The sequence below is a fragment of the Balaenoptera ricei genome, chromosome 19, assembly GCF_028023285.1.
Source record: "Balaenoptera ricei isolate mBalRic1 chromosome 19, mBalRic1.hap2, whole genome shotgun sequence".
NCBI classification, from domain to species: Eukaryota; Metazoa; Chordata; class Mammalia; order Artiodactyla; family Balaenopteridae; genus Balaenoptera; species Balaenoptera ricei.
This window is the reverse complement of record NC_082657.1, coordinates 6,306,870-6,426,715: the sequence shown is the minus strand read 5'-3', so window position 1 is coordinate 6,426,715 and position 119,846 is coordinate 6,306,870. Positions and strand designations below refer to the sequence as shown.

Here is a 119,846-nt window from a genome sequence, read left to right as displayed (position 1 = left end):
GCGGCAGCGACCGAGAGCAGCCGAGAGCGGCAGAGACGCGAGCGGAATACTGATGATGGAGGGGGAGCGGGAGGGAGGGGAGGGAGGGCGCCGGGAGGGGGGAGGCTTTCCGGGAAGGAACGGAGGGGGGAGAGGAGAGAAGGAGAGGAAGAAGGGGGGGAAGAAGGGGAGGGAGGAAAAGGGAGACGATGGGGAAGGGAGGGAAAGGGGGAGGGACGAGAGGGGGAGGGTGGGGGAGGGGTGAAGCGGTGGGAGAAAGAAGGGGAAGAAAGTGAGAGAAAGAGAAAAGAGGGAAGGAAAGAGGGGGAGGGAGGGCCGAGCGACAAGCAGGAGAGGGAGGGACCGAGGGAAGAGCAGGGAAAGATGGAGAGAAGGGGAGAGGGAGGCGAGCTTGTCCCGGACAGGATGGGAGGCCAGGGGGGGGAGAAACTCCTAGTACACCTTTGGTAAATATGTGCGGGGTGAATGCGGAGGGAAGGGGAAGGCAGGGCCAAAGCGAATGGATGGAGGGGAAGCCGAGCTGGGGAGCAGGAGGGAGTAGGCAGAGGACAGGAAAAAGAGGGTCTGAAAGGAGAGAGATGGTTAGGGGGCTGGAGGAGGCCCAGGAGCGGGGAAGTGGGGGAAGGGAGGAGGGAGGGGAGAGGTAGGAGAGGGCGGGAGGAAAGGCGGGGAAGCTTTGGGGGGATGTGGGGAGAGGGAGGGAGCAGGGCGGAGGCGCTGGCCTGATGGGGAGAAACAAAGCTGGACACAGATGAGAGGACTGAAGGGGGGGGAGACCAAGAGAGGGATGGGGGGAGAGGGGAGATCCAGGGCAGGGGAGAAAGGAGCCTGGGAGCTAGAGCTGTGGAGGTACAGGTGGGGTGCAGGAGCCTGAGGGAGAGCACGCAGGGAATGCCTTGAACCCTCACTGTGTGCCCACCTCGTCACCACCCCCCGCCCCCGTTTCAGCAGCCAGACAGAAAGATCCTCTCACCCATTTCCCAGATAAGGACACTGAGTTCTCAGGGGAACGAGGGCAGAATCCAAATGCAGAGTCCAGGCTCTGGACGGGGTATCTTGAAGGAGCTAGAGAAGAGGCTGGGCCCTGGCGAGGAGCCCCTGGCCCAGCCCTGTCAGGTGGAGACGCGTGGGAGAGGGCAGAGAATGGGGCCCACAGCCTCCCCCCACGGAGTTCTCTCACCTCCTCCAGGTGTTGGCAGCAGGTGCTGGGGATACATTTAGAGCTGTGAAGCCCGCATTGCACCTTGGGTGCAGGGAGGCACGGAGAGGATGAAGGGGCCTCGGAGAGGTCACCTTGCCCTCCCTCTGCCCCATCAACTCCCCTGTCTGCTACCCCTAAAGGCTCAGCCACCAAGGATGGGGGGCATGGGGAATTAGGGGGCAAAGAAACTCAGAAGGGGGCTGAAAAGAGGCAGCCCATTTCCAGTGCGCTGAATTTCCTCCCAGGCAGGAATCTCACCTCTTCTTTGTCCCCCCAAAAAGTCCAGCTACTAACTTTGGATATGGAGGAGAGAGAAAAGATAAAGTGCCAATCTGCCCTTCTTCCGAGAGCCCTGGGAGGGGCACGTGTGTCCCCTTCATCCCCACGGGCAGAAATGGGGCGAAGTGGAAGCCAGTCTGGGGAAAGAGGGGGCTGGGAGGCGGGGAGGGAAAGTGGGTCACATTTGGGTGCATGAGAAGCAGCTATGGGTGGGGGCCGGTTAATGCGGAGACGGGAGAACTACAGAGAGGGGAAACTGAGGAAGGAGAGAGCGACCAGGGCCTGGGAGCAACAGGTGGGTTGTGGAGCGCTGGGTCCCCACCTTGGCGCTACAGAAATCTGGTTTAGGAGGTTGGAGGTGTGAATGCGTGCACCCCAGAGCACAGCATAGCGCAGGCCCAAGGTCAGTGGCAATGCTGGTAAAACAATAATAGTAATAACGGCCAGCATGTCATACGTGCTTGCTTCGATCAGACTCAGATGCCATGCCAAGCGCTTCATGAACATCTAGCTGATTCCTTACAACCAGCCTCAACTGGACTTTTAGGGATGTGAGCACGGGTGGGCACAGGCAGAGCAGGCTCTTGGAGGCCCCTGCTGTGCCCAGCATTAACCCCTTAGTTTCTAGACGCTTGCTGGGGAGAGGCCAGAGCAGGGAAGTAGAGAAGAATTTCCACATCTTACCAAGTCCTGAGGCTTCCTGGTCTGGTCTGAACCTATTTCAGAGAAACAAAAGAGCGCTAGGAAGACAGGGGCGGGCAGGGCGGCAGGCTGGAGGTGATGGGGTGGGGGGCCTCACAGAGGAAGTGGCTTTGGAGCAGAGATCTAAATGACAATAAGGAGGCAGGAGATCTAAATGAGAGAAGGAGGCAGCTGCCAGCTTGTGCAGGGAAGAGCCCCCAGGCAGAAGAGGTGTGGACAGCAGAGGCCCGGGGAAGGCCACAGGCTTGGCCTGTTTGAGAGAGGAAATAAGACAGGTGTGGCAGAAGCAGGGCGAGACACAGGGAGAGTAAAAAGGGGGAGGAAGAGCCCCGGATTAGCGCAAACACAAAACCAAGCCCCACGTGACCATCTGTCCCCTAAACTTTGCCCTAAAGCTTAATTAACTCAAGCAGCAGTCCTGAGTATCCTAAGCACTGATCCCCATTTTTCATTCACATTTCCAACACTGATTGGGGCCTATGATGGCCTAGGATGGGCCAGAATCCCTATTACCTAAGAAGGGATGGCAGTGACCTGGGGACCCCACCCCCCCATAGTAATGGAGACTCAAAAGGTACGTTTACTATTTCAAACAACCAAATGTAAAGTATACATTTCCTTTGGGATGGCATTTCAGAGGTTAACCCAAAATCAAATCTCTCTGCTTCAGGCTGTAAAAAAAAAAATTTTTTTTCTTTTAATCCACTCAGTGTGTTAAATACTCATCTCACCCTTATCAGAAGTTCTGATGGACAGTTAGGTTTACCTTTGATAAAGAAAATATGGGCCAAGGAAGGAAATTTTCACTTAAAGTAGTTTGGTTTGCTCAGAAAACTCTCTCAAAGTGGGATCCATGGGGGACAATGGCTAGAGGTATCACCGCCCCCCCCCACCCGTGTTCAGGTATTTTGTTCAATACACTCCCACTGAGCAGCTACCTACCGTGGGTACATAAACAAGAAATAAACAAGATCCTCACTGACTCAGAGTTCTAGGAGGTGGGTGAACATCACAGCAGGTGCTCAGCTAAGCCCTAGACCTAACCCCCAATTCTGACTTTCACTGTGCCTCCAACCTAATCCCTAACTCTTAGGAGAGATGGCAACTGCTGACCAAGGAACACAGAGTTGGATGCAGAGTAACACCCCTGTGTCCTGCTTGTCCAATTTCCAGAACATCTGTGTTTGTCCTGTGTCAGCGTGGCTGGCCATATTTCCCAAAGGTGGCTGCAACACTCGCCCCCATCCCACACGCTCTGGCACTCCTCCACGTGCACGTCCCTCAAAACTGGGAGGGCTTTTGTGACCTTTTCAACCAAAGGAGTGTGGCAGAAGTGATGCCATGTGACTTCCAAGGCTAGGTCATAAAAGAGATGCAGCTTCTGCTTTACTTGCTGGAAATTGGCTCTTGTGCCTTTGGTGGCTTAATAAGCTCACTGACGGCCCTGAGGCCACCATGCTGGGAGGAAGCTCAAGCTATCCCACAGGGAGAGGCCACACAGAGAAGCCCTGACGCTACCTGAAGAGGGAGGAATTCCTGGCCAGCACACGGCTGCGTTAGCTCCCCTTCTCTTGCAGCTCTAGCCACAGTCTCACTGTATCCACTTTAGAGCCAGAACCGCCAGCTGACTCTTCCCCAAATTCTTGACTCACAGAGACCTGAAGAGATAATATAATGATTTTGCTGCTTTAAGTCACTAAGTATTGGGTGTGACTTACTGTACAGCAACAGATAACTGCAACAGTCAGTGACACAGAGCATGACACTCTAGTCCTTTACTAGACAGGACAATCTCAAACCATCTATATCCATCAGTGGTGGAAAGTTTGGCTGAAATAAACCATGTACCATCCTGGTCTTGGTTTCTAGATATCGTTCCCCCTAAGACGAACCAGACTTCTTGGAAAAGTGGCTGCTTCCAGGTTTGGGGGCAGGGCAATTACAAAGTAAGCATGGGACATCTTTCATGCCAAAAAGGCAAGAAAGTATTCACAATACTAATGGGGTCAGGTCAAAAGGACACAGTAGCCAGCTTGAAGGGGCTCCCATTGGCAGCAGTTGGGACAACTGGAGCACCAAAAAGAATGACTGTGATGCTGGTAATGTGTGAGTGTGTGTGAGTGTGTGTGACGTAGTTCACAGTTTCGACATTAGATTTGTGCTACGTTTTTTGAGATGACTTATCTCTGTGAAGCTGGGTTTTTGGCAGTTCTATGATTAAAAGCCAGCACTGCCCTGGAAATCTTTGTGGAATTGGAAATGAGGGTGGTGGTGTCTAATCCGATTCTGAAGTTTGAGAGGTTGTGCAGTGCCCAGCAGGTGCACACATCCCATTAGTGAGCAATTAGAATGAAATAAAATATTTTTCTTTCAATTTATGTGCATTACTTTTTCAGCTGGTGCTAACTCATTAGGACATGAATACTTCTTAAGTTGCATGGACCTAACTACTTAATAAATGGAACAGTTAGGTATTCCTTTGGGGCCTTCGGAACACCATGAAAAAATTATTGAGGCACTGAAGGTACTGTGAAGTGAGAATATTTGGGAACCTCTGCTCCAGACTTGATTTCCATCTTACAGAAAATAGGATGGAGGAACAAGTCACCATGAAGAAACAATCAGACAAATCCAGAATGTGGAGCATTAGACAAAGTTATTGGCCTGGTCTCTTTAAAAAGTCAATATCACGAGGGAGGAAAAAAAGGGTAGAGTAGTTGCTCTAGATTAAAAGAGATTAAAGAGATACAACAACCAAATGCAATTGCATAGACCTTGCAATGGATCCTGGTTTGAAAGACAGTCTATGGGCAACTGGGAAAATGTGAATTTGGATTTGATCTTGAAAACCTCAGGGAATTAATGTTAATTTTCTCTGGTATGATAAAAGATATGATATTGTGGTTATGTAGGAGAATGTTCGTATTCTTAGGAGATTCAGCCTGAAGTATTTACACCTGCAACTTACTTTCAAATAGTTCAGCATTTGAAATGTTAACAATTATGGAATCTAAATGGTGGGTATATGAAGGCTAATTCAAATTTGTTGTTCAATTTTTCTGTATATTTGACATTTCTTTTTCATTAAAAAATTGGGAGAGGGGCATTCCGCTGACAGAAGTAACAATAGGGAAAGTTGTCACTGGCAATGAACCCCTTCCCCTTCCTGCATAAATAATGTCTGCCTCTCTACATCAGCCTTTAAGATTGCCCTAAAAAAAAAAAAAAAAAAGGATTTTCCTGCAGGTCCAGTGGTTAGGACTCCTGCAGGGGGTGTGGGTTTGATCCCTGGTCACCGCAAGCCCGGAGGTGCGGCCAGAAGTTAAAAAAAAAAAAAAAAAAAGATTGCCCTAGTAACTCTCATCTTAAAAATAGTCACCCCAAAGTTCCCTCCTTTGAGAACACATCTCCTTGCACCTCATTGTTTGTTCTTTTCAGCAAAACTTCTGAGACAGCTGGAAAGACTCACTATCTCCACTTCTTCCTGTTCTATTCTCTCTTCCAACACGGCTGGGCTTCTGCCCCCCACTACACTAAGCCGCCCTTGTCAAGGTCACCCACGACCTCCATGTTGCAAATCCAGGGGCTACTTCTTGACCCACATCCTACTCATTCACTGAGCGGCACTTGACACAGTACCTCCTTGAAACCGCTTCTTCTCTTGGCTTTAGTGACTCCAAACCCTCCATTTCCTCCTCCCCCACCAGACTCCTCTGTTGGTCTCTGGATGTGGGAGGAGAGCCCGGAGGCCAGGCCCTCTTCGTGGTCTTGGCTCTCTCTCTTGAGTGATCTCACCCAGTTCATGGCTTTAAACTCACAGTCAGCTGACGACTCCCCGGTGTGGGGTGCGCACAAAGGACCGCTGACATCTCCATTTCTCAAATGCAGCAGGTCCAAAACGGGGCTCTCCACTCCCGCCCCACGCCCACACACCTGTTTTGCTTCCGGCTCCGTTATCTCAGCAAACTGTACCACCTTCCACTGAGTCGTCCTGCGGTTCTACCTCTAAAGAGACTGCACGCAGATAGTCCCTTCTTTCCATCTCTTCTGCCACCACGGCAGCAAAAGCCACCATCCTCACTACCGTCCATTCTCCATACAGTGGCCGGAGTGATCTTGTTAACATGTAACTGAGATCATATTATCCCCCAGTTTGATACTCTGAAGACTTTCCACCCTGCTTTGAGTTAAATCTGTACTCCTTACTGAGGCCTCTATAGCCCTGTGTGGTCCGGGCCCCTGTGCCTCCTCGACATCTCCTGCCGCGGTCTCCTTCACTCACTGCACTCCAACTTCTTCCTCTGCAGTGGGCACCTTCCCACCTCAGGGCCTTCGTACCGGCTGCTCTGCCTGGGAAACTCTTCTCCCCTCCCGGACAGTCACAGGGTTGGCTCCCTCCATATCATCTCCCCAAAGAGGTCTTCCTTGTCCAACTTATTTAAAGGCACCCTCCTACCCCTTCCTGGTTACTCTCTATAACACACCCCCTGTCTCTTTTCTTCATAGCATTTATTGATAACTGAACTTTTCTTATTTTTTTACCTACTACTCTCACTCACTGTCTTCCCTCCCTAGAAGGCAGACCCCATGAGGAGAGAGACCCAGTCTATTCTCAGTGACTATTATATCCCCAGTGTCTAGAACGTGTCAGGAAAAGTGTCCATTTTCATTAAATTTATTGAATATCATACATAATTCATCCAGTCTTCTGGGTACTTCAAATGCCCTTCTTGAAACAAAATCATCCTTCAACATAACAAAACATGAACTGTTTTTGTTGAGTCTACTATGCATTAGGCAGGCACTCAAGTTATCCCTTCCAAAATCCTTCCCAAAATCCCCCAAGGAAGATGCTATTATCCCCTCCCCATTTTACAGAGGAGAGTCAAGTTCAAAGAGGTGTTATTGATACAAGACCACACAGTAAAGAAGTGTTAGATTTGGATTCCAAACTTGCTCTGTTTGACTCCAAAGCACACATTCTTCCTGCTCTGCCATATTGTCTGGGACTTAACTGAATCACAATTTCTTTTCATTATAAATGTAATACGTTGGGAACTCCTGCCTATGGCCATGATGGGGTAACTAGTACCAGAACTGCCCTCCCGTGATAAACCACTAGAAAGCTGGACAAGATATACGAGGCCACTATTTTCAGGCATTAAACAGATAGGAAGAGAACTATGGTCCTATAACCTCTGCTATTACACAGTAATTTCACTCTCAGGTATTTACCGCAAAGAAATGAAACCATGGATGCATACGGTCCACACAAAGGCTTAGGTCAGACTGTTCGGGGCATCTTTGTTAATAATAACATAAAACTGGAAATAAGGGCTTCCCTGGTGGCGCAGTGGTTGAGAATCCGCCTGCCAATGCAGGGCACACGGGTTCGAGCCCTGGTCTGGGGAGATCCCACATGCCGCGGAGCAACTGGGCCCGTGAGCCACAACTACTGAGCCTGCGCGTCTGGAGCCTGTGCTCCGCAACGGGAGAGGCCGCGACAGTGAGAGGCCCGCGCACCGCGATGAAGAGTGGGCCCCGCTTGTCGCAACTGGAGAAAGCCCTCGCACAGAAACGAAGACCCAACACAGCCAAAAATAAATAAATAAATAATAAATAAATTTAAAAAATGTGAAATTCTTAAAAAAAAAAAATTAAAAACAACAACAACAACAAAAAAAACAAAAAAAAAAAACCAAAAAAAACTGGAAATAAGCCCAACTTTTATCACCAATGGAACAGATAAACCAATTGTAGTGTATTCATAAAATAGAATACTCTTTAGGAATAAAGGAAATAAACTATTGATAGATTCAACAACATGAATGAATCTCATAGATGTTAGGTGGAGCGAGAAAAAGAGACACAAAAGAGTACATAGTGTATGATTCTACTCATATAAAGTTCAAGAAAAGGCAAAATTAATCTTTACTAATAGAAATCAAAATAGTAGTTGCCTATGGGGTTAGGGATTAGTTGGAAGGGGGAACGAGGGAACTTTCTGGATTGATGGAAATGTTCTGTTGCCTTGAATGAGGTGTTGGTTACACGTGTATAGATTTGTCAAAACTCACTGAATTGTAACCTTAATATCTGGGCCTTTCACTGTATGTAAATTGTTCCTCAAAATAATTCATTGGTATAAAATAGATAACCAACAAGGACCTACTGTATAGCACAGGGAACTATACTCAATATTTTGTAATGACCTATAAGGGAAAAGAATCTGAAAAAGAATATAGATAGATAGATAGATATAACTGAATCACTGTGCTGTACACCTGAAACTAATACAGCATTGTACATCAACTATACTTCAATTAGAAAAAAATATATAAATAATTATATATATATAAATATTAAAAATATATATATAATAAAAATATATAAATAATTATATATATAAAATATATAATATATATAAATATAATAAATAAATAAATATATAATAAATAATGTAAATAATTGGCCTCAACCTCCTATAATTTACAAAAATAAATTCTACATGGGTTACATATCTAAACCTAAGAGGTAAAACAATACAGCTTTTAAAAGAAAGCATAGGGGAGAACTTCCATTCATCAAAAGACACCATTAAGAAGATGAGAAGGCAAGCCACAGACGGGGATAGATTCTTATGCAGAATATGCAAAAAAAAAAAATTTCCTTCTAATCAATAAGAAAAAGTCAGAGAAACCAACAGAAAAACCGGCAAACTCTTTCACACCGTTGGAGGGAGCACAGATCGGTGTAACCACTCTGGAAAACAGGTTGGCAGAATCCTCCAGAGCTGAACATCTGCACACCCTCTGCCTCCTAGGTCTGTATCCACCAGAAACGCATGCATGTGTTCACCCAAAGACACGGATAAGGGCTTTCACAGAGACACTGCTTACACCAGCCAAAACCTGAAAGCAACCCAGATGCACATTGACGATAGAATGGCTGTGTAAACGGTGGTCCATGCACAGAAGGGCATCCCACACAGCGAGGAGAATAAATGACCCACAACCACATGCAACAGCATGCGTGGGTCTCACAAACATTACACCGAACGAAAAAAGAAGCCAACCACCAAGGAGGCAAAAATAATCTACGGGGTTTGAGGTTAGGCTAGCGAGCGCCATTTGAGGGAGGGTGGTGCCTGGATGGGCTCATGAGAGGACTCTTGGGGGCCTGGGATGTGCTCTTTCTTGATCTGGCTGCTGGGTACACAGACGAGTGCACCTTACAGAAACTTACTGAGCTGGACACGTATGATTTGAGTGTTCTTCTCTGTGTATATTACACATATTTTAAAAGATTTACTTTTTAAAGTAAAGTAATTCATGATTGTATTAGTTTTCCATTGCTGCTCTAACTACCACAAACTTAGTGGCTTAAAAGATACAGATTTATTCTTACAGTTCTGGAGACCAGAAGTTCCAAATCAGTGTCACTGGGCTGGAGGCAAGGTGTGCCCCTTCTGGAGGCTCCAGGGGAGATTCTGTTCCATAGCCCTTTCCAGGTTCTAGAGGCGCCTGCATTCCTTGGCTTGTGGCCTCGCCTCGCCCCAAGCTCTGCTTCTGTTGTCACCTTGCCTTCTCTGATTCTGATCGTCCTGTTCCCTCTTATGAGGACCCTTGTGATCACATTGGGCCCCACTGATAATCCAGGATAGCCTCTCCTTTTCAAGATCCTTATTAACTTCATCGTATCTGCAAAGTCCATTCTGCCACGTGAATCCAGGGATTAGGACGTGGGCATCTTTATTCTGTCTGCCACAGCGAGCATCAGAACACAGGTGGAACACAGAGAGAAGTAGGAAAAAATGTCCATACTCTCACCTTCTAAACCCAGTCACTCCTTAACAGTTCGGTGCATTTCCACTTAGTCTTTAAAAGCATCGTTATAGCCATACTTCATATAAAATGCGAGCATTCTGCTTTTGTTCACTGAACATTACCTCGCCAACATTTCCATGCTAATATGTATTCTTCAAAATGTCCTTTTAAACGGCTGTGTAATATTCTATCGAGTGGATGTAGTAGGGTTAACTTAACCGTTCTCGTCTAGTTTGGGTACCCCGGTAATTTCATTAAAAAAAAAAAACCATTATAAATAACATCATGATGAACCTCTTTGTAGATGAGTCTCTGTTTGACTTGCAGGTGGATTCCCAGGCTGTAAAAGCTGAACATTTTTTCCTGCACTGACATCTACTGCCAAATTGCTTTCCAAAAGGGTGGTGGCAATTTACATTCTGACGCCGTGTATGGGCATGAATGTCTGTTTCGCTGTACTCTCACCAGCATTCAGCAGAACCTTAAAACATTTGTTGCTCATCTGAAGGCCAAAAAAGAATCACTACCTTGTTTTAATGCTATGCCCTTGGGTTTTATCAAAAGGAACGAAACAAAACAGTTAATATGAAAAATCACTTTGGCTTTTGCTGCAAAGTTTTGTTAATCACCTAGTAATTCAACTCCTAGGGACGTATATATTAAAGAAATAATCAGAGACGTAGACAAAAACATTCACGCAAAGATGTGTATCATTGCATCCTTTGTAAAAGCCAAATTCAAAAACGTAAATGTTAAAAATTAATAGAGGATATGTGATCCTGGGGATGTCGCTGTACCTGTATCCTGTTGTTTTCGTTTTGAATCACTCTTGCCCTATTTATTTATTAATCATTCATTCATTCATCTCTTATACGGACTAAGCTCTCTGCTGCCAGCTGGGAATATAGTGATGAATGAAACAGTGGGGAACTAAAAAACTGCCTTCGTGAAGCTTACATTGTTGTCTAGTAGATGGACCTACTTCACTGAAGGATCCCTTCACCTCAGTTTTCCTGTCTTTCTTTCTTTCTTTCTTTTATTGGCCGCACCATGAGGCTTGTGGGATCTTAGTTCCCCAACCAGGGATTGAACCTGTGCCCTTAGCAGTGAGAGCATGGAGTCCTAACCACTGGGCCGCCAGGGAAGTCCTGTATCTTTCAAATAGAGGAGTCGGAATAGATACCATCTGTGCTCTTACAAATCCAACTTCCAAGTCTCTAGTTAATCTACTTGTTTATTATTCCCCTGGCTAGACTGCAATCTCCTTGAGGGAGTGTCGTGGGTCTCTGCTGTCTTATCAGCATGGCAGGTAGTTCCTCCTCTTTCCGGTAATAGCACCATAATTTCCACTGGGAACTCTCCCTGTCCTACGTTCATTCTATGGGATTTCAGTGGCGCTAACCCACCCTAGTTATTAGGAGAAGGTACACGACCTAGGCCTGGTGTCTCCCAACCTCAGGACCTTTTCTGGGGTTAGCTGCCTTGATCCTGGGCTTGCTTAGCTGTAGAAATGAAACCTGGAACTGCCAGTGACCATCCTGCTACCCTCAGGGCCACTGCACACGCTCCGGCAATCTGTGCTCTGCACACATTCAGCCTGTGCTCCTCTTGCCAAACTTATGTCCTGGATGCAGGACTGTGCCAGCGGATGGAAGGGATGACTTTTTTGAAATGCATCTACCCAGAGTTGGTGGCTTTTTGTCATTTGTCCATCCCAGGGGCCTCTTTTTGTTGTTGTTGCTTTGTAATTTTTCCATACGACACCTGGTGACCCTGCCCTAGTGGAAAAGAAGCTGCGTGACCATGAAGGCAACACAGAGGAAAGCAGATGGGAGAGATGGGGAGACATGCTCCTGGCAGTGATGTCTGAGTGCCTGATCCAGCCATTCCTGATGCTGGCCCTAGCCCTGAACTTTTTAGTTACATGAACTAAGAAGTATGCACGCTCTCCCCGCCGGCCCCAGGTTTTTGTTTTTTTTTGTTTTTTTTTTGTTTTTTGCTTAAACTGGTTTTCACTGGGGTTCTGTTACTTGCAAGTGTGACAGAACTGACCGATATTGGGAGGGACTGCCTGCTATCTCTTCTCATACAGCTCAGCACACTCTCATGTCCCCTCTATGGGTTGTCAGTTTATCTAACTCTAAAATGAAAGGGTTGGGACTTCCCTGGCCATCCAGTGCTTAAGACTCCGCGCTTCCACTGCAGGGGGCACGGGTTTGATCCCTGGTGGGGTAACTAGGATTCCTGCATGCCGCATGACGCGGCCAAAAAATACATAAATAAAATGAAAGAGTTGAATCAGCGGCCCTTCATATTTCGATGCCGATTGTATATATTTGATTTTAGAGGAATCTTGTTACAGGAAGTAGAGAAGGCAGAGTTTATCGACCCCATTCTACAGTTGAGCTAATGGCAGCTGGGGGCGATTAAGTGATTTGTTCAAAGTCACATAAAACAAGCACACAGAGCTACTGGGATTCAGACCTTGGGCTATATGGCTCCAAGTCCTGTGTTCCATTGACAGGTGGGGAAGCTGAGATCTGTACAAAGGAAGCAACTTTAAAATCACAGGGAATGACAAGAGGGCTAATTCGTGGCAGGCTCTTCTAACTTCCACCTGGTGCTCTTTCCTCTGCATTGTGCTGCCTCTTGGCTGGTAGTAGCCATAAAGCCATTTTGGGGAAAAAAAAAAAAAATCAACATACATTTCTCCCACAGGACTGGCAAAAACTAAGTTGACTGGTGTATAAGTGTTGATGAGGATGTGGGAAAGCCCTCTGTCCCATGGCTTGCAGAAGTGAAAACTGGTGTGCCCACACTACTGCCACACCCTTGCCGTGGCCTCACCCTTGCCCTTTAAGGCTGTGTGTGGTCACGTGATTGCTTTGGCCAATGGCATGTGGGTGGAAACAGTGGTGTGTCAGTTCTGAGTCTAGGACTTAACTGGCCTAGCGTGTTGCCGTTTAGTCCTCTGTGTCTCTGCTCTGGCCACGAGACACTTGCTGTCGTAGCTGACCCTCCTTTGCCTGGACCCCAGAATGAGACACCCAGAGCAGACCTGAGCCTGCTGGACCCTCAATCCACTGCAGAGCAGCCCTAGATAAGCCAGGCTAGATCGTCCGACATAGGATTACTGTTATTTTTTTTTTTAATATTTATTTATTTATTTTGGCTCTGCCGGGTCTTAGTTGTGGGATCTTTTAGTTGAGGCATGTGGGCTTCTAAGTTGCGGCATGCACGTGGGATCTAGTTCCCTGACCAGGGATCAAACCCGGGCCCCTTGCATTGGGAGCATGGAGACTTACCCACTGGACCACCAGGGAAGTCCCCCAGCACAGGATTATTATTTGGAGTTGCTGAGTTTTGGTACTCATTATATAGCAATAGTTGAAAGTTACAGGAAGTGTTGATTAAAATGAAAATGAATATACCCATGTGACCTGATGATTCTGCCTCTTCGTACTGACCCTAAGGCAACATACATGTACCTGAGGAAACCTATATAAAGATGTTCACAGCAACATTGTAAGATCAAAGAAACCAAAAATAACCCAAATGTCCAGCAACAGGAGAACGGATAAAGAAACACGAGTTTTTTTGGAACACCACTGCAGCTCTTAAAAGAAATGGTACAGAGCTATTTAAATAAATCTGGATAGATTTCCAAGACATATTGTTGCATTAAAAAAGCAAGTTGCAGAACAATATGTACAGCATGATCCCATTTATGTTAAAATACACTCACATGCTTGCTAAAAACAATACTACTCATTTACTATACAATACTATGCATACACTATATTACTAGATATATGCACCCACGTATAGACAAAGATCTAGAAGGACCCACTATAAACGGATAACAAGGATTACTTCCAGGAAAGAAACCGAGATTGCAGAGAGGCGATCAAAGGAGACTTTAGCTTGATCTGTTATACTGTTTTTAAAAAGCAAGGACACCCTATCCATACATTACTCGTACATTTGAAAAATAATTTTCTAAAAGGGAAGAAATATATATGAACATATATACATGCACACTATGAATACAAACCTAAGGTTCTATTTTAAATGTCTTTTAGAGGCAGACAGGCCTGACTTCTAATCCCACTTCTGCCACCAGCAGCTAACTGTGTGACACAAGTCACCCAATCACTCTGAACTTCTGTTTTCTCATTTGTAAAATGAGGATATTCGTTTCTTAATAGGGTTAAGAACTTAATAGGGTTGTCATAAGAAGTAAATAATAATGTATATAAAGTTCCAAGAAGAGCATCTGACAGGTAGTGTGTGTTCAGTTAAATGTTAACTCCCTTTCCTTCCATTTCCCAGCCCCTCCTTACCCTAACCTTGCTTCTAACCCAGCAGTCAGACAGTAGTGACTGCTTTGTGGTCCCTCCTCAGCATTTATCCCTCCTGCAGTAGGTAGAATGATGGCTCCCCAAAGATGCCCTAATCCCCAGAAACTGTCAGTACGTCAGGTTAGATGGTAAAGGGGGATGAAGGCAGCTGAAGGAATTAAGTTTGCTAATCTGCTGACTTTAAGATAGGGAGAGTAGCCGGGATTATCCAGGTGGTCTAATATAATCACAAGGTCATTTCCATGAGGAAGGGAGAGCCCGTGTGAAGATGAAGCCAATCAGAGGAAATCAGGGCTTATCAGAGGCATCCAGATGACATCATGCGAGTGTCTGGATCTGTGCTTGAAGTTTTGGGGTTGCCACGACTTTTCATTTATATGCGGCAATAACAATTCCTCTTCCTTTTTTTTTTTTTCAGCCAGTCTGAATTGGAGTTTTGTTCTTTGCAAGCGAAATAGTCTTTTGAGAATCTGATGAGCTAAAAACACTTTGCCTGGAGACAAACACTCGCAGACAAACCTTCATATACAATTTCAGGGAAACTTGTGACCCCCTGAAGTCTGGCCCCAGGTTATGAAGTCCTGCTCAGTTCCAAACAGATCATCAGGGAGGCACCAAAGGGAAGGAGAGAAGAGAGAATGTCTTCAGGGGGTCTTGGATCCCTCCCTCCATTCCTGTAGAGGAGCTTTGGGTCACAGACAAATGACTGGTTCAAGGAATTAAAGGTGGGAGCTCTCTGTAGAAGGTACAAAAAGCTCTTTGGGATAACTTCACTCTTCTTTGAAGGAAATCTCTCAGCCCCTCTTTTGAGATCCACCAGAGGGAGGGTGGGAGAAAATGCAACGTCTCTTGAATCTCCTTCCTGGATTATTTCTCTCTTTCTTCTCTCTTCCCACTCTTGGGACAACTAAAGAATCAGAGAGGTACAGTGAATTGCCCAAGATACACAACAAATGTATATAGAAGGTTTTGAATTCTGGCCTAGTCAGCTCATGGCTTTCCTTTCCTCTTAGAATAAAAAGGAAACATCTCACTATGGCCACCAGGCCCTATATGATTTGGCCCCTGCCTCTCTGCCTCTATTTTGAGCCCCCCTCCCTCTCATTCACTATGCTCCCTCTGGCTATTCTGACTTTCTTTCTGTCCCTCAAACATGTCAAACATGCTCCTTTTCCCAGCTCTCCCTTCTGCCTGGAACCAATACTGGATAACTCAAGAGGCAGACCAAGTCCATGTTCAAGGGCCAGCAAAGTATGGGCTCTCCAAAATTATTTTGGCAAATATTTAATGCTGCAAAGGAGCCATTATGGGAAAATCCAGAACATGGATTCCCATACATTCATTCTATTATTTAGCATTTTAAAACTGAATATTGGCCTATAATTTTCTTTTCTCATACTCTCCCTGTTAGGTTTTGGTATCAAAGTTAGGCTTGCCTCATAAGATGATCTGGAGAACGATTACTCTCCTAGTCTCTGGAAGAGTTTGCATGATACTGGGATCATTTCTTCCTTAAATGTTGAGCAGAACTTGCCAGTGACAATGTCTGGACTCAGAATTTTCTTTGTGGTTTATCTTTTTAAAATTACTGTTTTGATTTGCTTAAATGGTATTAAGATTAATCAAATTCTATATTTCTTCTCATGTCACTTTTGGCAGGTTATAGTTTTCTAGGGATGTGTCCATTTCATCTATATTTTCAAATGTATTAGTATAAAGTTGTTTTAATATACGATTTTTTTTTTTTTGGCCTAGCGGCCCACCTTACAGGATCTTAGTTCCCTGACCAGGGATTGAACCTGGGCCCCCTGCAGGAGAAGCGTGGAGTCCTAACCACTGGACCACCAGGGAATTCCCTGATCTCATTCTTGAGATTTATTTTTCACTGGGTATAAAATTGGCGGTTATTTTCTACCAGCACATTGATCTTATTCTGGCTTCCATTGTTATTGTTATGAAGTCAGTTGTTATCTAACTATTGATCTTTTGAAGGACGTCTGTTTTCTCTAGCTGCTACTGAGATCTCTTTGCCTTTTGGTATTCTTCAAATATACAATAATGTTTCTAGGTGTGGATTTCTTTATTTTTATTTTGCTTGTGATTTATTGGGCTTCTTGAATCTTTGGGTTACAGTTTCTCATTTTTAATTTTGGAAAACTTGAAAAATCCACCATTATTTCCCTAAATATTCCTTTTGCCACATTCTCATTCTCCTCTCTTTTGGGGACTCAGAATAAATATAGATAAGACCCTCTCACTCTATTCCCCATGTCTCTTGACTTCTTTTGTATGTTTTCTACCCTGTCTCTTCAAGGTTCATTGTGAATGATTTCTTTGACCTATGTTCCAATTCACTATTTCTCTATTCAACTGTTGATTTTAATTTAAAATCTATTCCCTTAGTTTGAAGTTTCTACTAGTTTTGTTATTTTTAAAACATCTAGATAAAGTTTCTGGTTTCTTGGTTTATGAAAAAAATGGCAATCTTTTATTTTATCTAAACAAAGCATATTGTTTTTATGTTTGTCTGATAATTCCAATAACACAAGTATTTTGATGGGTTTATTTCTAGTGTCTCTTATTTCTGCTGGTTCTTTCTCCTGGCACTTTGTCCACCTGGTTATATCTGACTGTGTGCTACTCCCTTTCCTTGAAAATATGTTTACAGGAATGATTTGGGCCTTTAATGAAGGTTCTTTTCACCGGAGAAAACTTTTTGTGTGTGCTATTGTCAAGAGCCTAGAAACACTCCCAGTCTGAAACCAAACTAAATTCACAGCCTGAGATCTTTTGAACCATCCAGGTAATGGACTGCAAATTCACAACTGAGGGTCCATGTACTTCCCGCTTCCTTTACCCTGAAGGTGTAGCCATTGCTTTCCCAGTTTAATGTGGATTCCTACCTTGGGTGGGACCTGAGCTGTTTTTATTCCCTTCATCTAAGTAAAAGTTCAAATTCCCTCAGGGCAGAAGTACTCTGATTATTTCTCTGGGTTCTTGATTTCTCTTCAGTTATGGCCTGATGAATCTTGTGAGACCTACAATGCTTTTAAGACTTAAAAAAATTTTTTTCCATCCAGCAATTTTAATGTTCCAGTGGGAGGATTGATCTGAATAACCTAGCCTGCTATTATTAACAACTTCAATTACGCTGTCCTCTTAGCTTTGCTTAATTTTTCTTCTTAGCACTTAACACTACTTGACGTTATGTATTTATTTGCCCACCGACTGCGTTGAAATCTCTATGGGTGCATGTACTTCGTTTTGTCCACTGCTGTTTCCTCAGCACCCAGAATAGTGTCTGGCACATAGTGAGTACTCAATATTTGTTGAATGAATGAATGAATGAAAAAAAGCGATTTTACAACCTCTTTTGTGCTGTGGCTAAAGTGGGCCAAAGCGAGATGACTGGGGGATTTAGAAACACGGACACAAATCTAGAATCTGTGTGGAGACCTTTCAAAACACAATCCCAAATCAAGGTCACAACTTACCAAAGTGGCATAAAGAAGAAAGCTTGAGCTTCCCTGGTTTGCAGGACTTCCCAGGATCAGGTATTAGCCTGGGTAGTGGGTCTCAGTTGGTATCCATGGGTGGGTCTGTCCCTTTTACTCTCTCGAGAACTTTGTTCACTTCCCCACCCATCTTTGTTTCATCTGTCGACCTTACATTTCACTGAGCCTCAGGTGACTCTGACCCTCTCATTTCTTTTCTTTGCTCATCTCGCTGTTCATCTCTATGACTTGGTCTCTGTCTTTGCGTCCCTATCTTTTTTTGTTGTGCCTTGGCCGTGTTCTCCTTCTGTCTCTATCCTCCTCTGTAAGATACAATTCCAACATTTCTGACTGCCCACAACCCTGCTCCCTGGCTTTATCTCCAGGACGTCTGCCAAGCCAACCTCTATGTTGGTCATCAATCCCTCTATCTCTGCCCCACTCCCCTTTCTGGTCTCTATGCCTGTTATGTTTCTGCAATCTGTCTTCATCATCTTCATCACTCCCTTCTGTCACCATCCTCTCTGTCTCGATTTCTTCACTTGTCACTGTGTCACTGAATGTGCTCTGTTACCCCACTCCGGTGCTGTCACCACTTTGCTCTCTACTCGGAGTCTGTGCATTCTGTTTCCGTTCGCTCTCAATCTGTCTGTGTCTGGGTCTCCACCCACTCTGAATCCTCCATCTCGGTCCCCCACTCTGCTTCTGTGTTCTCTGGTCCTCTATTTCTGTCATGGTCCCCTCTCTGCCTTTGACCCTCCTACAGCTCTGTCTCTGCACCCTCTACTTCTGTTCATCTCTCTCTCTGCCACTTTCCATTCTCTCTGACCCCTCTGTAGATTGGTCCACTCCTTATCTAATATATATTGTTTTCTCTAACATCGTTACCTTCCTTTATCTCCGCCGCCTCTGCCTGAAGTTGTTCTCTTTGCCGCTGTCCTTCTTGCCTTCAACTCTCACACCTTTCCCTCTATTTTTGTCACTTTCCCACACATTATTTCCATCTCTTATCTCTGTCTTCTCTTTCTCTGTCACTATCCTCTATATCTTGATCACCTCTGAGTCTGTCTTCTCTCTCTTTGTGATCATCACCTTCTCTATATCTGCCACTGTCCCTTTGGTCTTTGTCCCTTCTGTCACCGTCCTCTTCCTCCCCATGACACTGTTCTCTCTTTTTGTATTATGGTCCCCTTGGTCTCTCTCCCTTCTTTCTTAGACCCCTTGCTTTCTGTCCAGGACTCTTGGGGTCTTAGTGTCTCAGTCCCCTCAGTCTCTGTTGACCTCTTCTCCGTGTCCATCACTTCTGCAACTTCTACCTCACCCTGACTCACTCTCTTCTCTCTCTGCTACTCTTCCTTTGCCTCCGATGATCTTCTTCATCATGGCCGATCCCACTTCTCTCTCTCTCTGCCGCTGTCCTCACTCCTCTCGCCTCGGTCCCCCATGCCTTCAGGCCCTCTGTGACCATGGACTTACTTCTGTCCCCTCCATCTCTATAACAACCGCCCGTTATCGTTCCCAATCACCGTCACTCTCTCTCTCGCCTCTGGGCCCTTCCCCTGGTCGCGTCATTTATGTTCCTCTGTCGCTTCCCCGCTTCTCCATCACTGCGATTTTCTATCGTGTCTGAATCGTGTTCTGTTCCTGTAGGTGTGCATATGGGGGGAGGTCTCTGTCCCTTTGGAGTTCTTTCTTCTAATCAGTCTCTGGCATCTCTGGGGCTCTGTCCCTCAGAAAGATTTTATGGGGCCACACCGTCTCTCAGGCCTTTTCTGGGACCAAGGGGGGCCCCCCCTCGGTCCATCTGTCAGTCAATCAGCCTAGCCGTCCGCCTTGTGCCTCTCGCCTCACGCCTCGCCTCATGCCCTTTCCCGCCTTTTATTGCTTCCTTACGCTTAAAAAAAAAAAAAAAAAAGGAAAAAGGAAAAAGAAACACGAGCGCATGCGCACCAACCGCTGTACTGGAGAAAGTGTGCGCGACCCGCCAGCGGGCTCGCAGGAGCTCACACGAACTCGCCTTCGAGCTCACGCTCTCCAGGCACCGGCTCCGCAACTAGTGACGTCACGGAGGCTTTGCCCCGCCTTATTGGCTGCCTTCAACTAGCGGGCGCTTGCTGGAGTAAGTGGCCAAGAGTTGCCGAGCGCCAGATGGCGCTCAAACGTTTGAGCTTAGGGACTCTGCAAACTCTATAGAGACTCGTGTTGTCATGGCAACTCTCCTCTGTCTAAAGGGATACCTGCGCTATTTGGTTGGATCGCTAATCTGATTGGATGTCTGTTGAGTTAATTCCTGTATCTGATTGGATCCAGGGACTCTTGATCTTTCCTTCCTCTCAGCATTTCTCTCTCCTGGTAGGGTTTCTGGAGATGGAAAGTGACTTGAGTTGCCAGGGGGCGTGAGGGGTGTTGCACCGGGCGCTGGAACTCGGCCAAAGTCAGCTGACCAGATTGGTTCTCTCTCGGATACAGCCTCCCTTTTCCCCGCCAGAGGGCGCCACGGTGTGCTGAGCCCTTGGAGGCCTTGGTGACTGGTGACGTCACTGGCGAGCCACTCTTGATTGGCTACATCTTTTCTGCCCTAGCCGTCGTAAGAGAGGTCTAGAGGACGCAGGAAGAAAGAAACTGTGTGCCCAGGAATAAGGAATGACCTTGGTCTCAAATACTTCAATATGCAAAGGGCATTCGCCTTTATTATCCTTTCCAATCTCCATAATCATCCCCAGACGTGCATACTATCGTTAGAGTGGACACCTACTGCAACTATGGACCCATATAACGGACACCTGTGGTTTTTGCCTGATTGGCATCTGTTATCGTTTAAAAAGAAATTAATAGGCTTTTTTAAAAAGCAGTTTTAGGTTTACAGAAGAAAACTGAGCGAAAAGTACAGAAAGTTCCCGTATACCCTAAGGGGAACTCTGTACCCTAATTCTCTACACCCTGATATGCCCTCTCCTAATTCCCTTTATTATTAACATCCTGCATTAGTGTGGTACATTTGTTACAATTGTAGGAAAACACTGTATGATTCCACTTACGTGCGGTACCTAGCATGGCGGTTGCCAGGGGCTGAGGTGGGTGGGGGTTGAGGAGTTGTTTACTGAGTGATCAGTAAAAGTAAAACTTTTACTGAAAGTTTCCGTTTCTGCAAGATGAAAAGAGTTCTGGAGATTGGTTGCACAACAATGTGAATGTACTTAACACTACTGCACTGAACCTTCAAAAGGGTTAAGATAGTAAATTTTATGTTATGTGCATTATTTTTTATTTTTTATTTTTTTTGGCTGTGTTGGGTCTTCGTTGCTGCACACAGGCTTTCTCTAGTTCCTTCGAGCGGGAGCTGCCCTTTGCTCCGGGGTGTGGGCTTCTCACTGCGGTGGCTTCTCTTGTTGTGGAGCACGGGCTCTAGGCATGCAGGCTTCAGTAGTTGTGGCTCGGGGGCTCAGCAGTTGTGGCTCACGGGCTCTAGAGCGCAGGCTCAGTAGTTGTGGCGCACGGGCTTAGTTGCTCCGCGGCATGTGGGATCTTCCCGGACCAGGGCTCGAACCCGTGTCCCCTGCGTTGGCAGGCGGATTCTTAACCACTGTGCCACCAGGGAAGCCCCTGTTATGTGTATTTTGCCATAATTTAAAAGAATGCACCAATTTTAAGTGTACTCTTCTATGAGTTTTGACAAGTATATACAGTGTACGGCCACCTCCACAATCAAGATACAGAACGGTTCCATCATCCCAAAAGGTTCCTCCTTACCTGTGTATAATCAATCCCCCATCCCCACTCCTTGGCTCCAGGCAACCCTAATCTGACTTCTGTCCTTAGAGATTAGTCTTCCCTTCTTACAATTTCATAGAAATGGAATCATACAGTTTGTATTCTTTTCTGTCTGGCTTCTTTCACAAGACACACTGTTTCTGAGATTTATCTGTGATGTCACACATATCAGTCCGTAGTTCTTTTGATTGCTGAGTAGTAGTCCATCCTATGGACATACAATTTGTTTACCCATTCCTGTTGATGAACATTTCCATTGTTCTCAGTTTTCCAGATTGGGGTTATTGTGAATAAGGTTGCTGTGACTATTTGTGTGGACATATGCTTTTACTTCTCATGGGTAAACATTACTTCGGAGTGGGATTGCTGAGTCACATGGTAAGTTTATGTTTAACTTTATGAAAAACTGATAAACTGTTTTTCGAGCTGATTGCAAGAGGTTTAATGGTGACTCTCAAAAGATATGTCATTGTCGTAACTCCCCAGAACCTGCAAATGGGATCTTATTTGGAAAAGGGGTCTTTGCAGATGTAATTGAGTTAAGGATTTCCAGATGAGATCATCCTGGATTTAGAGCGGTCCCTAAATCCAATGACAGGTATCTTTATAAGAGAAAGGCAGAAAAACAACAACAACAAAAACCCCCCACAAACCCTATGTAGGGTTGATTGTAACCAACTTATGCCTATTCAAAGCAAATTAGTGATTTAAAAAATTGTCCTGCTTACATTTCCTTACCCTGAAACATCTTTCTCTCTTCTGGAACAGCTGATACTTATATTTTAGGTCAGTCAATATTAAAGTGATTATGAAGATTCCTAATGCATAAATGTATTCTAATAATATATAATAATTATTAGTATAGTCACCATTATTATCCATATTATTAGCTAACATTTGAGTCAGTTACTATATACGAAATACCACGCTAAGTGTCTCACGTGTATTATTTCATTTAATCTGCGTAACATTCTTGTGAAGTAGGCATTATCATTTCTCTACCCTACAGCTAAAGAAATTGAGGCATAGAGAGGTTATATACTTTGCCCAAAGTCACAGAGCTAATACATGGGGAGGAGAATTTGCGTCTAGGCTCAAATTCAAAGCTCACTTGTAGGGACTTCCCTGGCGGTCCAGTGGTTAGGACTCCGCGTTTCCACTGCAGGGGGCACAGGTTCGATCCCTGGTGGGAGAACTAAGATCTTGCAAGCCGCGTGGTGTGGCCAGAAAAAACAAAAAACAAAAACGACAACAAAAAACAAAGCTCACTTGTGTACCAGATAAACTTGCTGAACGTAGTGGCATCATCAAAGTTGGCAAAAAGAATAAACGAGCACCATGCCCAGTAGAGTATGACATTAATTTAAAGGATAAGTTTGGCATGATAGACTGTCTCCCTAAGGGTATTTTCAAGATATTTATTAGGTTAAAATCAACTTGCAATCCTTGTGGATGCTAATAGGCTGCCTTGTTTGCCTTTAAGCTGAACTTTACAAATAGTATTGTACCTTTCTAACCTTGACATTTATTAGAGTTTTGAAAAGTGCTCATTCCTCAAGAAAAGAGAGTACATGTACTCCTATTAGAGTGCAAAAAAAAAAAACCAAAAAACAAAAAAATCAGTGTTCTATGTGCTTTAAAATACAGGGAAAGGGAGAGGGAGATTTGAGATACAGAGACACAGGGGACAAGGCGATATGAAGACAGAAGCAGAGATTGGAGTGACGCATCTACCAGCCAAGGAACGCCAAGGATTTCAGGCAGCTACCAGGAGCTAGGTGAGAGGCATGGTACGAATTCTCTCCTAGAGCCTCAGCAGGAACCAACCCTGCTGACACCTTGACTTCAGACTTCTGGTCTCTAGAACTATTAGAAAATACATTTCTGTCGCTTTCAGCCAGCCACTTTGCGGTAATTTGTTATGGCAGCCCTAGCAAATGAATACAGTGGCTGTACTATTTTTTCATGGTAGAATTTTTTGAAATGGTGTGTATGGGCAACTGGGTGTGAATTAATGTCAACTAGTCATGTAGTGGACATTCACTACTTTGAAGGACGGTCCCCTGACTACTGCCATGTGATTCTTTTTTAAAAATTATTTATTTATTTGGCTGCGTTGGGTCTTAGTTGCGGCATGAGGGATCTTTCGCTGTGGTGCACAGGGTCTTCCTTGCGGCGCGCGGGCTTCTTTCTAGTTGTGGCGCGTGAGCTCCAGAGTGTGTGGGCTCAGTAGTTGCGGCACGTGCTGCCATGTGATTTTGTTGGGGCTGTCAATCAAGGGACCCCCCATGTTCTCTACTAACAAACCGTTATGACTTCAGGAGATGAATTCACAGCTAGGCAAGAAGGGATGAGTTCCTGAGGGGGTCTGAGCCAATCCAGGTGAGATGGGCAGCGGAGGAAGAATCAGCCATGGCAGGGGGAAGGCTCAAGAGCAAGCTTGCCAACTGGACACATGCTTAGCTTGAGGTGATGATCCAAGGCCAAGCAGGACCAATCAGAATCCTTTTCCTGAATGATATGGAAGCAGGGAGAGAGAAAGAGAGAAAGAGAGAGAGACTATCCTAATTTTGTTTCCAAGTTTTTTGCAACTGCAGCAGGTCCTGTTAATTTCCTACCCAACAATCATTCCCCTTTCTGGGCTTCCTTGCTGGCAAGGGCTACATCCCACGATATAGACTAGAAATGACAGATGCTCACTTTCCAGACTGCTTTGCAACCCAGGCTGGCCATAGAACCCACTCTGGCAAATGAGAAGGAGAACTCTTCTGGGGAGGAAAAAAAGCGAACACATAAGGGGAGGCCCCTGTCCACATTTTCTGCTTTAGATGTCACCGTCTGAGAACACAGCATGTGGTACCGTTGCAGACAGTTTGTACCCATGAGGGGAAAGCAAAACAATTCTCACAGACGCCAACGCATGCCTGACACTGAGCAGCTGAACTAACCCTGTGACTTTGTATCTTTAAAATGTTTGTTAGATGAGCAAAAGAAATCTCTACCATTTCAGCTCTTTCTGTTTTCTGCAGCTGAAGGCATGATGGCAGATGCAGCTTTATAAGCCTGCAGTTCCAAATGGCCATTTATTACCACCACAAAGACCTGCCTGAGAATGAAGTCAATAAAGGACAAAGCAGAATCACTCGAACACCTGGATCCAACCATGCCTGAAGTCCTTATGTATGCTCAGACTTGCCTGGATGTCTTTCCATTCTGCTTGTGGCTTACAGTAGTTTGGGTTGCCTTTTTAAATATTAATTAATTAATTAATTAATTTTTGGCTGCGTTGGGTCTTCGTTGCTGTGCGTGGGCTTTCTCTAGTTGCAGCAAGTGGGGGCTACTCTGTGTTGCGGTGCGCGGGCTTCTCATTGCAGTGGCTTCTCTTGTTGCAGAGTACAGGCTCTAGGCGCACGGGCTCAGTAGTTGTGGCGCACCGGCTTAGTTGCTCTGCAGCATGTGAGATCTTCCCGGATCAGGGCTCTAACCCGTGTCCCCTGCGTTGGCAGGCAGATTCTTAACCACTGCGCCACGAGGGAAGCCCCCGGGTTGCATTTTGTGTCCTATAATCACAGTGGTCCTGGCCAATGTGTAATTTAGAAAGGCTCAGATAAATCAATTAAGTTGCCAAAGGTCACCCAGGCAGTGAATGAAACATGTGTCTGAATGCAGAGCCAGGATGTTCCAACCCAGCTTCCCGGTCCCAGAAAGGACAGGAGCCCTAGATGCAGTGAGACCCACGGTATGTATTTATTCTGGCATTGATAGCAGCAGCAGTGGGGGGATTGGCCAGACGGGGGATGTGGTGAACAGATAGGGTAGACACAGGTGTGCGTGTGTCTAGGGGAACACGGAGGATTGGTCTGTTGACATTCACGGTGAGAACAAGGGTTAGGACACCAAGTCTTGTACAAACAGCAAAGAGACACACAGACTGACAGAGGTTTGGGGAGGGGTCGGGGTCCCCCAGACATGCACGGCCCCTCGCCTGGATGGGGAGCCCCGGGGAAGGGAGGACAGACACAGTGGAGACTGAATGCCCCCCACCCTGAAACAGGGAGCTGGGCCCGCCTGCCTTCCATCCCCACACCTCCAGGGGTAGAAGGATGGGCAGGCCCAGGGCTGCCCCGCACCACGTGGCTCGGACGTTATGGCTTCGAGGAGATGAATTCACAGTCCGGGCAGGAAGGGATGGGGTCCTGAGGGGGCCTGGTCCGATCCTGAGCTTAGGCCAGACCTGCAGGACCGGGCAGGGAGGAAACATCAGTGATGGCAGAGAGCTGGCCCATGACCTGCTGTAGTTCCATCACCACCCCAGGGACCCAGGAATCCCAGTCCCACATCTCTCCATCCTCAGACCCAGGAGTCCAGCCCCTCCCACCCCCGGTCTGGTTTCCTTACCCCTCACTCTGAGTTCTCTTTCTCTGACAATCCTTTGCTGCCTTTTGTGAAGCTGGTCAAAGTCTTTTCCTGAAAGGGGAAATCCAGAAGGCTCAGGAGTGGGGGACAGAGACAAAACAGTTGCTAATAATCAATCTAATAAGACATCAAACCTGTTTTCATCTTTTTTTTTTGGTTGCGATGCGCAGCTTGTGGGATCTTACTTCCCCAACCATGGCTTGAACCCTCGCCCTCGGTAGTGAAAGCGCAAGTCCTAACCACTGGGCTGCCAGGGAATTCCCTGTTTTCATCACTTACAGTTCTCTTTTTTGCCTGGCTCTGAAGTGATGGGACAAGCGGTACAACAGTCCCATTCTACAGATGCAGAAACTGAGACACAAGGAAGCAGTCAGGGGAAATGTGAGGAGAGATGAGGATACTGGGGTGATGGGGAAGACCCTGCAGGGCCTCGGAGGAGCTGAGACCTAGTCCTGGGGTTGCCGTGGAGCTATGGGAGGGCTGAGCAGAGAAGGGGCAGGGTCAGCTCTGGGAGTAGAAAGATGCTGTGGGGCCACATAACACTACTGGCTGAAAGTCAAGGTCACGGCCAGACTCTGCCGGGGTTCAGCTCCTCTCTGCTGAGGAGCACGAGCAGGGCACACAGGAGCTTCCAGAGAAGTTTGTGAATAAATGAGTGAGTGAATTAGAAGAGTGGGTGACGGAAGGACGGAGAAGCTGCCATCTGTTTATCCAAGTAGAATCACAGTCTTTTCAAAACTCACATCTGAGTTCTGTGCTCAGCCCTTTAAATCCCCCCGCCCCCTCAACCCAGGAAAAAAGTCCAAAGCAGGGCCAGACTAGTCAATTCCAAGTGAGGAACTGACTCCTAGTGTAAAATTTAAGGTGCATCCAAACTCAGCAATCAAGATAAATGCTATTGTAATGCAATTTAAAAAAAAATCAAAATTAATGCAAAAAAAATCCATGATGAGCAAAATATAAATTTTAAATAAAAGCCAGTCCTGTGCCATTTAAAATAAATTTTAAATGAAACTTGTTTTATTTAAAATTTATTTTATTTATTTAAAATTAAAATTTATTTAAATTGTAAATAAGGGTCAGTTCCTGGGCTCAAGAACTGGAGACGAAAGGAGAAATATGCACCTGATTTTTCTGTATTTAAAAATTTTTTTTCCTGGCATATTAAAATAATTGAGAAAATGTTGAAAAAAAAAGAAGAGTAAGTGTATTGAAATTCACATTGTCTTAAGTTTAAATGTTTAATTTATACCCTACAAAGAATTTAGTATAATTTTACTTTCTTGGCTTTAGTGACAGCAAATTCATCAATAGTTTCAAAATCTACTTCTTTGCTTTTCTTGGTTTCAAATGAGAGAACCACGTTTGAAAATTTCTCTTGACCAAGTAATGATCTTAAGTGATCTTAAATTTTTAATTTAAAAATTGTCAGGCTGGTTCTTGCATGACCCACAAGGCCTCTTGGGATCTGCTCGCACCCCTTCTTCGTCTGCTCCAGGCTCACCGCTGACACCAGCCTCCTCGATGATTCCGAAGAACGGGCAGCCTTGCCCTCTCCCTACAATCTTCTTCACCTGAGCCCATTCCTTTTCAACCTCCAGGCCTCTGCTCAAATGTCACCTCCTCCAAGAAGCCCTCCATGACCCCCTAATCTAAAGGGCATCCTCCATCCCCCATCCAGATTCCCTCTACCTCCCAGATTCCAAAACGTTTGGAATCTGACAGAGAGAAAAATAAATTAATACTATTATCCTTGGTTTGCTGCCCTGTGAAAATGTCTGTTCTGTTCTATTTCAACTTCATTTTCTTATTCATTTCAAAAGAAAAATTGTTGATCCCTACCCAGTAAACCACAATCCACCAATTTTCACAGCCTGCTTTAAATAACAAATAAAGAAAACCCCCGCTCTATTTTATCACCTAGTGTTTTCCTTTCGTTTGGGACTTAGCACCATGGGTAATAATTATAACAGTAGCTATTTACTGAGCCCTTACTAAGAGGCAGACACTTAGTCCTGCATTAACTCACTGAATCTTCGCATCTGTCCTAACAATAGGTGCTATTAATGGTCCCATTTCCCAACAGAGGAAATTGAGGCACAGAGAGTTCAAGTAACTTGCTCTAAATCACACAGCTGGAGATGGTAGAGCGGGGATTGGAACCTAGGCTGACTCCGCAGCCCACAGAGGCGTGACGCGCTGCGTGAGTGAGGGGGCGACCGGCGGGGGGAGGGGCCTCGGGTGGCGCCCACGCACCTCCACCAGCTGGTGCCAGCGCTCCACGGGCTTGCGCGGGTTGGCCAGCATCTCGGCCCAGTGCTCGCGGCCATGGGGGTCGGCGGCGTCGGGACCCACGCGGCACACGCCGATCACCTCGTTGTGTCCGATGCTGGGGGTCAGGGGTGGGGGGTCGGTGAGCACCTGAGAGGGAGGGAGGCGGGCCCGGCCCCGCCCCCTGCTCTCGCCCCGCCCCTCACCCCCCCCCCCAGCCCTCACCAATCATAATCCACCACCGCGATGCTGAGCCCCACGTTCTCCACGCTCTCGGGGGCCACGTCGAACACCAGCGCCTCGTTGTACGTGGGGTTCAGCGTGTTCTTCTTGATCGAGGTTTTCCGCTTCTTCAGACGCCGCCCCTCGCTGATCAGAGAGGCCTTCACGTAGGGGTCTGGGGGCGGTTGTGGAGAGCACTGAACCTCGACTTCCTCAGACCCGACTGCGGACCCCAGACCCCTCTTCTCCCAGACCCAAGGGTCTGGATCTGCAGCCTTTTTCCCCCCAGCCCCTCCTCCCTCAGACCCAGGGGTCCAGGCCCCCGGCCCCTCCTCCCTCAGACCCAGGAGTCCAGGCCCCCGGCCCCTCCCCTCTCAGACCCAGGGGTCCAGGCCCCCAACCCCTCCTCCCTCAGACTCAGGGGTCCAGGCCCCCAACCCCTCCTCCCTCAGACCCAGGAGTTCCCGCCCCCAACCCCTCCTCCCTCAGACCCAGGATCCAGACCCCCGGCCCCTCCTCCCTCAGACCCAGGATCCAGACCCCCAGCCCCTCCCCCCTCAGACCCAGGATCCAGACCCCCGGCCCCTCCTCCCTCAGACTCAGGATCCAGGCCCCCAGCCCCCTCCTCCCTCAGACCCAGGAGTCCCAGCCCCCCCCCCCTTCAGATGCCAGCGCCTTCCCGGAACCCACCTGAGAAGCCGGTGAGGTCCATTGCTTTGAGGTTAGAGGCTTTGATGATGGTCACGGTGAGGCGCCCGGCCGTGGGGAGGTAGCACAGTGAGAAGTTGAGCTCCCCAAGATCCGCCTTTTCCTGCAGTTGGGGAAAGAGGGTCAGCGATGCCCTGCCTCAGCCTCCCACTGTCTCTCCCTGACTTTCTCTCCCATCCCCAGACTCCAGCTCTCCTCCCACATCTCCAGGGCTCAGGTTTCCGATCTACTTAACAATCTGACTTCGGGCCAAACCTGGTAACTCCTCGGCCACAGCTGCCTGCCACCGTCAAATCCTATTTGTTCTGCAGGGAAGATTGGAAGAGGCATGGGTTGGGGGAGAGAGCAGGAGAGGGACAGAAAGAGGGAGAGAGAGAGAGAAGAACACGGTGAGAAATAGACTGAGACAGAGATGCAAACTCTGAGAGATATAGTCAGAAAGACAGACCCACAGAGTTCTAAAGTCAGAAAGACCCAGAGGAGAGAGGGGTGGTAGAGCCCCAGAGAGGGGAGCACAGAGGGGGTGGGTAGGAGGAAGAGGGGCATAGACTCAGAGGGAGCACCGAGGCCTGGGAGGGGACAGAGTCCCCAAGGGGCAGGACTAGAGATCCAGAGAGGGGGACAGAGACTTGGGGGGGGGGTATGGAGACCCAGAGAGAGTGACAGAGACCCAGAATGAGAGGGGAGGGGAAAAGACCCAGAGAGAGAGAGAAACAGAGGCAGAGACCTACATCGAGAAAGGGACAGAGATCCAGAGAGAGTGGGGCAGAGAAAAGACACAGAGAGGTCAGTCTTAAGGCAGGAGACAGCTAAGAACCAGACAGAGGTTACAAGGAAGGCAGACCCTCCGCTGTGACACACACAGATGGACCTGGAACAGTGGCCAGAGCTAGGGGACCTATGACCCGCCTGCCCCATCCTTCAGCCTCATCTCGGCCCCTCGCCTCCCACCCACACTGATAGGAGCCCAGGTCCCTAGACTCCCCACTCAGTCCCCTGAGGCTTTGCCCAGGCTGTTCCCTTGGCTTAAAATACCCTTCCTCCCCATCTCCTCTCAGCCAACAAGCCTCAGCTTAGCTGTCACCTCTTCCCACAAGCTCCCAGTTTCCCTGCAGCCCTGAGCAGATTCTCCCCCTGTGTGTCCCCATAGTGCTGACCCCTGACAGCAAACTGTGTGACAACCTAGACCCACAGTTCCCGAGGACTGTCTGGGGTCCCCGGGTCTTGATCCTGAAAAAAAACAGTTGTTGAAGGAATGCATGAATAAATGAAAGAATGAGCGATACCTGGAGCGATCAGGAGGGGGAGAGAAAACGAGAGGTGACCAAAGGAGACAAAGATGGATGCAGGAGGGTGCCTTCGGGTGGGGCTGCCTCGGAGAATGACAGGGAGCGGGGGTTGGTGGGACAGACGTGGGTCCTGGGGATCAGGACCCTACAACTAGGCACGTGGTTCTCAGAGGCTGGGCTTGAGGGACTGAGCAAGCAGGCTCTGGAGAGTCCAGTGAAGGGTACTTTAGGAAGAGCCATGGGCACCTGGTTCAACCGTGTCATTGTACATATGGGGAAACTGAGGCTCGGAGAAGGGAAGGACCTTGAGTAGGGCCATCAGGTGGGCAAAACCAGCCCTCTCGTGATATGAAGACAGGGCTCACCCACCCCTGACACACACAGCTACCCCAGATTGGCAGAGAGCTGGAATGTTGGGAAACCCACAGATTGGAACTGAGAGGGCTGAGGAGTTGGGAGGGTGTGAAGTTTGGGGCGTGGAAGGGGTCAGGACACCCAACGAAGACCTAGGAGCTGGGTTTGGGGAAGGATTGGATGTACAGGAGAATGAGGTTGTAAGAAATGAGGAAGGGGCCCATGGCGGGTGTTGGGGGAATTGGGGAGATGTCAGGATATTGGGGATCCCAGTATGTCCGAGGCTTAGGGCATCAGGCTATCAGGATTCTAGTGGAGACCATGAAGAGACAGAGGATTAGATTATATTAGAGAATCTGAAAGTCAGGGGTTTGAAACAAAATGTCCAGAGATCAGAGGGGTTGGGGGAGTTCAGGAAGTCTGGGAATTGGAAAATTGGGAGGTTGTGAGGGGAAGGAAGTTGGGAAAACAAAAGCCAAGAACTTTGGGCTTGGGAAGTTGTAGGGTCAGGAATCTAAGGCCAGAGGGCAGACGTCATGGGGTCATGGCATGGAAGTTTGATAAAGCTGGCCGGTGGGTACATGGGCGTCTATTATAATTTTCTCAATGGTCACCATCAGATGTCAACGGGGTTGGGGGGGTGAGGTGGTGGTGTCAGAAGTTGGGAAATCTGGGGCCCAGTTATGATATTAATATTTGACAGAGTGCGGATGGGGAATTGGGGTCCATTATATCAGTCTCTATTCTTGCTTGTACGTTTGCAATATTTTACAACAAAATAAAGCTAAAAAGAAAACTCCAGGATCAAGGAGTTACGAGGTTATGAAGTGGAGGGCAAGGAGATGGCAAACTGAGGGGTCCCAGGTCCCCCGGGGTGGGGGATGCAGGAGCCACTGACCGAGCCACCCTCCACGATGTCCCTCCAGAGCGGGCGGTCGGGGGGCTGCTCAGCCAGCTCCAGGAGGTTGTCCAGAACCACCTGGCCGATGAGGTCGTGCCGGGAGAAGCGGTCAAAGTCATAGACGCTGAAGTGCAGTTTGCGCTGGGCCAGCTCAGCCAGGGGCACGGAGAACTGAAATGTCTCGTTGAACACGGGGTTCAGGGTCTTCCTGTGTACCTAGAGGGGGTGGGCGAGGAAGGGAGACAGACACCATGCCCACCAGCCCCTCCTGCCCGGGACCCAGAAGTCCGGACCCCTGCCCTCTCCTTCCTCAGACCCAGGAATCTGGACCACCAGCCCCTCCTCCCTCAGAATCAGGAGTCCCGGCCCCAACCCCTCCTCCCTCAGACCCAGGAGTCCCCGCCCCCAACCCCTCCCCCCTCAGACCCAGGAGTCCCCGCCCCCAACCCCTCCCCCCTCAGACCCAGGATCCAGGCCCCCCAACCCCTCCCCCCTCAGACCCAGGATCCAGGCCCCCCGGCCCCTCCCCCCTCAGACCCAGGAGTCCAGGTCCCCGGCCCCTCCTCCCTCAGACCTAGGAGTCCCCGCCCCCAACCCCTCCTCCCTCAGACCCAGGAGTCCCCGCCCCCGGCCCCTCCTCCCTCAGACCCAGGAGTCCCGGCCCCCAGCCCCTCCTCCCTCAGACCCAGGAGTCCCCGCCCCCAACCCCTCCTCCCTCAGACCCAGGAGTCCCCGCCCCCAACCCCTCCTCCCTCAGACCCAGGAGTCCAGGCCCTCAGCTCCTCCTCCCTCAGACCCAGGAGTCCCCGCCCCCAACCCCTCCTCCCTCAGACCCAGGAGTCCAGGCCCCCAGCCCCTCCTCCCTCAGACCCAGGAGTCCCTGCCCCCAACCCCTCCTCCCTCCTCAGACCCAGGAGTCCCCGCCCCCAACCCCTCCTCCCTCAGACCCAGGAGTCCCCGCCCCCAGCCCCTCCTCCCTCAGACCCAGGAGTCCCCGCCCCCAGCCCCTCCTCCCTCAGACCCAGGAGTCCCGGCCCCCAGCCCCTCCTCCCTGGGACCCGGATGTCCAGCCCACCGCTCCGGACCTTGGTCTGAAACTTTTTCTTGCGGTCAGGCAGCAGGTAGATCTTGACGTAGGGGTCTGAGAAGCCATTGGAGTCCTTGGCCGGGAGGTCCAAGGCCTGCAGGATCCGCACCACCAGCTGGTCGGAGCCGTAGAGGTACCTCAGGGCGAAGCTGATGCGGCCGCAGGGCGCCCCCGCGCCGGCCTCTCCGGAACCTGGGGCCCCGCCGCCCCGCCGGCCACCGGGTCCAGTCCCCTGGTACAACTCCGGCTTGATCTGTCCGATGAGCTTGGCTTTTTCCTCACCGCCTGGTAAGGGTAAGGGTAGGGCGGGCGGCCGCTCCTCACTGCCCGGATCAGGCTGGGGGCTCAGGGTCTGCTGGGTGAGGGGCCGGGGCAGGGCCGGGTACCTGCGGGGGTGGGGAAGACAAGGTGCAGTCAGTGGCTCCGATCTTTGCTGCATCTGAAGACCTGGGAGGCTGCTCCCTGCCTCCTCCCCAAACCCCATAGCCAGGTGTCCACAGATCCCCACCTGTGCCCACTGTGACCTTGAGCAAGGCACTTGAATTCTCTGAGCCGCAGTTTCCCCATCTGTGTGAGGAGGGTGACCTATCCCCTTTTCTAAGCTAGCTGCACCCCAGACCTGGGCTTGCACCAGCCTCTAGAAGCCTCCTTCTGACCTCAAGGGGTGACCCAGAATAACTTCTCTATGGACCCCTGGGGCCTCACACAGCCCAGACCCCCTGGTCCTGCACCTGCCCTTCTCCAAATCTCCCTAACCCGTCCTAGTCCCAGCCTCATCCTCTCCCACCTGACCATCGCTCCCCCTGGGCTGTTCTTTCTCTCTCAACTTCTTTTTCTGGCTGTCTGTGTTGGTAGAACACTCTGGAAGCCCAAAGCTCCATCCTTAACTGTCTTTGCCATCTTCTCCCCTTCTCACTCACACGCTTTCCCTGGACAAACTCAGCTGTGCCCCAGGTTTCCTCGACCATCAGCAACCTGATGTCTGCTAAATCTGTCTTCTGAGCTCCAGCCTGGTTCAGCCCCCAGCCTCAGCTGCCCATCAAACACCACATACCCCTCGTGTTCCCTGCTGGGCTCAGTGCCTCCTCCCAAGCCCACTTCCTCTCCCAGTTCCCCAGAATCCACCTACATTTGCAGGTCAGACACCTGGGGCCATCCTCATCTCCTCTCTCCCCTCCAATCCCTTCCCTGCCATCTCCTGAATTTCCCCATCCCTGTGGTCCCTGCTCATCCATCCTCTCCTGCATGGACCATCACACCCGGGCCCCTAGTGATGGGCAGTCATGACTGGACATGGCAGCCCCAGATGCGCTGAGAGGCAGGCATGAGGCTGGGGGAAGTGGGAGGGTACCAAGCCATGGAAAGGGATGCCGGGTGAGATGCCTTCAGCTACTGATCAGTGGGCCATTCCCTGCTCCCAGAGTGACTTTGAGGAGGTCATTAACACCCTCTGGGCCTCACTTTCTTCATCTGTATAATGGAGGAAGGAGGAACTCAGACTGGCGTATCCATCAACCTCTGGAAGGCATCCCCAGAGACCTCAAACTATATTTTCCATGAGCCCTTGGCCAGCCCCCTGGACAAGAATCACCTATGAACCTCTGGGGCCCAAGACAATCCTTCCGGGAGGCAGTTTTCCCTGGACGCTCCCCCAGGCCCCTCCCATTCAACAAGACCCAGATAAGCTCAGGGTCTCCCTCAAACCCACTGCTCTTCCTAGATCCTCTGATGGCCCCACCATTCACCCAATCCATCACCAGGCCAGACCCCTGGGTGCTGTCCTTACCTCCTCCCACCCCCTTCTACCCACAGCTGTCAGCCCCCAGTTCCATCCCTGACTCTCGGCCCCCTGACTCTCTCTACCTCATCTCCTCCTCCACCATCCCCAGTTCAGCCTTGTTCTCTCCTGCCTGAACTCTTGGTATCCAATCTGTCTCTCCAGTCTGTCCCCTGTGTGGCCCCAGAGAGGTCTTTCTACACCCAGAGCTGACCTCTTCTGCTCACAGCCCTCTGTGGCTCCCCAGTGCCCTAGGACAAAGTGCCAAGCCCTCAGTCCAGCATTCAAGACCCTGTGTGATCTGGTCCTGCCCACGTCCCCTAGGCTGCTTTACTGCAGCCCTGGCCTGGCTGGATAGGGACAGCTGATTTGGGGACCCACTTCCCCTGGATTGCGAGTGACATGAGGGCAGGGTCTGTCTGCCATGCTCACCTCTATTCTTTTCCAACACCCAGCTCAGCTCTAGCTCATATTAGGTGCTCAGTATACATGTACAGAATGATGAATAATGGATGGATGAACTGCAGGTCCCACCACCAATCCAGGCTTAGGGAGAAAGAGATGAATTGCTTTGTGCCTCAGGGACTCAGGGGTCTGATCTCCATTCTCTTCCACCTTCCTGCTCCCAGAGTCCTGTCCTTGGCCTCCTCCTTCCTCTGGATCCAAGAACCTAGACCTCTAGCCCCCTCCTCCCTCCAACTCAGGAGTCTGGAGCCCTAGCCCCCTCTTTCCCCAGGATTCAGGAATCCACACCCCAAGCTCCCTCCTTCCCCAGGACTCGTGAGAGCCATAGATGGGAAAGAGACACATAAGAAGACCAGAAGTTCAGAGTGGACCCCCAGCCCAGTAGCCTGTCTCACCTGGTTGTGGGTGCCAGGCTTGTGACCTGCTGATGCGACTGGGCACTGGGCAAGCCCCCACCACTGGGGGGAAGCAGGAGCAGCCCAGAGCCTGCGCCGCCCTCAGAGGGTAGCTCAGGAGATGTCTGGCTCGGTTTGACCCCAGTGGCTACTACGGCAGCTGCGGCCTCTGGATACGAGTCCATGTCCAAGTAGGAGGGCTCTGGGGGGTCCGACCCCCCTAGGCTGCCCGGCTCCAGCAGCTCAGCGAAGGGCGGATGGTGGGCAGTGTGGGCGTGGTGGTGTGGGCCCCCCAGCAGGGGATGGCCACCCAGGCCAGCCCCTAGGTGGTGCCCACCGCCGCCTACCAGGCCTGCCAGCCCGACCCCAGGGCCTAGGTCTTTGCGCAGGGGGCCACCGCCCACCGCTGAGCCTCCCTTGTCCCTCCAGGGCACCCAGCACAGCTTCCAGGACACGAAGAGGGAGACACCCAGAAGGACAATGCCACAGAACGTCACGATGACCGACAGCAGGCTCACGGAGATGTCTGGAGAGAGTGAGGACAAAGGTCAGGGGTCAGGGCGGGGTCAGAGTTTATCCTCCCATTGCTGTCCCCAAGAGCTAACCTTTAGTATTTGCCACTCACCGTCCTAAGCACTCTACCTGTAACACTTAGTATAAACTCCACGACTACTCAAGGTCGGTGTTTCTATCTAACCATTTTAAAGATGAGGAACCTGCGAGGTTGAGTGACCTGTGTAAGGCTGCACACGTGGTCAGTGACAGATCTGGGATTTGAACCGGCAGTCTGTCTTCGGATTTTAATCTTTTTATTCTCTTGATTGCTAGCCCACAGTGACTCTCTGTAAGGCAATACACGATCCGAGGTAGGACCAAGGTTCCCTAAAATGCTAAGAGTTGATCAAGGAGAAAGGAGACTGTATGGCACAGTTAGGCAGGTCAGGGTTCAAATCCCAGCTTGCTGTGTGGCTTTGGGAACATATCTTAACCTCTCTGAGCCTGACAGTCCCCATTTGACAAATGGGAAAAATCAGTTCTGCCTCTCATGGTGCTTTTAAGGAATGTGGGGAGTAAATGGTGTGCAGAGCAAGCTGGGGAAGATAATAGCGAACATTTCTTGAGAGGTTACTATGTTCTGGACACCTAAGTGCTTTATAGGCATTAGCTTTCTTATGCCTGACAGGCACGCTAGGAGGCTGGCAACATTATTACGCCCATTGTTATTTTCCACAAAAGGAAACTGAGGCCAAGAGACACGAAGTTACCAAAGACACAGAGCCCTAGAGCTGGAACAGAGGAGTCAGCCTTCGAGTCTAGGTGCCTGGCTTTACCGTCTTCACCATTATGCTACCACACCTCAGTATTTCCCTATAAATGGTAGTTCAAACATGAATTTTTGTTAGAATAGTAAATCTTATTGCTGCTGCCACGTGTATCCAACACCACCGCCACCGCAGCTAACACATTCTGAATGCCTACTATGTGCTAATATGCCTTTCAGAGAAACCCAAGGACAGCCCAGATCTTGAACTGCAGGTTTCTGGTTCATTCAGTAATTGGTACCAGGAGTGGGGTTTTTCAAGGAAATGTGGATTTATTTGGGGTTGACTTCTGGGTGTCAGCGAGGTGGGACATGGGGGAAATTCCTGCTCTGTGCAGACCATGGATTATGGGGGGCAGGGGGGAGGAACAGGTGACTAAACCATTGGCAGCGAGCTCAGCTGGGTGGAAGGGCTGTGTCACCTCAGGGAGCTCTTGGTGGCAAGGGGATGCCCTCTAGTCCTGAGTTGCCCAGTGAATCTAAGTCAGTGGCCCATAGCGTTAATCCTCAGGATCCTATGTAACCTAAGGATGATGGATCCTATTTTATGAATAAGGAAACTGAGTCTCTGAGAGAGAGGACGTGACCCTGCAGGCCCACATGGCGGGCAGTGGCAGAACTCTGAGTTTCCCACCCCACCTCCAACCCCTTAGGGTGTTCCTTTCGAAGTGACCGACATCTACTTAGAGTTCTGGGGGCCTGTTAGAAACCGGAGCAAGGACTTTCTGGCCTCCTGAACATGGAAAGAATTGAGAAAAGGGGGCCTTCTCTTTTGGAAGAGAAGTGGGGAGAAGAATTGAAGAGATGCTTTCCCCCACTGTCAGCCTGACCCGGACCCTCTCCAGGTCAAAGCATCAATCCTCCAAACTCTGGCAGATTTCTCATTCCTGTCTGCCTGGACTGGGGAGCCATTTGGGTTGGGCAAGGCAGTGTAGTTGTGCAGTAAAATATTAACCTTGCCCAAAGAAACATTTGGCCCTTGATCAGCTCCTGGGGGTGAACCTCTAAGCCCTTGGAAGGTCCTGCCTGAGCGTTTTTATTTACCCGAGAAACTTGGGCCACATCAGATAGTCTGTGTAACAATGTGATGGATGGTGGGGTCTTTGGGCCACGTGTTATCAGCTTGACCTTCGGAGGGGCTAAGACTAAGTTCAGCCACATGGACAGTCAGCCCTGTCTGCATGACAGAGGCCCAGTAAAAACCCTGGACACCGAGGCTCTGGTGAGCTCCCCTAGTGGGCCCTACTCTGTGCATGTTGTCACACATTGTTGCTGGGAGAGTTAAGCGCTGTCTGCGTGACTCCATCAGGACAGGACAACTGGAGGCTCATACCTGGTCTCTCCTGCACCTTACCTTGTGCCTCTTTTCCCTTTGCTGATTTTAATCTCCATCCTTTTGCTGTCATGAAACGTAGCCATGAGGATAACAGCTTTTCTGAGTTTTGTGAGTCCTAGAAATCATTGAACCTGAGGGTGGTCTTGGGATTCCCCGCCCCCCATAATTGCAGTAGTGTACTAGACTTCCTGGGGTCAAAATCTGGCTCTCCTGCATATGGGCTATGAGATTCTGAGCGAGCTGCTTCAGCTCTCTGGGCCTCATTCCTCATCACTGTTCTGTGGACATCCTGCACTCAAGATGCTGAGCCCCGCCCTGGCACTCAGCATGTGTGACTGTCATTGTAACCTCCCAGCTCATGCTTCCTGAAGGTTCTTCATCTGGACGAGGGCACTCATGATATTCCCTAGCTCTCAGAGCCCTGCTGATTCCCAGCTGGGTTACCTGGAGCCAATCACTCACCTTCTGAGCCTCAGTTTCCCCCACTGAAAATAAGGATTATAACTATTTAGTATTTTGTAATAACCTATAATGGGAAAGAATCTGAAAAAGAATATATATGGATCACTTTGCTGAATCACTGTAAACCAACTATACTTCAATTAAAAAATAAAATTAAAAAAAAAAGAGAAAATAGGGATTATATGTACCACAAAGGGTAGTGGATCTTGTATACTGTCTGGTACACAGCTGGTGCTCAGTAAGTATATTCCAACATATACTGAATGACCACTGTGCGCCCAGCTTGTTCTTAGCACTTCACATGTGTTATATCATTTGAGTCTCTCAGATGCCCCATGAAGTCGTCACTTTTATGATCCCCATTTTCCAGATGAGGAAATCGAGGCACAGAAGAAGCCATTCATTTCGTAAGTGGAGGAGGTGGGATTTGAACCCAGACAAGTCAGACAGACTGACTGAAGAGCCTGAGCTTCTAAGCACTATGTGAAATGCACAAAGATACCTGAAGGGGATGTATGGCAGCAGTGGGGTGGTGGCGAGGGAGGGCGGACAGCAGGCCCACAGGTCAGATGGACCACAGAGCTCCTTCTTCTTAGATCAGAGGTTTGGGGGACCAGCAACAGGCAGGATGGAGGCAAGACTGTAAGAGGGTCTGGCCCCATAAGGAACAGAAAGCTGAGCAGGGCTGTTGTGAATCTCTAAAACTCCTGGCTATAGTGGAAGCAGGGGGCTGGCCAAGACGGCTGGGGATGCTGACCTGCGTCGGGGCCCCGGGGATAGCCTCTGATTCGCAGGTCGTTGAACTCTTGGCACCTGTCACTGGTGTCGGCATCTCGGACCCGCGCACAGAGGTCCGAGACCAGGATGAGTGCCCGACGGCAGAGGTCATCCTCGTAGTCTCCTGACATGGTGGCCAGCGGGTCCTGTTCTTGGGAGGGGCCGGGCAAGGGTGCAGATGGGGAATGGGATGGGGGAGGGGGGTGGATAAAGGGCGGAAAGAGACAGAAAAAGGATAGGCAAGGGGACAGCGATTGGGGGTGGATGGACAAGGGGATGGAGATTAGGGGAGGATTGGACAAGGAAAAAGAAATTAGGGGCAAATGGACAAGGGGGAAGAGACTGGGAAGGCCAGTCAAGGGGCAGAGATTAAGGATGCATAAATAAAGGGGTGGACAGACAAGGAGACAAAGATTAGGGTTGCACAGATGCAGGGACGGAATTTCGGGAGGGAGAGACAACGGAACAGCCATTTCTCATTCGTGCATTCAACAAATATTCACTGAGCACCAACTACATGAGAGGCACTGTGCCAGCTGCTGCAGATCCAGCAAGGAACAAACCCCACGCGGTCTCCAGCTTCCTGGTGTCACAAGGCAATGAGAGGAGACAAGGAGTAAACAAATCAACAAACACACATAAACAAACAGGCACACATAAACACATAGCCCTCAGACTGTGAGAAGTGCTCTAAAAGAAATAGTTGGAGGATGTGTCACAAGGGCACCTGGAGGTGGGCAGTTGGGGGAGCTCTCTGAAATCTGAAGGATGAGATGGAGCCAGCCATGGGCAGGGGGCAGTGGGGCTGGAGTGAGGAAAAGCATTCAAAGCAGCAGGAAGAGCGTGAGCCATGGCCCAGGGTGGGAAAGGGCTTGGTAGGTCCTGGGAACAGGAAGATGTAGACAGGGAGAGAGGCGGGGTGAGAGAGAGATGGATAGAGGTAGAAAGATAAGAGATGGTTATGTGTGGTGCTGGCTGGGGAGGGATGGAGATGAAAGATGCAGAGATAAGGACCAAGTTGAGAGAGGGAGAGATAAGGGGAGGGGAGACAGAGATAATGGGAAGGGCAGACTGGGGCCCAGAAGAGAGGGACGGATGAACAGACAGAGGGAAAGTTAAGGATTGAGACGTGGGATGGACAAACCATAAAGAATAAGCTGGTGTGTAATTCATGGGAGTGTGAGAGATGGGTGGACAGAGGGGCAGTGATAAGTGCCAGGAAAGAGCATGGACAGAAATATCTTTGAGAGACAAGCAGCGGACAAGAGGATGGATGGGGTGCAGAAATAAAGGACAGAAAAATCATGGCCAGAGATCACAGATGGACAAAAGGATACAGAGAAGGACCGGGCAGACAGACATGGGTGCAGAAGGAAGGTTGGATTGGTAGGGGGGAGCATAAAAGAGAGGGGACCAGGAGAAATAGGTGGCTGTGGGGAGAAGGGGAATTAGCGACACATGGTTTGGAACTAGACATCAGAGATGGGCTGGAAGGAGGGCGCTGGGGAAATTAAGGACAGACAGATAGGGCTCACAGAGGGATAGGTGTCCTGGGGTGCTGCAGAAGGCCAGGACTCCGAGACAGGCATATCAGACTCACCTGCACTTATCCCTGCTGTGTCCTGGATGGCAGCCGAGGCGGCGGCTGGCGGTAGCCCATGGGGGTTGTAGGGTGGACACGGGGCTGCGGGCCTGTCCCTACGAGCCAGGTGGTGGGAGGGGGTGCTGGATCTGGGGGTCGTGGTCGTGAGAAAAAGCTCAGTCCGAGACTCACATCTTGTCCTACTCGGGCCAGACGCTCGACCCCAGGCGACCCCCGAGAAGTCCAGCCACCCCTTCCCACCTCCGGGTCCCCAGCTCCGGGGAGGGGGGCCTTAAAGACTACAATTCCCTGCAGGCCTTGCGCTCGCGTTGCTGCGGCTTCATAGACCAGGCTCTGCAGGGACTGATGGGAATTGAAGTCCTTAGTACCTCTCCCGGCTGCAGAGAAGATGGGAATTTTTTTGGAGGTGGGGGGGGGGGTTATGAGATGCCGGGGTCCCAAGGCGCTGCAGGGGAGAGGAATAATGTCTGGGACCTCGAGAAGCCGCGGAGTCCTAAGTCCTTAGGGGCCATGGAGTGGGTAAACCATCCCCACGCTCGGGGGATCGGTGGGCGAGGTTGGGGTACACCCAGGTGTTTCGGGACCCCCCCTTCCAGGGCCACGTGCCCCTCCCCCGGGGCGACCAGCAAACGCTGCAGCACTCCCACTCCCGGGCGGGAGATCCGCGCACCTCTGCACCGACCCCCGCCCCCACGCGCCGTGACCGCCCCCCGGGATGGGGCTGGGGCGGGGGCTGTGGCAGGGGGAGGGGGAGGAGCAGACTCACCCGGAGCTGCCGCCGCCGCCGCCGCCGCCGCCGCCGCCGCCGCAGCCCCGCGCGCCGGCCGAGGTGCCAGCTCGGCTCCTCCCCCCGCCCCTGTCGCAGGTCCGCGGCTCCTCCCCCTGCACCCCCTCCTTCTTCCCCTCTGAACCTGAGGCTTCAAAGCCCAAATAGCGCGGCCGCAGCGAGGAAGAAGGGAGATTTCCCGAGACCGAGGCGTCTGAGACGCAGCGCTCTTCCACAGACGAGGATGCAGAGATCTGAGATCATGACCCTCTGCTCCCCCAGGATGCAAGGGTCCTGGACCTCAGCCCCTCCTCTCTCAGAGAAGTCCGGGACCCCAGTCATCTCTTCCCCCAGGACCCAGGGTACTGAGCTGCCAACTCCCTCCATTCTCAGATCCAGGAATCCACCCCTCCTGCTCCCTCCTCCCTTGGGGACCCAGGAGTCCCGACTCTCCAGCCCCCTTCTCCGCAGGACCCAGGACTTCCAGTCCTCCCAGCCGAGGAACTCTGAGGGATGGTGGTGGGGGGGTGGAGGCAGAGCCTCAGAATCAGCGGTCCTGAGTCTCAGCCCGATGTGGAGGTAGAAACAAGGACCTGGATTTCAGTCCTTCCTGGGCCGGCTCCTGAGTAGATTCTCAGATACTTGCTGAGCATCTACTGAGCGCCAGCCACTGCCTCTGTGACCTTGCACTCTTTGCTATGAGTTCGTTTCCTCATCAACAAAATATAGACAATAAACCTGTTTCCTAAGGGACCCAGAGATTTGAAAAACCAGTCAATATAGAGGGAGAGCATTGACACCAAGTAGGTGCTTAATGAGTATTTTTTAAAAGCAGCAAATATACCTTTACCGGTATAGTAATAGCAGTGAATGACAATTGCCACTGTGATCTGGGCACTGCGCTAAGTGCTTTGAAAGCATTCTCTGAGTTAATCTTCACTCTGGCCCTCTGAGATGGGGGCAGTTATGTTATTCCCATTTCACAGAAGAGACAACTGAGGCCCACAGAGGTTAAATCCCTTGAAGAAGATCCAGAGCTACCTGGTCTCAGTGGCAGCCCGTAGAGGTGACTTGGAGCCCCCTCACCACCCCCAGTCTTCCTCAGTGCTGCCCCCTGCCTCTCAGTGACACCCATATAAATATAATCTCCAAGTAAAAAATTGCTGCTTCTTCTGCAAATACTTTAAGACGAGTCCCCTAGGCCCTCCCTTTAATTAGATAATCCGCCCAACGCATGCCTATGTATACATGTTGCAGTCACCATCATATTTTTGAATGCCCCAGAAATGCCTTCCGGGTTCACTCCGAATCCTATCCTCAGTGCTTCTTGTATTCTCCCGGATGGACCTACATTTGCACCCAGGGAAGCTTGCATGGGGGGGTGGTGCATCCACAGATATGTGCACACAAGTGCAGGCACCCCAAATACCACTCTCACAGCCAGACCTCCGCCCAGGGTCCACAGGCAGCTGTGTTCCACAGGGAGAGACACACAGAAGGAGTATGCAGCAATGCACACTTTCAGAGATGTGCACACAGGGCTTGTCAGACTCCCATGACATGTTCCCAAAGAGGCACTTGGGTATCAAGGAATAGCTGTAGTGCATTGGTTGTGTGTGTGACTTTGGAAGTGGGGTACCTGAGTTCAAATCCCAGTTCTTTCATCATTTGTGGCCTTGGGTGAAACATTCTTGGTGCCTCAGTTTCCCCATCTGTAAAAGAGGGTAATCTTTTTTTTTCTAATTTTTTTTTATTGGGAGAGTAATCTTTTTTAAAACCCACCTCATTAAGTTATTTCGAGGATTGAATTAAATTCACCAGAGATGCTTAGAGAAAATGGTTAATGTTTACTGTTGTCATAATTAGTAATTACATGCATTTGCTCATGGACTCCTTCACTGCATTTTACAAGTGAGGAAATTGAGGCTCAGAGAGGGGAAGTGCCCTGCCCAAGGTCACACAGCTGGGAGGTGTCAGAGTTGAGATTCAAAGCCATGTGGTCCGACTCTAGACGTCTTGCATTCAGCCACTACATTGTTTGCATATAGGAAGTTTAAGGACCTTGCCTGTCATCACCACCAGGGGTGTAGAAGAGCGCAGAGCACTCGACAGGGAACCAGGAGACAGAGACATTCGTTCAATTCAATCCATGCACCCAATTTGATAGATACTTACTGAGCATCTACTGACTGCCAGGCACTGTTCTAGGCACCAAGGATTTGGCTGGGAACAAAGCAGACAAAAATCCCAGCCTTGGGAGGGCTCACGGTCTAGTGGTGGAGACAGGTGGTCATTAAATAACTCCATATGGGTATCAGTGTTAGGAAGGAAAGTCCAGGGTGCTGTGTGCCTGAGAAGGAGGTCAATGGAAGGCTTCTCTGAGCAAGTGACATTTGAGTTGGCATAAGCCAGGTGAAGATGGGGGAAGGGAGAGGACTGCTCCAGGGAGAGGGGACAGTCCATGCAAAGCCTGGGGTAGGAGCGAGTTTGGCACATGGAGGAGGACTGATGAGCACGTAAGCTCCATGCGGGTAGCACTTTTGTTTACTGCTGTGTCCCCGCTGCCTGACGTGGTGCCTGGCACACAGTAGGCACTCAATAAATATTGGTTGGTTGAATGAATGAACAAGTGGATGGATAACTAGAGAAGTGTATGTATGTATGTATGTATGAGTTGGATGGGTGGATGGATGGATAGCTGAATGAGGGGATGAGTGGATCGTTGGATGGATGCATCCATGCAGGAGTGAACGGATGAGTTTGCAAAGTACCTACAGATTCACACACAAATGTGCCTGCAAACAAACGCAGACACACACCCAGAGACATGCACGTTGTGTGTAAACACAGATTCACCTCTTCTCCTGGTGCTCCCCTGGGAGAACAAACACCAAGAACAGAGGTAGACCAAGCTGGCCATGGCCTGTGTGGTTGAGGATGAAGGAAGGCAAACCCTCTAACCAGAGCTACAGCCAGCCCCCCCCCCCCGCCCCCAACTGCGGCGCTGACATAATTTCTGGAATAGAAGGAAAATGCTGATTCAGGGATTTGTGTCCCGGGCTGCCTGCCAGGCCAGGGAGTGGGACAGGGATGGCCCAAGAGAGTTGGGGTGAGTGGCAGAGGGAGGCAGGTGGGGCTAAGGCAGAAAGACCGGGAAGGAGGTAGAGAGAGAAACAGAGAGATGGCAAAATAAAGTGATGGACACAGAGAGAGACACACACACACACAGACAGATAGAGACATGCAGAAAGGTATAGAGACACAGAGAATGAGAGACAAAGAAAGTCAGAGGCACGTGATGTAGAAATTCAAATTCAGACACACAGAGAGATGAGGAAGGGTTCCAGAGACAAGTAGAGAGAGGAAGAAAAATAATGGAGACACAGAGAGATGGGAACTTAAAGGACCAAGACACCAGAGGGAAAAAGAGAGAGAGACAGAGCCAGACGCACACACACACATACACACACACACACACAGATGCAGAGAGAGAGAGAAAGACAAAGACACCCAAAGAAGGAAGAAGAGAGAGGTCCAGAAGAGGCAGCTAAAGCTGGTCACAGAGATAAAGAACTCTGGAAAGGGAGCAACCTTCAACTGAGTGCCTCCTGTGTGCCTGGCTCATATGAGGGGGCTTGCTGTATCGTGCTTTATTTAAGCACCATTAGCCCTTCAAGGCAGCATTATTGGTAAGAGATGAGGAAACCAAGGCTCAGAGAGGGAAAGACATTTGCCCAAGTTTGCACAGACTGGGCATGGCGTTTGATGCTAGCCTGTTTGACTACAGAGTCCATATTCTCTTCTTCATCCTATGTTACCTCATGTAGACCAAGAGACACAGGGCAGTGGGCTTAGGGGGTACTGAGTGTGAGTCACAGCGATAGAGGGAAATCGTCACTTGTTTATTCATTCAACATACATGTTCTGCACTTCCCTGATGCTGGAGAGCCAGAGATGAGTCAGGGGCCCTTGGTCTGGAGGGGGAGGCAGACACAGGCCCAAATTCCTGAGCAAGACAGGCAGAGTGCACAGTGTTCAGAGGTCTGAAAAAAAAAAAAAAAAAGGAGCAGATAAAGAACGTGCAGAGGACGGAGACAGGAAACACAACTGGTAGGAGGAGGAGTCAGAGAAGGCTTCCTGGAGGAGGGGGCACTTGAGCTTCTTATGAAAGGATGAGGGCGTTTGGGCACCAGGAAAAGGGCAGAAGGCAGCATGTGGAGAGTGGAGACAGGAGTGAGGGGTGGGAGGGATTAATTAAATCTGAAGAATGTTTGAAGGTATGAGGTGAGAGAGGAAGCTGGGACCAGATCATGCAGCTCGGAGCCATGGGAGGGCTGAGGGCAGGGGAGGGGCAGGGTCATCTCCAAGTGCAGAAAGACCCCTCTGAAACCTTGTGGGAGGGGAATGAGTGGGGAGAGACTGGAGGATGTGAGGGCAAGAAGGAGGCTGGGGCGAGGGCCCAGGAAGGAGAAGACCTTGAAACCTGAGTGGGTGTTGTGCTGTGTGAATGAAGAGAAGAAATAGCAGAGTCAGGAGGCAGAAGGGATAGAGTTTGGAGACTGATGGGCTGTGGGGGCTAGGTGTGCCTGTGGTCATGAGAATGAAAGATGTCTCCTGTCCTATGGGGATGGACTTGGCAACTGGAAGTGAAGGACAGCCTGTTAGGAGAGAAAAAGACATAAGGATGCCAACAGGGAGTCAGGGCCACAGAGGAACTGGGTCTGGAAATTAGTCCATTTAAGTCTGGACTGTTGTAATTGCCGATGACAGAAACGCAAATAACCTGAGCATAAGAGGGAATTAATTGGGTGGATGAGGGCTTGAGGGACAGCTGGATCTAGGTGTCCTCAATCATCCTCAGGAATCTGTCTGCATCTCTGGTTTCTGCTTTCCTCGTGTTGTCTTTGCTTTCAGGCAGGCTCTCTCCCCATATGGCGATGTGATGGTCCCCAGCAGCTCCAACCTAGGCTCCGACCAGCCTGGCAACCTCACTGGAAAAAGAAAGATCCTCTTTTGTAACAGGTCCGGCAAAAGTCCAAGGGTTAAATCTGTATCCTACGTTGATTTTTTTTTTTTTTTTTTTTTAAACTATTACTCTTTTTTTTTTTTTTTATAGCTACTTTATTTATTTATTTATTTATTTTTCGCTGTGTTGGGTCTTCGGTTCGTGCGAGGGCTTTCTCTAGTTACGGCAAGTGGGGGCCACTCTTCATCGCGGTGCGGGGACCGCTCCTCATCGCGGTGCGCGGGCCTTTCACTATCGTGGCCCCTCCCGTTGGGGGGCACAGGCTCCAGACGCGCAGGCTCAGTAGTTGTGGCTCACGGGCCCAGCTGCTCCGTGGCATGTGGGATCTTCCCAGACCAGGGCTCGAACCCGTGTCCCCTGCATTAGCAGGCAGATTCTCAACCACTGCGCCACCAGGGAAGCCCCCTACGTTGATTTTTAAGCTCATCCCTGGACAAATGACTCAGAAAATCAAGGTGCTACTGCCTAACAAGCAGAGAATCAATGTTTATCAAGCAGGAATAACTGACAGTTAAGGCAGAGACCAGATGAATTCGAGAGAAGACTAGAGATACAGGTAACAGAGACAGACTGGGGAGATAGACAAAATAACTGAAAAAGTCTGCGCTCCTCTCCCATGGTTCCTGCTGAGAGCTCTGCAGACACAAAGAAGGGATGCCCAGTGGGCACCTCTGTGGCTAAACTCCTTCACTCCTGCCCTTGGGGTCAGGAGCCCCCAGCCCCTCCCCCATCCACTGGTACCATGGCAACCAGGCCCCCTGCTCACCTTTCCCTCCTCCATATAGAACCCAGTTTCTGTTTGAATCTCACCTGTACCTAACCAGTTCCTGTGTGAAACAGGGATGAGTGGAAGGCAAGTGGGAACAGAAAAGGGATGACAGAGGGAAGGAAGGCAAGGAGCCCAGCAGAGGCAGCCATGGGAGAAGAGAGATGGGGAGAGAGGGCAAAAGGAGAATGGGAGAGATGGGGAGAGAGGTAGGGAGGCAGAGAGGGGGTGATAGGGTTAGAGAGAGGCAGAAAACTATGAAGAGAGAGAGGGACGGGGTGGGGGGCTGGGGAGATGTTGGGGAAACTGATGGAGGAGACTGGGGAGATGGAACAAGGGAAGGGGAGAGATGTGGGGAGAAAGAGGGCAGAGAAATCAAGGGAAAGAGTGGAGGAGAGATGGGGAGAGATGAGGAGAAATCAGGATAAAGAGATGGGGAGAGAGGGAGGGAGGGAGTGGGGCAGAGAGATGGGGAGTGGATGAGGAAGAGAGTGCGAGAGAGAGGGGTGGGGGAAGAAACTCGAGGAGACTGGGAGACATTGAGGAGGAGGCAGGAAAGTGGGAAAGAAATAATTGGGGCACACAGGGAGTCCCAGAAGTTAAGGGAACCTGGATTTCCATGTGGTCTCAGCCTTCCATATTTTTTTCCCGGGGAGAAGGAGCTGGGGTGGGTGGCCCAGGCAGAGCTCCTCTCCCCATCCTCCTGAGACAACCCCTACCCACTTTCTCAGGATGCAACACGAGGTGGAACCCCTCTGCTCCTCCACCGTGGGCAACCCCAGCATGCACAGGGAGGCAGGTACTGAGCTGTGTCTGTTTGTTTGTTTGTATCCAAGTGTGGGGTTGGGCGGGCGGGGTCCTTCATCTGAGCATTGTGTCACAGCCCTGGCTTTCAGTGTGACCTTAAGTGAGTCACTGGTCTTCCAAAGAAAGAGCTACCCCAAATTCTTATGTCTACCAGATTCCTGAGCAGTACCCTTTAGACCTCAAACTACATTTCCCATGAGGCTTTTCAGTTCCCTGACCAATGTTCTGGACCCAGAACTACATTTCCCATGAATCTCTGGGGCCGTAACAACTCTTCTGAGGCCATTATCCCCCATAGACTCCCTGCCCTGGTCCCTCACACTCTCCTTGTCTCCCGCACTGACCTCAGCATCTTCTCCCAAAGCTACTCCTCCTCCCTGCTTCCCATGTTTGAATGGTGCTAAGACCCCAGTCTAGACCCAGTCTAGACCCCAGGCATTGTTCCCCCACTCCCATTACCTCCACAGCCATCAGTCCCAGCCCCATCTTCCTGCTTACTCTCTCTGCCCTGTCCCTACTTCTCTTTCCCCACAGCCCCAGCTCAGGTCTTGTCCTCTTCCACTGGAACCTTTCTCCACCTAACTCCCTGGTCTCCAGTTTCTCCCCTCCAGCCCATCCCCCACATGGCTCCAGAGGAGCCTTTCTGACACCCAGCACTAACCCTGTCTCTCCCTTGCTCACAGCTCTCCCATGTTGCCCATCACTCCCAGGATAGAGTCTTAGCCCCTCAAGCTGGTGTTTGAGGCCCTGTGTGGCCTGACGCTAGCTGACAGGCTCATATTCCAGGGTTCCCTACTTCTACTCTACTTTAGCACAGCTCATTCATTCATTCACTCATTCAACATTTCTCAAGTAATATCTTGGTGAGGATTCATTTGGCTAGCAGGTAATAGAAAATTGGACTTAATGCAGTATAAAAATAGGAAAGTCATTTGTCTCACTCAAAAAGAAGCCCAGAGGTGGATCAGGGTTTGTGTTTGGTTGGGTCAGCAGCTCAGTGAATGTCACTGAGAAGCCAGTTTCTATGTCCCTGCCTTTTGGTCTGGGATATATCCCCTTTGCGCACCAGCTTGCATACCTCATGGTTACAAAATGGCTGCCACAGTTTCAGGCATCACTTCCAGAGGTCTTCACTTTAAGGACCCCCAATAATCTCTCCTCACATCTCATTGGCCAGCACTAAGTCATCCACTCACTCTTGTCTCAATCCCTGGCAAAAGGAACGAGATTATCATGATTATTTTAGTCAGTGGGGCTACGCATCAGGTGGGAGAAACTTTTTAAAAAAACCTATACCTAATCCTACTTCAGGTCCCAATTAACCAGAATCTCTAGCGCTGGGGGGCCTAGCAACTATAGTTTTTGAATGCTTGCCAGGTAATTATGATGAACAGTAAGGGTCAGAAGGCATTGGTTTACACTGGATGGGATATCCCTGAGGATACTGGGGCTTGGTCAGCCTCACCGGGTTGCATGGGTGGGGAATGGACACTCCTCAAATGGAGGAAGAAGGATGGGAATGGCTGACGGGGTCTCCTTTCTAGGTGTCGGCTATAAGCACCTCTTCTGTGCCAGGTGCTAGGCTAGGCATAGCAAATGCTCTAGTGGCAAAACAGACAGTTTCTCTGTCCTCAGGTCTCTTTTAGTGTCTTTGAAGACCTCTTTCATTTGGAGACGCCCCACCCCACATCATCTCTAACCTAGACTGAGGCACCCATCTGATAAGTATACTTTATGTGTAGCTCCAGAAAAGATGAGTGAAATTGAGTTGACCAGTTGGCTCGTTTTGCAGATCAATATTTGTTCATTTCAGTTTTGCTGTTTTCTTTGTGGTGTTTTGGAACCAATAACATTTTTAGCTTGTCAGGTTGCAAACTTTGGCTTAGGCCATTAGAAAGCCTATGGGTCCCAAGTGTTTTGCCTATAGTAATGAATGAAATGACCCAGCTGGTTCTCATGCAAGGAGGACAGACATGAAACACACCATCTCACAGATAATTAATAACCTACAATTGCAATAAGCACTCCTTAGCCTTGGACCTGAAGAGAATTCTGGGAATATTCTCTTTCGCTTAAAGACCTTAGCACCCACCCCCCGCCCCCACCCCGTGGTCCCTCTGCATAAAACATCCCTTTCTCTGCCATTTCTTTATTTGGCAAACTCCTCCTTTATCCCTTAAGTCTTTTTTTTTCCCACTATTTTTAAAATAGATCTTTATTGGAGTATAATTGCTTCACAATACTGTGTTAGTTTCTGTTGTACATCAAAGTGAATCAGCCATATGCATACATATGTCCCCATATCCCCTCCCTCTTGAGCCTCCCTCCCATCCTCCCTATCCCACTCCTATCCCTTAAGTCTTGCTGTAGACATCACCTCCTCTAAGGAGCCTTCCCTGATTGCCCCCAGACTGGGCTTCCTCTCCACCTCGTGACACGTCCACTGTAGCAAGTATTGACCTTTATAGTGAACACTTTCCCCACCAGACTGGAAGCTCTTGGAGGGCAGGCTGGGGTCTCATTAATCTCTTGGTCTGCAGCAGTCTCCAAGGTACACAGGAGGCCTTGGAGATGCCTGTTGAAGTTTGAAAGTGTCGTGTTTCCTCAATTATTCAATAAGTATTTATTTTTAAATTTATACCTTTACTAAGTTACACATATACATTGAAACAAATATATTAAAATCACGGTTGTAATTTAGAAATCTTTATTTCTAATGCCACATTTCATGAGAAACAGTTTTATTCACATTTTAAACATACACCTTTGATGCTGCTAGAGTCAGTTTTTTAGCCATTTCACACACATTTCCAGGGCATATAATTTTATTTCTAAGTTACTTGTGATAGACATTTAAAAGATTTTTTTCTATTATGGAAAATTTCAAACATACACAAAAATAGAGACAATGTACATTTTGCTAATCTTGTTTCATCTAAGCAACCCCCCCCACACACACTTTCTAGGGGGACATTCTATAGGACAAATTTGTTTTAAAGAAAATCCCAGACATAATTCCTTTTCACCCATAAATACTTAAGCATGTGTTTCTAACTGCTAAGGATTTTTAGAAAACAGACCTACCATGCCATTAATTCCACCTAACAAATTCACAATTTTTCTTGAATATCATCTCATACCTAGTACATATTTAAAATTTCCCTAATTATTTAAAAATTTTATTTTCCACAGTTGGTTTGTTTTAATTAAGACCCAAAGTTGACATATTGCATTTGATGGTTATATTCCTTCAGTCTTTATTCAAGAAATACTTACAACTAGGTGCCTGGCGCTTTGCTAGATGCGAAAAGCGAAAGACAAGTCCCTGACCTCATGTTGCTCACATTATAATTAGAGACTCATAGAAGTAAATGTAAAATTGCAACTGTGATGAGAGCAAATACATGGTGTCATGAGTTCGTGACAGGAACTGTTCACACACTTAGGGAGACTTGATGAGCTAAGTGAGGGGGAAGAGAGTTCCACGTGGAGTCAGGGCATGTGCCAAGGTCCTGTGGCAGGAGGGAGCATGGAGAGTTCAAGTCACAGAAGGGCAATGTTTCTGGAATGCAGCAAGTGAGGAGGACGATAGTGTCTGATCAGGCTTAAGACATCAGCAGGGTCTGGTCATGTGTGATCTTGGTCTTAATTTATCCCAATGACAATGAGAAGTCCTGGGAGGGTTTTGAGGAAATGGAGACGGCTATGTGGTCAGATCTACATTTCAAAATGCTTCTGATGGGGTGAATGAAGAGGGAGAGAGAAATATATATTGAGAAGTTAGGAAGCTGTTGTCTAGACAATAGTGGGGTGAGAAGCAGCAGACTGGGGGATTGAGAACACAGATTCTGGATCCAGTGCCTAGATTTTTATCCTGATTCTATCACTTGGCCTGTGTGACCTTGGGCAAGTCACTTAAGTTCTCTGTGCCTCCGTTTCATCATTTGTTAAACTACACTATCTCAGAAGGCTGTTTTGAAGATTCAGTGGAAAAAACTTTCAAAGGTGCTTGGCTTTTTAAAGGGGGCTGTAGACACGTAGTTATTATTATTGTTAAGTGGACAGATTTGAGAAGGAGATTACTATGTTGGAGGGATGGAAGGGAGGCCAGTATGGCTGGAGAAAAATGATCAGAGAGGTCATCAGAGTGACCACATGCAGGGCAGGTGCTTCTCAAAGGGGATCTTGCTAAAATGCAGACTCTCACCCAATAGGTCTGGGGTGGACCCTGAAATGCTCCCCAGACCACACATTGAGGAATGAGTCCCCATCACAGGGAGAACTTTATCCTGAAGGCAAGAGGAAGCCTCTGGCGGTTTGTAAGCCTCTGGTGGTGCTGAGAGGAAAAGATCACCCTAGCTGACCTGCTAAAACAGATGGGAGGTGGAAGAACAGGGACCAGAGAGGGGGGCTTACTATGGTACAAGCTGAGCTGTGCTGATGTGCTGAAGCCAAAGACCACTAGGAGCATAGCTGGGGCATAGCCCTGTGCTGGAGAGAGCCTGTCCCAGCTCACAAGAGCCGAGTGGTGAATTTTGCAAGCTGGTTGTGAAAACCATGGGTAGCATAAAATTGGTCAGGAAACTGGCAGATGCTGAGAGAGAGAGAGAGAGAGAGAGAGAGAGAGAGAGAGAGGACATTTACCAGCACGCCACTGAGTTTACTGAATGAGGGTGATAGTAACACATCAATGTCTGAGTAAGAGGTTTTTAGACACCTGGGCTGAGTTAGGTGACTTGGGGAGGAATCAGGAAAGCAGGCTTTGCTCTGGATCGGATGCTGGCAGGAAGCAGAGGCAAGTCCATGACATGAGAGCAATCAGAATGGCACTAACACTGGTTGGGAAAAAAGCAGCATCAGCCCTGAGCCAAGAGGGGGATATTTGGTCAGTTTTGTGGTTTGGGCAGCGTCGATGTTGTGTTGTGTTGAGACATGACTCCAGAGGGGTCTTATTTTTATCTTGGTCCATCATGGTCACAGAGTGACCTTGGCTGCTCTTGGTATTCTGTGAAATTCCTTATGTCCGAAGGGAGGGCACCAGGGTCTCTCTGGGAGTGCCAGGCCAACTCCTGGCTGTCAGGGGTTGCTTTCTGCTTTTTTCAGCTACTGTAACAAAGAGACCCTCAAACTCAATGGCGTTAAGAAAACAGTTGGTCTCTCTCTCGTGTAAGAGGAGGAAGGTGGTCTGGATGGGTGGGATATCTCAGCCCCACGAGAATACAGGGACCCATGGCGCTCCATCATCTCTAGCAAGAATAAAGCTGGCTAATTGCTACATGCACATTCCAGTCCAAGGGAAGGGGCACTGAGTCTAAGCCAAGAAAATTTCTCTTAAGCAAATGATTCCGAAGTTGCACGCCTCCCTTCTGCTAACAATGTTGGCGAGAACTTGGTCATGTGGCCACACCTAGCTGCAAGGGGGGCTGGGAACTGTTGTTTCCAGCTGGATAAAACTCTAGGATTGTAGAGGAAGGGGAAATGGATTATGTGGGACAACTAGCAGTTGGCCATAAAAGAGACCAGTTAGTTGATGGAGGGGTTGTGTAGAAGAGCCCAGATTTGAGAGCTGTTATGAATCAAGTTCCAATCAGGAGGCCAGTTCTGAGAGTGTTGGAAAAACCACAGACTGGATTCAAATGCTGCTGCAGGGAAGAAGCTAGGCTGGGGTGAATGGAATAGGAAGCAAAAAGGAGCAAGTCCTTTCCTTTTCCTCCTGCCTTGCAGTCTCCCTCTAGCACCCCCTTTAGGCAGAGCCTAACAGGACCCCAACTGTCCGAGTGGAAATGGGGTTGGTAGAGTCCCAGCCCTGGGGTATCGGACAGCTGGGTGGTGTAGGTTGGAGTTTGGGGCTGAGAGACAACAGCTTAATAACTGGCAGAAGAGCCAGCCTGGGGGTGGCACGGACAGTCATTTGGTGATGCTGTTTAAGTGGGATGATGTGCGAGGAGCGCTCAAGGCAGCTGAGACTGGGTTTTCCATCCGCAGGAGCACTTCTTGTGGACCTAGAGACCCTAGAGGAGACGCAGGCTCGGAGCCTGGGCAGACCTGTTAAATCCTCGTGAGTGGTCCCTGGCCCCGTGATTTCTGATCTCAGCTCCTCTGAGTGCGATGGCATGGACCCCTGACTTTGGGAGGTCCCTGTCCGCTGGCTGTCTTCCCAGGAAGCAGTATCTGCGCCAGGTCATTGCAGAATACGAGGCGCTGGACCGAGAGCTCCCATACATCCGCAAGTTCCCCGTGCCACCTGCCGCCCAGCCCCTCTGTCTGTGCATGGAGACCTCAGTGAGTGTCCCCCCCCCCACCCCCATGATCCCAGGCCCCTGGTGGCATGGTGGGAAGGACACAGGCTCAGAAGTGAGGTGGACGGGGTTTGAATCCAGGCTCTGCAGCTTATCGGCTGTGGGCTTGGCACCAGGATAAGTGGCTGAGAATTGATTGTGAATTTGTCAAAGCGTTCATCATCAAATTTATCACTGCTGACCCCAGAGGGGAGACCGAGAGGCAGAGAGAGGGGACGCTGAGGACAGAGGGAGTCCCGCTAATCCACCTATTACGAAATTCTGTAAAATTTACAGATATCGCAAAAATTCACTTCAAAAAGCCCTTTTTTGGACAAATTCAGTGACGTGGTTATTCGGTGCATGGATCCTTTGGGCATTCCTGCCTCAGAGGAGGCATCTATTAAGGTCTCACCCATTTGAGGATTAAACAAGGCTTGCCAGGCACAAGCCTCGGAAGTGTTGCCTCAGCTGATCTGTGTGACTTGACCTCAACACGGGGATTGCTGTTCTTGTTTATGGGACCAGTGCCCACCCTATTGCTCCTCTTCTTTGTGTTTTTGAACATGAGACACACACACACACACACACACACACACACACACACACCCAACATACACATCCAAGGCTTGCCTTCCTGCAGGTGACCAATTTCATGATTTCACTGTGGTTTCTCAGCAATTTTATATGTCATGACATATGGCATCGCCTTCGACATGGTGATCTCAGACCGAAGGCGTGGTTAATGATCAATATATGTTTCTGAATGTAAAACAGATTGACAAGATGTCAAATCCTCCTACGATCCTTATTTTTTGAGAACTGAATAGTTCTTAAAATGCTAATATGACTATAAAAGGACACATTTACGGCTTAAATCCTTGCGGAAATCTTCAAGGTCTGCCAAAATCTCGCCATCCAACGCAGGTTGCTGGAAAAGTTTTCAGTAGATCGGCAAAGTTGGCCAAATTGGTGAATCATTCAGTCAACTGTTCATTGACTTTTGGCAAATCGGTTTGGTGAGAACTGATTTTTTTTTGGAGAATGACCTAGAATGGCAGTAGATGCCTTTCTACCTGAAAGATTCCTATCCTCCCCGCTCTGGCAGGCTCTGCAGGTGGGGTCTCGGGTGGGGACTTCTGCACCCGGACTGAACTCCGGGTGTCACTGACTGAGGTTCTCTCTCCGACCTCCGCAGCCCGAAGAGGACCTTACCCACCTGGAGGTGCTGGAGGCGCTGGAGGCCGAGTTCCCCGGGGCCATGGAGAGCGGGCGTGTGAGCAGCATCCGCTTTGAAAACATGAACGTCATCTGTGGGACTGCCGGGCGCCGGGACCGGTGAGCCTTTGGCGGGGGGCAGGGCCTGGAGCGACCGGGAGGGGCAGGACCGCAGTGAACGCGATGGGGGAGCCGGGTGGGGAGTGAGGGCGGTGAGAGGTGGGGCGGGGCGGAGGCTCTGAGTGGGCGTGGCCGGGAGCTCATAGGCGATGTGAGCCAACAGTAAGCTCCGTGAGGGGCGGGGCGGAGAAGTGAGGGCAGTGAGGGGGCGGGGCCAGGGGCGCCCGGAGAATGGCGTGGTGGGTATAAGGATCCAGACCCTGCTGAGACTGAGAGCCGAGAAGGGGCTAAGGCGAGAGCGGGCGCAGTGAAGGGGCAGGGTCAGGTGAGATCGGAAAGAAGGTGGGATTTGGAGTGAGGAACCGGACTTTCAGTGACCCGGGTGGTGACGGGGATGCGCAAGACCGAGGTGTGTGGTCGGAGCATGAGAAACAGCTCTGAGCGGGAGCGTAGCCGGGACTGGGCGCTTTGCAGGGGCGGGGCCAGAGTGATCGGGTGGGCCTGGAGTGTCTAGTTGGGGGCGGGGCCGGGCCTGAAAGCCACACTGAAGGGGCGGGACCTGGAGTTGCTGGATGAGGATAGGGCCCTGGAGCGGCGGTTTAAAAAGATGGAGCCTCGACAGAACCAGGCTGAGAGAGAAGACGGGACCTAGACTGACCCAGGTGAGGGTCGAAGTACAGATTGACCTCGGCGAGAGTGCAGGGTTGGAGAGTTTAGGGATGTAGTGACGGGTTGAGGGACTGGAGTTGGTAAACGAACAGGGACCAGGCAGGGACTCTGGGACAATCAAAGCCAGCGATTCCCCTTCCGTCTCCGCCCCGCCCCTCTCCTCTTGGCCTTGCCCCCTTGCAGGTGGCTCATCACGGTCACGGACTTCCAGACTCGCTCGCGCCTACTGCGCTCGGGGCTCCGCCTCCGCGGGCTCCAGCACCCTCTCGTGCGCCACGACGAACTGCTGCTGGGCGATTACCGCCTGCACCTGCGCCGCTCCCTGGTCCGACGGCGCATGCTCGAGGCTCTGGGGGCGGAGCCGACCGAGGAAGACTGACGTTTGGGGGCGGGCCCCGGCTGCGCCTGCGCACCGCCCAGCGGGGCTCAGGCGACCCACCCGGAACCCCGAAGGAAAGGGGCGTTGCCTTCCCAGGAAGGAGGCGGGGTCGGCTCGAGGGGGTGGATACTGTGAGTTTAATTATAAAGAATGACCTGGTACAAAAGCCATTTCTCTCTGCAAAATCTTGGTGGGGAGTCAGGGGGTGGGAGGTGATGGGGGGTAGGGACGAACCCCCATGATATAATCCCGCCTCCCTAATCTTACCCCCGTCCCTGGAAATGGACGCCTGGGTCCCAATCCCTTGAGGGATGAACTCTGAGGCCCGAGAGAGGGAAGACCCGGGCGCCGGGGCTTTGAACGCGTGCGGTCCTTGTCCCAGCGAGAACCAGACGTCCTCATCCGCCCCCCTCCTCTTCCTCCTCCCACCCCCCTTGGAAGACAATTCTCGGGCTTTTATTTCAGGTTTTTTTCTGGATTTTTTTGTGTGTGTTCTAGTTTTTTTTTTTTTTTTTGTATTTTCCTTTGTTATCGTTCCTCTTTTTGCTTTGTCTCTTCTCTTCGCCCCGCGCTGCCCCCCGTCCAGTCCCTTCCCCCTCCCCACCCCAACCTCCCCTCCCCCCTCCCCACCCCCCATACCCTCCCCAACCCCGCGGCACCCATCCAGAATGAACAAGCCCTTGATAGACGGGTGCCGCGCAGGCCCCCTGCGGACGGGGGGCATCCTGCGGACAAGGGGGAGGGGGCGGGTAGGGGCCCAGCGCGACCTCCGCCCCCCTCCTCGCCACCCCTCCCCCCTCCCACGACCTTCCCACACGGTTCCCCGCAGATCCCTGACGTGGTGAGGGGAGAGGGCTGCAAGCACCCTCCCCCCGTGGACGGAGCGCCCCCGCCTCGGGGGTAGAGGGCAGCAGAGGGGGAATGGGATTGGGGGAAGGAGGGGGAGCTTTCTTCTTTGGCAGCTGAACATGGGGGGGGGGGGACCTGAGGGCGATGCCCTCCCCCATTCGCCCACAGTAGGGGAGGGGGTTTTCCAGGGGAAGGGGTGGCTTAAAATTCCCAAGCCCTAGGAATAAAGGGAGGGGGAGGCGTGCAGGAAGGAACAGCCATGCTGGAGGGAGGGGTTTCTTGAAGAGCCAGAAGGTTACGAGATGAGGGAGCGGTGTCTTCGTGCAAAATGGATGGACCGGAAGGCTGGGAGAGCGAGAGGAGGAAGGAGGGTAGAGGGCCAAGCCTGGGGCAGGGAGAGGAAGAAGTATGGAAGCAAAGTGGGCAAGAAGTGAGTGTGCGTAGGGTCTTATCTTGCCAGAAGGAGAAAAAGAGCGGAAAGAGCTGAGAGAATAGGCAGAGTGTGAATGACCGGAAGAGCTGGTCTTTCGGGACCAAAAAAAAAAAAAAAGTGCCAGGAAAAGAAACAACAATACAGCCCAAGAGCGCGTGTGCAATGAGATGAGTGTGCAAAAAGAAAGAGGTAGTAGAGTTCCCCCAGGGAGATGGAAAAAGTCACCCAGGAGCTGACAGGAACAAGTAGAAATTCAAGAATGAGTGTGCCAGCAGGGCCATGGAAGGCAAGAACATTGTTGAAGGAAGAGAAGAAAGCTTCGGGAGAGCAGTGGACGGACGTGCTGGGGAGGGTGAGTGCGCAAGAGCGAGCATGCAAGAAGGTTCACCCAAGAGTTGACAATGGAGACGGACAAGGATTTGGGAAAGAAAGGTGCAAGGGAGTCGGGAGCCTGGCAAAGCAGAGAGGCATGAGCACTTGCGAGAGATTAGGTTCCTGGGGGTTCCTGGGAGGCACGGGTGCAAGCAACAGTGGGAGAGGGGGAGGGGCAAGGAGGGGCGTCAGTGCCCCTGTGAGGGAGGGGTGAGTAGGGTGAAAATGCGGGGTTGCAAGAATAAGAGGGGAAAGTGCTTGAAGAGAATGGAGGTGAGAGTGTCCGGGAGAGGCGCACAGTCTGTGAGAGGGTGAGGAAAAGGGTGTCCCAAGTGTGTCTGCAGCAAGGGCCCAGAGATTTTTCGGGAGTGAGGGGTGGAAGGGAGGGCGCCCCGGAGGAAGCGTGTGCAAGCAAGAGTCTGAGAGAGCAGGGGGTGTGGAGCGTGGGGAAAGAGACGCATGGCGTGCCAGGGAAACAGCATGAGCTGGAGAGCTGAGGGGGCCTCGCAAGCCGGAAGTGAAGGCGAAGTGTGCAAGACAGTGAGAGGGCAAGTTTGTGCAAAATTGTAGCCCAGGGAGGGGGGAGAGGTGAGCAGGCGTGCAAAGGAGCGTGCAAGAGCCTGGGGGGCTGCTGTGTGTGCTGGGGAGAGGGGAGGGTGGGGAGAGCCGAGGGGCATGGAGGGGGGGGAAGGGTTGTTAGAGGGTGGCAGGTGGTGGAATCTGAGGGCATCCCCTTCCCCTGCGGCCTGGGGGACGACCCCCATCCGGTCAGGCTCCGGGCTGACCCTCTATGGCTCTGTCTGTCCCCTCCTCCCCAGAATTGACCCTTCCCTCCTTCTTCATCCCCCTCTGTGATTTCTTCCATCCCACCCCCCCCCACTCCACTCCCCGCTTCACACACACACACACACACACACACACACACACACACAGTCTTGTGTCAGCTGCCCCCTCCTGTGAGGTGCCAATGTCTGGCCAGATCAGGCCACCTGGTGACCTCCGGCCTTGGGAGACAAGAGTCAGGGTGCAGTTTTAGCAGAGTCCCTGGCCCGGGGAGAGAATGAAGGTCAGGGTTCAGAGGTCAAGAGGCCAGCAGGCTCAGGGGTTCCGTGGACGGGCTGGTCCGTCCGGGCCAGCCATCACCTCTCCAGGAAAAATTTGAGAGCCCGGTCGATGTTCATGCGGTGGCCCACCCTGGTCACCCCCAGATCGACGTAGTCCTCCTTGGTCAAGGCGGGCAGGTGGGAGCCATCGATCTCGTGGTCCAGGAACCGGGCTCGGTGCTCAGCCAAGCCCAGCCACTCAAGCCAATCAGCCACGTCGAACTTGGTCCAGAACCCCAGAGGTTTAGCGCTGAACGGCTTGTCCGGGGGCAGGGAAAGCAGGCGGGTCGGTGAGAGGGAGCGGGAGGCCCCTGACAAGGCCCCACCGAGCCCCCCGGACATCCCGGGGTGCGGTGGCACGAAGACAGGGGCGAAGGGGTCAGCCGAGCCTCCTGCCCCTCCGGTGGGGGAGCCGCGCATGTCAAAGAGGCCCGGGTAGAGGGGTCCAGAAGGCAAGATGGGCAGGGAGGAGGGCCGGGGTGCAGGGCTGACCTTGTGCTCCGAGGCGGGCAGCAGTGACGGGCTAGGGGCCCGGCGGAGCAAAGGTGGCCGCATCTCGAACTCCACGCCCTGGAGGTGGCGGGCAGACGTGGAGGAGGAGGAGGCCGAAGGCGAGGTGGCCCCCGGGGCTGCAGCGGCTGAAGCGGACACCCCGGTTCCTGTGGGGAGTGGCGGCAGAGGTGGTTTGGACCAGTTCTGAAACAGGCTGCTGACAGGTTTGGAGAGAAGCGAGGACTGGGAGTCTTCAGAGAGTCTGGAATGTGACAACGGGGCAAGGGTGGAGGAGAAGGGTTGCGGGGGGGGGGGGGGGGCAAAGGCGGGTGAGAAAGAGGCAGAGGTCAAGATATAGGGAGAGGAAGAGAGACATGGGGCAGGGGTAGAGAGTTGGAGGAGAGAGATGGGGAGAGATCAAAGGAGCAAGCGAGGGGGTAAGATGGATGTCAGGACAGAAAATGAAGGGAGAGAAAAATGAGAGGACAGGGAGAGGGTGACAGTCAAGAGAGATGAAAGAAAAAGAGACATTAAGTGATAATAATAATAATCACCACCACTTACTGATGCTCACGTGTGCCAGGCATTGTTCTAAGTGCTTTTACATATCGCCATCTCAATGGAATCCCCGTGACAGCCCTGATGCAGGTTACTATTATTATCAGCAGCACAGAGAGGTTAAGTAACTTGCCTAAGGACACACAGCCAGGAAGTGGCAGAGCCCGGTTATATGGCACCAAAGTCTGAGCTCTTAACCACTACCCTATACTGCCTTTCCGGGTATGGCCAGTCACAGCAGAGTGGAAGACAGGGAGACAGTGAGAGAGGAACAAAAAGAGGATGAGCATTCAAGGGAGAGAGATGGAAGGGGACAGGGGACAGAGAGAGAGAGAGAGAGAGAGAGAGAGAGAGAGAGAGGTGAGGAGAGGGAGATGAAAGAGAGAAGAAACAAGGGGAGGAAAAGGTTCCCCTCATCCCTTTAGCTCCCTCCAGAACAGTCCCTGCCTCAGGGCCTTTGAACAGTTCCCTCTGCCTAGCTCTCTCTTCCCCCAGGGAGCCAAACGATTTGCTCCCTTCCCTCCTCCAGTCTCTGCTCAGCTCGCCTGTTATTTGAGAAACTTTCTCTAACCATCGCGTGATGGCATTTTTTCCCCTAGGATGACGACAGTGATTTTGTATATTGCCTGGTCCCCAGCTCTGCCTCATTAGGCTGTGAGGTCTATGAGGGAAATGCTTTGCTTGTTTTGTCCATTGTGGGGTCCCTCTCACCCTGAAGGGCACCCGGTACAGAATAGATGGCAAATCAATTGTTGGTGGATCTGTTAACTAAATCGAGCGTCCTTTCCTCTACCCAGAAGACTTAAGAATCGTCAATGAGATGCCTTAAGATCTCAAAGACCTCAAAAACCACCTCAGGATATCACCGTGTGGATATCAAACCCTCGAGGAGAATTAGAGTGAGTTCTGCAGAAGAACAAGAGGATTAAAAAAAAAAAAACCTCTCCCCACTCGCTCTGTGTGTCTGAATCAGGAATGTGACTCTATACTTTCCCTAAGATTAGAAGGTCTTGAATGAGCTTGAACTCTGTGGCAATTCCAACTCGCTAGCTGCTTTAGAAAACTTCTGCGTCTTCCCGGATTTCTCCATCTATACTTGCTGGGCTTTTGTAAGAGACCCCTCCCCTCCCCCATCTCATGGTACAACAATGGCCTCAAAACCCCTTTTAGAAGGGTTCTATGCTGTCCCTCTTCTACAGAGAGGTGGATTCCTTTGCCTAAGGTCACCCAGTTAGAAAGTGCGGGGCTGGAACCAGGATCCAAAAAAGCCTGGCTCCAGAACCACACTTGTAACCACCGACCGTGCCCTAAAGCATCTTGTCTTGACCAACGCGGGGCTCAAGGGACTTGAAGATTTCAGGGATTGTCAGAACTGACAACCCACCAAGGAAACAGACATTGGGCAAGTTGTGCTCCAATCTCCTTTGTTGATCACTCTTTTTGTTCATCATGGAATGTGGGTTGTCATGGTGACGGGAGACGACCACAGAAGCTACTGAGATAAAGGGAAATTTAAAGTGGCCGGGAAAGCATGCTTCTTTGAGGGCAAACTTCTCCAAGCCAGCCCGGCCTCTGTGTCCTTTCTACCACCTGGGACCCTAAAGGGACACAGCTATGTGGAAGACGGTCTCTGCTACCCACAGCCAGCCCCTCTGGCCTCCACTGCCAACCTCCAGCCCCCGGCTCACCTCTGCCGCTGCAGGGAGGAAGTCCTCTCGGGGACGTAGCTGGCTCCCCCGTGGTGGCCGTCCCCGCTTCCCCCGCCGCCTCCCCGGGCCCAGGGCAGAGCGCCACCAGCTGCCGAGGAGCCCCCAAACTGCTGAAGCTTGGAGCTGAGTTCACTGATGATGCTGGCTTTTACTGTGGCCAAGGCTGAGGCCTGAGGCTGGGCTAAGGGCCCAGGCAGGGGTGGTGGCGGTGGACCCGGGCCCTCCTCCCAGGGCAGCAGCTTCCGAGGCAGGGAGGAGGCGGATGGCAAGGGCACCGGTGGGCCTTCTGGCTCTACAGCCCCTGGACCGCCGGCCACACCTGCCGTCGAAGGTCCTGAGCAAGCACTCAGCGCCAGCAGCCCATCGGTTCCAGCCCCCGTCACCGAGACCGTGGGGCTGGTGGGAGTGACAGGGTCTCGGAGTCCCCCACCGGGGCCAGGCCGCAGGCCTCCACTGGCCCCAAGCGCCCGGCCCCGGAGCTTAGAGGGAGTCATGAGCTGCGGTGGGTATGGTGGGCCAGGAGGACCGCTGCCCCCGAAGGCCTGGCCGTCCAGGTAGGCCACGTACGTGTCCAGAAGCTCCGGCCCACTGGCCACACTGGCCACCCCGCCCCCAGCCCCGCCTTCGGCAGACAGGCTGCTCAGCGTGGACGCGCTGCTGATGGTCTCCAGCGGGTGGTCACTGCTGCTCCGGCTGTCCACCTCCTCGATACCAGAATCTGTGCCAGCTGGAGGGTCCGGGCCAGGCTGTGGGGCAGGGGGAGGCGGGGCGGCTGGGGCTGCTGGGCCCGGCGGAGGCGCGTCCCCAGCAGCTGCGGGGCCCGCCTGGGTCAGCGTGGCCACCTCGCTGTCATAGGAAGTCAGGCTGGATGCGGTGGAGTCCAGCGTGGGAGGGGCGGCGGCCACGGCAGGGGGCGGGGCAGGGGGCGCTGGGCTGGTCGGGGTGGGTGGGTCCGGCAGCGGGTGGGGAGGCCCAGGCGTGAGGGGCGAATCGGGCTTCTCAAAGCTGTTGGAGAACTCCAGGGGCGGGGGCAGCGGTTCCACAAAGAGAAATTCGCCGTCTTCCACGTCCACCGAGGGGGCGGGGGGCGGCAGGACCAGCAGGGGGAGCCCGTTCTCGTCACTGCCCCGCGGGGAGGTCGGCGAGGGGGCCACGGACCGGCGTGGGCTGGGCGGCGGGATCCCCGGCCCGTCCTCCGAGGGGGGCCCCCTTCCCCCCGCCCCAGTGGCCCGGGGCTGGCAGTTCTCGAGGAACCGCACGTGGAGGGGCAGCCGCTCGGGCTCCTCCGGGGCTGCGGACCTCCAGGCCTTGCTCACCCCGGGGTGCGGGGCGGGGGGCTCGGACCCCAGCTGCAGCAGGAGGGGCCCGACCCCGGGGGCGGTGGGGGGCAGGCGGTGCAGCAGGGAGCGTCGGGCAGCTGGCGGGCTGGCCGGAAGGGACTTCTCCTGGCTGCCCAGCCCGGCCCGGTAGCCCAGCTCCCGGCGGGCCGGGTCCGGCGGCGGGGCTCCCCAGAGACGCAGCACTGGCTCGTGGTGGGCGTGGGGCGAGTGGTGGTGCGGCGTGGGCGGCGGAGCCTCGTAGCGGGGCGACGGGGGCCTCGGAGGGGGCTGGGGGGCCCCAGCGCCCTCCGCGGACTCCTTCAGCGCCCGCTCTCGGGCGGCCAGGGCCAGCCCGAGCGGGGAGGCTGGGTCCAGGGCCTTGCCGGTCAGCGGGTGGACCAGGGGCCGCGGCGGCAGGAAGCTGGTGAAGGCGCTGCTGCCAGCGCTGCTTCCGTAGGCCCGGCTGCCGGCTCCGTAGCCCCCGTAGCCGCCGCCACTCCCGGCGCCTGCGGACTCCAGCCGGAGGTAGGGCTCGGCCGAAAACATGCCTTCATCGATGGATTTGGAGTGGCGCAGCCGGGGGCCCGGGGGCGCCCCCGGGCCCAGCGAGCTCTCGCCGCCATCCTCGTCCCCCGTGTCGGTGGAGAGGAAGAGCGTAGACCGCCGGCGGGCTTCGTTCTGCCAGCCCCCCTCTCTCCGAGCCGCCCCGACCAGGGCCGCTCCGAACTGGCTGGTGAAATCGAGGGTGGCCGGGCCGCTGGGCGAGGCGGGGGCGGGCACGGGCGAGGGGGGCGGTGGCACTGGCGACATGGCCGGGGCGGGGCTCGGCGCGGAGGAGCCGCCGCCGCCGCCGCCCCCTCCGCCGCCCGCGGTCTCGGGCTGGGTCGGGGGCTCCGCCTCGGTGCTGCTGCCCTGGCTGCTGCGGCCGCTGCTACTGGTGGATGGAGCCTTGATGATGATGGTGGGGATGGGGATGGAGTTCTTTTCCGACGGGGCGGCCGCGGCCGGCGGCGGCTGCGGGGACGCCGGAGACGTGGGCGAGGGCGTGGGCGGGAGGCCGCCGCCCTTCTGGGGCTCGCCTTCGACTTTGGTCTGCTTGACGAGCGGGCCCTTGCGCCCGCGGCCCGAACGGGCCGGCACGTACATGGCCGCGCTGGCCGCCCGGGGAGGCAGCTGGAAGTAGCGCAGGGCCGGGGCCTGGGAGGAGCCGCTAACCCCGCCCCCGCTGCCGTGGTGCGACGGGGACAGGGCCCCCGGGGTCGCGCTGGGCCCGCCGCCCCGCCAGCCTCGCAGGCTGGGCTGGGGCCCCAGAGCCAGTCGGGGAGGGGGGTCTTCGGGGGAGCCGCCTGTCTCCATCTCCGGGGGATGCGGCGGGTGGGCGTGGTGGTGGTGTGGCTGGGGGGGCGGAGCGTGCGGCAGGTGGGGGGGCGGCGGGTGGTGCGCAGGGGGCAGGGCCCCGCCGTGGTACAAGCTCTTCTCACGGCTCCCTACACGGGTGTCAGGAGGGCAGGGCCCATCGAAGGACGACGGCGACGAGGCGGGGTGGGGGCCACCTGAGCCGGGGTTGAAGGGCGCTCCCCGGGGAGAGGGAGTGAGGCGGCCGGAGGAAGAGGGGGCTGGAGGTGTGCTGTAGGGGGGCTCTGGTGGGGACGTGGTGGGCGGCGGCGGGATGTCCTCCGAACCAGGCACAGACAGGCTGCGGCTGAACTTCATGGCTGGAGGTGCTAGGTAGGGTCTCTCATCTTCTGTAGCCCCTGGGAAGACACAGAGGATCCAGAAGCAGGGTGGGGATGGGAGGGGGTGGCCTCTCTGTTCCCCTGTCCCACAGAACTTCAATATTACAATGATAATAATGACACCAGTAGATGCTAAGAAGAACGTGGGTTAGTCTAGAGCTTACCCAGCTGTGATCAATCCAAATCCGCTTGATACAGTAATACAGGTTGTGCACTGCACAACAGCAAACGGCAGAGGGAGCAAGAGAGGTGTGTGCGTGTGTCTGTGTGTGTGGGGTGGGGGGGGTGGGGGGGAATTCAGCTGAACTTCCTTCCAGGGCCAGGAGGGGGCGCCTTTTCTAATTCGCCCAAAGGCACGATATATGCTGGCAGTCGCTTGGGATGAGCAAAAATGGCTTGAGCCAGGAAGAGATATCGTGTTTCTGGGCATACTTATACATTTCTTTTCATGTACATGCAGAAGAGAAATGGAATTAGCACATCAAATCTGTGACTTCACAGCACTGCTTAGGATGAGGCTAATATTTAAAAGAGGGAGCCAATTCATAGGTAAGTAATGTCAGGTAGATGTATAGGTAACTGATATTAGGCAAATGACACACACTGGTGGACTATGGACACTGAAGCTGGGGAAAAGCTAGATCCAAAGAGCAAAACAAATGGAGGAAACTGGAGGAGTGGGATCTTTTGCCTACTTATCAACGGCCAGGGCTCAGTCCTTGATTCCCTTTTCCCCTCTGACTACTCGCTCTCCGTTGACTATCTCAACCAGTGTCACGGCTTCATTCACTGCTTCCCTGCTGAAGACTCCCATGCTTGTCTCGGACCCAGTCCTTGCCCCTGAGTTCCGGGCTTCTATATCCAAATGCTGCATCCACTTGGATGGATGTCTCACTGGCATCTCAAACTCAGCAGGCCCCAAATTGAGCTCCTGATCTCCTCCCACGATCTTCCCAAGCTGCTCTCTTAGCAAATGGCAGCTCAGTCTTACCTACCTCAGGACCTTTGCACTGGCTGTTCCTGCTGTGTGGAATGCCTTACTTCCAGATAGCCCCATGACTCCCCACTTCATCTCCAAGTTTCAGCTCAAACCTGCCCCCCAGCACTCCTGACCTCTCTCATTCTACTCTTTTCCTATTTTTTTCCATAGCGCTTAACACAGCTAACATACTATATCATTTTCTTATTTCTTATCCTTATAATCTGTTGTCTGTCTTCCCCAGCTAGAAGGTAAGCTCCCTGAGGGCAGGACCCTTTAGTCTGTTTTGTTCCCTGACAAATCCCCAGCAGTTTAGCCTGGCATATGGTAGTGCTCAATAAACATTTGTAGAATGAATGAATGAATGAATGGATGGAGTCTGGTATAAGAGAGAATGAACCAGAGTCTGTGGTGGCTTCGACTTAACAGCATCCAGGCAGGGGCAATGATGTCCGCATTTTCTAGATGCAGAGCCCTAGGCCCAGAGACGTGAAGCTGTCTGCCCTGGGTCACACAGCCAGGACGGACAAGAGACAGGATTCAAACCCAGGTTTGCCCAGCAACAAAGCCTGAGCTCTTTGCCCAACTTGATGGTCACATATGGAAGAAGGAAAGAACATTCCCAGGCTCCCTTGTTTTCCCCGTAAACTGTCACCCTCCCAGCCTCCCCTTTCCCCACTGGCATCCCTTACACCCACCCTTGCAGGTGACATACCAATAGACTTTTGCCGGAGCATGAGCCCAGGTCCTGGAGGCAGGTAGGAAGGACGTTCATAACTTGGCTGGGAGCGGTGGTGGGGATCAAAGCTCGACTTTGGGTTGGCAGTCAGAGGAGGAGAGAGAAAAGAGAGCAGAGAAAAATCAGTCAGGGCATGAAAATCCATGGATTCCCCACACAGCCATCCTCCATTCCTTCCCCAGCCTCTGCAGGAAGGGACAGGGGTGTGAAGGAGATGGAAGGGAATTCTGGGGTAGGGAAAGGTTTCTGAGTCCTGACAGCAGCAGCGGGGAGAAAGAGAGGGGAAAAAAGTCAGATTATCAACTGAGCCTGTCTGCTCTGCTTCCCAAGCCGATCACTAATCTGGGCACTTTTCTCCACCCCTGCTGTCGCTGCCCAGGTCCAAGTTACCACCATTGTCTGCCTGGATGACTGCAGTAGCCTTTTCCTTGTCTCCTGGCTGCCACCCCTGTCCCGCCACCCCTTTCTGGTCTGCTTTCCACGCAAGAGTCAGAGGGATCTTTCTAGAAGAAATTCTGGTCATGCTGTTGCCCTGCTTAAAATCCTACAGTCGCATCTCACATCAGTTAGGAGGGGATCCGAATTCCCAAGTCTGGTCTTCAAAGCCCACTGCGGTAGACACTGCCTGTGCCCACCCAGATCTCCTCAGCCAGGATGCTGTGCCCATCCCCAGCCACTGTGAGTGTCACCTGCCTGCAACACTTGGCTGCCCCTTGCTCTGAAGAATCACTCCCCCTCCAAAGGAGTTGACGTGCCCAGGCTGTTACGTGCCCCCACTTCTGGGAGCAGCCTGCAGCCAACTGACAGGAAGGTCTACGGAGGGATTATCTCCATCCTGCAATTCACACTCCCGAGCTCCCCAAGGGATCCCCAAGGGATCAGGCTGAAGGCAAACTCCAGTGGGGACCAGGGTTGCTGACCTTCTCTGCAACCCATCCTGTCTCCCCCATGCCCTTACAGGTTCCCCCTTAGGAAATCGTTGTCTCAAGCATCCTTATCTCAGGCTCTGATTTTAGATTAAGAATCACGGTGATTAAGACACTGTGTATGATCTAGCCCTTGCCTATATCTCCCACTCTGGTCCCACCACGCCCACCTTTTCTTGCTCCTGCAGTGTCCCAAGGTTCATCCCTGCTTTAGGACACCGACAAGTCCTAGATCTTCTCTCTGCAATGGTTTCCTCCTAATCGTCACAGATTCCTTTCCATCTTTATGTCCTCTGCTCAAATACCCCTCCCAGTCACTGCCTACTGCATTTCCCTGTCCTGTTTTCTTCATGACATTTCTCTCACTTCTTGCTTACTGCCTGTCTGTCTCCCTGGCGAGAATGTCAGCTCCCTGAAGGCACCAGACATTATCCCAGGCACCATGGGAACAGGGTCAAGGGCCCACAATACTTTCAGGGGAAATGTTTTAATTTCTTTTCAAATAGGAAGGAAAAATAATTATAATTCAGCCTGGATAATATTCAGCTTTGCATCAACACAGTCATAAAACATTGATTTTTAACTGTTTTTTTTTTTAGGAAGGAGGGGCTCATGAAGGCAAAAGTGCCTAAGGCCCACAGAAGTCATAATGCAGCCTTCCTGAGGGTAGTGACTTTATCAGTCTGGTTCACTGCTAGGTCCCCAGTCCCCAAACAGGCCTGATGTTCTATAAGCTTGTGTCAAATGAACAAGCCAATGTCAGGCACTCTGGGGCCCCGACTCCCCTGCTTCTGCCAGGTGGCCCCATGTGTCTTCCTTCTCCGTCTTTGAGACCAGAAGTTCATAGAAAGGAAGGCCTCTTTGGATGGGGTCCCCACTTTTGGGGTGTGGCCCTAACTGCCCTCACCTCCCCACCGTGCCCCCTCCTGTCTCCCTGCTCTAACCACTCCCCGTTCTCTGAATTTCCTGTGCTGTTTCTCACCTCACAGCCTCAGCATCCTCTGTTCCCTCTGCCTGGAAAATCCCTTCCCCACTCTCTGCTAGGGGAAAACTCCTTGTCGTCCTGGCCCCCACCCTGGCCTGGCCACCCCCTTCCTCTAGCCCTGCACTTCCTAATCCAGTGGCCACTAGCCATTCAGATGTAAATTTCAATTAATTTGAATAAATTTAAATAAACTGAAGTTGAAAATTCCCTTCCTCCATCACACTGGCCACATTTCAAGTGTTCGATCGTCACTCATGGCTGGTGGCTGCCATATTGGACAGTGCAGATGGAGAACATCTCCATCATCACAGAGAGCTCTACCGGACAGTGTTGCTCTAGACCTTCACAGGGGTAGCGCCTGTGCTACCCCTCTCACTGCCCTCACCTTGGACTGGGACTATTTCTGTCCCAGTTTGCATCATTTGCAAAATGCATGAATGTTTGCATCATTCATTCATTCATTCATCCATTCCACAGATATTTATGGAGCACCTGATTTATGCCAGGGACTGTTCTAGATGCTGCAGATGCAGCCGTAAACAAGACAGACAAAAGTCCCTGCCCACATGAAGGGCAGGCAGACCATAAACAAAATAAATTAGTAAAATACAACGTGGGTCAGATGGAGGTAAGCGACAGAAGAGAGGGAGATTATAATTTAAAATAAGGCAGTCAAGAAGACCCCGCTGAGAGGGTACAACCTGAGCAAACTCCTGAAGGAAGGAGCGAGGGATGTATCCAGGGGAAGAGTATTCCAGGCAGAAGGAGCAGCAAGTGCAAAGGTCCTGAGGTGGGACTGAGCCTGCTGTGTTCAAGGAATAGTTAGGAAGCCAGTGTGTCTGGAGTGGGTGAGCCAAGGGCTGAGGGGTGGGAGGTGACATCAGACAGGTGGTAGCAGGGTGACATTGGGTGGGATCTGGTAGTTTCAGATGTCTCCTCCCTGGAAAGCCTTCCTTCTATTAGTCTGCATCATAATTTCCTCCACCTATCCTAGGTTAGAGTTATTATAATTATTTGCTTACTTGTTTATGGTCTGTCCCCCTGGGCATGTAGCCTACCCAGTACCCATTCTACTCTTCTTCTTTGATAAGAAAACCCCAATCTTATTTGGCACCTATTGAGAGACTACATTTCCCAGCCTCCCTTGTGGCTAGGTGTGGTCATGGGACTAAGGCTGGCCCAGATGCATAAGTGGAAGTGTTGTGTGTTACTTCTGGGAAGTCTCATCAGAGGTAACACAAGAAGCAACAATGTGCCCTCCTTTGCACTTCTGCCTTTTCACTCTTCCTTGTTCCTGCTGCCTGGAATGCTGGTGCAATAGCTGGAGCTCCAGCAGCCTCTTGGACCATGAGGTGACTTTGTGGCTAGGGTGAGGAGGATCCTAGGTCTTCAAGACCATGGAGGCTACCACACCTGCCTCAGACTCCCTACTCCAGACTTGTTCAAGACGACAGAGATACAAGCATTTGTTTGTTCAAGCCACTGTTATTTGGGGGTTTCTCTTATATACAGCAGAACCCAATTCTGCAAAATACCCCCACTCCCCCGCCAGTGTCAATTCTCTAAGGGAGGTAACTTTGTTTGGCTGGTTCCCTCCTATACTCCCAGGGCCGAGCAGCAGGTCCAGCACATAGTAGTTGCTCAATAAATATTTGTAGAATGAAGGACACCTTGACAAAATGGGGGGAGCACCCCGATGATGTAACCCTAGTCCTGTTCCTTTGAGAGAGTGATGGGGAAGGATCACAGTGACAGGGGAGGGGTCAGAGTGACAGGGGAGGGGACCGAATAACGGGGGAAGGGTTAGAGTGATAGAGGAAGGGTTCCCCTAGCTAAGGAGGGTCCAGACTCAAGGGAGAGGCATCAGATTGGCACACTGGCAGAAGACCTTCTAAGTGGAAAAAGAGGGATCAAATAATGGGTTAGCTTGGCACAAGAGGGATCATAGCAGCAGAGGAGATGTCTGACTGACAGAGGAGCCATAATAGCGTCTGAGGAGGCTAGGAGTGACTGCCTGAGGGGTGGACGGACTCAAGGTGAGACAGGCTGACCTCCCTCAACAAACGGGGAGCGCTATCTCCCACGCAGAGGGGGCAGCCAATCAGAGTGTGTCAGGTGTGTGACGTCACCGACTGCCGGGCAGACTCCTCCCCAGCGAGTTGACCAGAGGTCCCGCCCTCCTCCTGTGCCACCTCGTGGGTCGGCTGTGGGTCGCGTGCCTCCATGGCAGAGTGTGCCCTGGTGCTGTGCACAGGCTAGAGGCTGAAGATGGGCTGGGAAATTCGCGTTAGGGAGCCAGCCCCTGAAAGGGGTGAGGGGGAAGAGATCGGAGGGGGAGACAGATGGAGAGACAGAGCAAGACAAAGACAGAGGTGGGGAGACAGAGGCAGAGATGGGGCTCCAGAGGTGTCGGGGAGAGACAGGAGGGGACATGAGACAGCCATGGGAAGAAAGAGGGACCCAGTAAGGCAGGGAGAAAAAGGCAGTCCTGAGAGAGTCTGCCATGGAGAGGGCCAGAGCTACCCTAGGAGGGAAAGACATGCAGCCAGGAGGTCCAGACATGCCCCGGGAGGGGAAGAGGCAGAGGATGCAACCAAGATGATATGGTAAAAATAGCCAGAGGGAGAAACTGAGTCCAGAGAATGGCTGAAACCAGAACCCAGACCAAGATGTGGGCGGTGGGGATCAGGGGACCCACCCCCCCCCCAGGGCGGCCAGTCACCAGGTAACAGACAGTAGCCAGGAAAACCAAAGCCACGCAGAGGGGAGGACAGACAGATGAACTGCAGAGCCCTAGGAGAAGACAGAGCCCAAGAGGGGCCTTGACCTTCAGCGGATCTGCCTGGGGTCTGTACACCCACTGTTGGTGCAGTGGGTCCTCCTCGCCCCCCTTAGGTTTTACGCAGAGGTGTGTTTTTCAGGGAGGGTTGAAATCTCTCCATCCTTAAGTTTTTAAACAGTGGCGTCTTGCACAATCTTTTGCTCTGTCCACTGTGGTGCCGGCCCGTTAAAAGGAGCCTGGGGGGCCACATTGGGCTTCCACACTGCCTGCTTGCCCCCCTGGTTTAGGTGCAGCGGAGTCCAAGTGGGAGAGTGAAGAGGGGAGAGAAGCCGAAACAGATGGGAGATGGAGACCCCATGAGAACAAGACCACCCACTGAGAGAGGCACGGAGATGCAGGAAGGTCGCAGAGGGGTCCCTGTGTTGACTCAGGGGTTAAGATCAGGGTGGCTGGTGGGAGGTGGGGGCAGAGATGGGGGCAGAGAGAGCCCGCAACATGAGAGTGAGGGCTTGGGGGAGGCCCAGGGACAGACCCCAGGAGGGAGAAGAAAAGGGGAAACGACCACTGGCCTCCAGGATCCAGAGGAAAGGGAGGCCCCATGAAGACCTCAGGTGTTTCATTTCTAGGAGATGGGGGCAGGCGGGCAGCTGATTATATTATTGGCCGGTGTCTGGGCCCACCTGGGGGTGTCTTTGGAGCCAGGATCTTGTCTGTCCTATAATGGAGGTTCACACAGCGAGGGGCTGGCACCCTGGCAACCTGGCACTTGGTGGGTACTCCATGCATTTGTTGAATAAATGAAAACAGGACTGGCCCTAATCTGTTACTAGAGACTCCGTACCGAGCCTGGAATGTTGTTGCGGGGTCTCTGGGGCACATGCGGGGGTCACAGTAGGGTCTGCAGTTTGTTATTTTATGGCTTGGGGAGGCTCACCATCCCTTGAGAGCCCCTGTGCTAGAAGCTGATCTCATTCAGTCCTCCTAAGAACCAGCAAGATTGGCTTTACCCCTATTTTACAGAACAGGAAACTGAGGCACAGAGAAATTAAAAAGCGTGGGCCAAGTGACATAGTAAGTTAGAGGCGGTCAGGTTTTGAAGGCAGGTTTGCCTGGGTCTACTGCCCATGTACTTTCTTATTTTTGGACAGGACTTTTTTTTTTATATATATCGGAGTATAGTTGATTTACAATGTTGCGTTAGTTTAAGGTGTACAGCAAAGTGATTCAGTTTTTCTGGTTCTTTTACATCATAGGTTATTACAAGATATTGAATATAGTTCCCTGTGCTATACAGTAGGTCCTTGTTGTTTATCTATTTTAGATACAGTAGTGTGTATCTGTTAATCCCAAACTCGGAATTTATCCCTCCCCCTTACCTATGGACTTTTGATCCTTACACTGACCCTGGGGGGAGGTGGGCACGGAAGATGACCCTAATAGGGCCAGAGATTTCAAATTCCTCGCAAAGCCAAGGACGGGTGTGAAGTGAGGGCTCCTGCATGCAGGGCCCTCTGCCGAGCCCTGAGAAGTGGCCAAGGACCCTCTGCCTCTAAATCTGGGAGAAATTCTAGGAGTCTCGATACAAAATTTGCCACTTGCATTTGGCTCTTGTAAAAGTACTAGGGGGCTTCCCTGGTGGCGCAGTGGTTAAGAATCCGCCTGCCAATGCAGGGGACATGGATTTGATCCCTGGTCCGGGAAGATCCCACATGCCGCGGAGCAACTAAGCCCGTGCGCCACAACCACTGAGCCTGCGCTCTAGAGCCCGCAAGCCACAGCTACTGAGCCCGCGAGCCACAACTACTGAAGCCTGCATGCCTAGAGCCCGCACTCCACAACAAGAGAAGCCACCGCAAGGAGAAGCCCGCGCACCGCAACAAAGAGTAGCCCCCGCTCGAGGGAACCAAAGAAAGCCTGCGTGCAGCAACAAAGACCCAACGCAGCCAATAAATAAATAAATAAATAAAATTTTTAAAAAAGTACTAGGCCTTCTAGAATAGGTGGTTGAGCCCTTAAGAGGGCTATGGATAGATTTCAGGGGGGCCCTGCACGCTTACTTGGATGGGGGAAAAAAAACCTACATCTTTATTTTCATTATTCTCCAACTAAAACACAACATTTTCTCAGTTAAGGATGTAGGCAACAGCCCACGTCAGTCTTAGCAAAACCTGTGACTGTATCCCCAACAGAAATCACAGGTATTTCTGTATCCTTCATTGCAGAGGCTGCAGATTTCTCTAAATAGTGTTTATGCTTCTTAGGACTTCGAAATTAGAGTAGTCAAGATCCACCACCAGATCTTTCTGGCTACCACGCGAAGAAAAGGCACCGACATTACTATATCGCAAATTTTGCTTTCAAAAAATATTTTGATAACTGTATTTCGGTGTAACTGACTTCTTTTGTTACCTTATGTAGTTTTTTAAATTCTATTTTTGGTTCAAGGGACTTGTAACCTAACTTCGTCCACTCACAAGAGACGAACTCTTTGCTCAGGCTGGCACCGCCCTCGAGTCTACACCCTTCCATTGTCACTCCCCATGGTTATGTACTGTTCTTGACCCTTACGGATTATGTTTTATTTTATGCATTTATAAGCATTATTATGAGGACTATGCCAGCCTGCCAAAGGGGTCCATGGTCCCGCAAAAGTCAAAGCACCCAGTTTTAGAGTCAGTGGTCCCTTGGTCACCAGTGGTGGGTGTGGCCTGTAAAAGGAGGGAGTCAGAGGGTGGGGTCAGAGGGCAGGGCCTGGGCAGAGAAGAAGGAAGTGCTGAGACAGAGGTAGGGCCCCGTGTGGCCTCTGGAGGGTGGAGGGGGGGAAGCGCTGGCAGGGCTGGTGGGGGATGTGTCCCCATGAAGGGGCACAGTCCAGTGAGGAGGGCAGCCAGGAAGGGACCAGCAGGTCCCCACCCGAAGAGCCAGGGCCGTGGCTGGATCACGGATCCAGTTGCCTGACTGCCTGGGGTTGAAATCCTGGCTCCCTCTCTGTGCCTCAGTTTCCCTTCTGTATCACAACCGAGTGTACCTCACAGGATGATTCCAAGGAACGAATGAGATAAGCCACGTAAAAACGTCGTGTCAGAAATGTGATCAACACCCACTATAGGTTAGCAGGCAGAGCGCAGACAGAGATGATAATTAATATTTTAATAACTACCACTTGTTGAGCACCTATTATTATGTGCTGTGCCTGGGCCAGGGAGCGCCATCCATGACATCGTTTTACCTTCCCTGAGACCCTTGAGGTGGGATGGAGATGAACAGAAAGAGTTGGGCAAGAGAGGCAGCACATGAGGAGTCAGGATGGAGAGTGGAGGGAGGTGAGAGAGATGGGATCTGGGGGGACAACAGGGAGGAAGAGGATGGGCCGAGAGGAAAGGGGACGCCCAGAGTGGGGAGAACGGAGGGAACCCCAGGAAGCGCGGCGCCCCGTAGGACGGGCATTGAACACGGGGGAGTCAGGAAGGATTTGCAAGGAGAGAGGTAAAGGCTCCAAGCTGCCCTGTGCACCCCTCAAGCTTCCTTCCCCCCAAGGGCCCAGTTCCCCAAACCAGGCTGCCTACCTCAGTGGCAAAGAAGCCTTTGGGTCGGTGTTTGCCCAGGGACGCGAGGCCACCAGGCCCAGGACTCTCACTTGCACTGATGGTCTGCTGAGCTGCCGCCAAAATTTCATCCAGTTTGTCTAGGGGGAGGCGGAAGAGGGAAGGAGAGCCAGAGAAATGAAGTTTGCTTTGGCCTGGCGCAGAGACAGAGCTGCCGGGAGCCCATTCAGTGTCTTGTGTGAACCAGAAAAGGGCACCCTTGTCTCCCTCCCGGTGGCCCGACGGCCCTGCTTGGAGACACAGTCTCCAGCCCGGCAGGCAGGACCCAGCGATGGGAAGGGGTGAGGGCGGTGAATAGGACAGCCATCGTGTGAGGGAGGGTGGAAGGGAGGCAGAAGGTAGTGGGGAGAGGCTCAAAACAGAGGTGGGAACTCAGACTTGAGGGCTGGGGCCAAGTTGAGGCGTGAAGGTGATCAGGGCGGGGGTGGCTGAAGGGGGCGCGGGCCTGGAGAGGGATGGAGCGGATGCGGCACCCCGAGGGGGGGGGTGGGGTCGGGGCCCTGGACAGCCCAGGGAGCAGGGCCGGGCCATCTTACTGAGAGCCATCTGGTACACGGTCCGCTTTTTCTCCATGCTGGGCACCGGCGCAGGTTGCTGCTCGTACTCTGTGGGCAAAGGGTGCGGATGAGGCCCAGGGGCGCCCCCGGAGGGCGGGGCGGAGCGGGCTCGGCCGGCGGGCGTGGCCGGCGGGCGTGGCCGGCGGGCGTGCGCAAGCGCGAGTGGGGCAGTGAGGGGCCGGGGCGGGGGAGGGGCGAGTCCGCCGGCGGGGTGGGGACGGGGGCCCTCCCGCCAGTCCTGTGCCCACTCACCACTCTTCTTCTTCCAGGGCGAGACTAGCCCGGGGGAGAGGCAGTAGAGGAGCCAAGAGTTAGGACTTCAGGGGGAGGCGAGGGGCCCCCTTTCTGGAACGCCCGCCTCCCTCAGGGCCCTGGGGTGAGGGCGGTCAGCTAGCGGCCTGATCCGCCCCCGGCAGGGGAAACAGGACCCCCCAGGTCCACTCGGCCCCGTCTGGAGGGAGGGGCTCGCCTTCCTTTCTGTTAGTGGGAGTGAGGGGAGCTGGTGGAGGGGGAGATGGAGAATGGCGGTGGGGTTGAGGTGGGACAGAGGGAGAGAGGGGCTAGAAAGGAAACAGGGACCCGCAGAGAGGAACGTACGGACGCAGAGAGAGACCCCGACAGAGAAACAGATGTAAGAGGACGAAGGAAAGTCGACTGTCAGACGCCCTTTCCCAGCGACACACACGCAGGCCAGAGAGAGTCTGACCCATGGACCGGGGGACGGGATCAGGACGAGGACCCCTGGTCACTAACAACACTAACAAACTCCAGGGATGGTCCCGCCTCCCTCTGCCCCTTTCCCTCCGCAGCACCTGGGCCCCAGCAGCCCCGCAAGCTCACCCATCTCCTCCAGCTCTGAGGTCATAGACTTGGAACGCAGGGAGATGGTTGGGGGCGGGAGCCGCTTAGCCTGCGGCGGTGCTGCAAAAATGAGCGGGGTCCGGCATCAGTACCACGGAAAGAAAGCCCATGACCTTCCCCCCCACCGTTCACCACGCGGCGCTCCCAGAGCTCGGAGGAGAGATGCCATCCGCATGTTGAGCCCTCACTCAGTTCCTCTCCAGAGGGTCATGCACAAGCAGCCTTGGGGGAGGGAAGGCTGCTGGTGGTGGTAGGGGCCATTGGGCCATTCGGGCTCCTGAGGATTGTAGTCTAGCAGCAGTGGGGGACCCGGGCCCGGCCACACAAGTGGGGAGAGGAGCACCTTTCTTATGAAGAGCCTCATCCATGTCCGGGTGCCGGGTGACCATCACCACCTTGACCATCAGCGTGTTGCCCCCTTGGCGGATCATGTTCACCACCTGCCGGTGGCCGACCTTCACCACATTCTGCCCGTTCACCTGTGGCACAGACACCCCCAGAGCACATCCAGTAGGTGAGGGGAGGGATGCTTTCCACTTCAGGGTCCCCATTGAAGTGGCCTCCTCCTGCCTTGCCCTGTATGTGGCACTGGCGGTCACTCTTCTCTCCCCTTGACCCTCCTCTGCCTTGCAAGCCCCCAACTCGCTGTTCCTGTAACTCTCCTGGCCTCAGGGTTGGGGAAGGGCCTGGGCCCACCCTATTTGCCTCTCTCTCCCTCCTTGCCCTCCAGCACTGTGTGTGTGTGTGTGTGTGTGTGTGTGTGTGTGTGTGTATGTGTGCAAGCGCGTGCCCCGGGGGGCAGCTCTGTCATCTGAGATACTTCAGAAACGCTTTCAGATCGAATCACTGAAGAAGCAGAGGCTGGCTGCGGGGGGCGGGGGGGGGGAGGGGGCGGGGTTTGGGAAGCTTTGGTGCCAAAGGAGAATCTGGATTTGGGCAGCCGCATCCTGGCATAGATCACGAAGGGTCTGAGGATTTGTTGCTAGGGGCCCAGAGGAGAGCGCGGTGTCTGTGGAAGGTGGGCCAGGGGTAGGGTCTTCGGAGAGGCCTTTGGGGCTCACCTCAATGAGGAAGTCTCCCATCCGCAGTCCGGCTCGCCATGCCACGCCCCCCTCGTCCACCGACTCCAGATACTGCAGCGCCGGGAAGGCCGGGGTGGGGGTGAACTCCTCGATGGGGGTCTGCGCTGCAGATGGGGAGGAGCCGGCGGGGTCGGAGGGGAGGGGGTGGAGAGGCCGAGCAGGGGATGGGGCTCAGACCCAAGTCACGGAGGCCTCACCGTAGCTGAGGGACCAGCACCCTGGGGTGGGGTGGTGGGCAGGCTGGGGGTCCCTTTCCCTGTCCTTCCCCCTGGGTCAGAGGGCCCTTCTCCCGTGCCCTCCCCGGCCGGCACTCACCCTTGGCCCCCCGGAGCACGAACCCAAACCCCTCACTGTCCTTCTTCTGCAGCAGAACTGTCTTCTCCTTGATGATGTAATCACTGGCGGGGAGGGTGGGGGAGGGGCAGGGGTGGGGCGGGTGGAAAAGGGCTCATGAGACCCAGAGCCCGTGCCCCACCAGCCACCTGGTGACCTGAGCCCAAGCTCCAGAACGAGTCATCCCCCCTCCGAGGAGTTTCCTCACCCACTCCACGTGTGTATGCTCGCAGCAGCCCTGACAAGCCTCCCCCTCAGAGCCCAGAGAGCTCGCTCTCCCACTCAGTCTTTCCTCATTCATCCATCGGTGCATCCATCCACCCATCCATTCAGCAAAGCACAGTGTGGGGAGTGGAGGGCTAAACTGCCAGATCGCCAGACAGCCTGGCTGGAGTCCCTGCTAGCCACTTCCTGCCGGTGACCTTGAGCCCACGACTTTAACCTTTGGCGCCTCAGTTTCCTCATCTATAATGCGCAACAATAACAGGCTGCACCTGACGGGGTCGCTGTGGAAGTTCCCTATATATAGTATGTATAGTATTCGGCACAGTGCTGGGTACCGTAGCACATGCGCAATAGAATTCATTCGCTGTCTTCGGTCAAGTCTTTTGGTCTAGAGGACACATGCACTTGGATAATACCTCTCCCAACTCCTTGACTATATATATGCTCCAGTAACTACTCCCCAGGTCCCCACACATATTGTAACATTGCTTATTCAGCATTGTCCAATATGGTGGCCACTAGCGGCCTGTGTCTATTTATATGCAAATTAATTAAAAATTAAATCAAAAAATTCAGTTCCTCAGTCCCACTAGCCACGTTTCCAAGTGCCTGGCAGCCACATGCGGCTAGTGGCTACCACGCTGGACAGCACAGATACATAACATCTCCATCGCCGCAGAAAATTCTAGCGGACAGCGCTGACATCTATTTCCCGGTATATCTCAAATGTATCTCCTTCATGCAGTCAGTAGATTCTAGCAAAATGCGAACTGCGTGTGAATACGTGGATGGTCCCCAGTAAGGCCACCAAAGCCCACCAGCACATTTAGGCAAGGCTCACATACCCGGCAAAGTTCAGTTAAACTCAAACCTATTCCGTGTATCTCAACAGCCGCCCGGGGCTCACTCAGATAACAGCCCCAAAGCCTAGACGTCACCACTGCGTACATCAGGATTACACATCCATTCCATTCCGGGCACCCCAGTATACAGCAGGAATACCCAGACACCCCGGCTCCAGGCTCCTCAGAATACCCACAGTCACCCCACCCCAGAGCCACCAGGACACGTGCCTTGCTGTATCCAGAGCATCCTGCAGTCAGGTCAGAAACCCGGCCCAGCACACACACAGACCCCCTCACCGTACCCCAGTAATACCCACGGGCCCTAGCACACTCCAATAATAGCCAAGCATGCTCCCTGCGCGCTCCAATTACCTGCCCCCAGAGATCTGACAAAACAGCCCTCCACGAATACTCCAGTATATTTCAGTAACACCCCGACACATCCCAGTATGCTCCAGTAGTAACTCCCCTTCGCTTTGATCTCAGTCTGTTCCCATAACACGCCCCCTGAGCACAAACCAGCACACGCCAATAACACTTAAGGTGCTCCTGCTGTATTTTGGTGCCACCCTCCCTCCACACACACAAGCACGCCGGATACTCCCACGACCCCCCAGGATGTCCACTGTCAAATCCAGGCATTTGTACCGTAGGGACGTCCCTGCTCCCACCCTCCTTATTATAATCTGGTGGGCCCAACAGCAGGCATGCGCGTGTAGACGCAGCCCACCACGGCCCTTGCTCAAAGTTCACGATGGTCCCATACACACGTCTACACCATACCCACTATGTCTTCCTGACCTTATATTCAACCCCGGGACCGGCCACCTTTGTAGCTGGGTAGATGGGATGTTGGAAGAGAAGGAGGGAAGGGGTTGAAAGGGATGGGGGAGGGGAGGGGAGGGGAGGAAAGAGGCAAAGAAGGCACCAAGAGCGAGTGTACGGGGCTGACAGAAATTGGTTGAGAAGTCAGAGCTGCCGGCTCCTGACCATGAACTCTGTGGCATCCTTGTCCCCACCTCTGTGCCCACGGCGTAACCTGACATGCTCCTTTGAGCCCTCATATCCTTGCTACCCCCATAGCCCTTCCAGATCTCCAGGGCCCCACCCCCCAGTGGCCAGTAATGCTATTCAGATCCCCTTTATTCCTCATCTACAGAAGTTTCACTTGTCTTCATGCATGCCACAAACCCCTACTTTTCCCCCAATTTCCCCCTGCCCCTGGAATCTCTCACCCACACATTCTCCTCACACTTCATACATAAGCCTTCCCCAAACATCCCATGCTCCATACAATTCAACAAAACTCCCATATCCTTTAGATGCCAAGAAGAAGCACTTGATATGTGCGAGGCAGTATTTGAAACCCCTCATGGGTAAATGACTTACTTGTCTCCCACAGTCAGCCCCCAGGTAGGTGTGGGTACCATTTCCACTTTACAAGTGAGGAAACGGAAGCACAGAAAGGTTAAGAAACTTGCCTGAGCTCACACAGCGAACAAAAGTCTTCAACAATGCCCCAGAAAATACCTGGGTAACTCAGTAGTAATACCCTCCACTCCACTGCACCCAAATAGCCCAGCACAAAGACATCTGTCCCAAATTCACCATGCACGTGCCCCACCCCCCACCCCCCCCCCGTGCCTGAAATTTATCCCAGGCTATGCCAGTAACACAACAAGGAGTAACATCTATTGAACCATTGCTGAATGCCAGATGGCGTTCCAAGCACTTTACATTTATTTATTCACTCAGTCCTTACAACACCCCTGGGAGGGGTTGACTGCTATCATTCGCGTTTTATAGATGAGGAAACTGAGGCACCGAGAAATAACTTGCTCAAGATCACACCGCCAGAAAAATGTCAAAGCCAAGATTTTAATTCCCCGCAGGCCACCCATATACCCCAATAATATCCAAACACCCCCGGACCATCGAAGCACCCCCTCTGTCCCTCCCTCTCAAGTCTCCCCATCCTGGGCATATGCCTCTCTCCTTCCCACGAATTTCTCACACAAATCCCAGCTCTGTGTGGCGTCTCTCTCATCCACCACATTCTTCTTGAGCTGTCTAATGGCCCTCTTGCCCTCACAGCTTCCTGCAACTCTGTACTCCTTCTCCCCCACTCCTGTGTATGCCCCCTCCTCGCTCTGCACCCCGATCCCCCCTCCTCCAAATCATCTGAAAGCTCCACAGGACCCTAACCCACCCCCCATCAGCCCTCACTTCCGCAAGCCCTCATCACACCCCACGGGGTCCTCCCTTCACCTCCCATTTTGCCCTCACACACCCCACATCCTCTTTCCCAAAGTGTCTTCCATTGATTTCTGTGACCTCCTCACCCCTCTCAGGCCACCTCTCCCCCTCCTTTGCCCTCCTCCCTCCCACATCCTCTCGAGCCTGTGTACAGAACCTGCACTGTGGCCCCTACAGCATCCTAGGTTTCTTTCATACTCCCCAGTCCCCCCCCCCTTCCATTCTCATCCGTGGAAACCTCCTCCTACTTTTGCATCCTCAATTCACTTCATCACACACCCTTCCTTCCGCCTCCTTTTGCTTGCAGCTGCATTTCATTTACATTCCCTGCATCCTCTGTCTGTGCTCTCCCTAAACTGCCTAAATCCCCACCCCCAAATTCTCTTCACATTTCCTGCGTTCCCTCCTTACCCCGTTTCTCCGCACACTCCACACACGCTCTATGCTCTGGTGTTCCCCATGTCCCCCCACTTCAGTGTCCCCCCCGCCACCGCCGTTCCATTCTCATCCTGTCACCCTCCTACCCAGACCCTCTAACCCCACCCCTGCCCTAGTGTTCGCTACCCACGCAGCACCCCATTCATGCTCCGTAGTGCTGACTACCTGCCTTGCAGGAGCGCGGACAATGCTCTCCCCCAAGCCATGCCTCGGCGACCCTGAGCGGCCTCTGGAGCTCAGCGGCCAGCTCTTGTTCACCAGATCCCACACACAGAGACTGCGGCAGCATCGACTCCCTCCACCCCCACCCCGAAGGTCCCTCTCACACACCCAGCATCCCACAGCCCAGAGCCTGCTGCTGTACATAGCGCCCCCCTCTGGTTCTCAGCCCCTCCCCGCGTACCCATCTCCACCGGCCTCTCCAGGGCCTGCACACAGGCCCCCACGCGGGGAAGCCAGCCCCCTCCCATGCTGAGAAGCGGCACACACAGGCAGATGCAGCTCCCCGTGCAGAAGCTCAGCCGTGTCTCAGCACACGTGCCCCACACAGGCATAGACCCCCAGGGGGCAGGGAGAGGGGCGCATGGGGATGGAGACACACGGAGTCACTGGTGAAGGGGGGGAGCTGTCGGGGAGAGGACAGGCCTGGCAAAGGAGGGTGGGTGTTGGGAAACATAGCCGCAGTCCCTGGGACAGACCCCCCCCCCAAACACACACAAACACACACGAGTCCCTAGAGAGCCTCGCTATCGCTCCAAGTCACACACAGAGACAGACGCCGTCAAACAGGGACACCCAGATGGACACAGTTGGGGGGTGGGCTGGGAGCCCACCATCTCTCCATCCCTCTCTCTCTCTCTCACACACACGCACGCACACACACACACACACACACACACGGCTGCAGGGAGCCACACACGCACGCACACACACACACACACGCACACACACACACACGCACGCACACACACGGCTGCAGGCAGCCACACACGCACGCACACCAACACAGCCACAGGGACACACGCACAGTCTCACAGTGACACGCAGCGGAAAAAGAGGAAGGGAGGGGAGGGGAGGCCGGGGGCGGGATGCGTGTGTGATTGGGGGGGGGGGAATGGCTGTGAATGGGAGAGAGGGGTATGAATGGGGGGACTTGCCAACTCCTTGAAGGGGTGTGGGGATACAGGAATCAGAGAAACGCGGGCCTGGGGTGTAGGCGCCTGAGCGGAGGGCTCCAGAATGGGGGCGCTAAGGGTGGCAGAAAGGACAAGTGGGGCCCGAAACCCGGAGTGGAGTCCGTTTGGAGGGCCTCCCTTGGAGGGAGGTCTTGGAGGAAGAGCTGAAGGGGGCCTGGAAGGGCCTGCGAGGGGCCTGGAGAGTGCGTGTGTGCGTGCGTGTGTGTGTGTGTGTGTGTGTGTTGCGGGGTGCTCGGGGAGAGAGGCCCAGGGAGGCGGATGAGAAAAAGAAGGGTAGAGATGAGGGGTCCGGAAAGGCTTTAGTGCTGAGAGGTTAGGGCAGAAGGGCGGAGGGGGCGGCTTGGGGGCGGGGGAGGAGTCCCAGGGATGGGGGATTAGCGGCTGGGGGAGGGTCGTCACAGCGGGCCGGGGCCTCCTGGTCGGGCCGCGGAGAAAAGGGGCGGCGCGCTCCGTTACCTGTAGATATACCAGACGCTGCGCCGCCGGGGCCCCAGGGCCGGCCAGCTGGAGGAGAGCGCGGGGGGCGGCTGCGGCAGGGAGCCCCCACCGGGGCGGCCCCCGAGACCCCCGGCGCCGCCGCCCGCAGACAAAGCCATCGCCGCCGCGGCCCCGGCCCCGGCCCCGGTCCCGGTGCCGGCCGCCCCCGCCGCCGCCGCCGCCGCCGCGTCCCCGTCCCCGCTCGGCCGAACCCCCGTGTCCGGGCCCCCAGGCCCCGCCTCATGCTGACCCGCGCCGGGAGGGGGGAGGGGGAGGGGGCGCGCCCCCTCCCGCGGGAGGGAGGGCAGGGCCGGGGGCTCACATGCCGGGGGGCGCGGGGGCGCGGGGCGCGGGGTCGGGCCGCGGCGGGAGCGAGAGGACCGCGGACGGCGCCGGCTTCAGCACCGCGGACAGCTCCGGAGGCGGGCGGCGGGCGCGAGGCTTAACCCCTTGCCGTCCTGCGCCGGGCGGTGGAGGGGGCCGGACAGGGGGGAGGGGAACGTGGGGGCCCCCTTGGCGGGAGAAGGGGGAGGGGCGAGGCGCGGGGGGGGGGGGGAGAAGGGGAGGCACTTCCGGTCTGGCCCTCCCCCTTAACCCCCCCTCCCCCCTCCAGAGCCCTCCCGCGCAGGTGCAGAGAGAGGGAGAGGGGGGAGAGGGACGCACAACATCACACAAGATGCCTCGCAACCGCGTGCAGGGACGCGCGGAGCAAGCCCCACTTCCCAAGCAGGGACAACACGGTGAGAGAGACCCCAGGAGGGGACACACAGCCCCCCCCACCCCCGCAGACAGACACACAGTGCACCCCAACACAGTCTGGAAGGGCCGGAAAGGGAAGGCCAGGACGTTCAGACTGGGCGCCAGAGCAGCGAGAGACACCCCTCCCCCCAAAGAAGTCCAGGCGGAGGGACATCCACTCTCCACGGCTCACACGAGAGCCGCAGACCCCCAGGGAGAGGAGAGAGGGCAGCACAGGCTAGGAGGACGGTACAGCTCCAGCTGGGATGCGGGGTCACAACACAGGCCAGGGCACCCCAGACAGGGGGGCGGAGAGCAGGGGGGGGGGAGGCAGGAGAAGGAGAAGCTCAGACACGCCGCAAACACAGCAGCACATGCCAAGCGGGCACAAGGAGTGGAGGAGAGGGAAGAAAATGCCCTCGACGAGACAGAGCTAGAGAGAGGAGAAGGAAGTAGCTGAGGGCCAGAGGGACCACCCCCATCCAGCTGTAGAGCAAGTGACCCCCAAACCAAAGCCAAGAGGAGACCCAGAGAGACACTGACAGAGACAAGAAGCAGAGGCTGATGGGGAGACTCCAGGTGGTGGTGGGGGGGACCTCGATACTCACCCAGTGCCCAGAGCCGGAGACGTGCCAGGCGAACACGCACAATGGTCAAGCGCCTCGGACACTTGGGGCGCAGGGTGGGACCCCAGTCCCGCCCTCTCTTCTCATATTGTCATTTCTCCCCCCCCACCCCCCCATCCATCCCCACTGGCCAGAACACAGACACATAGGTTTGGACACATTTAATGGAAGGATGCCATGAACAAGGAGACCCTTCCCTGGATTAGGGGGAGCGGTGGGGGAGGGGAGGATTCATCTTTCAGATGCCCGCTTACGACCATCCCTCCCCCACAGCCTTGCCCTTCTGGAAGCTCAAGCCCTGGAGTCCTCCCCTCTTCTGCCCTCCCCTCCCCCAACACCCCAGGTCCTGAATTCCAGATCAGACAGGTGCAAATGCATGCACACAACTTTATCTGTTAATGCGCCGCACACACAGTGACATGCGTTAAGAGGGACAAGCATGTGCAGAGACCCAGCTGCCCACATGTGGTAAGCAGGACATCTCTGGAAACACTGGCCCTCATTCTCAGACACACAGATTCAGGGAAATGTGCAGAGCCAGCTGCACGATTAGCCACAATCGTGCACCCATAAATGACAGCCACAAATGCGCCCATCTATACAGAGCAGGACAGACCCTCTCGCTGTCACGGGCACATGTGCAAGGCTAGACATCTAGGGGCCTCCAGCCACACATGCACACAGACACGCGTCATGCGCACCTACAGAGACACACGGGCAAGAACACGCTCGGGGAATCCGTACAAGGATGTTCGCCTGTGTAAGATGTTCACGCACAGGGAAACTCCAGCTCTGGTGGTGCACACACATCCATACAGCCCCCAGGCACCCCTTCCTTCCCATTCCTAACCCCATCCCCTCCCTTCCCCTCCCCTCTCACCTCCCTGGGCCAATCCCATCCATCAAGCTTCAGAAGCAAGTCAGCCAGCAGCCAGGGAGGGGAAAGGTGTCAGTGTGCCTTCTCCCCGCCCCCACCCCGCCTGGCCCAGCTCTGCCCGCCCCCCTCCCTACGCCAGCACAGGAATGCATACACTTCTGCTGCACAGGACTGCACAGAGATGTGGCACATGAAGGAGACCAGAGCCGCCAGCCAGCCACACACATGAGCGCCCCAGCCCCCCAGGCACCCCCACCTTGCCCCAATCCATTTCATCGGTCTCTGGCTACCCCAGAGCTGGGCAGTCTCAGTGGCTGCCAAGGACGGTTTGGGATTGGGCTATGTAGTCTGAAGCTAACTCTGCCTTCCCCCACCCCTGGATCAAAGTTTAGAGGGAGCAGATGAGAAAGGAGGCTTAGAGGCGGTGGAAATATTTAAAAGGTGGAGTGTAAGGGAGTTGGGGCGGGGGGGGGGGGCGCCCGAGGGTGTAAGGACATTTACCTTGGGGCATCAAAGCTGTCGTAGGAGCCCACGGTATAATGCCGGAAGAGTCTCTTTGCCTTGTCACTTCGGCTTTCTGCAGGGAGACAAAGGATGACCTTGGACCTTCACTCTGGAAACCATGGGCCCACCCCCTGGGGTCCTGGCCCAAGCCTTCCCATCTACCTCCCAGCACCCCACCCCCATCAGGAGGGGGAGGGAAGGGACATGAGAACCTAGAGTAAATCGGGGACAATTGGGGGCTCCTCGTTACCTTGCTTTGCCTCCTGGGAGCGGTTGGCCACCTCTTCCAGGCAGTCAGAGGGGAACCAGCCGATGCGACCTTTGACCTGGCCTTCCCAGAAGCCTCCTTCCCCGACGCTAAGCACTAGATGGGGAGCAGGGACATAGAAACATTTCTGCATTTCTGTGCTGCCCACACCCCCACCCGCTCCCAACACTTGATGCACGGCCTTTCCAGAATTCTCAGCACCTAGCACAGAACCTGGCCCAAGGGCATCCTTAATAAATGTCCAAGGAAGGGGCAAGGGGGAAGGGGGAGATACAAATCATGTCGCTTCTGCATACTAGCTTCCTGGACCCAGTGGCGACATCAAAACGGCACTGGGGAAAAGGGCTGTGTCCCATGACGTGGTCCTTGGAGGTTAGGGACACGCCCACAACTGGTTCTCATCTCCCCCGGTAACCAGTCACAACTCAGTTATTCCAAAATTTCCCTAAACCCTCCTAGGCTCCTAGGTCAAGTTCTACACCCCCATCACTGCCCCTGCCGCCTCCTGCAGTCTCCTTGCCACTTAATCTTTTGTCATCTGTTCCCAGACCCCTCCTTCCATTTCTCTTTGCTTCCCCTGGCTCTAGAAGGGACAGTAGAATCACCTCTTTCCTTCTCTCCACCGCTCGTTACTGGAGGCCACTTCCTGCCACCCTCACCCCTTAACCATCAAGCACACATTGACCGACAGCAAAGATGGGCAGCAGGGGCAGCTAATGTTTATCCAGCTCTCACTTGGGGCCAGGACCCTAAGTGGGGGGGGGGGCACTTTCATTCACCCCATTTTACTGGTGGAGAAACTGAGGCTCAGAGAGCTGAGGTCAACTGCTCAAGGTTTTGCAGCTTGCAGTCGACAGAGCCTGGATTTGAACACGGCGCTGTTTCCAGAGCAGATGCTTTTAGTCATTTATTTTTGCTACCTCTCTGTTCCAGCACTTTGCTGCTGCTGTTCCTGATGACGATGAGGGCAAGCCCAAAGTCATCCATCTCTCCAGCACCTTTCACAGCTCTGTTCCCACTCGGCCCTTCACATCCTTTGCTCACTCCATCCTTACACCTACCTGGTAGGTAACAACTGATTTCCCACTTCAAAGATGAAGTTGAAGCTAGAGCAGAACAATCTCTTGCCCAGGGATGGCTCAAGCCACGCTAGGATTGGGGTTGGGGCCATCTGATGCTTTTCCCTGCACAAACCACCTTCTCTGAGAGGGTCTGGGGAAACCAAATGGAGGAGATGCTCAAGGTCATGGAAGAGAGCAGGAGATGTGTGTCAAGGCGTCTGGGTTCTTGGCTGGCTCTGCCATGTCTGGCTGGGTGGTCTTGGAATCAATCATTTGTTCACTGAACAAATATGTATTTAGTGCCAGTCATGAGTCAGACATCAGGCTAGGAACTGGGTAGAGCTGTTGGACAAACTAAATGTGGTTCCTGCCCTCACAGAGCTTCCAGACTGGCAGCCATTAGAGGTATAACTCTCCAAGTGACCCCATGATTGGAAACTGAGGTCAACGCTTGAGGGACAAAGGAAAGGGTATTTGGAGAAAGGCCAGATGGGAGTATATAAATCCGATGGCAAAGGGGGACCACAAAGGTGTCTCAGAGGATGTGACATATAGGCTGAGACCTGAAGGATGCTAGGAGTGGAGGAGGCAAAGAGAGGAAGGAAAGGTTTTCCAGGCAGAAGGAACATCATGTGCAAAGGGTTTGTTGTGGAAAAGGACTTGGGGAACTTCCCTGGTGGCGCAGTGGTTGAGAGTCCGCCTGCCAATGCAGGGGACATGGTTTCGAGCCCTGGTCTGGGAAGATCCACATGCCTCGGAGCAGCTAAGCCCGTGCGCCACAACTACTGAGGCTGCACTCTAGAGCCCGCGAGCCACAACTACTGAGCCTGTGTGCCACAACTACTGAAGCCTGCGCGCCTAGAGCCCGTGCTCCGCAACAAGAGAGGTCACCGCGGTGAGAAGCCCGCGCACCTCAGCAAAGTGTCCCCCGCTCGCCGCAACTAGAGAAAGCCTGTGTGCAGCAACAAAGACCCAACACAGCCAAAAATAAATAATAAATAAAATAAATTAATTAAAAAAAAAAAAAAAGGACTTGGAGCATTTGAGGAATGGAGAGGAGGATGAGGTCCCTGGAGCCCTGTGGGTGAAGGAAAGAGTAGCATGAGATGAGGTTGGTGGGCGGGCAGAGGAGGGGCTTGCAGGCCAGGCTAAGGCACTAGGCTTGGGTCCTGAGAGCAGAGAGAGCCCGCTGCCTCATCGGGCTGTGGCAAAGGTCAGTGACATTGTGGATGTGGGTGTGCTTCGAGGCAATTAAGCATCTTTTAATGAAAGGAAAGGATAGGAAAACAGGGCAGTGCATAGAATTGCTGGGCTTGACATTCAGAAAGACACATGGAAGATACAACCCATGGCCCTCTGCCTGTGCGAAGGTCCCTCACACTTGGCCTCAGCTTCCCTTTCTTCTTTTGCATCCTTCAAAGCACAGACCTGACCCCACCTCCAGACCCACACACATACACACACAAACATACACACCCATACACTCGCTCCCCAGGCACGGTGCCTCCAGAGGCACTGCCCCTGCCCCCCACAGTTAACTTGGGCATTTGGTCATTCATCCATTCATCCCTTCACTCAGCAGGTGTGCACTGAGGCTTCCTGTGTGCTGGGTCATTAAACTGGGCCCTGGTGACCCAGCCCCTGGTGACATGTGACCTTGTCTTCAGGAACTCAGGTGATAGGGAGACAAGACTACAAAAGAGATGCAGTTACACAACCTGCCTGATACTCTGATCCCTGCACATGCTTCAAGGCCCACTTAAACTCTGTCTCCTTTGGGAGGACACCCCCCTCCCCCAGCTTCCTCGGTGCCCAGGATCTCTCTCTTCTAAGTGCCCGTAGTGGGGGTCGCTTATGGTAATGACAGCTGGCGCTTATGATGTGAGAATCATTGTTCTAAGGGCTTTACAAGAACTGACTCTAATCCTCGCAAGGGTCCCATTGTACAGACAAGGAAACTGAGGCCCAGAGAAGTCACTCACCTGAGGTCGCCCCGCTAAGAAGTGGTGGAGCTGGGATTTGAACCCAATCAGCCTGGCTCTCAACCACTACGCTACTCGGCTCCTCTGCAAGCGTAGAGTCGGGCAAAGAATTGCTCCCCCATCTCGAATTAACTACTGCAGGGCACTTCCTGTCTCCAAAGCACCATTCTGTCCAAGAACACGCATCCACAGCCCTGCGAGGTGCGAAGTCTGCACATGGGTGATACTGGCATGGTTTTCCAGATGAAGACAGGAAAACCGAAGACAGGCAAACCCCCATGACAGCAGCCTCTATTTAGGGAGCCCTCAGCATGGACCGGGCTTCGCACACTGGCCGTCTTATCAGAGCCCGGGGAAGCAGGCACCACCCCGTGTCTCAGATGAGAACTCCTGGCAGAGGCAGGAGGTGAAGTCAAGGCGGCGTGGCCTCACTCTCCAAACACGAGAGCGGGAAAGACCCTGGGCTCAGATTGGGGACCTCAGGCAAGTCATTTCACCCATGTGAGGCTCTGCTCCTTCAACTGTGCGATGGGCTCCTGACAGCTGCCTGGAAGGGCGATCGTGAGTGAGATGGGACCCCGCAGGGGAAGCGCTCGGGCCGTGCCTGCTGGCGTCAGCTTCTCACAAATGCTCATCGCCCCTCTTTTGCCTGGACACCACCTCCTGATGGCCTCATCCCAGCTACGCTTTATGCCCCTCCGAGGTGGAAGGGGCATTTAGGTCTCTCTGAGGTCTCCGGCGTTCACTGGACATGCTAGGTGCTGGAGAACTGTTTGTCATTGACCGGTCCCTTCCTGAAGGGTTAGTTCACCTGCCCGACCCTCGTCCACAGCCCAGCCAGGCCCTGCCCCTTTACCTTTGATCTTCTCGCCCTTGCTCAGGGAGATCTCCCCCTCGGCTTGGGCCTGGTAGGACTTCACAGCCATGAAGGAGCGTCCGGGGACCGCTGAGTAGAGCTTCCGCCGTCTCCCGCGGCTGCCCAGGGAGCCCCCGGGGCCCCCGGAGCCCCCTGTGCCCCCAGCTGGCCCGTCCCGGGGTGTCCCGCTGGAGCTGCATACACAGAGGGTGTGAGAGGCAGGGGACAGTGGAGGGAGGGGGCACCTCTGGGAGAACAGGGTTCCTTGGGTCGGGGGGAGATGGAACATCAGGGTCGGGGAGGGGGTTTGAGTGCGTTTTCCAGCTCTGGCGTCCTCAGGGAAAGAGGGCACTTGGGGGGGTCCCCCTGCTGGACGGCTGCTGGCCCCGTTCCAGCCCTCTTTCTTGCCTCCTGGCTTCCGGCTCTGTCCCCTCCCACGGTCCTGCATGCCCTGCCTGATTCAGCTTCCTGAAGCTGAGCTCTGACTGTGTCATCCCTGGCTCACGGGCCTTCAGCGACTCCCAGCTTCCTCCTGGGTTGAGTCCAACCCCTCTGCCTGCCATCCCCGCCCCGCCGTGATCTTCCTCCCGCCCACGTCCTCAGGACAGGCCGGCCACAGCACCCCCTTCCCGTCCTCCTCTAGCCAGCCTGGCCTCTTTACCCCAGAATGCTCCCTGCCCATCCCCCCCACCTCTGGTCTCACCTCCAAGCCTGGAAACCCCTCCCCGACTCCCTCGCCCACCCCCACTCTGTTTGGCTTCCTCTCACCTTGCCCAGTCTGTCTGTCTGTCCAACATTTCTTTTGGGCCCCTCCCCCCCCAGGCCCATGGAGTAGGTGCTCAGCTAAACGCTGGTGCACTTGGACCCGGGTGCAAGACTGTGGCTCACGATACCCTCACTTCCTCAAGGGTGAGGAGAGGGACTTGGTAGTCTGAGGTTGGGACCAGTGAGGTGGATGGATGGGGGACCAGCCACATGTGGGACGGGAGGAAGGCAGCTGGGCTGGCCCGGGGTGGGGCGCGGAGCTGCGGCTCTGAGGAGGGGATCTGGCTGGGATGGGGTCTGTGGGATCAGGGCTGAGCCTTCCCCTACCTGGGCCGTCCACGGGGCTGCCTCTTCGCCTCCTCGGGGTGCCTCCCTCGGGATGGGGAGCGGGCCCGGGCGCCCCGGGGGCTGCTGGCACTTCGGAGGGTCCCACTGCTGAGCTTGGTGCTGGGGGCCGAGGGCTGCGACTGGCCCTGGGGCCCTGAGGTAGGGCCGGGGGCCCCGGCAGACGAGGTCCCCGGGGCCGCGAACACCATCCAATCAGGCAGGGCCATGCTGGTATCACTGTTGGCCCGCAGCAGCGCGGGGGGCACCGTCAGCCCCACGCCGGGGGGTCCCCGTCGCCGGGCTGCGTACTTGGGGGACTCCTGGAAGGGCACTGAGGGGGGCATGGTGGCAGGAGGGTAGAGGGAGGCAGAGGCAGGTGGGGAGGGCATAGGGGCGAGAGATGGTGGGGGAGAAGCGTGAGGGGAGAAAGACAGAGATAAGAAAGAGTGGGGTGCCTGGAACCCCACCCCCACCGCTGCTCAGTGGTTCGTGCTCCTCTAAGGTGTATTTGATCCCATCCTGGCCCCCAGATCAGGTTTTCTGACTCCCCAATCCCACCACGCACCCCCCAGGCCCCCAGCTTCTCCCCTTAGCTCACTCACCCACGTCCTGTTCTCGATGGTTTCGAATCAGCTCCCCAAGTTCAAAATTCCCAGCAATCACTGCCACCTGGTGGGAGGGGGTACAGGGAACCCAGGGAGGAGAGAGAAAGAGACAGAGAGAGAGAGAGGAAGCAGGAAACACTGTGAGGTCTCTGGCCAGCTGCCCCCCCAAACCTTCACCCCGGTAACTTTGTCCTTCCTCCTCTCCCAGACCAAGTGCCTCCCTCCCAGCACCCCAAAGTCTCCCACCTTCCTTACCCCCTCTGTGTTCTTCATGCCCCCTCCCAACCAGCCCCGACAGCCCCAGACCTGGAAGGGGGTCTGTCCGCTGTTATTCTTCACGTCCTTGTTGGCCCCTCGATAGAGGAGGATCCTAGCACACGTCTCCTGATGGTCAGTGGCACAGGGTGAAAGGAAAAAAAACAAACAAACAGTTAAGGTCACCATGAGTGGACACAGACACGGTGCTAAGAACTTCCAGAACCATCTGATGGAAACCCGTCCTGCCCCGGACAGCAGCCACTTGCCCTTTAAATGTGGCCAGTCCAAACTGAGAGGTGCCGTGCATACAAACTACACACCGGATTTCAAGGACTTGGCATGAAAAACGTAATTTAAACATCTCTAATATATTTTTTTCATTTTTTTAAAAGTCCTAATTGAATTTGTTACAATATTGCTTCTGTTTTATGCTTTGGTTCCTTGGCCACAAGGCATGTGGGATCTTAGCTCCCAGACCAGGGATCGAACCCACACCCCCTTCACTGGAAGGCGAAGTCTCAACCACTGGACCACCAGGGAAGTCCCTCTAATAATTTTTATACTGATTACACACTGAAAGGATAAGATTTTGGATACATTGGGTTAAATAAAATATGCTACTAAAATTAATGTCACCTGTTTGTTTTTTCCTTTTTTTAAAAGTGGCTCCTGGGACATTTAAAATGACACGTGTGACTCAGGTTATAGCCTATCGGACAGCACTAACCTAAACCAGGGGTTTTCTTTATTATTATTATTATTTTATTGAAGTATAGTTGATTTACTATGTTGTGTTAATTACTGCTGTACAGCAAAGTGATTCAGTTCAGTTACACACACACACACACACACACACACACAGAGACACACACATATCCTTTTGAAAAATTATTCTTTTCCATTATAGTTTATCATAGGAGACTGACTATAGTTCTCTGTGCTATACAGTAAGACCTTGTTGTTTATCCATTTTATATATAGCCGTTTGCATCTGCTAACCCCAACCTCCCAATCAGGGGTTTTCATCTTCAGCACTACTGGTATTTAGGGCCCAGACAAGTCTTTGTAGCGGGGGCGGTGGTGGTGGTGGTGGTGGAGGTGTGTGTCATCCTGTGCATTGTAGGGCTTTCAGCGGCATCCCTGGACTCTACCACTAGATGCCAGTAGCACTCCCCTCCCCAGTCGTGACAACCAAGAATGTCTGCAGACATTGCCAAATGTCCCTTCGGAGGCAGAAGCATCCAGTTTGAAAGCCACCAATTCAAACCTCTTGGAGGGCTTACTATGTTGCATGTCTGGTGCTCAGCACTTTCGAGGAGGTAGCCACCGAAGGGCCCAACAATTCCAAGAGATGGAAATTATTGTCCCCATTTTACAGATGAGGAAACTAAGGCTTCAAAAGGAGCTCAAGGTCACGTGGCTGGTGATGATCAGCACTCAGATTCGAACCCAGCTTTTTCTGACTCCCAAGCCTTTGCTCTAATCACACACTCTGCTGGACCCAGAAGGAAGGGGGCAGTGGGACCAGGGTCAGGCAGTGGGGGAAGGGATATCATCCAGATCAATTCCTTACCAATGTCAATCACAACATGTCACTCTTTGGGTCAGACCCAATGTCCTCGCCCTGGCCTAGGAGGCCCCTGCTGATCTGCCTGCCCTGCCCCCCCCCCACCCCCCAGCCTCACCAACTTCATCTTCTACCACTTTTCCTTGCTCCCTATGCTCCAGCCACACTGGCCTCCTTCTTCCTCTGACAAGCACGCTCCTGCCTCAGGGCCTTTGCACCTGCTGCTTCCTCCGCTTGGAATTGTCTGCCCCTAGATCTCCGTACAGCTCACTTTCTCACTTGATTCATGTTTTTGCTCAGATGCCACTTCTTCAGAAAAGGTCCCTCTGACTATCCTGTTGAAAATAACCCCTTGTCCAGTTCCCGGCTTTATTTTTATTTACATGATACCTGCTATGTGCCGGGCATTCTTCTAAGCCAGAATTAACTCATTTTCCACATAACACTGCCTCCCTGAAATTACATTTCTATTTTATTCGTCTCTAGCATCTCTCCCCCACTACGTTGTCCGTTTCAGAGAGGCATGGTTTTGTCTGTGGCACCCACCACCTGGCATAGTGCTTGGCCCGTAAGAGCTGTTCGATAAACACTTGCTGGATGAGGGAGTGTCCTCCCCCTTCATCTTGGCCTGGCCAAACGCAACCTGGCCCCCAGCTCAGCTCCACTCCAGATCCCCAAGATGCTAATTTAACCAGAATTCACAAAACACCTGCTTGGTCTCACCCTCTTCACGTGACAAACCCATCAAGGATGCTTGTACGGGTCCATCCTACAGGACAGGCTCAGAGAGGGCAAATCCATGGCCAAGGTCACACAGCCAGTCAGTGGGGCAGCTAGGACTCAAACCAAGCCTTCTAATCTATCATCTGTGTGAAAGCACAACTCCGATTGCCCAAGTCCAGTGGTCCTCCGATTGGACAGTAAGGTTAGCCTGGTTCGTTTTCTGGATGTGTTTGTGAGTGCGAGTGTGTGTGTCCATGTGTGCACATGCTGTCTCCCCAACTAGACTGTAAATTAGTGCCATGTGTGTTTTTGCATATCTGCCAGCCCCCACTGCCACCTTGCCTAGCACAGGCCCAGAGCATCTCTTTCAGCTTAACCAGCAATTCACTACACTCTTAGAGAACCTCGTATTTACTGGTGTGCTAGCACTTCTCATTGTATCGCAATTATCTGTTTACACATCTGCCTCTTCACCAGACTGTGAACTCCCCCCACCCTCCCGAGGACAGGCGCCGTGCCGTATCTGATTCATCTCACAACCGGGCACACAGTAGGTGCTCAAGAAATGTGCACGGAAAGGATAAGGATGGAGGATATGGCATTGAGTCATTCAAAATTCAATTCGTTCAAGTCATTCATTCATTCATTCATTCATGGAGTCATTCAATCTACCTCGAAGCAAATACCTGTTGAATGTTCTGAGTTGGGTGCTGTGCGTGGTCTTGGGGGAAATTCAAGGCAGCTGATCCATCATTCATTCATTCACTCATTCATTCATTCAACAAAGATGCATCTAAGCCTAGTATATGCTGGGGCCTTGGGACAGAGCGATTGATCAGACTTAGGCCCTACCCCTGAGGAGCTCACAGCCTGGACATGGGCCTGATCTTCACCACCAGAGGCTAGACGGGCATGCCAGGAGGCCAGAGGGGCAGAGAGTGAGGAAATCTTTCGGACCCAGCTCTGGGCCTTGGGAAGCTTAAAGTCTGGGAGGGAAGACAAGGGGAGAGAAAGTCGGAAAAGAACCTGCATTTGTCAAGCATCTATTTGCTAAGCACCATGCCAAGAGCAAGCAAAACATTCACACCCTTGATCCTTTGCAAGGTAGGTGTTACTGACCCATTTCACAGATGAGAAAGGAGAAGCACAAGGTGGGGAAATGGCTGGCTCATCTGACCCACTTAGAGTAATTGTTCCCTCTGTATAACTATATACGTGCTACATTTTCCCTATTCAGATTACTGGTATGGTTTCTGTCTCCTGACCTGATCCTGATTGATAATGGTAATGGTAATGATAATAATAATTATTATTTGTATAGCTGCCTTCTAGGGATGAGCACTTAATACACATGATCTTTCATCCCCTTCAATCAGCTGACGTTATTCCCATTTCGGAGAGTGGGATGGAACCTCAGAGAGGGGACGGGACTTGTTTGGGGCATCCTGGCCTGTGCACAGGCTACTGAGTCAGAAAATCCGGACACGAGGCCCGTGTCAGGGAGCAGGAGAGACAGATGCACTGGGAGGGGGTGGGGGCGGGGAAGTGACGGCAATCTGACAAACACTGAGTTCTCCCTCTGCGGGCGCAGAGCAGACTGCTTGCTGCCACCAGGCAGCACGTGGCTACCTGCCACATCCTGGCACTGCAAGTTCTGATGAGGCAGAAGGGACTGGGGCTGTTCTGGAAGACTTCCTGGAGGAGGGGGAAGAGGCTGATGGATCAGCCACAGCATGCCAGGCCCTGGCCTCCGAAGTCCTTGCAGCAACTGTCTAAGGGCAGGGAGCCTTGGGAAGCAGGTGGGGAGACTGAGGCACCGGAGGCGGGGGCTGACCTGCCCAGGATCGCCTGGTGCACAGGTGGCAAAAGTGGCCGGGGTCAGCCGGCTAAGAGCCTCGGCTCTTGCCAACCCAACTGGCCACTACATCACAGCTGGAGTGGGTACGTGAGACCACACCCCCTTCTGCCAGTTCTTTACTGCTCACCTCCACTCAGAACTCCTGAACTGCGGACGGTCCACCCAGCCCTGAATTGCTACAACTTGCGACACGCTCTTGTCCCCTTCAGGGGTTGCGGTTTGGCCTTTCCCCTGTCCCCTGCAGTGGGCGGCGCTCCACTGGCAGCTGAATGGAGACCCATTAGAAATAGGACCCTCAGGGATTAACATATACACGCTACTACATGTAAAATAGGTCATCAACAAGGACCTACTGTATAACACAGGAACTGTACTCAATATTCCGTAATAACCTAGATGGGAAAAGAATTTGAAAAAGAAGGGATGCATGTCTACGGATAACTGAATCACTTTGCTGTACACCTGAAACTAACACAACATTGAACGTCTGCTCTACTCCGATATAAAATAGAAATTAAAAATAAAAGAAATAGGACCCTTGGAGTTTCTTGCATTTCCAGGAGCAATCCCGACTCTCTCCCCTCTGGTTTTCTGGCACAGGCTATGCCCTCTGCCTGGAACACCCTTTCTGCCCTCTTCTACTTGGCCAACTCCTCATCTTAGCACTGATGGCACGTCCTCCAGAGAGCCACCTTCACCCCAGCCCCAAGGCCAAGCCCAGATGTGGGCTCCCACAGGGACCTGGATTCCCGGTGGCCGCCCTCTGAACACTCGGGATCATAACGGCAGGGTGTGTCCCTTGATGGAGGGGCCGCCTGTCTTAATCACTACTGTGTCCTCAGCACCCAGGTCTGAGCCTGACACAGGGAAGGTGTTCAGGAAATATCTGCTGAATGAATGAATGAATGAAATAGTGAAAGAACAGAGGGCACAGAGAGGCTGGGAGGCTGAAGTCAGGAGGAGGGCCCGGGGCGGGCGCTGCAGGGCAGACCTTATTGTAGAGGGCGCAGATGTGCAGGGCCGTGTTCCCCGAGGCGTTCTGGGCTCCAGGCTCAGCCCCATAGAAGAGCAGGTGTTCCAGGTGCTGAGAATGGCCCCTCTGGCAGGCCTGGAGAGGATTGGGAGCTGAGGAGGCTGGAACAGACCCACCTGACCATGGCATCTGTCTGTCTCCTTCACCTCGAGGCCAGGAAGCTCTGCGTCCACCTCCCCTTCTCCTTTCAACCCCCATTCCTGCTTAGGAACTCACGCTGCCAGCTTCACAAGTCATTGCAAGGCCCAGGGCTCTGGGCTGGCTCCTTGGGAGGGTCGAGAGGCCATCCCCCCTCATCTCAGGGATCGAGGTTTCCAGGTCCCACGCCATCCCCTTCAGGGTCCCGGTGCTGACACCCTCCCTCATCTTTTCCTCTTTGGGGACCATGCTACTCCCACCCCTCCCCTCTGTGAGGACGCCAGCATCTGGAGCCCTAGCTCCTTGGACCGGGGTCCCTGATCCCTGGCCCCCTCCGGGTCCAGCAACCACCCATGCCACCCCCAGCCTCTCCTGGCCGAGTCAGGAGCACCTGGTGGATCTCCTGCCAGCCGTTCTCATCAGCTATGCCCAGCTGGGCCCTGCTGTATAGAAGCAGCTCACAGCAGCGGGGGTCGCCCCCCACCATAGCCGTATGGAACAGAGGAGTCAGCCCCCGGCGGTCCTTGTAGTTGGGGGAACCCCCAAGATCCAGGAGCGCCTAGGAAGGGAAAAACGAAGACAGTCAGACAAGCACCGGCTCATGTTGAAGGGCCAGTGGGGAGGGGAGTCCTGGGTGACCCACACTGGCCAATGCCAGAGCTGGTTCTGCCATGATGCCCTTGAGCGACCTTGATACTGGTCCTTCCCCTCTCAGAGCCTCTCTCATCCCTGTGAACAATGAAGGGATTGGGAAGATGCCTCCAGAGGACCCTCCCACTCTGAAATCCTGCCCAACCTTCCCCCATGGGCGACGTTTGGTGAGACAAATTTGGGGGACAAATGAGAGAACGGAGTCTGGATGCAGGGTGGCCCCTGGCTGGGTGGGAGGGGTTATTAGGACCAGGATCCCGAGGATGAGGCACAGAATGAAGTCTGGGAGGGGGCAAGCTTGGGTTAAAGCCACTTGGGCCAGCCTCACAGGGGCTGGGGGCTCGGGGGCAGGGAGTGGTCCCACTCAAGTAACGGCTCTGGGCCTGGAAGGCTGGCAGCATCGAGCACGTGAGGAAAGAGTGTTTGTTGGCGGCAGCCCTGTGTGAGGAGAGTCTGCAGCGGCACTGTCCAACAGCACATTCGCACCATTTGTGGTGATGGAAAAAGTCTACAACCGCACGATCCAATATGGCAGCCACGTGTGGGCTACTGAGCGCTTGAATGTGGCTAGTAAGCCTGAGAAACGGAAGTTTTCATTTTAGTGCATTTGACTCCATTGAAATCTACACAGCCCCATGTGGTTGGTGGCTGCTGGATTGGACAGCGCAGGCCTGGGGGGTAGGGGTGGGGTGCGAGCAGGTGCGGGGTCTGGGGGAGGGGTGTACATAAAGAGGGTCTGTTGATTCCAGGGCTGTAAGGCAGATCTTTGTGGCTGGTGTTTAGGGATCTTCAGGAAAGGGTTGGAGAAAGCAAAAGAGGCTCCGTTAAGCTGGAGCATCTATGAATCCTGGTGTTTATCAACAGCTTTGGGGGCGGTCTAGCCTGACCTGTGTATGAAGAGGGATCAAGTGCCCTTGGGTGGGGGGAAAAGAAGACTTTTTAAAAATTAGACCGGGAGAGCTGACTCCGTGTATGTATTTTGAGGGTCTACGAGGTTCGTCAATTTGGGAAGGCACATTCTAGACGCTGCGCTGGAGGAGGGAGCTGTGAGAGAAGGGGGTGTGTTTGGGGGGTGAGCTGCTAGGTTGGGAAGGGTAGATGGAGGGGCGGAGGGCCAGTGTCTGGAGGAGGCAGATGAAGGGGCTGTGTCTGCAGGGTGTGTATGGAGGGGGGTCTGTATTTGGGGGCAGAGCAGGGAGCTCATTCTGTATTTTAAAGGCCACCAGGAAAGTCTACACGTCAGGGAGACAGAGGTAGGTGTTGGTGTAGAGCTGGGTCAGAGGGAATGGAGAAGTTCTGGGTGTCAGGAAATTAACATGATCTACTTGCGTGTAGGGCAAGGGTCCACGTGACCATCAACTACAGCTGATCATGAGCCTTGAGCTGGGGCGGGTGGGCGCTCCTGGAGGTCCCAGGAGGGTATCAGATTCAGTCAGAGGAGTAGCAATGGAGGAGGGGTGGAGGAAGGGTCTGGGTCAACTGGCCCAATGCAGTCTGGGCGAGAAACATGGTAATCTGGGGGTGCCTCTGAGCTCTAGGGAGGGTCCCGGGAGGATCTGGCACCTCACCGTGAGAGCGAGGCAGTGACGGGCACACGCGGCCTTGTGTAGAGCTGTCATGCCATCCCGGGCCCGGAAGTCGATGTGGGCCCCGCCCAGGCACAGGGTTCGAATCACCTCTACAGAGCCTTCTGTCTGGGCAGCCAGCGTCAGGGGGGTCTCTGGTAGGGGGGGGGGATGGGAAAGGCCAGTCACATGCAGCCCCTAGGCCTTGTTCTTGACTCTCCAGCCCTCCCAAAGCGCCCGGCCCCCTCCCTACCTCCTGAATCTGAGTCATGATAATTGGGGTCCAGCCCCTTGTCCAGCAGCCGTGCCACCTTATCGGATGTCCCGAGCTGCACATACTCCAGGAACTTCTTCAACCCCGTCTGAGGCATAGACAAGAGAGAGAACACAGGCCGGTCAGGGAGGAAGGGAGCAAAGCTGGGTTCTGGGGCAGTGCTGTCCAGTGGAAATACACAGGAAGCCACACATGTCATTGAAAAGTCCCTAGTAGCCGCCTTTTTTAAAAAAAAAAAAGGAAGGGGAACTTTCAATTACATTGAAATTCACTTTAATGACCTATCTCTTTTTAATCTACTCTATCTACAAAATTACCTTTTCAACAGGTAATCCACATGAAATTTATTAATGAGATATTTTACTTTTGGGGGTACTGAGTCTTGGAAATCCAGTGTGTATTTCACACTCACAGCGAGGCTCAGTTCGGACCTGCCACACCGCAGGTACCTGGGGAGCCGTATGTGTCTGGAAGCACCTGCAGTGGATGGTACAGGTCTGGACGGATGGAATATTTGGGGGAGGACAGAGACAAATGCATGGTGGGGTGGGGATGGGGATGAGAAGATGCCGCCTGGGAGCTTTCTTCCCAAGTGTCAAGGATCCTTCACTTCACTTCTGACCAAAGCAGCCCCCTGGCTTCTTCCCAGCTTTTAGGGGACCAGAGGAGACGCAGGGGACATATAGTCTGAGAGCTGGAGGGCAAGATAGCAGGAGGATAAACGTGGCTGGGGAGGAGAGCATCCTTGGATCTGGTAGAGATTTAGGCTCTGGGATTGTGGGAACTGCAGGGTGTCTATGAAACAGCCCCTAGGCAGAGGGATGCTAGATGTCAGAGTCACAGGCCAAGGAAGGGGGGGTCCTGAGTGGATATAGGGGACCTAGGAGATGAGAGGGGAGAATCCAAAGATGAAGAAAGTGGGACCCAGGTGGATATGGTGTGAGCCTGAGCAGAGGCACAAGGAGGAAAGAGAGGAGATTTAAAAGGCTATGATAGGGTTAGCAGGGGCATTTGGGGTTGTCCCAAATGTGACACAGCATCCCAAATTAAGTGGGGCACCCTGGCAGAGGCAGAGAAGGGTTGGAGGGCTGTTGGGAAGAGATAGGAGAGAAAATGGTTGGGCAGGGAGCTCCAGGTGGGAGGGCAAGTGTCCGCAGGGTTCTCTCACCTTCGTGTGCAACTTGGCCAGCTGCTTCTCATCCAGGTTGGTCTGTTTGTAAACTCGGGTCTTGTATCGGAACTGAGGCCAGGGGTGGGGTAAGGGGAGAGACAGAGACTCAAAATCAGGGGTCTGGACCCCCTTCTGAGCCAGGAGTCAACTCTGGGTCAGGGTGGAAGCAGCCCCAGAGCCTTGGCTGGGTGGGCAGAGCGGTGCTGGGCCACTAGGGGCATGTGGACGGCAACCCCTAAGGAGTCTGGACCCCATGGGGAATGTTCTAGAATACCTACTGTAATTGGGCATCCTTTCCCACTTTGATAGATAACGGGAAGCTTGGGGCTGGAAAATGACTTGCCCAAGGTCACTCCACCGGTCAGAGGCAGAACGCACGGTAATTTGAACCCAGGCCTCTCTGACTCTGATTCTTAGGTGCCCCCCCGAATCCAGAAGAGCCCACTGGGTTTTCCCTTGTCAAGGTCTTGGCTGGGAGAAAAAATGGGGAGGGGGCAGATGTGTCTCAGGACACGTCTTCTGTCATCTGTGAAGGGGCCAGGAAGGCCGTGGGCCTCACCTCCAGGTAGGGCACCCCCTTCTCGAAGGACTGGGGGTACTCCCGCAGCAGCCGCTCCTCCTCCAGGAAGTTGGCGTCGCGGCCCGAGGTGGCCGGCTGGAACAGGCCGTAGTTGAGGACATCCTGCAGGCTCTCACTCAGGGCGCAGAGCACCTGCTGCTTGGCTGTCCAGATGGTGGCATCTGGGTTGAAGCGCAGGCATTTCTGGTGGGGGAGGCGACAGGAAGGGGCCTGAGGTGGTGCGGGAAGGGGCTGTGGGTGATTCCAGGGACAGAGTGGGTGTTGGGGGCAATACATGGGGGTCTGGAAATTGGGGGCCACGTGTGAGGACACCCAGTACCGGAGGCCTCCCCGTGCGGGCTCGGGTCCCCCCCACCCCCACTCCGGCCAGCCGGCTCACTGTTTGGTGCAGGTCAGGGATGCCAATCCTAAACACCATCATGCTGAAGTGGGCGTCGTCTGGGACAGACATGGAGCGGCCCTGGAGGCCTCGAACCGAGGCCAGGCTACCAGGTCCCCCGCTGCCCCGGCCCCGGGTCCCCCGGGGGCCTCTCCCTGGCCCGTCTGGGGAGCTGTCGGATTCTGAGCCCCCCTCGGGACACTCGCTGGCACTGTGGCGTTCCTCGTCCTCGCTTGTCGCGGGGCTGTGGGTCATCATGGGGCCACGGGGCGACAGGGGACGGCAGCATCACAGGCGGCTGCGGGGGGCCAAGGGCGGCTGTCAGACTAGGAGCCCGGACCCCCTGGAGGCCACAGGCGCACTCAGTGGACAAATGATCAAGGGCAGCCGCCCCACCCTGCCCGAGGGAGGCAGGAAGGAGGCTGGACACACCCCCCAGACACTCCTACGGCCTCCAAGCTCTCTCTCGCACGCGCACACACACACACACACCCCCAACCCTGCCATGCTGCCTGCACATCTCCTTCCCTGCCCTTGGCCTTGCTCGCAGCCCCCCGCCCCTCCTGCGCCCCACTTTGCCGCTGACCCAGCGTGGTGGTGTCCCAGAAACCGCAGAATCACCGCGGGAGCTACTGGCCCACTTTGCCAGGCCACGGATAAGGCAGCTAAAATTAGCTGAGGACAGACAGGTGGGCGACCCACCGGCATCCTGCCCTCCTGGCCCCAGCCAGGGCCCTCACCTGAGGTCCTCCCATCTTCCTCCTGGGTAACTGGGGTGAGGCTGAGATGTAGTAAGGGGGAGAGGGAGGTGCCTTGAGCCTAGGGTGGAGCTGGTGACTTCACTGAAGCGCGGCTGACAATGTGTGCAGAGGGCTGCTGGGGGACCGGTGTCCCGGGGGGCAGGGGCACTGGGACGGGGGTGTCACGGGGCAGAGTACCATGCAAAGGGTGTGCGGGGGGAACCACAAGAGGTTGCCTATGCAAGTTTCTGGGGGCATCTTGAGAGGGTGTGTGTGGGGGTGGGGAGGCTGGCCCTGGGAGCGCCGTCCAGGTGACAGTCACCCTGTCGGTACCGGGTGGCTGCAGATGACCTGTGAGTGTGTTTGAGGCCTGGCGCTGCCGGGTGGGTGGAGTGGCATTGCCTGGTACTACTGGTGGCCCCACTGTGAGGGAGACTGGGGGGCTGGGAGGGAGGCTAAGAAGGGGGGTGAGACTCTGGGGGACTGGGGTGAGAGATCCTCTCCAGATCCCCACTATTCTTTGCCCCTGAGGGAGTCTTATAAGGGTGAGTCCCAGATGGGGTCCTTTTCTCTCATTTTCTCCCCCCCTCCCATCCTAGCACCGGAAACCAGAATGTCTGGTCTTGTCCCTCCCCCCCACACCAGGCCCGGCTCCTGCACGTTGCCATGGAGATGGGAAGCAGTGGAGGGTACTGCTGACTTTGGGGGAGTGGGGATGGGCTGGGGGGTTGGGGGAGGGAAGACAAAATGTGTGGCGGGGAGGAGAGTTCTAAGAGCTGTGGGCGAGCCAGCATCTAACCGTGGGCAGTCCAACCCCTTCCTCAAGCGTGGCCACGGCATTGAAGGCCCCTCCCCCTCTAGGTACCCCGCAGAGCTGCCCCTGCTTTACCCTTGCGGAGACCCCGGCCTCCTCCTACCCTTCGACTCCACATCCCACCTCCGGACCTGGAGCTGGCAGCCACTCCCCCTCCGCTGACCCTGGCTGACCCTCAGCCTCAACCGGACACTAATGGGGTGGCCAGTGGCCTGAAAGCAAAGCTAGCCGGGTCCCCCCGCGCGTGCGGCTGCCCCCGACTCCCCGGCCCCTCCCCCTCAGGCCCAGCGGGAGGGAGCGGGCACACTCCGCCGGGGCGGCATGAATCAAACGCTCCGCGGCTAAGAATAGCTGGCACGCAGCTGGTACTGAGACGGGGCTGAGGAATCGGCGGGGTGGGGGGGGGAGAAGGGGAGGGGGGGGTGCCCTGGGAGGCTGCGGGGGGGCGGGGGGCGGCTGGCTTGGCCGAGAGCCGGCCCGGGAGAATGAATGGAGGCGGAGAGAGGCGGGGAGAGGCGGGGAGAGGGAGCCGGGGCTGGGGCCGAGAAGCTGGTGGGGGAGAGCCCCGGTCCGGGGAGAGGGGGCGGGGGCACCCGGGAGCGGGACTCGGGGGCAGGAGCCGAGGGGGCGCGCCGGCCGGCGGAGAAGGAAGAGGGGACGGGGGGGATGGGGGGGAGCTTGTGAAGGGGTGGGAGGGGACTGCAGGAGTCTCGAAGGAGAAGCAGGAGCTACAGGGGGTCGAAGGGGGCGGAGGAGGCCAAGGCCCAGACCCCCCTGGAGGAGACGGGCACCGGGATGACCCGGGGAAGGGGCCTCGAGGGGTGGGGCCGCAGGAAGGGTCGAGGGGCCGAGATGGGCCGGGATGGGCGAGGCGGGGGAGTGGCCGGGCAGGGCCAAGAGGCGGGTACAGCGACCGAGCCCTTGGCCCAGGAGCGCGGGGAAGCGGGTTCGGGCAGGGGGCTCTGCCGGCGGCGGACGGGGGCTGCATCCTCCCACCAAGTCTGCGATCTGGGACGGGGCACGGGGGACCGGGGCGTAACCTAATTTGACGTCGCCCGGGGCCACGCTCCCCTCCTCACCCCCCCGCCCCCCCCCCCCCCCACCGCACACCCGGGCCGGGAGCCCGGCGCTCAGCCAAGGACGTCCGGGGCGCCCCCGCCCCCTCCCGCGGCCCCGCGCCCGCCGTTCCCCCAGACCCCCGGTTTTCGGCCCCCTTACCTGCCTGGCGGGGCTGCTGAGTCCCGGTCGGCGGCGCCCGCGGCCCCTCCCCCCTCCCCCCACCCCCCACCCCCCCGGAGACGGGGGACCCTCAGGCCATGCCCCACCGCCCCGGAGGGCGAGCGGGCCCGGGGAGGCGGCGGGCGGGGGCCGGGGGGGCGGGCGGGGGGGCCGAGGACCTCACCCCCCCCGCGGGCCGGGCCTGGCCATCCGCAGAACGCCCCCCCTTCCGCCGCGGCCGCCGCGCCCCTCTTAGCTAGCCCGCCCCCGGCTCGGTCCGGCCGGCTCCGGGCGCCGCGTCTCCGCCTGCTCTTCCTCCTCCTCCTCTTCCTCGGGCCGCCGCCGCCGCCACCGCCGCCGCCGCCGCCGCCGCCAGCTCCGCGCCTCCTCTGCCTCCCTTCTCGCTCTCTCGCTCTCGCTGTCTCTCCCTCACCCTGTCTCTCTCTCTCTCCCTCCCTCTCTCCCCTCCCTCCGCCCTCTCCCCTCCCTCCGGGAGCCGGCGGAGGAGACATCGCCCCTCCCCGCGCCCCCAAACCTCGCCCATCCCCCCCCACCGCCGGCTCCGCCCCCTCCCCCACCACTCCTCTCAACCGCCGGATCCCCGAACCCTGACTCCACCCCTGCTTGCCCCTGTACCCCGACGATGGGGACCCGCCCCCCAAGGGTACCTCTCCTCGCACCCCCAGGACCGCCCCTTCCCAGATCGCCCCCACCCCCTCTACACACCGTAGGGCACAATTAAATATTTGTTGCTAGACTCTACCCCGCCCAAATTGGATGGTGAGAGCTACAGATTCCTGTCCTGTCCCCCCAAACACACACACACACACACACACACACACACACACACACACACACCTTCCTCCGAGGCACAGGTGCAGAGAGTCACTAGCTGGCCCTGCCCCTGCAGACATCTCCACATATACATTCTCTCCAGGGCATGCAGGGCTCTGAGTGTACATTACCATGAACACACCCAGCTACATCATGTACATATCACACCCGTGTGCCGGAGCATGCACACGGCAGAGCACACGCATTTACCCACCCCACACACACGGGCACGCAGCCGGCTGTGCTTGCTCAGAGCTCCAGCTCACACGCAACCCTGAAACAGAGACACAGAACTGGAGGGAGATGTGTGCTTACATCTCCGTCACACTCACCCACCTCGCCCTCCGTCCCACAGGTGCGCACACGCCCATTTAGAGGCACGACCCTGCGCCTTCGCTCCCCTCCGTGAGGATTATTGCTGACATTTCCTGAGCACTCCCTGTGCGCCAGCCTCTGCTCTGGATTTACTCTTCAGCGTCTCACACCAGTCCTCTGGGCTGCGGACTTGCGCCATCCCCATTTACCAGAGGGGGAAACCGAGGCCCAGAGAGGTTAAGGAACTTGCCCAAGGTCACCCAGTCAGAAAGAGGTGGTGGATCAGAGACAGGTAGCCTGGCTCAAAGTCTTCAGACCGCTGTGGTCCAGCACTGGGCCCTCCATAGCTGCCTGTCCTTCCTCACACGGATGCCCCCAACCATCTCAGCAGCTCGGCTCCTTGGTGCGTGGGACACACCCACAGAGACGGGGCAGATCCCGTAGGGCAGCGGTGAGAGCACCGCCACAGCCCGGACTCCTACCCTTCTCCCCGCTCCAACAGGGCCACCAGCCAGAGCACAGGCACCTGCAGAGGGCAGTTCTAAGCAGCCTGTGGGTGCACCTCCAGCTGCAGGCTTGTGGGTACCACGGTATGAGCTGGAGCAGGTGCTGGCCCAGCCCCAGGAGGCCCGGTCCTGGACGCACATCCACCGGCCCAGGTGGTGAGCAGCTGGGCCTGGGGAGAGAACAGCTGCCCCGTGTTGGCACCACCTGTGAGAGGGCCTGTGTACCCTTCCACGGCCTACAAGGCCTTTCCGGCCTGTGTATTCTCTCTCAGTGAGGGGTCCCCAGGCCCTTCATGGGCGCCTGAGACAGGCCCAAGCTCTGAGGTGGTGGGCAGCCTGCCCAAGGTCACACTGCCCTCTGCTTTCTTGGAAAATGGAAGCCTGGATGAGTTGATTTCCAAGGCCCCTCCTAGGGCTCCCGGCAGCTGAGGGCAGATGCCCTGCTTTTGCTTAGAGCCAGAAGCTTTGGCTAGCTGCCACCACGCTGGTCACCTCCAGCACGCTGAGCTGGCCCCTCTCTGAGCCTCGGTTTTCTCCCTTGAAGAGTGGGCCCTGCGATCCTGGCCCGTGAGCTCCAGGTTTTCTTGCACAACCAGCCGGGCTGAGGGTGGGAAAGCCCTACATGACGCGCGGGCCTGACATAGAGTGGGCATGGCCTGCCCTCCTGCTTCCCTTGCCCCTGCAGCCTCTCTTCCACTGCCTTCACCACCTCTACCCTGGCTGCCTACCCCAGTGCCACGGGGAGCTCGAGTTGCCACCTAAACACAACCATCCGGTGTTCAGTCTTTTGGCTGAGCTCTTACCCCGCAGGAAAGACTACTTCCTTCCTCTCTCAAATGATTGAGTACCTACTGCGTGCGGAGTTGGCCCTGTTCTACCTCTGGGGATACAGCAATGAACACAGATGCCTGCCTTCATTGGCGGGAGACAGACACTGAACAAGTAAACAAACAAACAAGGCAATGCCAGTCTTGATTCAACCAAAAAGATAAAATGAGGTGTTTGAATAAACTAACTTGGGGAAGGCCTCTCTGAGCCGAGACCTCAATGATGAGAAGGAGCTGGGGGAAGAGCCTTCTAGAAGGAGGAAAAGGCTAGCGCAAAAACTCTGAAGTGGGAAGGAGCTTAGCGTTCAGGAAGTAGCGAAGAGGCCAGTGTGGCTGGAGCTTGTGGAGGGTGGGGGCGGGATGGGGGGAGTTAGGGCACCAGGGGAATGAGGGTGATGAGCTTTCAGAGGTGTAAAGGACCCATCGTTCCCAGCCCCACTGCTGGGCAGGTCAGGCCTGTGCAGAGGACAGGGCTTGGCTTCCCTCCCACATATGATGGGAAGCTGGGGGGAGCAGGGGAGCGGGGCGTGATGTGATGTGATTTATGGTGGTTTGGAAGCATTGCTCTGGCTGCGGCAATCTGTGTGGATTGGAGGGGCTTGGGAGGAAGGAGGGGGAGAGGCAGGAGGAGGCGACTGCAGTGGTCCAGGCGGGAGATGAGGTACCTTGCTGAACGCTTAGAGCTCTCTGTGCACCCAGCCTGGCCATCTGTCTACTCCACCTCCCGGAAGAAGCTTTCCTGACCCCACCCACCCAGCCTCTCCCCTCCCCTCTGCCCCAGCCCTTCACCCTGTGGGTCTGTCTGCCGGTCTGTGAACAGCTGGAATCCCCAGTGTCGCCCCACCCAGGACCCGGCCTGCAGGAGGTTTCCAGGAAAGCAAGGCAGATGGATCCAAAAGCCCCACCTTCTAGGGCTACACACACAGCCACACGCGTGCTCTTCGCATGTGTCCCCACAGACAGGCACAGACACTCATTTGCATCTGGGGCAAGGGCTTGGAGGGCAGGATGGGAGATCTGGGGACAGGAGGCGGTCTAGAGCTTGCGAATGGTGGGAATGCCTCCTCCCGCAGGGTGTGTGGGCGACGGTGGCCACAGGATAATAACAACCTTAGCAAGACCTTGAGGTCTCCAGTCCTGAGCAGTGGCCAGGGGGAAGAGAGGGGAGCAGGGCCCGGCCCCGACAATTCCCTGAGGAGGTCCCTGGGCAGAGGCTCTGCCCCAGGATCCCTTGGGGAGCCGGCTCCATCTTCTTCCTGACCTTCTGGAGCTTTGGCTGTGGCAGAAGGAAAGAGCAGGACAGGACGGAAGCAAGCTCTGGAAAGTGGGAAGAGGAGGGTGTGTGTGGAGACCCAAGGCAGGCGGGATCCAAGCTTTGGAACGTTGGAGATTTCCGGCCACAGAGGCAGGGCCTCGGGGGAGCCAAGAGAGGCGGGGAGAGACACACACAGAGGAGCAGAGACCAACGGAGCACGGACGAGACAGGAGTTGGGAGTTGGGAGGAGAGGGACCAGAGAGAAGCTGGGAGAGGCACGGACCAGGGGGCTGGTGATCTGCACACACTCCAGTCCCCAGAAACATCCCTCTCCTCAGGGACATCCTTCTGCAGCCTTTGGTGCTCCGAGCCCAGCCTGATGCAGGCAGTCTGGCTCCTCGGGGCTCTGGTGGTACCCCAGCTCCTGGGCTTCCGTCATGGAGCTTGGGGAGCCGAGAGGGAGTGGGAGGGGGCGTGGGGTGGCTCCCAGGAGGAGGAGCGGGAGCGGGAGGCCCTGATGCTGAAGGTGAGTTAGGGGAGCGCTGGGACTCTAGTGGGGGGACCCGGCTGGGTGGCTGTGGGCTTGGGAGGGGCGTATTTGAGGGCCAGGGAAATGCGCAACGGGAGGGATGGGTTAGGCTCAGAGGATGAGGGTGATGGGTTCAGAGTAGGGGCTTGGGGCAGAGAGCCAGCTTACAGCTGGAAAGGGGTGGCTGGAGTGTCTGGGGGGTCAGAATGCAGCTGCCAGGCTGGCCCTGACCATCCCTCCCCTGCCTCAGCATTTACAGGACGCCCTGGGACTGCCTGCTAGGAGTGCGGACGAAAATCCCGAGGGAAACCCTGAAGGCAAAGGGGCCTGGGCGACTGAGAAGGACGGTAAGGGGGAGGAAGGCGAGGAGGAACCAACCACAACTCCCTACTTCAGCCCCAGCCCCTCTCCCACCTCTGAAGACACCTTCACTTATATCCGTGAGTAATCATTAGCTCCGCCCTGCTCCCAGGCCTCCGTGGTCATTTTCACAAAAACGAACCGTCCTTTCACTGCCCCGGGGTCTTTCAGTTGCCCACTGCCCAGCTCGGAGCCGCTATACCCCCAGGAGCTCCGGGTCCCCGGCCTTGCCTCCCCAGAGCCCGGAGCCACCGGCCCCTACCTTCCAGGGGTCCTGAGTACACACCCCCCACCCCAACTCCGCCCCAGAAGCCCTAGGTCCCGGTCGCCCCAGGTCCTCTGGTCCCCTGGCTCCGCCCCCAGGGTCACGGTCCAGCGTGCGCCCTGTCCATACGCAGTGGGTCGCCTGGCCGGCCTGGACGCAGGCCTGCACCAGGTGCACGTCCGTCTGCACGCGTTGGACACCCGCGTGGCCGAGCTGAGCCGGGGGCTGCGGCAGCTGCGGGAGGTGGCGGGTGACAACCGCGACACCTTGCAAGCCTTGAAGGAGGCGCAGAGCCGCTCCGAACGCGAGCATGGCCGCTTAGAAGGTGAGTCGCACCGTGCGGGGCGGGGAAAGAGGGACGATCCGGGTCAGGTGGGGGACTGGTGGCAAAAGGGGTTCGGAAAAGTCTGAGCAGACGTGAGGACCCTGGGTGCCAGGGGCGAGGGGGTTCTTGCAGATTTGGGGTGTGTTGGCTGATGGGGAGGGTGAATGCGGGGAGCAGACGGGCTGTGGGGAGGAATGCTCCCCACGGTGCTGTTGAGCCGAAACTACTCGGGCCGCACCACGCCCCCTACAGTCCCGCCCCAACAGTCTGGCCCCGCCCCTGGCGGCCCTGACGCCATCTCCCAGCCCCTGGGGGTTCTGAGCCCGCCTCCGCTCCGCCCCTGAGACACTAATCCCGCCTCCGCTCCGCCCCGCCCGCAGGCTGCCTGAAGGGGGTGCGCCTTGGCCACAAGTGCTTCCTGCTCTCGCGCGACTTCGAGGCTCAGGCAGCGGCGCAGGCGCGGTGCGTGGCGCGGGGCGGAAGCCTGGCGCAGCCGGCGGATCGTCAGCAGATGGAAGCGCTCACTCGCTATCTGCGCGCGGCGCTTGCCCCCTACAACTGGCCCGTGTGGCTGGGTGTGCACGACCGGCGCGCCGAGGGCCTCTACCTCTTCGAGAACGGCCAGCGCGTGTCCTTCTTCGCCTGGCACCGCGCCCCCAGCCCCGAGCCCGGCGCCCGGCCCAGCGCCGCGCCGCACCCGCTCAGCCCCAACCAGCCTAACGGCGGCACGCTCGAGAACTGCGTGGCGCAGGCCTCGGACGACGGCTCCTGGTGGGACCACGACTGCGAGCGGCGCCTCTACTATGTCTGCGAGTTCCCCTTTTAAGCGGGCCCGGCCCCCCGCCTCTCCACTCCATCCCACCACCCGCCCTTTGCCTGGGCTGTGCACCCCGCAAAGACGCCCTTCTCTCCTTGCCCGCGGATGAAAGTGTGTTCTCCCTGGCTGGCCGATCCCTGGGGGGCTCCTGCGGGGCGGGAACCCCTTCCTTGCCTGTCTTTCCTGGAAGCGGTGGGCACCAGGCTAGGTCCGGCGCCAATAAAGCCTTGTGGAATCTGAGTTGAGCAGGCAGTGGAGGCACTTTTCGCCTTTATCTCTCTGCGGGGCAAGGCAGGAAGGGCAAGGTCCCGTCCGCCTTTTACAGGTATTATTTGAGCCCCAGATCAGAGTGATGGACAACACGTGCATATGTACACACGGTCATCCGCTACTGCACACACATGTTTGGACTACACGAGTGCACACGCTGCTGACGCCTCCACCCCCATCGTGCCCCACTCAAGGCCTTTGGGACCCAGGGCCTGTCAGTCATGGTCCCAGGCCTTGGCCTCGGTCCTGATCAAAGAGATCTGGGAGGCACAAAGGAGCTAAAGGCTCTGACAAGTCCTGCAGGAAAGACCCCCATTTAATTTTTTTTAGTGTGTCTCAAACTTGTTTCACCAGATGGTACCATAATGTCATGTAAAGTCATGACATTATGGTCATGACTACTCCCTTCCCCTTCCCCCAACTCCAGAGCATGTGTTTAGACACAAACATGAGGAACTACCTAGCCTGGAAGCTTAGGCTCCCTCCTCATCCGTCCTCCACTCCCTGCCTGTGAGGCCATGAGCCAGTCCCTCCCTCCCTCTGAGGCTCAGTTTCCTCATCTGAACATGGGCACATTACCCCTACCTTGTATGGCTCTTGGGATGTTCACATGAGCCCAGGAAAGTGAGCATTTGGGAAATGGTGGAGCATAAGCCACACGCTACATTTTCTTCCTCACCATTCTTCGTACTTTAATCCCCTGGGGCAGTGAGGACACCCAGACCCATCTTGGGCTCAGCACTGTGGACAGCACTCTTTGGGGGAAGAGCTCTTTTGGAAACACCCAGTGTCTCTCCACATACTGGCCTCAGGGTCGGCACCCTGATATCCTCATAGAGCCCAGGAATCGGAGTGTGACCCTGTCCTTCCTTACATCTCTGTCCCTTCCCCTTCATCAGCCATGGCACCACCCACCTAAAGTGTCACCATTGGATCTTCCACTGGGAGGAATGAGCCACTCTGTCATCTCCAGAAGGGGGGAGCACAAGCCACCCACTCCCTTTAGGAGTCATTTCTCAGCCCCACAGGCCCCATAGGAGGTACAGAAGAGGGGGGTAGCCTCTGGTCAGGAAGGCTTCGATCAGGGGACTGAAGACTTTGCTCAAAATTCATCCCCCCTCTAAGCTTGTTTCCCGGGGTTGCAGTGGGGCAGCAGGATGCCTTATAGAAAATCAAAGGGCAGATTAGGCAGACATTGATGAATATCTGATGTTGCTCGGGAGAGGTCCACCCTCACAGACCTGACATTCTGGGAAGTCAGTGGATGGGGGCAGTTCAGTGGTTACCTGCCTAGATTCTGGAGCCAGATGGCCCAGGTTCTAATCCTACCTCAGCCACTTAACCTACTGTGCAACTTGAGGGGGACATAACTTTGCTGTTCCTCAGTGTCCCCATCTGTATAATGGGGGTGATAACATCTGCCTCCTAGAATAGTGCCAGACACAGAGGGGCCTCTGTAACATCAGCTCTGATCCTTACTTGGCTATTTTAACCTCACCTTCACCTCTGCTTGCTCTCTCCAGACACTGTCTTTGCATATGCAAAAGTCCTTCCAAGAATTGGCTAATGTGGCACCCTGAACAACCTGCCTACCCCCTAGCTCCCACAGCAGGGTTAGGTGCTGCCTTTGGTGCTCCAGAACCCCGGACTCCTCTCATGACCTAGCTAACCCTGATCAGCCAGACTGGGGACCCTTGTGGGGCAGGGCTGGGTATGACCAACTCCGTGTCCCCAGCATCCCCTGGCATGTGGGAGTTCTTTGAATGAAGGAAGATGCCTGTGTGGGGCCATGTTGGGAACCCCGAGATGAATTGGATTTCTAACTGCTTCTCTTCCTCCCTGGCGTCCCCCAGGCCTCAGTCAGGCGACTCACCTGGACTCCCACTGGGTCGGGGGCTTTCCTCCTCAAGCCTTCCATCACTCTAGGTGCCACTGTTTGGTCAGTGTCTGTCATACCAGCCCAGGGACAAAGAGTTGTGGACACAGAGACGTCCGGGGTGGGAAGTGGAGGGCATTTGCAAGGACTGTTAACGCATCAGATCAGCTCGCCTGTACGCTGCTTTCTGGGCTGATTCCGGTCTGCATATGGGAACCCTGCTGCCTTCTCCAAGAAGCCCTCCCAGGCCTCTCAAGGGCCAGCGTTTGCCAATGCCACCTCTTTGGCTCTCTGTGGAGCACCTGCCGTTTGAGAGCTCCGAGCCGCGGACCGGAGAAGGCCTCGGCAGTTGGTCAGGATCGATGAGTTAAGGGATCCCAGGGAAGTGATGGAGGAAGGGCGCAAAGCCTGAAATGACCGAGCGGGAAGATAAAGAACCAGGGCTCCACTGGCCTGCCAGGACTACAAATCCCAGGAGGCTGAGCGGCAGGCCCTTCACTTCCTGCCCAGAACAACATTTCCCAGCAGCCATCGGGGGCTTCATACAGAGCCTCTCTCAAGCCCCGCCCCCTCTTCCCACGTGGGGATCGCCTACATTTTCCCTGCAAATTGGAGCACCACACCCAGTCTCCAATCAGAGCTCAGACCCTGGCTCCCCACCCACCAGGTCTCACCCCGAGGTACTTTGGGAAATGTAGTCCGGTCCCGAGTCAACGGAGAGAAAACATGAATCGGCGGAGTCTAACATTCCATTAGGCTTAGAGTGTAATGGGTGCTCAGATCTTTACTACGAGAGTGTTTCAAAATATGGGTGAATTTCCACGGGTGTATCATAAGCATTTTTTAAAAAGTGAAATCATAGAAAATATCAGAATGAAGAAAAAGTGGAAAGAAATAGTTCTCATAATTTGAGTTCTTGAGTATGTACTGAATTACAATATAAAAAACAACATAAAAATTATTCCTTTGGGGGATTCCCTGGTGGCGCAGTGGTTAAGAATCCACCTGCCAACTCAGGGGACACAGGTTTGAGCCCTGGTCCAGGAAGATCCCACATGCCGCGGACAACTAAGCTCGTGCGCCACAACTACTGAGCCTGCGCTCTAGAGCCCACAAGCCACAACTACTGAGCCCGCACGCCACGACGCCTGTGTGCCTAGAGCCTGTGCTCTGCAACAAGAGAAGCCATTGCAATCAGAAGCCCATGCACCACAACGAAGAGCAGACCCCTCTCGCCGCAACTAGAGAAAGCTTGCGCGCAGCAACGAAGACCCAACGCAGCCAAAAATAAAATAAATAAATTACTTAAAAAAAAAATTCTTCCTTGGCCTGCAAAAGATTTGCTAAAAACTAGTCCAAACCAATTTAGCCTCTTTTAAAAGAACCAAAACTTTTTATTTGGAAATAATTTCAAACTTACAAATAACCTGCACAAATAAAAATAATATTTTGTATATGCCCTTTACCCAGATTTATTTATCGTTAACAGTTCACCCCATTGCTTTAGCTTTATCATCCTCAATCTATTGTCAACCTGAAAAAATAAAGTAGCAAGTTATTTTACCAGCAAAATGAGTTTATTCAGGAATAGCAGAAGAATTACAGTTCGAGCGGAGAAAGCTGTGGTGAACCACAGGCAAGTCCGAAGAGGTGGACAGCAGGTCAGCTTTTATTAGGTTTCAGGAGGAAATTGGGGAGGGTTGTTTTGAATAAGAGTTTATTGGAGAAGAACAATACTTTGAGGTTGTGGTGGTTTCTTTCTTTTCTTTTTTTGGCTCTGCCACAGGGCATGTGGGATCTTAGTCCCCCAGCCAGGCTCGAACCCACGCCCTCTGCATTGAAAGCACAGTCTTAACCACTGGACTGCCAGGGAAGTCCCCGTGGTGGTTTCTTGTTGACTGCAATCAGTGGTTAGTGGTTCTCGCTGGGGCAAGGAGGAATCCTCCTCCATTTTCTTAAAACCAGGAGATGAAATTCTCATGTGAAAAAATGTACTCTCCTGTCCCAGAAGGAAAAAAGTAACATTCTTATCATCATGCATAAGAAGTTGAGACCAAGAGAATTTTGTACAAAGAATTCTATATGAGCAGACCTTGTTAAAGTAATTTTTATCTTCCTTCTTCCTTCTGGTTATTCAGGCTGCAATGTGTGGTAGATGCATGAGAGCTCTCTCTTCTGGACTTTCTGAATTCATTTTAAATGAAGTTTTCCTCTATTTTCACTCTATCTATCTATCTATCCATTCAACCATCCATCCATCCACTCATCACCCACTGCTCCATCCTAACCCAATCACCAGGGACAAACCAAAGTCAGGCTTATTGACTCACTGCAATGAAAGAGACCACGTCCCAAAAAAGGAGCTGGATCGAGCTATAGAATTTGGGGGAGGAGAGGAATTTGAATGAAATTTAAGTGAAGCTGTGTTTTAATAGCTTGGGAGCAAAGCAGGGATTTGTATAAATGAGTCAACATCAGGTCTGGACTGCAAAGTGGACTCAGGGTCCTGTTTCCTTGGAAACTACAAAGTTAAGACAAATGTGGCATGTTGTGTCTAGAAACTCTATCTAAAGCTCTGTATTAGGGCTGGAAATGCAGGCTTCTTGTCTGTGTCAAAGTGACTTACATCTTACAGGCAAGAGTAGGATGTTTAATTTTTTTTTTTTTTTTTGGCCACGTGGCACTGGCTTTCAGGATCTTAGTTCCCCAACCAGGGATTGAACCCAGGACATGGCAATGAAAGCACCAAGTCCTAACCACTGGACCGCCAGGGAATTCCCTGTTGAATTCTTATGGATATAATTTCAAATAGCGAAGTTTCCAAAAGCCTATGATTTTTGAGAACTAAGCTTCTCAGTGAGTAAAATAGCCCTAGTCACCCATAAAGGGAGTTATTAGAACACTACAGCTGCAGCATATCCCTGGGAGAGATGTTTCCTGTTAACTTTACAGCTGGCTTTATCTGTGTCCGTAGATGGATGGTGGGGCAGAGTTTTAATCCCAGCTGGTTTTCATTTCTCAATATACATATATTTTCTTTTTTTAAAAAAAATTATTTATTTATTTATTTATTTATTTTTGGCTGTATTGGGTCTTCGTTTCTGTACGAGGGCTTCCTCTAGCTGTGGCAAGCGGGGGCCACTCTTCATCGCGGTGCGCGGGCCTCTCACTATCGCGGCCTCTCTTGTTGCGGAGCACAGGCTCCAGACGCGCAGGCTCAGTAGTTGTGGCTCACGGGCCTAGTTGCTCCGCGGCATGTGGGATCTTCCCGGACCAGGGCTCGAACCCGTGTCCCCTGCATTAGCAGGCAGATTCTCAACCACTGCGCCACCAGGGAAGCCCCATATATTTTCTAAAGCGTGTAAGGGTTAGTTACACACATCATGGCCCTTTACCTTTAAATACTTAAGTGTGTATTTCTTAAGAATAGAGATATTCTCTTACCAAGCCTCCTGTAATCAAAAATCTGTGACTTGTTCTGTTCTTTTACTTTCTTGATAGTGTCGTCTATTGATTAGAAGTTCTTAGTTTTAATATAGTCAAATTTCCAAGTGCTTTCACTTGGTACTTTGGGGGGATCATTTAAAAAATCCTTCCCTGCCCCAAGGTGATACAGTGTTAATACAAAAAAGTCAAGAACAGCATGAAAAAGGAAAATCTATTTCTATTTCTCACATGAATCAAAAAAATCCTAAATAAAAATATTACCATTTGATTTCATCAATATATTAAAAATATGATATTTGATGAGGTTATACCAGATGTGCAAGGTTGTTTAGCATTAGAAAAATCTATTAATTAATTAATTCACCACTTCGACAGATTAATGGACAGATGACAATCTTCATAGATGGAGAAAAAGCATTTGATAAAAACTTTATTCAACAGATATATTTTTCTGCAATGGGTTAAGCATCTAACTCAAATAGTGGGAAAATAAGCAATAAAGCAAAACCACAGAAACAAATGCAAAAGAAATGATTTTAAAAATATGGGCAGAAATCAATGAAATGAATGGGGGAAGAAAAGAAGATTAACAAAACCAAAAACTAGTTTAATTTTTGAAAAAGTTACTAAGATAAACTGACTTTTAGCAAAATCAAATAAGAAAAAAAGAGATAGGCTGCAGATAAAATACAAATTGTTAAAGAGGAAATAATATTGACCAAGGCAGAGATATAAAAAAGAACAAAATAGTGATTATGGCTAACAATGGGCTAACATTTAAAATCTAGGTGAAATGGTTAAATTACTAGAAAAATATAAAATGCTAAAAATTACACAAAAATAGAGAACTTGAGTAAACCAATAAGTACTGAAGTATACGAAGTTATAGTCAAATAGAAAAAGAAAGGTGTAAAGACTAAATGGGAATAGAGAAAGATGTCATTATTTGAACATGGTATAATTATATACCCAGTAAAACCAATGGAATGAACAAACTATGAGAACAAATAATGAGAAATATCACAAGGTCCCCAGTTACAAGATTAACCTACAAAAATCAATTCCTTTGCTTTACACCAACAATAAACAAACATACAATGTAATTAAAGATACCATTCACCATACCAACAAAATCTAGAAACCATCTAGGAACTGGCAAATAAGAAAACATAAGATTCTGTGGAGAAAACTTAAAATCTAATAAATAATTAGATTTATTAGATCTAAAATCTAATTAATCTAATAATTTAAGTTTTAAGAAAACTTAAAATCTAATAAATTTAATAAAACTTAAAATGTAATAAAGGACCCCAAAATGAATTGAATGAAAGCAAAGACATGCTACACTCTTGGTTGGGGTGAGTATATATTATACTAGTGTCAATACCTCACAAATAATTTATAGATTTAATACAATTGCAAAAAATTTCTACTTGGATTATTTAAACAGCTTTATTGAGATTCACATACCATACAATTCCCACAATTAAAGTGTATGACTCAATGGTTCTTAGTATATTGAGATGTGTACAACCATCACCACAGTGAATTGGATTTTCACCATCTCAATCCCTATACCATTCAGCAATCACCTCCCTATCTCCCCATCCGCTCCCAGACCTAAGAAACCACTAATCTATTTCTTACCTCTGTAGATTTGCCTATAATGGACATTTCCATTTATATGAAAGGAATCATATAAATATGTGGTCTTTTGTGACTGGCTTCTTTCACTTAGCATGTTTTCAAGATTTATCCAGGTTGTGGTATGTAAGGTACCTCATTCCTTTTAATGATGAATAACATTTCTTATAAGGCTGATCTACTAGCAAGAAATTCTCTCAGTTTTATCTGGGAATGTCTTTATTTTGCCTTCACTTTTCAAAGATAGCTTTGCTGGGTATAGGATTCCTTGTTGATAAGTTTTATTCTTTGAGCACTTTGAATATGTTACACCACTGCCTTCTGGCCTCCAACATTTCTGATGAAAAATCAGCTATTAATTTTATTGGGTTTCTTTGTATGTGTAAAGTCATTTTTCTCTTTCTGCTTTTAAGATTTTCTCCTTGTCTTTGAGTTTCAGCATTTTTACTAGGATGTATCTGATTGTGGGTCTCTTTACATTGATGCTATTTGAGTTCATTGAGTCTCCTAGATGTGTAGGTTGGTGTAATAAATTTGGGAGGTTTTCAGCCATTATTTATTCAAAAAATATTTTTCTATTCCTTTCTCTCTCTTCTCCTCTGGTATTCCCATTATGCTTATGTTGGCCTGTGTAATGGTGTCAATAAGAGCAATAGTTGTTACACCATCTGCTAGAGACCTTCTATATTTGGGTTCAATATTTAAAAACATAGAATGGTTAGGAGAAAAGAATTGCCTATTCATCATGTCAATTCTTTTAGCTTTCTTGGATTTTAAAATACTTAAAGTATAAAAAGGGTGCAAGGGATTTTGAGGGCGATGGAACCATTCTGTGTCTTGGTTGGGGTGGTGGTTACACAACTTATGCATTTGTGAAAACCCTAGAACTGCATCTAAAAATGTGGATTGTACTGTATGCAAACAATGCCTTCATTTAAAAAATACTTAACGTAGATTTTTTTCCTTTTTGTCTCGTGTGAAGGATACAGATTTGACAACCTTAAATTTAAAACCTCTGTGTATAAAAAACAACTCACACTAAAAATAAAAGAGAAGAAATAGACTTGAAAAAAATTGTACCTTATGTGACAGAG

The 119,846-nt window shown here is 53.3% G+C and overlaps 4 protein-coding genes across 8 annotated transcripts; 2 read left to right on the top strand and 2 right to left on the bottom strand.

Annotated features, from left to right (window-relative positions):
* Positions 1 to 25,789: 25,789 nt before the first annotated feature.
* SYT3 (synaptotagmin 3) lies at positions 25,790 to 41,112 on the bottom strand. Its single transcript, XM_059905997.1, has 10 exons — positions 41,016 to 41,112; positions 39,396 to 39,561; positions 35,520 to 36,045; positions 32,881 to 33,268; positions 31,793 to 32,011; positions 29,234 to 29,354; positions 28,547 to 28,718; positions 28,307 to 28,439; positions 26,033 to 26,101; positions 25,790 to 25,868 (listed from the first exon to the last, which is right to left on the bottom strand). Exons 2-9 carry the CDS (start codon positions 39,544 to 39,546, stop codon positions 26,036 to 26,038), a joined length of 1,776 nt encoding a protein of 591 aa, XP_059761980.1. The 5' UTR covers positions 39,547 to 39,561; positions 41,016 to 41,112; the 3' UTR covers positions 25,790 to 25,868; positions 26,033 to 26,035.
* C19H19orf81 (chromosome 19 C19orf81 homolog) lies at positions 32,871 to 57,213 on the top strand. 5 transcript variants are annotated; one of them, XM_059905984.1, is made up of 7 exons: positions 32,871 to 33,170; positions 35,949 to 36,066; positions 48,308 to 48,375; positions 54,369 to 54,441; positions 54,545 to 54,665; positions 55,860 to 55,999; positions 56,852 to 57,213. In XM_059905984.1, the coding sequence occupies exons 3-7, from the start codon at positions 48,309 to 48,311 to the stop codon at positions 57,045 to 57,047; spliced, it is 597 nt and encodes a 198-aa protein (XP_059761967.1). In that variant the 5' UTR covers positions 32,871 to 33,170; positions 35,949 to 36,066; position 48,308; the 3' UTR covers positions 57,048 to 57,213. The 5 variants fall into 5 exon arrangements, 3 of the variants coding, with proteins under 3 accessions (XP_059761967.1, XP_059761966.1, XP_059761969.1); XM_059905983.1 differs by lacking the exon at positions 48,308 to 48,375; XM_059905986.1 differs by lacking the exons at positions 32,871 to 33,170; positions 35,949 to 36,066 and adding an exon at positions 46,773 to 46,806.
* A 2,627-nt stretch (positions 57,214 to 59,840) lies between these two features.
* SHANK1 (SH3 and multiple ankyrin repeat domains 1) lies at positions 59,841 to 102,965 on the bottom strand. Its single transcript, XM_059905888.1, has 23 exons — positions 102,711 to 102,965; positions 102,311 to 102,514; positions 101,749 to 101,820; positions 100,560 to 100,668; positions 100,310 to 100,461; positions 98,482 to 98,649; positions 97,911 to 98,027; positions 92,820 to 92,897; positions 92,511 to 92,577; positions 91,909 to 92,239; positions 90,817 to 91,010; positions 86,900 to 87,013; positions 86,647 to 86,722; positions 86,149 to 86,175; positions 78,450 to 78,532; positions 78,114 to 78,238; positions 77,396 to 77,531; positions 77,032 to 77,112; positions 76,171 to 76,239; positions 75,596 to 75,714; positions 67,313 to 67,409; positions 62,543 to 65,636; positions 59,841 to 60,558 (listed from the first exon to the last, which is right to left on the bottom strand). Exons 1-23 carry the CDS (start codon positions 102,963 to 102,965, stop codon positions 59,841 to 59,843), a joined length of 6,486 nt encoding a protein of 2,161 aa, XP_059761871.1.
* Positions 102,966 to 109,332: 6,367 nt separating this feature from the next.
* On the top strand, positions 109,333 to 111,755 carry CLEC11A (C-type lectin domain containing 11A). The gene is made up of 4 exons (XM_059905950.1): positions 109,333 to 109,745; positions 109,999 to 110,188; positions 110,507 to 110,698; positions 111,079 to 111,755. Exons 1-4 carry the CDS (start codon positions 109,599 to 109,601, stop codon positions 111,522 to 111,524), a joined length of 975 nt encoding a protein of 324 aa, XP_059761933.1. The 5' UTR covers positions 109,333 to 109,598; the 3' UTR covers positions 111,525 to 111,755.
* Positions 111,756 to 119,846: the final 8,091 nt, after the last annotated feature.

What these genes read in the sequence shown, in the direction of transcription:
- C19H19orf81 (XM_059905983.1), top strand. Translation starts at nt 36,000, where the DNA reads ATGCCACAGAACGTCACGATGACCGACAGCAGGCTCACGGAGATGTCT. An exon ending in TGGAGAGAGTGAGGACAAAG is followed by an intron (nt 36,067 to 54,368) that starts GTCAGGGGTCAG and finishes TTCCATCCGCAG; the next exon opens with GAGCACTTCTTGTGGACCTA. An exon ending in ACTGCCGGGCGCCGGGACCG is followed by an intron (nt 56,000 to 56,851) that starts GTGAGCCTTTGG and finishes GCCCCCTTGCAG; the next exon opens with GTGGCTCATCACGGTCACGG.
- SYT3 (XM_059905997.1), bottom strand. Translation starts at nt 39,546, where the DNA reads ATGTCAGGAGACTACGAGGATGACCTCTGCCGTCGGGCACTCATCCTG. An exon ending in AGAAAAAGTTTCAGACCAAG is followed by an intron (nt 32,012 to 32,880) that starts GTCCGGAGCGGT and finishes CACCCCCTCTAG; the next exon opens with GTACACAGGAAGACCCTGAA. An exon ending in GGACCTCACCGGCTTCTCAG is followed by an intron (nt 28,719 to 29,233) that starts GTGGGTTCCGGG and finishes AACCGCCCCCAG; the next exon opens with ACCCCTACGTGAAGGCCTCT.
- SHANK1 (XM_059905888.1), bottom strand. Translation starts at nt 102,965, where the DNA reads ATGACCCACAGCCCCGCGACAAGCGAGGACGAGGAACGCCACAGTGCC. An exon ending in TCCCTGACCTGCACCAAACA is followed by an intron (nt 102,515 to 102,710) that starts GTGAGCCGGCTG and finishes CTCCCCCACCAG; the next exon opens with AAATGCCTGCGCTTCAACCC. An exon ending in CCATCGAGAACAGGACGTGG is followed by an intron (nt 92,240 to 92,510) that starts GTGAGTGAGCTA and finishes TGCCCCCCTCAG; the next exon opens with TGCCCTTCCAGGAGTCCCCC.
- CLEC11A (XM_059905950.1), top strand. Translation starts at nt 109,599, where the DNA reads ATGCAGGCAGTCTGGCTCCTCGGGGCTCTGGTGGTACCCCAGCTCCTG. An exon ending in GGGAGGCCCTGATGCTGAAG is followed by an intron (nt 109,746 to 109,998) that starts GTGAGTTAGGGG and finishes CCCCTGCCTCAG; the next exon opens with CATTTACAGGACGCCCTGGG. An exon ending in CGAGCATGGCCGCTTAGAAG is followed by an intron (nt 110,699 to 111,078) that starts GTGAGTCGCACC and finishes CCCCGCCCGCAG; the next exon opens with GCTGCCTGAAGGGGGTGCGC.